The following is a 144,179-nucleotide window of genomic DNA, read 5'->3' as shown; positions in this document are numbered from 1 at the left end:
GAGTCGAGCTGGTCAGACTAGAGGTGGTGGCAGAGAGGGGGATGAGAAGGAAGCTGGCTGCAGGGCATCAGGGAGTGAGGAAAACGTATGCCCGTGCACTGAGACACTGTTTTTGACCCCGTTTAAAACGTGATGTTTCCGCTTACATCATGTCACACTTGTCAGTTAACAGGGAAGCCGAGTCAGACAATCAAACCGGCCCCACTCTCTCCTAGAGTATGTCATGTGAACCTCCTATAAAACCCTACTCTTGCCAATCTAAAGGGGAACATATAGCAAAGTTTAATTGTCCCCTCACAGGTTTTTCCTTTCTCCGTAGGAATAGTTCAAACAGCACATCATGGAGAGGTTGCAAGAACGCCTTTCACACGTGCTCCAGCACCCACCACTGGATATCGATATCTTGAGTTTGTGTGCAGTCAGAAAAGGTTTTTATTGATCAAATTGATTTATTTGATTGATTATTTTTATTTACACCAAAACAAACAAAAAAAACATGAAAAAACACTTTACAATTATTATATACAATTATTATATACTGCATATGTATTTCTTACATAATACAGCTGCAGTGTTCATCAACTCTGGGATAAATGGGGTCACACAATGCTCCATAAGCAATAAGTTAAAGCTAATTACCTTAGCATATTTGACATGTACAGTGTCATGTACAGTAACTGACTTATGTTTAATCAATACAAATATAACAAATAAACGATGGGATTAGAAAACTACAAGGCTAAATTAATTCAGAATGCAGTGGTTTGTTGAAATGTGGTGGCCGGACAAGATTTTTGTAATAATTTCTGTATCAAATATGAAAGATATGAATAATATATTTCTTTGAGCTTACCCACAAACAGATATTCATCATAAACCCATTCAAGTAAATTTTCAGACGGAATTGTTTTATTACTATCACTATAATTATCATAACTTTTGAACAATAAATTATATTTCTAATCTGTCAGCTGTTCTATATTGCCCACATAATTGTCTATATCCCATACCCTCTAAGTTTCCTGCTAGCTTGTCAGTAAAGTGGTTGAAAATGCAGTTGTTTGTTGAAATGTGGTGGCCGGACAAGATTTTTGTAATAATTTCTGTATCAAATATGAAAGATATTAATAATAATAATAATAATAATCATGATAATCATACAGATATTTTATATCATTTGAAAGCCCTAGTTGTTATCTTCAAAATGGTACTATATATATTTACTTTGAGCATTCATTTTCATAATGGAATGTTGATGCCTAGGGCTAAAGATAATGTGCGATTTTGGCCACTGGTAGCGCTCATGACTCATGAGCCGAATACACCTCGGGCCATGTTCGGTAGCGCAGAAGAAGAAGCTTCACACACGAATCCAGACGGGGAAAACCGCGTCTCTACATTTCATAGCCGCATTTCTGCAGACCCCTCTCTGATTGGTTGAACTCCATTTCTGCAGACCCCTCTCTGATTGGTTTAGCTCGTCACGCAGTAAAAGGCGGATGTAATGTTATCATATCAATCGCGTATAACGTTCTTTCGTGTCAGAAACTGTACATTGTAACGTTATGTTATTTCGCGGCCTGCCCATTTGATGTTCCCAAATCATATTCAGAAAGTATCACAGAGACTTCTATTGACCAAGGAATTAGTTATTATTAGTAAGACACAACATTTCCGTAGCAATTGACCACCAGACTCTTTCTCTTAAGGCATTAACTGGGTTAATTAATATAAATGTTATATTGTAACTGTCTAGTTACACATTGGTTCCGAAACATGTATGTTCCAGGCTGCAATTAAAACTTTGAATCTGAGAGAGCTCTGGTCAGCGAAACACGTCACCCTATAGTTCACCGGCAGCAGTTCTAAGCAGAGTAGTAGAATTTTCGCAGACGCGTCTAGCGAGTCGCGCTACGGCAGCAGTTTTCGAGGAAGTAGTAGAATTTCGCAGAACACCGGCGAGCGATTATTATTGGTTTTTAATGACAAACCAATTACATAAGCCTATCCAACATATGTGTAAAGGCACACACAACATATTCCAGTTAACAGTATATTTTTTTAATGATTCGTTATGGCGTAATCAATACTTCCATGCGTATAAATTGCGTTCGCGACCTCTATGTTTTGGGGCTATTCATCAGAAAACTCGGATCCGGGATTCGGCTCCCATCCGTCGGGCAAGAACTGTGGGTTTTCAGCCTCTCTCTCTGGAGCTTAACAGAGTTTTGACTCCTGGCTAGAGGAGCTTGTCGCGGCTCATGCGCGCGCTCGGCCAATCAGAGAGGGGTCTGCAGAAATGGGCTCAACCAATCAGAGAGGGGTCTGCAGAAATGCGGCTACGAAATGTAGAGACGCGGGAAAACCATAGATATATATGTTGAATGAATGAATGAATGAAAACTTTATTTAACAGATTGCAGAATGGGTACAATACAGTACGGCTCAATACATACAATTGTTAAGGGGATGCAGACCTGAGAAAGACGTTTGTCTTGTTTCCATCAGGGTCCCCCATTTTCAATTCATATAGACATTTATGACATACACAACATACATGACATTTATGGCATAGGGACATATAGGTATTTAGTACTGATACATTTGTGACAAACGGTATTCAAATATACAGTACTGTTACCCCTAGATCCTGACAGAGTATATACATATGATGGGGAGGAGACTGTACATTAGGAGGGGGTGGGTGGGTGGGAGAGAAATATACATACGGCGGGGAGGGAATATATACATGCGGTGGGGAGGAGACTGTCTATTAGGAGGTGGTGGGGGTTTTGGGAATTTACGGTGGCCAGTTTCGAATTGCAGCCTCCCTTAGGTGCTATTTAAGAGCAGTTTTGAATGTGGGTAGGGATTCACATTCCTTTACAGCTTTGGGTAGCGCATTCCACATTGTTGTGGCATAATTGCGAAACGTGTTTAGTCCCTTGTTTGAGCCGAATCTGGGTTTAACATGATTTGTTGAGCTTCCTCTGGTGTCGTGGTTGTGGTATTCACTGACCTTTGGGAAGTATTTTGACATGTACATGGGCACCCCGGTCGTATAGTGTATCTTCGTATGTTCTATATATATCTATGGGGAAAACAGCAAGTCGGACAACATTCTAACCGTCATGCAACGCGCTTGGCGAGGCTGTAGTAAAACCTGCACAGATCTGCGTCCGCCTAGCCAATCTCGAACACGCCTGTCTCAAAATTCCGTACATAACTCCAAGCAGATCAAGCGTGTCCTTAGGCTTGTTCGAGATGGGATAGGCGGACGCAGATCTGCGCAGGTTTCACTACTGCCTCGCCAAGCGCGTTGCATGACGGTTAGAATGTTGTCCGACTTGCTCTGAAAATCTGACGAGGCGAGGCGTGGAACTCCTGCGGGAGCGAGCCACAAGCAGCCTTCAGAGCGAGGCGCCACAGTACCTCTCACTCGGCTGCTCCCGGCTGGGAAGCGACTTGCTATGGTCGGGCAAAGCGCCTATTGGCTCAGAAAGGTTGTCAGTCACCAGCCACATGACAGCCAGGGAGTTATGAGACGTTTGATGGATTGATTGAAAACTTTATTATGTTATGCGTTATCATCATATCATCATGATAAACTTCAAGCTGTCAGACACACACACACACATGCGTCGTCTGTTTTGCCTCAATACTGTATATATAATTCTGTTTTGCCTCAATATACACAGTATACATATATATATTGATGCAAAACAGAATTATTCAGCAGTGTGTTGTGTGTGCGTGCGGCCAGGAGCGCGCAACAAGATGGTATACATTATGGTATATGAATAGTATATTCCACTATAGCAGTATATGGTGTGCTGTACATTTGAATCTGATCTAATTTTGCACACGGCTATCGCATTATAATAAGCTGGACAGGTGTGTAATGTGTGTGGTGGCGTGAAAGCGTATCTGCCATGCGAGACTAGGCGAGAGGCTCTTGTGAAATCGGCAGTGTCCGCCTTTTTAACTCCTCCCCCGGCTTCACTCGGCTACTCTCGTCTACTAGTCGAGGCAAACCGAAATCCATCTCGAACAAGCCTCTTAGAATTCCGTACGTAAATCTAAGCAGATTGATTGATTGATTGAAAACTTTATTAACAGATTGCAGAATGGGTACAATACAGTACAGCTCAATACACACAATTGTTAAGGGGATGCAGACCAGAGAAAGACTTTCGTCTTGTTTACATCAGGGTCCCCCATTTTCAATTCATCAGGACATATATGACATACATGACATACAGATAGTCAGTACTGCTACATCTATACATTTATGACATACCAGATTTGCAAATACAGTACTGTTTGTGATACAGAAGGAGTCAAGAAAAGGGAGTATATACATTTGACGTAGAAACTGTACATTGGAGGAGGTTGGGTGGGGGGGGGTTGGGTACACTGGGATATTGACAACCATACTGGGTAATCTACATTGGAGGTGGTTGGGGGGGGGGGCACACTGTATAAACAAGCAAAACTGTACATTGAGGGGGGGGGGGGGGGGGGGGAGACACTGTACAAACAAACAAAATTGTACATTGGACTATTGACAAAACCATACTAGGTAAATGACTGTACATTGGAGGGGGTTGGGTTAGGATATTTACAGGGGCCAGTGTTGAATTGCAGTCTCCCGTAGGTGTCCCTTGAGAGAGGTTTTGAAAGTGGGTAGTGATCCACATTCCTTTACAGCTTTGGGTAGGGCGTTCCACATTGATGTGGCATAATTGCGAAACGTGTTTAGTCCCTGATTTGAGCAGAATCTGGGTTTAACATGATTTGTGGAGCTCCCTCTGGTGTTGTGATCGTGGTATTCACTGACCTTTGGGAAGTATTTTGACATGTACATGGGTACCTTGGTCGTGTAGTGTATCTTGTAGACCAGGCCCATTGCAAGTTGCTGTACTCTGTCGTCTACTCTAAGCCATCCTAGGTTGTCAAAGTGGGCAGGGGTGAGGTGGGTTCTAGGAGTAAGGTCAAGCAGTAGTCTGACCAGTTTGTTTTGAGATGTTTGTAATTTTGTTTTTAGCGCCTTTGAGGTGCTTTGGTACCATGAGGTGCAAGCATAGTCGTAGTACCCCTGAATGAGTGCTCCTGCCAGAGTCTTCAGGGTATTCTTGTTTACCAGAGAGGAGATCCGGTACAAGAATCGAGTTCGTTGGTTGACTTTTTTTATTACATTGGATGCCATTTTGTCACAGGAGAGATTAGCCTCTAGGATGGAACCCAGGTAGGTAATTTCATCTTTCCTTGTGACAATATTGTCACCCACTGTAACTGAGAAGCCGTCGGTCTTGCTGAGTTTGTTATTTGAACCGAAGAGAATGGACTCTGTTTTGCCCATGTGTAATGATAGTTTGTTATCAGCGAGCCATATGCAGATTCTGCCTAGTTCCGAGCTGAGGGTTTTTTCAACCTGTAACTTGTTCTTGTCAGAGACCAGCAGGGCTGAGTCGTCCGCAAACAGGAACAAGTTGCAGTCACAAGCTGACGACATGTCATTTGCATAAATTAGGAACAGTAGCGGTCCTAGTATGCTTCCTTGTGGAACACCACAGCTCACTGTGAGGGGGGGGATAGGGTACCGTTTACCTCCACCATCTGTTCCCTCCCCTCAAGGTAGGATTGCATCCAGCTCACTGATAGACTATCAAAACCAATTGCTTTTAGCTTGTCAATCAGAATGGAGTGATTGACCGTGTCAAAGGCCTTTTGTAGGTCCAGCATGACCACCTCTTGTTTGATGTGGTCATTCAAATAGAGAAGGCATGTGTCAGTGGAGTGGGATGTTCTGAAGCCAGATTGGAATTCGTAGATTAGATTTTTTTCCGCTAGGTACTTTTCGACCTGTAAAGATCAAGCGTGTTTTTAGAATTCCGTACGTAAATCTAAGCAGATCAAGCGTGTTTTATGATTTATGAAACACAGATTGAGAGGTGTGTGTGTGGATCATTTTTACGATTGTGGATTCTACTTTTGCGTTTGTTTATTTTTTATAGAAATCTACCCCCATAGGCACAGCTGTGAGATCCGAGCGAGCGCCGCTCTGCGGCTCTGCAGCTGCATGCTTCTCGCTGTCAGCCACCCACAACACAGCTGACCCGAGCGACTAGCTACTAGCGACACCAAGCTAAGGCTAAACTCACACGCCACTACGTTTATTACCGATGTAAACTTGCGGTATATATAAGCGAGGATACATACTAATATGGTGATGACGATAATAATAATAACGACAACAAGCACGAATTTACCTCAATTATCCAAGTTGTGTTGGTTGGTAACGGAATCGGATCACCAGATGAAATACGAGGGCGGCTCCAACTACCGAGGGGAGGGACGGAATGTCGTTGACGTCACGGAGATAAGACTGTCACGTTACACACGTTTGGGCTCAGCCTATAGTGCAGGGATTGATTGATTGATTGATTGATTGATTGATTGATTGATTGATTGATTGATTGATTGAAAAGTTTATTAACAGATTGCAGAATGGGTACAGTACAGTACAGCTCAATACATACAATTGTTAAGGGGATGCAGACCAGAGAAAGACTTTCGTCTTGTTTACATCAGGGTCCCCCATTTTCAATTCATCATAACATATATGACATACATGACATACAGATAGACAGTACTGCTACATCTATACATTTATGACATATCAGATTTGCAAATACAGTACTGTTTGTGATACAAAAGTGTCCAGAAAAGGAGTGTATATACATTTGGCGTAGAAACTGTACATTGGAGGAGGTTGGTTGGGTGGGGTGGGGTTGGGTGGGTTGGGTGAGGGCTGTACATTGGAGGTGGGGGGGGGGGGGGGGGGTTGGGTAGGGGACACACACATTTTACACTGTACATTGGAATATTGACAAAGCCTTACTTGGTCATTTACTGTACAACTAGGTTAGGACATTTGTAGGGGCCAGTTTCGAATTGCAGTCTCACGTAGGTGTTTTTTGAGAGTGTTTTTGAAAGTGGGTAGTGATTCACATTCCTTTACAGCTTTAGGCAGGGCGTTCCACATTGATGTGGCATAATTGCGAAACGTGTTTAGTCCCTTGTTTGAGCCGAATCTGGGTTTTACATGATTTGTGGAGCTCCCTCTGGTGTTGTGATCGTGGTATTCACTGACCTTTGGGAAGTATTTTGACATGTACATGGGTACCTTGGTCGCGTAGTGTATCTTGTAGACCAGGCCCATTGCAAGTTGCTGTACTCTGTCGTCTACTCTAAGCCATCCTAGGTTGTCAAAGTGGGCAGGGGTGAGGTGGGTTCTAGGAGTCAGGTCAAGTAGTAGTCTGACTAGCTTGTTTTGAGATGTTTGTAATTTGTTTTTTAGTGCCTTTGAGGTGCTTTGGTACCATGAGGTGCAAGCATAGTCGTAGTACCCTTGAATGAGTGCTCCTGCTAGAGTCTTCAGGGTATTCTTGTTTACCAGAGAGGAGATCCGGTACAAGAATCGCGTTCGTTGGTTGACTTTTTTTATTACATTGGATGCCATTTTGTCACAGGAAAGATTAGCCTCTAGGATGGAACCCAGGTAGGTAATTTCATCTTTCCTTGTGATAATATTGTCACCCACTGTAACCGAGAAGCCGTCGGTCTTGCTGAGTTTGTTATTTGAACCGAAGAGAATGGACTCTGTTTTGCCCATGTGTAATGATAGTTTGTTGTCGGCGAGCCATATGCAGATTTTGCCTAGTTCCGAGCTGAGGGCTTTTTCAACCTGTAACTTGTTCTTGTCAGAGACCAGCAGGGCTGAGTCGTCCGCAAACAGGAACAAGTTGCAGTCACAAGCTGACGACATGTCATTTGCATAAATTAGGAATAGTAGCGGTCCTAGGGGTTCTCAACCTTTCTGCTGCCAAGGCACCCCTGTGTCCGGCAATAACATATTCAGGGGCACCCCTACATACGATAAAGACTTTTCCAGTCCTGTCTTTTTTCTACAATGATGACAAAAGTGCTTGCTTTCAAAATAACGTTTATTTAACCCATTGAAACCGGGAAAACACATTTGTGTGTATATGCAGGCTATAATTATAATGCATTATTAGCAGGCGTTTCAGGTCTAAATGGCGTATTACTGTTGACATTACACTGCTTGTAGTAGTAAATCAAATAGCATTTTTTTTTTAATTTTTATAAAAATACAGAAAAGGACCACTAAAGTGCTATCTGTTGCAGCTGCACTGTTTCCATAAAAATTGCATATTTGGATAAGTGTGACCATTTATCAAAAACAGAAAATCATGTATTTTAAAATACAGAAAAGGATCACCAAGTTACCATTTTTCAAAAAATATAAATAAATACAGAAAATAAGCACTTGTTCACTCAGTGGACATTGCGAGGTCTGCTGCTGCTGCTGGCTAATAATACGGTCAATACGTGGGGAGATCTTTGACAAGGCAACACGCATGTCATCCTCAAGGCTCAACTTGGCCCTATATTTTGTTTTCAGAGCTGTCATGGATGAAAAGCCAGCTTCACACAGATATGTGGTGCTGAATGGTATCAACACCTTAACTGCTGCATCATGAGATACTTGGTACTCAGCACCACACTCAGACCAACATGTTCCCAGGGGCACTTCACTGAAACAAGCTCTCCAGGTGGTATCAGATGAGATTTCAATGAGTTCTTCCAAGAGTTTGGATGGAGATGTGTCAGGAAGCTTTGTCTCAATGTTGTCTGTAAAGGGGTTCTTTATCCAGAGTAACTTGGTGATCCTTTTCTGTGTTTTATTAAATAATGGTTTTCAGTTTTTGAGAAATGGTCAAACTTATCCAAATATGGTATTTTCATGGAAAACAGTGCAGCTGCAACAGATAGCACTTTAGTGATAATTTTCTGTAATCCTATTAAGAAAAGAATATATATATTTTTTATTTCTTTTGAGAAATCTCAAGGCACCCCTGGCAGCTCTCTGAGGCACCCAAGTGTGCATAGGCACCCCTGTTGAGAGCCGCTGCCCTATTGGACAATAATAATAATAATAATAAATTAAATTTGTACCGCACTTTATATGATGATGGCAGAGAAACCGTACTATTCTTGACAACATAAACATTCAAAATGGACCCACGTTTATTTCCAGTTGAAGTGTTGCCAATATAAATAGCTGACAGGAAATACACTTAGGTCCAAGGCTGTTACCTACAGTAGCAACACAGTTCCTGAAATTGTCTATAGGGGGCATCGCATTGCAAACAGGGATGAAGAAGTGTATTCGACATTTGCAGTGCACCACCCCAATAACTTCTTCCCTGGTAATGGCTCCCCCATTCAAGTCAAGTCAAGTGTTGCTTCATGAATCCCCTTGGAGAATGTGCCATAGCAGCATGGGGAGGGGGTACAAACAGGCTAGTCCTGCCTCAAATTCCACTTCCAGCTACGTTCATCATTATACTGACAATGGACTCTCAGCTCACCTTTGACTCAAGAAGCCTTTAAAGTAGCGATACTTTACATTGCCTCTAGGCAGTGATGGTATTGGTCCACAAAGAGCTGTAGGAAGAGAACAGAAACATTTGGCTACCAAAAGTATGCAGCCTGTTTATACCAAACATATTTTCCAACAAAGAGCAACCAGTTACTGAGTTGGTCATCAGGCATGTTTAACCTACCCATCCTCGCCTGTGGGGTGTAGGTAGGGGCATAGCTTCCTGGTGACACCAGCTTCCCAGGGCCTCACAGCTACTAACCACTGCAATCACCTCCACTGAAAAAGTATAAGCAACTTATACTGTTATGCACCAATCAAGGTCAGCACAAAAACTAAATATGCAACAATAATACGCGTCATTGCATAATTGCACAGGCCTGGCGAGCCGCCAGGAAAAGATAACCCTGCCAGGCCCAAAAAACATTGGCTCCAAAATACCTCATTAAAATGCATGCTTTAGCTCGATTTGAGTGTGATTCATGGGGGAAATAAAAGCAAGTATACTTAAACGTAAATGTTGAATTGTGTTTTTTGGGGGAGGGTATATGTTTAGAAGCAGCTTTGATTGATTGATTGATTGACAATAATAATAATAATAAATTCAATTTGTACCGCACTTTATATTTGTGAAAATCTCAAAGTGCTACAGGAGATAAAGATAAAGTTAAATGAATAAAAACAATTAAAATGAATAAAACAACCAATGAAATGGAAGAATTAAAAAATATATAATAATAATAATAATAATAAAAATGAATATAAGTAAAATTAAAAGTAAAAGAATAATTCAGGCATGTTAAATGTAAGTAATAATATGATTGAATATAACTGCACTTTAACTGTTCCACAAGAGGGTGCTATAGGCGTAAGGAGACGCAGCTATAGCAGCTGACATCAGGTAGCAGGTATAAGAGGGAATGTTCCCTCCCCCTCTGTCTCTCTCACTCTAGCTCTCAAGGAGAGCAGGTATCGTGGTGGAAATGTACATATGAAATAAACCACGCCAGTTAAGGCTAAAGAGGACCTCGTTGTCATGACCAGTTAGTTATATTTCGTATCTGGCTTATCGCGTCCCGCTCTTAAGCCTATTGAGATACCCCTTATCTCCTGTACCTACTGTACTCCACCACGAAAACAACTTGTACACCCACACCTGACCGGGTCCCGCCTCTATGGAGGCGTAGCCTATAAGACCATGGCCATGGTCACCAACACACTCTTCCTCTATTTTCGTTCCATCATATTGGATGCAGTGCACCTTATGTAACTAGTAGTATGAAAAAGATTGGAGGAATTGCGTAATGTTGAAAGCTTACCGGAGGTTTGCGTGCCCCTGGCATCTTCGAAGCATGTTTCAGCGACACGACGGGCCTATGTTGATGTTTCCTCGTCTGACGACAGCAGATCGAGGGGCAGCGTACATGGTTTGGCTATCGGGCCGGCTTGTACAACGGTGAGCCCTGTGTCATCAGGCACGGGTATTAGTGTTAGTAATGCTGGGTTGTTTGTTACACAACCATGTTGTGTGTCGGCGCCAGGGGGGGATGGGTTGGTGAACGTTCACTGCGGTGAACGGGTTCCAAACGGTCCTGCAAGCGTGCTGTTAAACAACTAATGCTAGCTACATGCTAATACTAATGCTACATGCTGAACTCTACTGCTACGCTGTTCTAATGTCTCCGCCGTGAGATGTTGTCACTTCTCCCTCCTCTTGCCCGGTTCATCAATGAAGGTCAGTCGGTAGCTGTTGTGGGGGTTTTGCTGAGTCCTATTTACCTTTTTACAGGTAAATGGGTTGACAACAGGGTAGGCTGTGGCTAGGTAGCCTAGCCAGGTACGTTACCTTTGTGTTCCGGCGGGGTCTGTTGAACGGTGTCCCCATCTGGGAGCCGATGCGTGAGCTCGGCGGTGTAGCAGTAGAGCTATACTACTGCAGGATGGGACTTAGCGGCGGGTTAGGGCTCAGCTGGCTAGTTCCTATCCACATTGGCGTCGGGTAGTGGGGCTATGGGTCCAGCCTACATTGTAAACATGTTGCGTGTTTGTGCGCAGGCAGTTGTTGATCTGGGTTCCACATCGCCTCACGCTAGGCTGTAGTAGTGTAGTGGGCTACTGTTTTGTTCCGTCACTCTGCTATGAGAAGGTCTGTCTATGCTACAGCTTTCTCTCCTCTCAACCATTCATGCTGACGGTCAATCGGTGTCTATTGGGGGAGTATGCGGGGGGGGCTTTGTTTACCTTTTTTGGTAAATGGGCTAAGCTAGGGCTGGTGTGCTGTTGTGAATATTTTGAATGAAGGCGGGACTAGTTCGCTCTGGTCCGCCTCCCCTTAACGTTGTGTATATGGGTTTGCTCATTCTACAGTATTTTGTGGTTTAGTTCTTTTATTCATTTAACCCTTTCATGGTGCACACCACAGTGGAGGTTGCTGTTTGCAACCACCAATGGTGCTCCGTGTTAACATCAGTCCTTTGCTTTTGACATATTGAAACAGTGCCCCGCCCGGCCGACACCATGGGTGCGTCGGCCTGGCGAGTGGATGGTGGGCTGCTAAAGCCTGTACCGCCACGGTATGGAATTGGCAGCGATTAGAACTGTGTTCGAAGTGCTGTTTTTTCTATAAAAAAAATGGTGTCTGGTGGCGGGGCCTTGAGGGCCAGCCGACGTCGACACATTGCGCGAGGTTGTTGACGTTATTAGCTTTGACCTAGCCGCAAGCTATAACCGCTCAGGGTTCCCCTCTCCGCAGGGGATTTTGGTCTTCTGCTGGAGCGCAGGCGGTATTGTTCTAGGCCCCACACCGCCTCACACCGCGCAGCCAGAAGAAGAGAGAGCACGGCCTCGTCAGCGGCGATGACGAGGCCCTCGACAGGCGGCCATGTTTTCCCCCGCCAGAGGTATCCTGGGCGTTGAATCGACAGGTGTCCACAAGGCCGACAGCCTTGGCGGCCGAGGGATCGGCCATGTTGGATGGGTTCGGCTTGAACAACAAGCCGTCACCGTCCTGCCGCGAGCAGCCCGCTCTCCGAGCACTCCCTTCCCCAACACCAGCGGAAAAAGTGGGCTCTGATTGTTTCCTTTGGCTGCGGGCCGTGTGCCTTCGTTGAAGCGCGGGCGGCCCCACTTTTCGCTTCTCATGGGGACAGGGGCTGACACCCAGTTGATGGCTGAGCCTGGGTCTGTCCGTGAGAATGTTGTGCTGTCAAGCGGCTCCCACACCATAAGCTGTGTTGGTTGAGCCTGGTGTTACGTCTGTCAACTATAAGTGTTGTCAGCAGGGGGGCTCGAAACCTTTTGAGGCACACAGTGCGGGCTTCCCCGGCCTCGCCTTCGCCAGGAGAGGTATCATGTTGGTGCCTCCCACTCCTGAAAGATTGGCAGTGGTCTCGCAGGCACGCGTGATTTGGGTGGTAGTAATATCACTGCAGGGCTACGGTGTGTAGGAACCCATGGGGTCCTTACACCTTGCATGTCCGGCTGCAGGACAACTCCTCAGCATGTTCTGGAGGGGTGTTCAGTGGGGGGGCTTTTTTCACCTAGAAAGCCCCCCGTATCAAACCGGCCCTTTCTGTCGGGGTCCCCCCTTGGGTGCGATTGCCTCATGGGTGGTGTCAGGGTCAGATGTCCCGACACGGAACGCTCTGCTCGCACGGTTCCAGGGTTGGCTACGCACAGCGGGTGGGACCGGGCCAACTATCTACAGTTCCTGGCGGACCTGCGCCACATGGCGGCGGGTGCGTTGGGAGTGTCATCACATATGACTACGGCAGTACCATATGTCGAGGTGGATGGAGAGAACGCTGAGGCGGGGACTTGTGTTTACACAACCCCACCCGTTTTCGGGTTTGGTACAGACCCTATTGTCAGGGTCTCCAGCAGTGACAGGGCAAAGTAGAGTACTCCTCTTCCCAGTCAACGGTTGGAGGGCTATGGGCATCCCTCTCAGAGCGTGTTGTCAACACGCTCGGGAGGTTCCGTCCTAGGACGGTTACGGCGCTGTCTCACGTCACGTTTTTCACCGACGCCTCCCTCGCTGGTGACGTGTCGGGCCAACGCAGTAGGGGGCAGCTGGCAAACCATGCTGCCCGGTCTGCGCTACGTTCAATGTGTTGGTATTGAAAGCGGTCCTTCTGGTCCTCAAACGGTGTTGATCAGGACGGACAATGCGACGTCAGTGTCGTATATCGACAGACAGGGAGGAGTACGCTCCCCCTGTCTGCACCAGGCGGCGGGCGGCTGGCTATGGGCGTCCTCCATCTGCGCGGCCTGAGGGCTCCCCACATCCCCGGCAGGGAGAATGTGGGTACAGGTGTACTGTCGCGGGGCGGTCCTCATCCTGACGGGTGGGGATTACGTCCGGACATAGCCAGGCAGGTCTGGGACGATGCCGTGCCGCCTGGGATTCTTCCCCATACATCTGTTAGGTCAGTTGTTGGGACGGGTACGTTGAGGGGCGCAGGTTCTTGATCCTGATGGTGTTACCATCCGGAATGCGCATGCTCCCTCCACTGTCGCGCTTTACGCGGGCAGATGACGTATGTTCCAAGTGTGGTGTAAGGCGGGGGGCCGGGACCCAGTCTCCTGCCCCCTGGATGCTGTCCTTAGTTACCTCCAGTCTCTCCTTGATAGACTGTCGGCTTCGACGGTGAGGGTATATGCAGCAGCTATATCCTCCTATCATGAGGGATTTGAGGGGATGTCTTGTTCAGCCACCCTCTTGTGAAGCGTTTCCTGCTTGGCGCTCGACGCGCTAAGCCGGTGCAACGCTCCTTGGCTCCGACTTGGGATCTTCAATTGGTCCTCGGTCGGTTGTCCTTGGCCCCGTTTGAGCCGCTCGAGCAGGCGCCGTTGGAACAGCTGTCGTTCAAGACCGCGTTCTTGCTGGCCGTCACCTCCGCTGAACGCGTGGGTGTGCTTTGTGCTCTCTCGGTACGTCCAGAGTGCCTGTCTTTCGTCCGATTGCGGTGCCACTCTGCGGCCTAATCCTGCCTTCGTGCCTGTAAATATCCGGAGTTCTTCCGCTTCAGGGATATTGTGGTTCAGGCCGTTTCATCCGCCTCCTCACGGTAGTGAGTTAGATGCGGGCCTTCACCTGTCATGTCCGGTCCGTGCTTTGGGAATTACCTCAGCCGTACTCAGGACCTCGGGGTCACCGTTCAGCTTTTTGTCTGTCACGGTGGTTCTCATGCCGGTAAGGCACTATTGAACAACGCCTGTCCCATTGGTTGTGCGAGGGCATTGCCCTCTGCTACACGTTGGCTGGGCAGGATCCCCCTGGGGGCGTCAGGGCGCACTCCACTCGTGGGGTGGCTGCCTCTGCCGCTCTCCTGGGTGGGGCTTCGGTGGAGGATCATGGTCCTCCCCGGGCCCCTTTGTAAGGTTTTACCTCATGGACATGACCGGGGGTTGTCTCCCAGGCGGTTCTGGGGTCTGTGGCCTTTCCTGCTTCCCGTCCTTTGGTAGGGTAGCAGGAGTGTGTGGGTATGGGCCACAGTGTGTTAGGTCACACGTGGTTCCGCCTGTGCTGTGTGTTCAAGGGGTTCTAGTTCCCTCTTGCTCACACTCAGGTGGAGTTGACTGCGCCCCCCCTTCATTAGGAAGGATGGGGTGACAGGGCTCCCCGAACCCCTTGATGTGGGCTTACGGGTCCTCAGGGGGTACATCTGTCGGGTCTCGCGTCCGCTCTAACCCATATCTCAATAGGCTTAAGAGCGGGACGCGATAAGCCAGATACGAAATATAACGATAGGTTATGTATATTGTATTGGCTGAGCGTCCCGCTCTTAAGCGGCCCTGAGTTCCCTTTTGAGGGATCTTTTACTGGAACGGGATTTTGGCGAGGAAGGGTGTGTTGGTGACCATGGCCATGGTCTTATAGGCTACGCCTCCATAGAGGCGGGACCCGGTCAGGTGTGGGTGTACAAGTTGTTTTCGTGGTGGAGTACAGTAGGTACAGGAGATAAGGGGTATCTCAATCGGCTTAAGAGCGGGACGCTCAGCCAATACTCATATAACTAGGTTATATACATAACCTATCGTTTGCTCCCCAGGTGACTGTCAACAAGGCAAATGCCTTGTTAAAAAGAAATGTTTTTAGGCCCCTTTTAAAAACCTCAACGGACTGTGGTGCTCTCAGATGGTCGGGGAGGGCATTCCACAGCAGAGGAGCAGCTGAGCATAAGGCCCGGTCACCCATGGTGCAAAGGTGTGTCCTGTGTATGGGTTGGAGTGTGTTTGAGTGTCCAGAGCGGAGGGAGCGGGTGGAGGTCGGGGGAGCAATGAGCTCCTTTAGATAGGAGGGGGCATTGCTGTGGATGCACTGATGGGTGAGGAGGGAGACCTTGTATTCAAACCTGGAGGAGACAGGGAGCCAGTGTAGGGAATGGAGTATGGGTGTGATGTGATCATATTTCCGGACACTCACCTTTCCACGGCTAAACGGTAAACAATAAACAATATCTTCTGAGAGAATTGTTGAATAGATCACACAAATGTTCTAGATTATGTTCTATTATGACATCATACTATGACATCACATGACATCATACTGTGACATCACAACATGACATCATACTGTGACATCACAAATGTTCTAGAATGGTCTATTATGACATCATACTGTGACATCACAACGTTTACTTGAGTCAGATTTTGAGACGGTACCCATACTTTCACTTAAGTATAATTTCTGGGTACTTTTTACACCCCTGCGGAATGGCACCCGTTTGATCACATGTTTCAAGTGTGTCTTTATTTGTCACGTGTTTAAGGCACATGTACATTAATTTACAGTGAAATGCTTGGTTCTGTATGAGCCCCTGAGAATGTGCTTCATACAGTAAAAAAGTAAGTAAAAGAGGAATAACACTATACAAATACAATACAATATACAAACTAAAGTACAATCTAAGTACAATGAAGTAAAAATGCAGACAATGAGGTACAAATGCAGACAGTGAGGTACAAACACTTTTTAAGGCAAGGTGCAAATGCAAATGAGTTATGAATGTAGTGCAAATCTCTTTAATAAATAGATACATATAATGTAGTGTTAAAGTGTCTAAAGTGAGTGTTAAGGTGAGTGTTTGTTTAAAGTAAGTGTGTGCATGTGATGTGTGTGCAAAGCAATGAGTGTAGATGGATGAGTTGATGATGTTACATAGTCATCATCATAGAGTCATCTGTTATATTTTAGCATTGGCCGAAGGGCTGAACCATGATTAAAACCAGTGTTGGAAAGTAGCTTTACTCAAGTGCTGTACTTAGTACAATTCTGAGGTACTTTACTTGAGTATTTTCATTCTAGGGAACTTTGTACTTTTAGTCTACATTCAAAGGAAATATTGTACTTTTTACTCTACATGTGAACCCATCAGTTACTAGTTACTTTGAAGAAAAATATTAGAAAACATGGCAAAAATTGTCATACAAAATGGTTGTACTTTCACATTTGAAGCCTGCCAACTTCGAGATGACATAATTAAAGCCACCATAACAGGATCAAAGAGGCTGGATATAGAAAGAGGGAAGACAGGCAGCAGGAAAGTGAATATGAAGTTTACCGATGTAAACTTGCGGTATATACTATGGTGATGATAATAATAATAACGACAAGCACGAATTTACCTCAATTATCCAAGTTGTTGGTTGGTAACAGAATCGGATCACCAGATGAAATACGAGGGCGGCTCCAACTACCTAGGGGAGGGACGGAATGTCGTTGACGTCACGGAGATAAAACTGGGAATGAGGTTAACGTCGACGTCACGTAACGTTTGGGCTCAGCCCTAACGTTAGTGGACAGTCACCTTTCCACAGCTAAACGGTAAATGATATCTTCTGAGAGAATTGTTGAATAAATACACAAATGTTCTAGAATATTCTATTATGACATCATACTGTGACATCACAACATGACATAAACAAAATTTGCCCCCCACACCCCCTCAAACTGATATTGGTTTGTGTCTTCAAAGATACACTGTGCAGTAAGGGTAGTAAAACACCAAGGTTTTCTATAACAAGTTTTATTAATAAAATACATAGAACATCATGTGAATATAAAAAAAAATCAATTTCCAATAACAAAATTTACCATATAATACCATGTAGTACCCTGTACTACCATATAGTACCCTGTACTACCATATAATACCCTGTAGTAACCTGTACTACCATATAATACCATGTAGTACCCTGTACTACCATATAATACCATGTAGTAACCTGTACTACCATATAATACCCTGTAGTACCCTGTACTACTATATAATACCATGTAGTACCCTGTACTACCATATAATACCCTGTAGTGCCATGTACTACCATATAATACCCTGTAGTGCCATGTACTACCATATAATACCCTGTAGTACCCTGTACTACCATATAATACCATGTAGTAACCTGTACTACCATATAATACCATGTAGTAACATGTGTACTACCATATAATACCATGTAGTAACCTGTACTACCATATAATACCATGTAGTACCATGTACTACTGTGCTGGAGCTTAAAGGACTGTATATAAATTTCACCTTAGGGGGGTTGGTCGGATGCCTCAACTGCCGAACTAATGATACCAAATTACACAACTGAGTAAACTAAATTAAATGGAGTCACCTAGACTAGAAAGAGCGAGGAAACTGATGAATTATAATGCCATTTTATATAAACAAGGGGAACAAAGTGCTAGCGGCTGCTGAGCTAGCAAATTACTGGTTGTGTGCCTCTGTACAGAGTCCCTTCGGCACAGAACCTAGCGAAATGTCCTCCGGTCTGTGCTATATCATCCGATATGTCCAGTGCAGAGCAGCTAGCAACGCATGTGCAACGGGCTACGTTAGCTATTAGCTCCGAGCTAGCTAGCTTCTGCTAACTGCTATCAATAACTGGAAATACGATAGTTAGCTGTAGTCCGCTAATCACTGATGTTTCCTAAACGCTTGAAGCCTTTTTACAACGCATCCGCGTTTCCGGGTTCCCGTTTTGCGCTCTGATTGGCCAGGTCATGTGACATGAGCGCCAATCGTGGGACGGCAAGTTTCTACACTGGTTAAGCTTAGGCACTCTTCGAAGTTGGTTAAGGTTAGAGTTTGTCTTAGAGCGTGACGGCAAGTTCTTTCGCCGGTTAAGCTTAGGCACTCTTTCGAAGTTGGTTAAGGTTAGAGTTTGTCTGGGGGTATGGCCGTTGGCGCCTAGGGGTCGCTGTCCAATAGGAGAACGAGTATTATGGTCTGGTTTGTACCTAGGTAAAGGGATATTCCGTGTATATATACAAAGAATATACAAGGGATATCAAACGATATACAAATAGTATACATGGGATCTCAAGCAATAAATATATATATTCGGTTTAATCTGACCCTTTGTAACAGTAATCTTGATACACTGAACTGGAAATAACTCATGTGAATGTAAGCTTTGTGGGTTTACTCTGGCACAAACAAGTAATGTTTTATGTTGACATGTGGTTCCTTGAGAGAAGTACATTAATATGTATGTATCATGTTTAGCTAAATTAATAGTGACTGTAAGGGCAGCCTAACAAGAAAAGATGCCAGTGAGGGAATACTGGTTGAAGCTCTTTCCAACGCGTGATGCTTGTTGATAATAAAAAGATGTCTTCTCCTTGAGTACTGTTGAGAGTTTTTATTCTTAATTGCAGTGTGGACAAATATAAGCGTACTGTAAACTCTGTGTTTAAACTGGACTTTTAAACACAGGATAGTTGCTACAAAGTAAACCCAAAAAGTGACTCAATATAACTGAAAACAAAACAAACGAGCACGGTAAAAAGATAGTGTGGCTTCCCTGTGATAATTACCCAAATTCCCTGCCGCTGCACACCTGTGAACACATACATATAGACTGCACCTAAGCGCACATGAGCCCCGCCTCCTGTGCCCACTGCCTGCTAATTGGTCAACACTTTCATGATGACACGGTGCCTTCATACAATAATATAACGGCAGAAAATCATTAAATTGGCTACAACAGTGACAATGACTTTAGCCTTAACATGATTTGGAAAGAAATGCTGTTTTCAGCCGAGCCGTTAGTGGTAAGCCACGCCTACATTTTCAAACTCAAAATAGCTGTTTGGGGATTGGAGGAAAACCGGTTGTGATGTCACTTTCTGTGAGGTCATCACCGGGACCAAGGCCTGCTATAAATACAGGGCCACGAGACACTGGGAGATCAGATGAATGAGAAAGCAGAGAGAAGACTTGGACACACCTCATCGATCAAGGATGATTCATACACGCTGTTAACAGAGATCACGGAAGACAGTGTTGATAATACCAGTGGACATTTTTGTTAGAATATTCTGGATGCCGTTCCAGAGTATGACCTTCTGTATACATCAAGTGTTTTTGAGATACATCAAGTGTTTTTGAGAGCAACTATTGATTGATTTTGTGGTCAATAAATATCCAATCAGAAGACCTTGAGCGAATGTTTGGACTCAGTTTTTAACAGAATACTACATCTGGTTTGAAACAACAACAACGAGAGTACTATATGCTGTAGACAGAGTATCATCAGACAAGATACGATACTACCATATAATACCATGTAGTGTCATGTAGTACCCTGTACTACCATATAATACCATGTAGTACCCTGTACTACCATATAATACCATGAAGTAACCTGTAGTACCATATAATACCATGTAGTACCCTGTACTACCATATAATACCATGTAGTAACCTGTACTACCATATTATACCATGTAGTGTCATGTAGTACCCTGTACTACCATCTAATACCCTGTAGTACCCTGTACTACCATATAATACCATGTAGTACCCTGTACTACTATATAATACCCTGTAGTGTCATGTAGTACCCTGTACTACCATATAATACCATGTACTACCATAATAATACCATGTAGTAACCTGTACTACCATATAATACCATGAAGTAACCTGTAGTACCATATAATACCCTGTAGTACCCTGTACTACCATATAATACCATGTAGTGTCATGTAGTACCCTGTACTACCATAATAAATACCCTGTAGTACCCTGTACTACCACATAATATCATGTAGTACCCTGTACTACCATAATAAATACCCTGTAGTACCCTGTACTACCACATAATATCATGTAGTACCTGCACCCTAACAGTCTGCTTTCTTCCATAAAACGTTCTTGTGTCCTGTTCTGCAAGTATCGATGGATTGTAAAGGAAAAACATTGACTATTGCATCACTTATTATCAGGTAAGTAACAAATACTATAGGCTAATAATACCTCAGTTATAACAGTACTATCATAGTAATAATGATTACTTAGCATGTGTGTGTTTGTATGCAGAAATGACATATTGCTAACAACACACTCATCATTCATGCAACCAAACACACACATGCTTATTGCTACAGCACATACTGTAGTGTCCACACACACACACAGCCTAATTGGGAACCAAATTGGGCTAACTGCATGGTGTGTCTTTGAAGACACAAACCAAAATTAACAGTTTTACTCTATATATAAAAGCAAAATACGTATCTAAACTATAATATATGCTTATTTACATGTTCATAGTCATGCACATCTTTTTTTTCTGCAGTTACTCCATTTTAAACAAGTGATATTCATCTTACCTACTAGAGGTGAGCTGCTCCAGGTGGTGCTGCTTCATGAAAAGAGGGACCCCTCCCCCAAAATAAATGACACACTCACTTTGACTCATCATTTCATTGGTCAGATTGTCTGGTACCATTATTTGAAAAAATACATATGATTTCTCTTAAAGGGTCAGTGTAGGGTCTCCAAATGTGGTTTGTGTCTTCAAAGACACACTATGCAGTAAAGGGTTAATGTCCGCCTTGTTTCAAACTGGTTATGCTTAGGCCCTCGTTCGAAGTCGGTTATGCTTAGAGTTTATCTTTAGAGCAGGGTGATAGACCACCAGCCCTGACATAATTAAAACCACCATAACAGGATCAAAGAGGCTGGATATAGAAAGAGGGAAGACAGGCAGCAGGAATGAATGAAGTGAATATGAAGCGATGAAAACTCAACACACTTGATGTCAAAACTAGCCAAGTTGTTAGCTTAACTTACCCTTGCTGTTTGTGAATCGTCAAAAAAGGTGAAATATGTCCTCAGAATGGACCCAAAAACAAAAGTCACTTTAAAAAAAAGATCCACTGAATGACATTCAGAGTTTAAAATGTCAATATGTATTTAAAACCCTAAACGTGGCAAATATGTCCCTCAATCAAATAAGCTTCCTCTACTTTTATAAGCAATTTTATGTCTCACTCCATTCATTTAGAGTCCCTTCTCTGCTTATTTCCCCAGAGCAGGAGACAGAAGTAGCTAGGGAGCTCCATGCTCCTTCTCATCTCTGACAGGACCACGTACCACTTTAACCGAACCTTTAGAGGTCATTGGTTTGAGGATTGAATGCTCCCAAGCACTGGAATACACACACATCATGTAGAATGCATACTTTTACTTTTGATACTTAATCAGTGGTAGAAGAAGTATGCAGTTTGTTGTGAAGGATCAGATTAAAGCGAATATGTATATTTATTTATATATATATATTTAATTGTATTTGTATATCGTTTGATATCCCCTGTATATTCCTTGTACAATATGCATTGAATATCCCCGTTTCTACTAAACAGCCCATAATAGTTTCATTCTACCATTGGACTAGAACCTGGCGCCAGGTTGCCATACCCCTAGGTTCAAGTTCAATCGTGCCGCCTAACATGTCGAGGCAGCCCCCGGTTCCGCGCAGTAATATGCCGGGCGAAATACGTGTGGTACTATTTGTTCATAGCGCATATATATATGACGCTCGTAAAGTAGAACTTCCTTTTAGTCCAGTTCTTTACCCTCCAACAGAGTGACAGACGCAAAAGCCTCCCCACGAAGCACGTGCGGTGTAGTAGGGCCTACTTGGCCCAGAATAGGCATTGAGATATCGTGTAGATTAATAGTTGAATGGTCATAGTTTGGCACCATACCGTCGAGTTGGACGTATTCTATTAAGCTAATAATAGTTTATTTATGTATGGTGCATCGTTCGGTTCGAGTTCTACAGTTATCAGTACCCCCATCGTTCCTGACGTTATCTGGACGCTTATCCAGGCTGGTCAGACCCCTAGTGGTGATTGCATCCGAGGAGCTCCGGGTCAAGAGCGACTGGACCTGTATATTGGATTACTCTACCCGACGACGGCGAGCCTTCCACGGCTCTTGGATTATGCTTTATGTGCTTTGATTATTCCATGGATAAAGGCCAACACTGTCGAGTGTTGGAATTACCCCCCGGAGAGGACTACAGGTGAGGCGGCGCTCTACACGTGAGGTCGCACCACGTCTCTCCGTTGTGGACCGGCAGATACCGTTCCACAGAGGGTCCAGCTGTGTTCGTCTACGGCCCGAGGTTCTGTGGGCACTGGGTCTAAGACTTTGGATTCTCCCAAGACACCGTCGGCCAGATGGGATACCGCCAGCGACTTCTCTAACCCCCCCTCCTCCTACTGTCTTACAACCAGCGGGACCCCCCCCCCCCCCCCTTAGTGTATCCAGCTATAATTATCTAAGTACTATCGCTATCGTTTCCTAAATATTCCAGGTTGTATACTTACTCCCTGCGCAACCAGAGATTGGACATTCAATGTTGATTTACCTACGAATACTCATTTGCCATAAAAGTGCATACTTAACATTTCAAATCATAAATGTAATTAAGTGAATATTGTGTACACCCTTTGCTTTATTAAATATTCGATTTGGTCCATTTGTGTTGGTTCGTTTCATCAGGTGGGAAAGTGTTCATCATACTTATATCTTGTACTGGGTGGCCAGAAGTTAAAGTACATGAGGTAGTGGTATTAAATATCATATCTAATAATACAGTCAGGGAATTGTACCCCTCAGCTACAATTGGTCCTTCGAGCCGGAGGGTAACTAGTGTAATATTAATATAGTGTTATTAATATCGAAATGGCCTATGATGAACACTCCACGAAACGATCCTCCTAACCTAGAACGCCCGCGGCGCAGACGACAGACACCTCAGTACTTAGAGGCTTACACTGTCAGTCAACTACCTAGCCTTCGACAAACGGTAAACGTGGTAAAAGTAGAAAGTAAAATTATGTCTGACCTTAACGACCAGGTTTCCCCGACCACAGAGGCCCTAGTAGGTCCTAATGTAACTGACCAAGCCCACGGTGGAGACCAGGAGGGAATTGACATGCCTTTACCCCCCGCCACTACTAAAGAAGTAGTCCCCGACACGCCCCGGGAGGAAGACAACCCTACAGAGAGAGAACTCTGCACGGAAGAAGAAGAGGAGAGCGCCGAGGAACTAGAGCTCCAGGACTCCCCAACGAGTACCCCCAGGAGCGGTTCACGCAGGAGCGGCTCACCTCCACTACCGCCTTCCCCCAGCGAAGCGGAGAGGATACTACAACAGGCGTTCCTCGTCAGCCTGACAGCCTCTACCGAACGCGATCGGCTCCAAGCACAGACGCTTAGCGAGCGCGAACGTCTCCAAGCCCAGGCGACCAGCGAGCGCGAACACCTCCAAGCACAGCAACGGAGCGAAGAACAGCGCACAAGTCTGGAGATGAGACGCTTCCAGATGGAAGAGAATATGGCAAGAGACCGCGCCGACGCCCAGCGCACCGCTGCCGGTGCCCAAAGAGACGCAGAGCGCGACAGACTACAAGCGCAACTGATAGAGCAGCTGATCAAAAGGACAACTCCCTCTCCCTCCGCCAGGGGCTCAAGGAACTCGTCGAGACAGCAGTCAAGAGCAGCGTCACCGCAACGAGCCAGCGACCCTGAACTTGACCAACAGACCGAGTCTAGACCCCCCGCAGACCCCCTTCCCATACCGGTCCAAGCGAGACCCAGCTACAAGGAAGGAGCGGCCTACACTGCGGAGAAGCTAAATAAACGATTACAAGATCTGGAAGATTTGATAGAAGAAGAAGAGGGAGAAGAGGAGAACCAAGCCCGACGACAGCACAGTACTCCACCGGACCAGGAGGTCCCATACAGTCCAGGCTATACCCCCGCGGCGCTGCGCTACAGACCCCCGACTCTATTTACGGGTGAGCACGACGCACGACCAGCCCCGAGGAACAGTACCTGGACCAGCGGGCCATGGTACCCTGCCAGTACCGGCCCACAGCGAGGCGCAAGAGGGGACTCGCCCAGGAGGTCTCTCCCCCAACGCTCGCCGATGTATTCGCCATCCACGGCGTCATACAACGCCACGCCGTCAATCCCAGACTTCGCCTATGAGAGTCGAGCACAGTACACGGAGCTCCGGATGTGCTTAGAGACAATGCTGGTGGATGTCATTGATGAACGCCACAAGTATGCAATATTATTGAAGCACCTGAAAGTACCGCGAGCACACAATATAGCGCTAGCCTATGCTACCTCCTCGACCCCATACACAGCGGCCCTTGCAGCGCTGGATCAAAGATATGGACGTATATGGGATTACGTAATCCAGGAGATAAGGCATATTGACCGCCTACCCCCAGCCACAGACAATCGCTCACTAGATGACCTGTCAATCAAAGTGCAGTCCCTGGTGGGGATGCTGGGAGCTCAACGGGAGAAGGGCAGGCATGAGCTGTACGCCAACTCTAACGTTGAGAGGATTTTGGAGAAGCTGCCACCCGCAAGACAGGAGCGCTTTCGGCGGCAGAGGGACTACCGAGATCCCGACGGCCCCGAGCCATCCCTCCTTGATCTGGCCGACTTCCTGGCGAGAGAGGTCAGCAGCTTACGACTGGACACCTTCGGGCGGAGCACGCCAAGCTCCAGAGAGGGACCCAGGAGAATAAATTATGGAAGAAGATCGGTGACTGTCATGCACCAATCAGAGTCAGTACCGAGCAGTAAGAGTCACAGCACCCCCTCGAGGAAGGAGAAGTGGAAGATAGCGTGTCCCTACTGTGAGAAAGAACACTGGCTGTCACAATGTGACACATTCACAAAGATGAATGCAGAAGAAGTGAGCCAATGGATAAAATCCAACCGGCGCTGTTATCGATGTGCGCGGCCCCACATGACAGCCGAATGCCGCCTAAAGAAAAGGTGCAGCCGGTGCGATGGAGCCCATCTAGATATACTACACGATAGTAACGGAAGACGGCCTACACCTGCACCACGGAGCGGCACCAAGGCAAGTGTCATGTACATTGACCCCGCCAGCAGCAACGGAGCTCAAGTGCTCTTAAAAGTAGTGCGTGTGACATTGAGCTACCAGGATAAAGTCATGGACACTTACGCCGTCCTTGATGACGGGTCAGAGAAGACCCTTCTGCTCGCCTCCGCTGCGACTCAACTGGGACTGCGGGGGAGCAAGAACGAAATGACGATTCGGACAATAAGAAGAGATTTAAAGACGATAAAGGGCGAGAATGTCTCCTTCACTATCGCAGCCAACGGGCAGCCAGAGCGACGGTACAAGATCACAAATGCTTTCACCAGCCAAGAAATAGGACTCTCGCAGTACACCTACCCTGTCACCAAGTTGATGGATAAATATGTGCACCTGCGCCAATTACCTATCCCGCTCATAAACGGCGCTACCCCGACCCTGTTGATAGGCTCCGACCATGCAGAACTCATAGTCCCGATTGACCGGGTCCATACCGGTCCCCGAGGCTGTCCTGCAGCCGTCGAGACCCGCCTAGGATGGACATTACAAGGCCCCCTCGCTAAATCTCTCAACCGAACCGCAGCCACTAGCTGCTTCCACTCCCGAACGACAGAAGAAGACACCACTCTCCTGCAGCATGTCGAGAGGCTATGGACCCTAGAGACAATGCCCTTTAAGAACGAAAAGAAAGACATTCGCTCTAAAGAAGACATTTACGCCATCCACCTACTCGAGCAGGGGACAAAGAGAGTCACAGTCGGCGGAGTGATGAGATACGCAACCCCACTCCTGAGGAGAGAGGGAATGCCCCCCTTTCACGCAAAGAAAGACGCCACGGAGCGCTATCTACTGAACACAGAGCGGCGCCTAGCCAAAGACCCCGCTCAACAGAGTGTGTACCGAGCTGAGATTGAGAAGCTAATCACAGCGGGACACGTAACAAAGATTGACATTAAAGAGGCCGATCAGACGACCGAATCATGGTACGTGCCGCATCACAAGGTCCATCACAATGGCAAGGATCGCATTGTGTTTAACTGCAGCTACCAGATCGGATCCCAAAATCTGAATAAAGAGCTCTTGCCCGGCCCCACACTCGGCCCCTCCCTACTAGGCGTGCTACTGCGCTTCCGCCAGGACAAGGTGGCTATAAGCGGGGATATCAAAGGGATGTTCTTGCAAGTGAGACTAGTAGAGGAGGACAAGCCTCTGCTACGGTTCCTATGGAGAGAGAAGATCGGAGATGAGAACCCATCCATCTACCAGTGGGAAGTACTCCCCTTCGGAACCACATGCAGCCCGTGCTGTGCTACATTTGCACTACAGAAACACGTCACAGAGGACCCAGCAGCAGATGAAGAGGTCCAACACAGTGTGAAGAACAGTTTCTACGTAGACAACTGTCTACAAAGCGTCTCAACTCAAGAAGAAGCCGAGGCTCTCCTAATCAAGCTACGCGCCTCCCTGATCAAAGGCGGCTTTGATCTCAGGCAGTGGGCCAGCAGTGACCCGCACGTATTGCGCAGCCTCTCCTCCGCAGACAAGGCTGCCAGCAGCGAGACCTGGATGGCGACAATCCCAGGAGAAGCCCAAGAAATGACACTAGGATTAGTCTGGCGCTTCAAAACAGACTCGCTCCACTATAGACACAAACCCTTGGCTCCAGAGCAAGGAAGGTCGGCGGCGATACCGACCACCAGACGGAGTGTGTACAGAACACTCGCCAGACAATATGACCCGTTGGGATGTATTCTACCTTACACCACCAGGGCAAAGATGATTGTACGAGCACTATGGGACAAGGACCAGGGCTGGGACGACCCAATACCCGCACACCTTGCCTCAACATGGAGAGAGTGGGAGACGGAACTCCGCTCACTCCCAGGTGTCAACATACGCCGCAGCTACTTCCCATCCACAGTGAGGCCAGAGACATGCGAGATTGAGCTACACGTCTTCAGCGATGCCTCCGAAGTAGCCTACGGATCGGTTGCTTATTTGCGTGCCCAAGAGATGGGAGGAGAGATACACACTGCTTTCATACTGGCCCGCTCAAGGATAGCCCCACGTAAGCAACAATCTATCCCACGTCTAGAGCTCTGCGCAGCCCTCGCAGGAGCGCATCTAGCCACGTTAATCCAACGTGAACTCACCATTCCGGTGCATAGAACAATCTTGTGGTCAGATTCCACGACAGTACTCACATGGATTAAGTCTGATTCATGCAGATACAAAGTCTTCGTGGGAGTCAGAGTCACCGAGATTCAGGAACTAACAGAAGAAGCAAGTTGGAGATATGTGGATACCAAACACAACCCAGCTGACGTCATCACCCGGGGAATGTCCCTGGATGACCTAACCCGTCGCAACATCTACAGTGACGGACCAGCATTCCTCCAGCTCCCGGAAGGAGATTGGCCTACGCCCACCCCGAGGGAAGCAAGTAGCGAGGAGGCTGAGAACAAGAAGCCTATGTTCTGTGGACTGAGCACTGTCGCCTCCACAGACCCGAACATAGATGACTGCATTACCCTAGAGAGTGCGCAACAAAGGACATTCCTGCGGCACCACCCAGAGATTCAGTCCACCACTGACATGTCAGCAGCTGACTACGAAGAAGCAGAACTTCTTCTACTACAACGAGCCCAGAGAGACTCGTTCCCCGATGAGCTAGACTGTCTACAGGGAGGAAACCCCGTCCCATCAGACAGCAGACTGATTCACCTGGCACCAGAGAGTGACGCACATAATCTCATCAGAGTGGGTGGTCGCCTGCGGAGAGCCCCCGATCTACCAGATGACATTAAGCACCCGATCGTCTTGAACAGCCGACACAAGGTCACAGAGCTGATCATAAAGAAATACGACGAGGATGTGCACCACGCCGGAGCAGAGAGAGTCTTCGCGGAGATCAGACGTCGTTATTGGATATTACAAGGGAGAGAAGCAGTACGGCGCTTCCAGCGAACCTGTCTAGACTGCCGTAAGTGGCGCGCGCAGCCCAGCATACCACGGATGGCTGACCTACCCCCCTGTCGCCTCCGAATCGGAGACAAGCCATTCCACTCCACAGGCATGGACTGTTTTGGCCCGTTGTATATAAAAAGAGGAAGAGGCACCGAGAAGCGGTGGGGTATTGTATTCAAATGCATGACCACCAGAGCGATACATATCGAGCTCCTTCCGACCATGAGCACAGACTCATTCCTTATGGCCTTCCGGAGATTCATATCACGGAAAGGACAACCGTCTACATTGTTGTCTGATCACGGGACCAACTTCAAAGGCGGAGAAAGAGAGCTGAGAGAGAGCTTCCAAGCTATGGGCCCAGAACTTAAGACCCACCTCGCTCCAGCCCAGGTTGACTTCCAGTTTAATCCCCCGAACGCACCCCACTTCAGTGGAACCTGGGAACGAGAAGTACGTTCTATAAAGACAGCCCTGTATGCCGTACTCGGAGCCCAGACTGTGGCAGAGGAAGTCCTAATGACAGTCCTCACGGAGATCGAGGGAGTATTGAACTCCAAACCCCTCGGTTACGTCTCCAGTGATGTAGCAGATGTCGACCCAGTCACCCCCAACACACTCCTAATGGGGCGGCTGGACCCCGCGCTACCCCAGACAATGTACAGGCCCGAAGAAGCGAACGGCCGAAGAATGTGGAGGTACAGCCAAGTACTAGCTGACAAGTTTTGGAGCAGCTTCCTACTTCACTACCTACCGTCTCTACAGACCCGCCAGAAGTGGGTAAAAGAGAGAGACAATTTGACAGAAGGAACAGTCGTCATGATAGTTGACCAGTCACTCCCCAGAGCTATGTGGCCGGCTGGCCGCGTAAGCAAAGTGATCACCGGTGCCGATGGCAAGGTCCGAGCAGCTGAAGTACTCGTCCAAGGGCGCACCTACACACGGCCCGTGGCGAGGCTCATAGAACTGCCCCGACTCCCAGATACTATCGATGATGACCATGACCCTATGACTTTGTGAGTTGACTGACCTTACGGCGGACCTTGAGTGGAGGACAGTGCGGTTAATCTGTCTCTGCTTAGCTAATTAGGTGGGACTAATTAGGGGGCGGCTGTTGTGAAGGATCAGATTAAACCGAATATGTATATTTATTTATATATATATATTTAATTGTATTTGTATATCGTTTGATATCCCCTGTATATTCCTTGTACAATATGCATTGAATATCCCCGTTTCTACTAAACAGCCCATAATAGTTTCATTCTACCATTGGACTAGAACCTGGCGCCAGGTTGCCATACCCCTAGGTTCAAGTTCAATCGTGCCGCCTAACATGTCGAGGCAGCCCCCGGTTCCGCGCAGTAATATGCCGGGCGAAATACGTGTGGTACTATTTGTTCATAGCGCATATATATATGACGCTCGTAAAGTAGAACTTCCTTTTAGTCCAGTTCTTTACCCTCCAACAGAGTGACAGACGCAAAAGCCTCCCCACGAAGCACGTGCGGTGTAGTAGGGCCTACTTGGCCCAGAATAGGCATTGAGATATCGTGTAGATTAATAGTTGAATGGTCATAGTTTGGCACCATACCGTCGAGTTGGACGTATTCTATTAAGCTAATAATAGTTTATTTATGTATGGTGCATCGTTCGGTTCGAGTTCTACAGTTATCAGTACCCCCATCGTTCCTGACGTTATCTGGACGCTTATCCAGGCTGGTCAGACCCCTAGTGGTGATTGCATCCGAGGAGCTCCGGGTCAAGAGCGACTGGACCTGTATATTGGATTACTCTACCCGACGACGGCGAGCCTTCCACGGCTCTTGGATTATGCTTTATGTGCTTTGATTATTCCATGGATAAAGGCCAACACTGTCGAGTGTTGGAATTACCCCCCGGAGAGGACTACAGGTGAGGCGGCGCTCTACACGTGAGGTCGCACCACGTCTCTCCGTTGTGGACCGGCAGATACCGTTCCACAGAGGGTCCAGCTGTGTTCGTCTACGGCCCGAGGTTCTGTGGGCACTGGGTCTAAGACTTTGGATTCTCCCAAGACACCGTCGGCCAGATGGGATACCGCCAGCGACTTCTCTAACCCCCCCTCCTCCTACTGTCTTACAACCAGCGGGACCCCCCCCCCCCCCTTAGTGTATCCAGCTATAATTATCTAAGTACTATCGCTATCGTTTCCTAAATATTCCAGGTTGTATACTTACTCCCTGCGCAACCAGAGATTGGACATTCAATGTTGATTTACCTACGAATACTCATTTGCCATAAAAGTGCATACTTAACATTTCAAATCATAAATGTAATTAAGTGAATATTGTGTACACCCTTTGCTGTATTAAATATTCGATTTGGTCCATTTGTGTTGGTTCGTTTCATCAGGTGGGAAAGTGTTCATCATACTTATATCTTGTACTGGGTGGCCAGAAGTTAAAGTACATGAGGTAGTGGTATTAAATATCATATCTAATAATACAGTCAGGGAATTGTACCCCTCAGCTACACAGTTCCTTTACTTAAGTAAAAGTAGAAATACCCAGATAAAATAGTACTCTGGTAAAATTAAACATCCTCCATTCAAAATGATACTTAAGTAAAAGTAGAGAAGTATTTGATATTGAATGTACTTAAAACCACATTTGGGTGTAAGAGCTCACACAAACAGTTCATGGCCTCATGAAGTCAAAGCCCCATTCATTGTCTATGGAGAAGCCCCAGACTTTACATCCCAATTGCATCGGAGATTGAGATTGAGAGTGGCGTTCACAAATATTGATTGAACTGTCCTGGGACACAGGAAGAACATTATGCGAATTCTTAGAATAGATGGCATTCCCCTTTAAACCCGATGATGTCTATGATGTGCCAAAATTCACCATCAAATTATATATATGGGATTAATATATGCGACATGTACCATTATGCATTATCTAGATCACTCAGTTTCATTTACACAATATTATGTTAAGGCGTTTCAAGTCTTGTGGATAAATTAAATAGGTTTTCCCATCTATGTTGCTATAGAACAAAGGATAGCTTGAACCAAGACAGTGAGGGGATATTTAAGACCACACTATGGATTAACATCCATGTTGCTAGATAACAGAGGATGGCTTGAACCAAGACAGTGAGGGGATATTTAAGACCACACTATGGATTAACATCCATGTTGCTAGATAACAGAGGGTGGCTTGAACCAAGACAGTGAGGGGTATTCTGTCATCACATGTACCACTACATTCTGTAGTATTCTGTATTTTTGTATGACAACTAATAAAGAAACTTGAACTTGAACTTGAACACTATAAGTCTGTTATAGCCTTATATTAGCTATATATAGCTAATATTCCCACACACCACGATTCCCCAACCCCACCCCACACTGGTGAAAGTGTGTTTGGTTTCAAAAGAAGGAGGGATCAGGTGCCATGGGCCAAGATCAGGTAACCTGCTATCATGTCCTCCCTCGTGTTCACTTCAAAACACTATCCTGTTGCCATTCAGCAGACTGGAGGTGAGTAAGTTGTCACCGACAATCATTAGTAGCCTAAAAGACTCATACAATGAAAAGTGTGTTTTTTTGGGTCCGTCTGATCACGGTCAAATTCACATCTCCATATCAGAGCTTTTGGGAGTCATGTAAAAGTAACATTCTTCAGTTTTAGGGCACAAATAGTAGGCTACTCATTAATGTCCTTTTATGAGAGGGCATTGAGGCATAGCAAGTGAATATGCAATGAGTTTATGAGGGAGTGTTTGTGCTGGCAGATTGGCAGTGGTTCCCAGAAATGTATTGACATTGTTGAATTACATAACTTCTCTAACCATGGCTCTGTGAGTCTGTCTGGACAGTGTGAACCAATGTTGGAGACCAGGGGAGAGGTTGCGTGGCAAACTCTCTGGGGGTGAACAGGGTTGCAATGAAATCTTACACCATTGCATGAGAGATATAGAGAGGAGAGAGAGAGAGAGGGAGAGAGAGAGAGAGAGAGAGAGAGAGAGAGAGAGAGAGAGAGAGAGAGAGAGAGAGAGAGAGAGAGAGAGAGAGAGAGAGAGAGGGGCTTGAACCGTTTTTCATTATTGGCAAAAGGAAAAAGGAGTAACTGTACTACCACTACTTATATCAACAACGGTAACCGTCTCAAATACAACTGTACCACTGATAAAAGCCAAAGCAAATCTTTACTTGGTACAGCTAAATGTCAGCCTGTAGCCCCCTCCAGTGTTGAAATGAAACATTGCACCATGGATGGAGGAGAGGAAAGGAGATAGACAGTCTTCCAGACAGTCAGGATATCAGGTTCATGAGACATATTCATTGGGAACACAATCCCTCTTCTGAATCTGCTGTAGGCCCAATGTCACGAAACAATCTACGGGCTACAGCAAATACTTTTCTGCCAAACATGGGCAATTCGTTTAGAGAACCTCCTCTGTGAGGTATTTGTATTTTGCACAAGGCAGACACCTCAGAGAGAGAGAAAGATAGGAGGGGAGGAGGGAGGTAGAGCAACATAGCAAGACCATGATAAGAGCTGGCTGCAGCATAATACATAGTTAAGGCTATCTCTCTCAGAGTTGAGAGACATCTTTCCTCCCTGTAGCTCTGTGATGTCTCTTCCAAAGGCAAACTCACTGCTTAAAAATTTGTTGTCGTATAGATATTCTCTATCAAATATATTAGTGTGTATTCTGCACAACCTGCATAATAATAATACCTTAGATTTATATAGCGCCTTTCAGGAGACCCAATGCGCTTAACAGGAGGGGGCAGCTAAGGAAGGGGATCAGGGAACAACGTAACAACAAAAACAAAAGGAAAGAAAAGAAAAGAGGGAAATCAGGCAGAGTCATTTACAAATTTGGTGAAGAGGTGGATGCAGATGTTGCCAAGCAATTTAATCTACACCGGAGCTTGATGCATCTTCTCTGCTATCCTGTTAACTCATTGCCAGTTATACTTATCTGCGCACAAAGTCAACATCAAGCAAAGTAATTATGGTTTCTGTATGTAGACACCTGAATATGTCTCACAATAATTCAATGTGTCTAACGTTAATTCCTTGCATTCTCTGTGTTCGCGAGGACGTTGTGTAACTGGCTGACCGCTCTTGCTCCTCCCTATCCTAACATTGACACTTAATAGTGGGACAGGATACAGGTACCGCCAGGGGGAGCTGGTGGCGACGTTGGGCAGGGAGACACAGGTAAAGAAGGATGGGCTCAGGGCGCGGCGCAGACGGAGGAACTTTCTCGTCATCGTTTTTCAGAGAGGGAAGAGGTCGCACGGAGCTGGAGCTCCGGACATCAAGCATGCGAGATATAAACCCAGTTACGAAGCGGGTTAGTAATGAGTATGCAATAGCTTAGCTTTTAGTTAATGAGGAAGAGGCATTGTGAACGAAGAAGCAGATGAGCTACTGCCGAAGAGTGTGGTAGATATTGCCCACATTGCGTTTTAGCTGAAGTATAGGCGTCATGACCCACAGCTTAGCTTCAGTTAGGCTAGCACCACAGTTTAGCCCGCGTGTCGCCCCACCCCTTTAGCCCAGCAGCGGACGTCACTACACTGCACACTCCTCCAGCCCCTCCGAGCCGTTACCCCAGCAGTCACCTGCCCAACGTCTACCCAGCCCCGCTGCCTGCTATCACGGGACCTCTCGACGGCCATCTCACACGGACGGTTGGTGGTGGGAGCAGGCCCGCCACTTGGTTAAGTACACTCAAGCCGGTTACAGTGAGCGCTCCAAGTGATGAAACTCTATCGGTAGACATTCTCTCTGTGCGGCGCGGGCTCTTTAAGGGCGAAGAGAAGCAGTGCTTTGAACTGACGCTGGTAACAGTGTTTAGGGGCACCTTATTTTGGGGAAAGCCGGCTATAGATAGGACTTTTATTTGCAACGTGGGCCCACTGTCATTTTGGTTGAATGTGATAATAATGTGTGTTCTTTTACAAAAATCCCATTGAATGACTCCTTTATCCCTCTCCCTCTTCCTCTCCTCTCTCCCCACCTACGGAGAAGCAAAGCAGTAGATAAACCCTTAAAGGGAAGAGGTTATTACTGTGTCTAGCCCAGCGTGGGAAGAACTTTAGTCTGTATTGTAGAGCGAGAGCACTAGGTGCCCAGTGCGGGAATAACTTTCATCCATGTGTAAATCATTGTAAAGTAAACCAGACTTTCAGTAAAAGAGAGTTCAATGGGACCACTGTGTGCGTGTCTGTTAATGTGCATTTTATCTAACCCTTTCCTTTCCGGGTAATGCTCATTACAATTTAACCCTTTCCCCACCCCCTGCCTATAGTTCATTGGGAAAGGTCTCTACTCGTCAATCAGGAAGGGTAGTGCTTTGGGGAGCGAATATATTATCCATCCTTACTGCCATAGGAGGGCCCAGGAAGTATTGGGGGAAGTGTGGGTGTGTGGGGAGCTACTGCTGATCGCCCTGGAGGGCAAGAAGGACCAGCGTACCATCCCTAGGTTAGTGAATCCTAGGCCCCATCCACTCCCGCTGCTCAAGTTTCAAGTTTCAAGTTTCTTTAATAGTTGTCATACAGAAGTACAGAATACTTTTATACAAAATGCTTCTTACTGTTATGCTTCAGAGACCTCCACTTCAACTCTCCTGGCCTACAGTCGGGGACTCAGCCGGACCCAGCTCTGCTGCATTCTCACTACCAGGTGGCCGTGTACAGCCACTCCCATAAAGCAGGGATAATCCACCCTGCTACATGTAGATTTGCCAAACATCTGAGGAGATCCCAAGCAGTGAGTTCACTATTGACTCCCAGGCAGCGGGAGGATCAGAGGCCTTCAGCTCTAGAGGTCTTCAACCAAGACGGACCATCCCATGTCAGCAGCCATGTCAGTCAGGAATTAACCTCTCCTCCATCTCTCTTAACTTCTCCTTCCTTCCTTCCTTCCTTCTTCCTTCCTTCCTTCCTTCCTTCCTTCCTTCCTTCCTTCCTTCCTTCCTTCCTTCCTTCCTTCCTTCCTTCCTTCCTTCCTTCCTTCCTTCCCTTGTCTCTTTAAGGTACATCCTGGAAGAAGATGAGCTATAGTGAGGAAAGGAGTCTTGGGGATATCAATTTAACTGATTACTGAAAATTTCACATTATGACAGCACTTTTGTTTCCAATTATTCTTGTTTTTCCAAATTACAGAGACACTAGGGCTTTTCGAATATGTCCCACTACATGTCCATTTGTCTCTTGACCCCCCCCCCCCCCAACTCCACATGAGGATGGTAAAAATGAGATGCCATGAGAAGTCCTGAGAATTTCTAAGCCAATCAGTGGTTGCTTGTTGGTCTTGTTTTGTTTTTCCTTCTGGCCCTTCAATAATAAAATGTTCCTTCTTTCCACAGCCCTTCACAGTGCATTTCTTTCTGTAATACATTCCAAGCTGTTCTGCTCACGCGACATGCCAGGAAGTCCACTTATGAATGGAAATGGAATGTGGAAACCTTCCTCCTACAGTGCATGTCTTCTGTGAAAGTTAAACCAAGAGTTGAGAAAGGTAAGGGGAATGGGAACCGGTTTACTCTCTTGAGACAAATGAGTAAACCTGCACTATCAGGTCTATCACTACTTGTACCACAAGTCCTGTTCCAGTACTGATAAAAAGCATGTAGGTTCAGCCAATGTCATTCTGTAACGCCCTCTAGTCACGTGTTCAAATGAAAAAAGTGCACAATGCAGCAGACCATACTGTAAGAAACACAATTCCTCCTCTGGATGCTCAAAAAGGAACATGTGATGAACTGGGGTTTAGAGAACCCCTCCGATGTATGGTTTGCATGAAGCAGACACGTCAGAGCCTTATTGAGGGCTCCAGTGGACTCTTTGTATACTCGCCTGCACTCTATAACAAACTCCAGTGAGACACTATGTGACTGAGGCACTGTGCGATCCTGGGAAAGAGGTTCAGAAAATGTATGTGCCCCAGCCAGCAGTGTGCTCAACTGCAACATATAAAGAAAATCCCTTCCGGTTAAGCTACAACATGTAGCACACGCATTTTGCAATTGCTCCGCTCCCACTAATGCTAATTTCGTTTAAAAACATTATTTGGACAGTAAAGAAAGAGAATAGACCACATCGTATGTATTGTTAAGACCCTCTACTAACCATATCAAAAGACAATATGGTTAAAGGTGGAAAGAAGGCAGAGAAAATAACTACGGCAACTTCAACGGCGCAGGACGTAAAAAAACGAGAAAGACGCGTCCTAACCGTCGCTGGTTCTGAGCCGACGGCGACAAGCTCCGAGGAGGAGAAGGAAGAGGACAACTTACCGGGATCATCGATTACGGTCCCCGAAAGAGAGTCAATAGAGACCAACATAAAAGAAGGTACAGATTCAAGCTCCGTGAAAGGGAGAGCAGCCAGATTTATGGATTCCAACGTCACTGCATCTATCTACCATATGCCGCCAACTGAAGAAAGCAGAAATCCACCCGATTTCAACACACTGTCTAACCTGATGGTAGAACAGTCTAACCTGATGAAAGAACAGATGGTAGAACAGTCTAACCTGCAGATTACACACATCAAGGCGCTCGAGGCAAACGTCGATGCTAAATTCGATCGCATCGAGGCTAAATTCGATCGCATCGATGAGAAATTAGAAGAAGTCAAGAAAGCGATCGATGCACAGTCAAAGCGAATCACGACAGTGGAGATTTCGGTGACAGAAAACACAAAAGCAGTCAAGGCGAACGAAGGTAGCATGACAGAGATGGGAGAAGAGATGGAAAAAGTGAAAGATGAATACCGGAGGGAAATAAAATTGCTTAAAAACGAAGTGATGGAGAGGCAACTAGAAACCCATCGTTACCACAGGCGGAATAACATCCGCATTGTGGGGCTTGATGAATCAGTGAACTGCGATGACATCAACTTTCCAAAAGAGTTATCAACGATTTTGGAAAACTCCGATCCAAACAAAGTGCCAGAAGTGGAACAAGTTTACAGAATTGGTTCCCAGGGGCAAAATATCAACGGGCCGAGAGTCATCATTGTCACTCTGCGGAAAACTACAACAAGGGATGAAATCATCAAATATGCTCGCAACCAACGTGGGAAGCTGAAGTATGGTGATAAACCAATATTTATCTACGAAGATTTGAGCAGAGAGGCCATCATCCGACGTCAACCATACAAAGATGTGATGCAAAAGCTGTACATAGCCGGCTACAAGCCAAGGCTAGCATATCCGGCGCTGTTATCATTCTTGGGCAATAACGGCCGCAGGTCAGGTCCATTTACACCCTTTGAAGCTGAGGATTTCCTGAATCAAAATGCAGCAAATAACCCAAAGCATGACGAAAATGCCGGAATCAGTTAAGCCTCTCTCTAAATATATACCAGTGTTGGAATGACTTTATTGTGTTCATCAATGAGGTCATTCCACCAGTGTTGGAATGACATTGTTGTGTTCATCAAAGTAGCAAACGATATGCAAGTCGTCTATAACAAAGTGTACTGTGTATAATACGATTCATAATACATTATAATTTCAGTCTCTGGTCTCTGAGGGGACAAATAAATATCAATGCAAAAAGATCTATCTGGAATATTCTGGGTTTATCGCTCAAATGCCCTGGGTCTCTTAGATCATTCGGGAATGTAAAATAGTCTAGGCACTAGTATATTCTACAACCTTCTAGAATATAAGGCACCATGACAACGAAGCATACAACTCTAACAATAACATTCGGTGTGCATACACATAGCAGATAATAAATTAAATGAAGTGCAATCAGCCCTTAATAATACTTTAAAATTATCCACACATAAACGTATGAGCACAGCAAGGTTATTCTAACAATTTAAGTAATCACTCCATTAAAGGCACATTGAAGCGCTAAAAGGCGCTGCTTTTCCATCTTATCTAATCAGTTAAATCGGTTCTAGTGGCTTCTCCACGTTGATAATTATTTATCTCTTATTCCTTATCTATATCTTTCCATTGATTTTTATTTTATTTAATTTTTTCTTCTCATTACTCTATATTTTTTAAATATAATTTAACTTACATTGTTCTTTTCCAATGTTCTTCACATTAAGGTGTCAATATTACTATATATTTTTTAAATATATTTTAACTTACATTATTCTTTTCCAATGTTCTTCACATTAAGGTGTCAATATTGATCTACAATCTTTTCCTTTTTTTTTCCCCCCACACGTTGGTGGAGGGTTCAAAGGAATATGTCGATAAAGGTTTATTCTCTTTTTATTTTATTTTTATTTTTATCTTTAGGTTATTTATCACAATACTTCATTACAGTAAGGGAAGGTGCAAGACCAAAAGCGACATTCTATTGCAATAGAATGGAAATGTTAGATCCTATGGCAATGAGCATAGGAAAATTAGGATTACAATGCTCAGGTTGGGCAATCCGGTGGACCATGGGAGAAAGTCAATCGCGGAGGATGTGTTCTTGGAACACAGGCATGTTCGACTTTCTGGGAGAGGGGAAAATAGGGGATTTTTATTTGTATATATATATGTTTTTAAGCTCAGCTCTCAACGGGACCTCATTAATTGGATGTGCATCTATTGTAGCTTCATACTCCAGAAACATTACCAAAAACTACACGAAAACATGCATAGACTATGGCTAGTTTGAATATAATGGTATGGAACACCGGTGGGATAAACAAACAACACAAGCGCAAAAGCGTGCTTACACTGATGAAAAAAGAACATGTGGACGTGGCTCTATTAAGCGAAACGCACATTTTAGAGGGAGACATAAATACGTTAGCGGATAACATATACCATAATATTGGTCACTCTTCTTTTGCTACGAGAACTAGAGGGGTAGCCATAGTCGTCAGACGCAAATTAAATATCGAATTGAAAGGGGTATGGTCGGATGCTGAGGGGCGCATAACTATAGCTAGGATTATACACAATAACAGGAAAATTGCATTGGCAGCGGTATATGCCCCGAATTTGTACGAAGTGGGTTTCTTCACTTCACTAACAGGAGAAATGTTAAACCATCCCGAGTACTCATATATAATAGGTGCGGATTTTAATGCCATTTGGAACCCAAGGATGGACAAAACTTACCTTTCCTTCTCCAGCGAACAAAAGAATTCATCTAAAGCATTAAAAGATTGGTCGAAATCAACAGGAGTAACTGATTTATGGCGTTCACTTAACCCCATGACCCGCAAGTACTCCTGTCGTTCGGCGAGACACAACACACTATCCAGAATTGATTACGTCTTTGCATCCCCGAGAATATTTGATAAATACGAAGTGGAAATGACACCCAATGCGCTATCAGATCACTGCTACTTAATCCTGAAAGCAACATTTGGTACACTATCTACCCGGGCCCCAAGATGGCGTTTTAATTCGATGCTGCTTAACAACAAGGAATTCATTACACAAATTAAAGAAGCTCTCACAGTATTCCTACAAGATAATGCTAACTCGGTGCAAGATCCCAGAATATTATGGATGTCGGTAAAGAATATGATCAAGGATTTCTCGGATAGATTTACCTCCATATTGCGCAAAAATCAAAACACAAAACTGTCTGAAATGGAAACGCTTTACTCAACGCTTTTTAATTCTTTAAAATACAACAACTCTACTAGACTAGATAACCAAGTTAACATTCTAAAGACAGAGATCAAAGCAATGTACAGACAAAAATCGGAATTGCAAATACGCAGCACTAGACAACAGCAGTACTTCCAAGGTTCTAAACCTAGTCACCTATTAGCCATGCGACTAAGAATTAATGCAAAATTTGCAGATATAACTGCCATTAGGAAACAACAAGCTCTAGTAACAGAACCCAAAATAATAAACGATACATTCAAAGAATTCTACTCCGATTTATATAACTCAGAAACGACCTTTGATCAAGACAAATTAGACACATATCTTAATCAAATTACTCTCCCTAAACTTACGGATGAAGACGCTAAACAGTTAGAAGTACCGATCACATTAGAAGAACTCAAGAAGGCCATATCCGGAATGAAAAACGGCAAAGCTCCGGGAATTGACGGTATCCCATCAGAAATGTACATTTCTTGCTGGGACATATTTGGACCCTTATTACTAAATATGATCTTATACTCAGTCAAAGAGGGAAGCTTCATTGAACACCAAAATACCGCACTCATTTCAGTTCTTCACAAAAAAGACAAAGACCCCACTGAATGCGGTAGTTACCGTCCTTTAAGCCTCCTCGGAACCGATGTCAAACTGTACTCTAAGATATTAGCCATCAGATTGCAAAAGCATATGACGTCTTTAGTTCATACGGACCAAACAGGCTTCATAAAAGGTCGCCTGATCAATGATAACATAAGGCGAATACTGCACGTACTAGATACAGACAAAGAGGACATCACACCTAAGGCGATACTATCCCTGGATGCTATGAAAGCATTTGACAGGTTGGAATGGTCGTTTCTATGGGCAGTATTGGAAAGGATGGGGTTAGGAAAAGGTTTCATTGATATGATTAAAGTACTATACAAGGACCCATCGGCCAGGATTACAACAGGCACATTCATCTCCGATATCTTTCCGGTATCGCGCTCAGCCAGACAAGGTTGCCCTCTTAGTCCCGGACTATTCGATCTATCATTAGAACCTTTAGCACAATTTATAAGACAATCCCAACACATAGAACCAATAGTAATCAAGGGCACACATCATAAAATTAGTTTATATGCGGACGACGTAATATTGTTCATGCAAAACCCCAACAACACATTGCCGCTTATACTCAAGTTGATAGAGAACTTTGGTGATTTATCGGGATTTAAAATAAATTGGCCTAAGTCGGCTTTTCTTCCTCTTAACACCAGTGCAAAAAAAGAGACAACCCTCCCAGGTGCGATACCCATGGTCAAACATTTCAGATGCTTGGGTGTGGAAATATTTCCCACCATAAGACAAACGGTGAAGCACAATTACACAAAAATACAGAACAAAATCAAGGACGACCTGGACAGGTGGGCAAAACTTAAAAACTCAGTACAGGCAAGGGTATCAATAGTTAAGATGGATGTATTACCAAGAATCAATTTCTTCAGCTCAATGCTTCCGTTACCTCCTCCAGAGGGCTACTGGAAAAGATTACAAACCTCCACATACAAATTTATTTGGAATAACAAACCACCTCGCATAAAAAGATCCACCGCACAGAGAAGTAAAGCAGACGGTGGCATGGCAGTCCCAGATTTTTTACAATATTTTAATGCCTTCACATTAAGACCATTGAAGAAGATATGGTTTGACCCCGAGGCTTTGGTATCTTGGAGAAAATTAGAAGAAAACATAGTAGCCCCACAGAGATTGAAAGACATAGCATACACTAAACTTTCAATCAAGCATTGTGAGCGAGAATTTGGCCCAATAATAACCCATGCAATCAGGACATGGCGGGAAACACAAAGGAAATTTCCTAACCATCAAGTATGGCATAATCACACTCCCATATTCAATAACAATGCTCTCTTAATGGGAAAACGACCTATAAGATTCCCTGTATGGGAAGAAAGAGGCATACACTCATTAGGGGATATTTTTAATAACAAGGGCCTCTGTAGTTATGTCGAAATATGCATAAAGTTTAACCTCACCGAGTCCACATGGCTTTTTTACATACAGTTACGACTTTGTATGAGATCTCACGGTGTTCCATTACACATACCAATTGAACACCACAGATACCACAAATTTGTCTATGAAAGAGATACATTGGGAGGTTTTGTATCAGGTTTTTATTATCAATTACTAACGTCCTCATACGAAACCCTTCAACTAGACAATGTCTGGAGGAGGGATATACCAGACCTGGAAAATGACTTTGATTGGCAAGGAGCCTGGGCAAATGTCCGACTTACATCAAGGAACCCGGATCATCAACAAATCAATCTGAACTATATTCACAGGACATACTTGACTCCTATAAGGCTGTGCAAAATGGGGCTTATACAAGACTCCAAATGCTCCCAATGTACAAATGGGGACGAAGGAACATTTATGCACATGTATTGGGACTGCCCACCAGTTAAGGCATTCTGGAAAGATGTGTCCCAACAATTATCAATACTCGTATTTTGGAATATACCTGTACACCCCGCGGTATTGCTATTGAATGATGTTTTTGAGTTTGCAGTGAACCCACAACTAAAAAGATTGGTTTTATCGGGTATCACAGTAGCTAAAAAACTGATTGCATCACGTTGGTTTCAACCGGAAAAAATGTGCCGGAAAGTGTGGTTTCTTACATATCTCGATGTGATATATCAAGAAATATCAACAGCAAGAATTCTGGGGCTCAATGAATCCAAAATGTTAATGTGGTTAGAAGTGGTGGAGAGAATAAAAGCTAGCCTATAATGGTGATGTCTGGTTAGGAGTGAGGGATAATGGAGGTACTATCCAAGAGGGGGTCCGGGAGGGGGGGGTTTGAGCTGGAGCATATGTGTGTAGGGTTTTAGAAAATAGGTATTAGGGGTATATTATATACTAACATTTATATAATTGTAACTTCGCTGGATATACACGGTATACGGTTAAAATGTTATTATTGACTATTTTTGTTTTATCCTGTTTCTGTACTTGCATATATTTTAACCACCTTTACTGAAAGTTTCATTATACATTGTGTGTTGAGTACTGACTTTTAATAAGTTTTGTTTTGCAATAATAAAAAAAAAAAAAAAAAAAAAAAAAAAAAAAATCCCCATTGTGGGTTGTGGAGTTGAATGCAGATTTTGGGGGAGCTGAGTGTGGAGCTGCAAAAGCAGACATACTGTATGGGTCTATAACACTGGATCCATGTCTGGCTGTGCCAGCAGGGAACCGAGACAGGGAGAGAGAAGAGGGAGGGAGGGAGGGAGGGAGAGAGAGAGAGAGAGAGAGAGAGAGAGAGAGAGAGAGAGCTGAAACCAAGATGAGTGCAGGCTGCAGCATAATGAATATTTAAGGCAGTCTGTCTCTCTGAGCAGAGAAACACCCCCCCCCCCCCTCCCAAGGCTTTCTTATGTTTCTTCCCCCATCGCAAATAGACTCAGGCTTGATCATAATAGTCTAAGTATATTTTAAGTGTAAATATATTCAGTATCTGTCATTTTAGTCTGGGGTGCAGTCTCTTTGCAGTTATTACCCAACTGGAATTTGATGGCCCTTGCTTTTGCTGTCCCGTTAAGTCATTGCCCATTACACGGTTACTATCTGATCAAAAGACCAAGCAAAGTAGTTTCCTCGTCCATTGATTCCAAATCATTTAAATTTTCAACATTTGCCAGAATATTCTCAAATAATGTTCTATGCAGTACTTTTACTGCATCTATGCGTCAATGGAGATACAGCAGCAGAAAGCTCTCTGCGTCAGGCTCTTCTGGTCTTATGTAACTTCTGAAAGTGACGAAGGAAGTTGTTTATGTCTGAAAAATATAAGCCGAATAAGCCTATGTCACGACTCACAAGCCAGGTTTATTAATGACAAAGAGACCATTTGAAGTATTCATTATACATGTGACTCACCAGGGTGTCTGGCTGTTTTTATCTTTGTCTTCCAAACTGTGACACGGTATGTAATAGCCTCCATTTTGGTCAGAGAGGTTGTCACCAGAGATCCAGCAGCCATCTCTTGGCTAAGGACACAGAACACAGCGCTTTGTCTGTGGGGGTCTGGATAGTAGTGTCCAACTCTGTTGTCTGGGGTCGAGGCTGAGGATGGAGCCCCCAGCTCTTTCCTTTTAACAGGAGCTGAGACCATGGATGCAGCACCCATGTCTTTGATTGGAGTCAAGGATGAGGATGGAAAACCCAGTTCTTTGTCTCAGGGGGGCAGGTCAGGGTAGCAACATCCAGCTCTGTGACTGGGACGAGGCTCGTGGAGACAACATCCAGCTCTCCAGTGGTTGTAGCAAAGGTCATTCCTTTTAGGATTCCAAATGTGACCCTGCCAAGAGCTGAAAACAAAATGGACTCATTACCTTGTGTTTACAATACAATATATCTATTTGGGTACTAAGGGTGTTGTTGTGTTCTGTAATGCATGTTGAAGATGTACTTCCCAAGAGTCTCCACTATGGGGCGTAGTTGATACAATGCCCTGTTATGCCTACAGCTGAAGTGTGCAGAAGAAGTGTACACGCAGAAGGAGAATAGGACAGAATGTACCCTGCTGTAACCTACCATGCTAACCTGCTTGACTAAAAGGCTAAAAGAGTAACCTGCTTCCTGAGTCTTATTACTACACCTACCTACATACAAAATACTACGTACGTACTACATAACAATTGGCGACGAGTGAAGTTGAACGGGGGAATTTTTTTACGGACGTTTTTACTGCAGGAGAAATGGCTAATCTACATGTAGCTTCTCCAACGTTGTTTTTACCCTTCCCTGGGGAACCTACTATGCCGTTTAAGACTTGGCACCAGATGTTCACGAATTACATGCTGGTAATAAATGCGACTGGAAATGGTTGGTCCGAGGCTCGGAAGAGAGCTACCCTTCTACATTGTCTTGGTACCGAGGGTCAGCGGATTTTCTACACATTGCCAAATACAGGTGATTCCGTGGCTGACGCGGTGGCAGTGTTGGATGCACATTTTACTCCAAGAATCAACGTAGTAGTCGAGCGACACACGTTCAGAAAGTGTGCACAAGCACCGCATGAAAGCATTGCACAATACGTTGTTGCTTTGCGTGACCTAGCCACCAGATGTGACTTTGATAATAAAACTGAGGAAAATCTCCGGGATGTAGCTAGCCCACAGATAAGGGAACGTCTGCTGCTTGAACCAGGTTTGATGCTGGACAATGCTATAAATCTAGCTACGCAGTTTGAAGCGGCTGTACTCCATGCTAAAGCTATCAGTACCGAGCGTGCTGCTCCAGTACAGGCCGTGACGCAGCGGTCTCAGACTACTTTCAAGAAACGGGACTGGCAGCGCTCCCGTCCAGCTAAGCCTGCTGCTGCTACTAATTCTGCTTCCACTCGCTCTTGCTACCGATGTGGCTCGGGGAACCACCTGGCGAACTCTTCACAATGTCCAGCGGTAAAAGAGACTTGCAAATTATGCCAGAAAACAGGACATTTTGCTCGTGTCTGCCGTGCTAAAACACAGTCGGTGAGTACAGTGGAAATTCCTGAAACTACAGTGCTATGCTTGGGAGCTTCTGACATTACAAAAAGGATTGTATGCAATGTGCATGTACACACACCTACTACCCAGGCTCAGGAATTGAGACTGGTTGTGGACACAGGCTCAGCAGTATCCATAATGCCACTGTCTACTTATGAGAAATACTTCAGTGAAACTACCCTATCTGCACTGTTCGGCTGGTGTCATACACCAAGGCTAGCATACCTGTCATGGGGTGCCTACAGGCTCAGGTGAGGAGAGACAATGTCACGGTCCCTGCTACATTTTACGTTGTGGATAAAGGAACTCCTCTGCTGGGAATGGACCTGTTGACTGCACTCCACTTCTGCATTAGTGGAACTACTGTCCTCCCCTACTCCGCTCCTGCGCCGTCTACACCTGCCCCTGTGATGGCTACTACTGTCACAGCTCCTACGGCATTTGGCTGTGCAAAAGGTTTTGTGCATTGTGTAAAAATGTACCCTACTGTTAAGCCAGTCCACCAGAAGTTACGCCGCTTGCCTTTCGCGGTCAGAGACGCCGTCTCTACTGATACTACTACTGCTACTACGGATACTACTACTACTACTGCTACTACTGCTGCTGCGGATACTACTACTACTACTGCTACTACTACTGCTGCTACTACTACTGCTGCTACTATTACTGCTTCTACTGACTCTGCTATGGATGTGGAGCCCAAGATGTCGGTGACTGAGTTTGGGGCTGCTTGCTCTACCTGCCCTGAAGTGACTGCACTGTGTGGTCAGATTAACAGGGGTTGGCCTCACTCAGCGAAATCAGTGAGCCAAGATCTGATCGCATACTTCAAGATCAGAGAGGAACTGTCAGTCAAGGACAATTACGTCCTCAGAGGCAACCGCCTCATTGCACCAGTGTCCTTACGCCATACATTGCTCACACTGGCACACGAGAGCCACCAGGGGGTCGTACGCACTAAGCAGCGTCTGCAGGATCTCTATTGGTGGCCGAAGATGGACTCTCAGGTTCAGGCCGACATATCCAAATGTATCTCTTGTCAGTCTAATGACAAGACGGCCAAGATTTATTTTGAACCTTTACAGCCAGTTCCACTGCCAGACGGCCCGTGGAAGAAGCTAGGCCTCGACATAGTCGGGCCCTTCGAGTCAGCTGTGCCAGCCTGCCGTTACGCGATCACACTGACGGACTACTATTCTAAGTGACCAGAGGTAGCCTTTTCTCACAACGCTACAACTACGGATGTAACCAAATTCCTAAGCTCTGTGTTCGGTCGCCATGGTAACCCAGATAGCGTCGTCACAGACAATGGACCTCAATTCACATCAGCAGCCTTCGCCGAGTACCTCAAGGAAAGAGACATTGCTCACAATCGGATTTCAGTTTACTATCCGGCGGCTAATGGTGCTGTCGAACGCTTCCATCGTGTTCTGAGGAGTTGCATTCAGACAGCGATCCAGCAGTCTCAACCGTGGAAAGAGTCTGTGTTGGGTTGTCTGCAAATATACAGAGCCACTCCCCACGCCACCACTGGCGTTTCACCACATGAACTGCTTTACGGTCGTAAAATGCGCACCAAACTGGACGTACTGCCCTTGCAGCCTACTGTGAGGTCACAGGACAAGACTGTGAGAGAAAAGGTCCAAAACAAGCAAGCCAAAATGAAGCGCTACACAGATGCTAAGCATGGCGCTCGTGCACCTGTTTTTCGGGAGGGGGAGAGAGTCAGGATTAGAACACCACATCACGTCCCCAAAGCACACTCGAGATACAGTGCACCAATGACAGTGAAAAAGAAGATTGGCAAAAGCACCTTTATGCTCAGCGATGGAAAGAAATGGAATGCATCCCGTCTGGCTCACACTTCGAACACTCCAGATGAGCAGGACTTAGGGATCCGCCCTGCCCTGACAGCGCTCAGCGGTCACACTCCAGCACAGTCACGGGCAAGAAACAAACCTAGTTGGCATCAGGACTTTGTTGCACACTGAGTGAGAACTAAGAGTAAAATTGGTTGAGCATATATAATTATATCTTGATAATGATTGAATAACCTGTGCTCCCTTTGTTTAATGATTACATTGAGTTACCCGTTTTATGATACTGACTGTTGGTTCAGTTTACTTAAGAAAGTGGAAAAAGCAAAAGTTCTAAATTTGCATAATGCTGAGTAGCAAGTAACATTCTATTACAGGGAGATGTTGTGTTCTGTAATGCATGTTGAAGATGTACTTCCCAAGAGTCTCCACTATGGGGCGTAGTTGATACAATGCCCTCTTATGCCTACAGCTGAAGTGTGCAGAAGAAGTGTACACGCAGAAGGAGAATAGGACAGAATGTACCCTGCTGTAACCTACCATGCTAACTTGCTTGACTAAAAGGCTAAAAGAGTAACCTGCTTCCTGAGTCTTATTACTACACCTACCTACATACAAAATACTACGTACGTACTACATAACAGGTGTAATGGATCAATATGAATGTAGAAATCCAGCTGCAATGGGCTGGTCTGTAAAACTGATAATCTAACGAATAACCTGGTATGAGGGTTTAATTGCATATATTCAGTTATTACTGATAATAACATGCCTTTGCCTATGGCCATGTCACTAAGGTATAGACAGTACTCTGTGTCTTGCAGTGGGGGGGGGGGGGGGGGGGGGGGGGGTAGGTTCTATATATTGTTTTATATATCACATGTTGATCTTGTAATATGTAAAACTCAATAAAGAGATGTTTAAAAACAAACTCAACAATGTCATGTAGAAATGATCACAGGTAAAATGGAACCTCTCTGTTGTATCCAAGACCCCCCAGGTCCTTTAGAGCCTCCTGCACAAGGTCTCTCATTTCTGGGACGTTGATTCAGGTCCCAGGTCTGATACTGAAAATATATGGTAGATAGATTAGTTTCCTTGGAAATGATCAACCATCACAGCCAATCATGGACATGTAACTGAAATTCAGTAATGATAATTCTCTTACCAGTTCAGAGAGAATGTCCTCCACCAGCCCAAGCTTCCAAATCCTTGAGCTTAAACAAAATGCATTTGTCATACAGTATATTACAGGGCGTATCTGAATTATTGTGTGGAGGTATGGTGAAACACCTACAGAAGCACCCTACAAACAATATGCACACTTAAAAAAAAGCAGTAAGGATAGTATTTAAGGTTATCGTGAGCACACTAATGCACTGTTTCTAAAGTCATATGCTCTGAAATTCATGGATTGGTTGGTTGTAACAGTAAAACAGCGCAAATAATGTACAAAGCAAGAAACTATTTACTTCCTCGCAACATTCAGAAAATGTTCTTGGATAGACTACGATTTAAAAGGGAAATCTTATTTAAAACAACCATGTGTTCGCACTACTCTTAAAAGCAGGTGTTTTTCTGTTTGTGTGGTAACTCTCTGGAATGGAAAGTTCCATACAGGATAAGCATCTTGCTTCATCCTATTCCTTTTTGGACAAAATGCCGTTTTGTTTATCATTTTATCTTACTTTATTAATATTTCTCTTTTAACAGCAAATTAATGAATATTACATTTATTTTTTGTACATTGTTATTTCTTGGTTGATTATATTTATGGTTTGACCATTGTACTCACAGTCTAGCCTTGAATTAAGGTCCTGAATAGTCTAGAGCCCTGCTCAAAATGCAGTAAAATATAATATTTACTAAATAGGAGGGAGAGAATCTGAAATATCACTCATATTAAGTTGATTCAACTTACTAAAACAACTGGATGGAAATCAATGTGAATAGAATTGTCTGATATTACATAAATGGTGACCTAATAACAATACAGCCAGAATATGTGTCTGTTGAAACTGTACAACCAATCACATCCCTCCTTGCATATACATTATTGTACATAATTGGCAATATCCATTGATTTAAATGAACTTCAATTAAATTCAGTGCAAACTGTCATTGTACAAAGCACAAGATTAGGTACAAAGAAAAATGGACTTGGGGGCTAAACTCCCAAGAGTACTGTGTAAACATGTATCAAGTAATACCCTCTCTAGAGGCCATCTCATGAAGCCTTGATGACTGAGAGACTGGGTGCCTGACCCGACGATGCCATCTGTTGTCCTCAGCTGCACTGTGTCCTTGTTGTGTGGAGCCTCTCCGAGTCTCTTATCAATACTACCAACAATATTGTCCTCGTTTGTTTTCTTCCTCATTATCTCTGGCCGCAACTATACCAGGAAACAAGGGACACGGATTCTCAAAACATTAAGTTATAAAACTCACCGTTCACTTGATGTGAATGTGAATTTCTAGGACATTTAAAGTTCTCACTGTGTGAGGGGGAGGAATAATTCCGTTCAGCAAGTAAAAAATTATCTTCAAACTATGCTGTCAGGTTCTTCACTGGGTTCATCATTGCCGAATTTCCCTCGGGATTATTAAAGGATTTCTATTCTACTCTATTCTATCTCTGAGTTATGCTCACCAGAGCTAAATCCTGTGTGATCCTCAAATGAATGTACTGAGAGTGTGCATACCATCCAATAAAGGTAGTCCAGCTTGCAAGGAACCTACATTATTATAAGTTACCACATTTTATAGGGAAATAGTCAAGATCAAGACAGCGGCAGCATATTCATAATATAAACAAATCATAATAATAACTTTGTATAGCGGCTGGGTGGCGCAGCGGTCTGAGCGCTTGTCACCAACGCGAGAGACACCGGTATCGAAACCAGCTGTCAGCGCTGCCTCCGGCTTGGGCCGGCCGTCATACTGACTCAATTGGCAGAGTCAGCGGGAGGGAAGTTGATGGGTGGTAATCTGGTCGTTGTAAACAGCGACTCCTACAGGCGCCTGCACAGCAAGGACAGGAGATGGCGAGGGTAGTATGAGCCTCCCACACGTTACACCTCGCCAATGAGAGTCCGTGCTGGCAGGTGAAAAGATGTGGCTGGCTGACTACGCATGTATCGGAGGGGACATGCGATAGATTCTTCAACCCTCCCTATGACCGACCAGTGGGAGGCACATGCGAGCAACGATCAAGACAGGGGAGGGGGGAATTGGCATGACTAAATTGGGATGGGAGAAAAACAGAAAAAGAAGGAGAAAAAGTGGATACAAAATAATAATAACTTTGTATTTGTATAGCACCTTTCTTTTAATTTTCTTTTATTCAATATTTTGCATTTTATTGCTTTATTGGACAGACCCGGTAGAGAGGAAGGATAGGAGAAGATATGGGGGGAGGACATTCGGCAAAGGTCACCGGGTCCAGGAGTCGAACCCGGGACGGCCGCGTTGCATTGCAGTGCGTTACGTGGTGCGCCACTCTGGCACCCCTTGTATAGCACCTTTCATACAGGGGATTGCAGTTCAAAGTGCTTTACATCAGTAAGAAATAAGACATAAGCAGCAAGAGCAAAGCATTTTGCTTTGATATATGATATACATGAATCAGAATTATATAAGAACCTCACGTTCCAATAGGCTTCTTGAATTTCTGTAATCTGTTACAAAACATGATAACGGTCATAGTAGCCTATGCACCCAGCGGATAGTGGGACATAGAATTCTTAATTTTTTTATAAGTAAAATAATAGCAAGGGTAAAATGAGCACAAAGTGCAGACATATAAAATCAAATTTTTTCACATTAGGATCTAACATCCCAACAGGCCACATTGTTTATGGTTTGATTCAGTTTTAGTAGAATAGAATAGACATGAAATGAGCACACGTGCAGACATATAAAATCAATTTATTTTACAGTGCAATAAAATAGTTCTGGATTACTGTTTAAAAAGGGAATAAAAACATGGGAAATAAAACATAGAGAAATTGTGTAATATAAAATAGTGCAATCACAGAGAAATAGTGCAGTATAATAGTGTAAAGGTCAGTCAAATGCTTTGGTAAACACCTTTAAGCTGCCTTTTAAAAATGTCTAATGTATTGGCTTCCCTAATATTGTTGGGTAACTGCATCTGATGATCGCAGTGTTCTGGCGGGTGTGTAGTTTATTAGAGAGTCAGCAATGTAGCTGGGTCCTTGTCCATTTAGAGCTTTGTATGTGAGGAGACAATTTAAATCAATTCTAAAAGTAAAAGTTACAGGAAGCCAGTGTAGAGCAGGCGACACATTGTCAGAAAAGGAACAGTCATTCTCAGCTAAAGAAATTAGATATTCTCAGAAACTCTCTCCATGTTTTTGGTTGTGTTTGAGTCACCAGAGTTCACAGAGTTCTCTTGTGGTTTAATGTCTACAGCCACATCCCCATCTAGTGGTCATAGCTCTCTTTTGTTCATTATCTCTTTGAGACTCTTTCTCTCTCTCTTTCTCTCTCTCTCTCTCTCTCTCTCTCTCTCTCTCTCTCTCTCTCTCTCTCTCTCTCTCTCTCTCTCTCTCTCTCTCTCTCTCTCTCTCTCTCTCTCTCTCTCTCTCTCTCTCTCTCTCTCTCTCATGCACGCTTTCTCGCTCTCTTAACCCTTCTGTCTCAAGAGCTACCCTTGAGAGCCATCCTAATTCATGTCATAAAGCAAAGCCTGACATTTCTAACATTTCAAGGACTTTCTGGGAGCTTAAAGGTACCTGGAACTGTTAAGGGGACAAAGTACTACATCATTTAGTATTTGGAAAGCGGAAAATAAAAGCAATGCCATCAAGGCTGACGTTTTCAACTGTCCCTGATGAGCTGCAAAGGCTGATTTATCAGTCAGGCTGTTACATAAGAACCTTTGGAGAACCAGTGAGCAAGAATCTCTTTCCAAAACACACACATTAACACAATAAGACAAGACATCAAAAGAAAATGCTTTTTTTTAAAGAGGAAATTACCCATAGTAGCCCTATATAGCCTGACATCTGTGGTCGAAAGGGGCCTCTATGGGGGCCTATACATAACTCCACAGATCAAAGCATTACTTAATATCCCACCTGCCTATCAAAGGTGCAGATAGATAGCCAGAGAGAATGGATACAGAGAGATAGTGATGGAGGGTGGATGTGATGTTCCTAACAGCCTCTGCAAAACAAGCCCTCACCGGGAAGGCTGGAGTGATTCAGAAATGTTTGATGCAGTTATTACACACACACACACACACACACACACACACACACACACACACACACACACACACACACACACACACACACACACACACACACACACACACACACACACACACACACACACACACACATACACACACGCACACACACACACACACACACGCGCGCGTGCACACACACGCATGAAAGATGCACGTACGACAACTTTATGACAGACACACAAATGGCATGCATGCACGGTGAACACACATATACACACACACACACATACACACATACATGCACAAACACAAACCTAATAGTTCATGCTGCTACACTGAGTTTTTTTTAGCAGATGTCTGGGTTGTTGTGGAGATACTGTTGTGTGATGATAAATTCATCCACTAGGTTCTGGTGAATGTCCTTTGAAAGAGGAGTGTGGAGAGATCACCATCATCGCCTGCAGCCTGCTGCGACTCACAGTAATGTTTCTGATAAACGTCAGAACAGCCCTTGAGACCTTTTCATCATACTCTCTGTTTTAAAAAGCATTGATGTGAAACAATAAATCTCTGTTTTTCTTTCCTTTTAAAAATGTTCGTACAATCAGAACTCTCTCAGTGCAGACTTGCCTGGTGAAATGCTATGAACCCGTATCAATGTGTAAACCGAAGGCTACGGATTTTTAGATATAGAAGAAGACATTATAGATATCAGTGTTCTTAAATAAACCCAACATACTAGATCTACAAGAGCGCAGAAACACAACAAACACACAATCATTTTACAAAGTATAAGTAACTTGAACAAGAAGGAGGGCTGCAGCGTTCTTGTAGTGTGCATCCAGTGTTTAGAAGGTGCTCTTTGGATATTTGGGGAGCCAGTAGAAAAAACAAAGAAGTTCCAGGCACTCTTCATATATAGAAAAAGCTATAATAAATTGCTTAGTTCATATTAGAACAATAAAAAAAACGACAGACAGTTTTGCATATGCAATTATGACAGCTAGACCTCAGGCTGACTAAATGCTCACACCTGAGCTTGATTGAGTAATTAGCATCAGCCTCCTTTAGAATATGGCTCAGAGTTCATTCATTTGTTTGTATGCCCTGAAGAAGGCTGACAGCTAGGCCGAAACATGTTTTATTTTATTTTTATTGTTCTAATATGAACTAAGCAATTTATTAAAGCCTTTTTATATATGAAGAGTGCCTGGAACTTCTTTGTTTTTTTTCTATACGTATAAGTAATTCCCTGGTAAAAAAAAAAAAAGGTCCATGTAGAAAAATAGGAATCAAACTTGGGGCAGGCAGTACAAAATGACATGTGCAGAAGACCCTCACTGAGGTCAGTGGGTTAAACAGGAGCCGGTGCTCAGAGCTCCCAGTGCTCTACGTCCTGCACGACCTGCTGCACATGAGTATCCTCTTCAGACGCGCCTCGGGACCTGGGTCCGTTCCAACGGCAGAAAGGCATGTAGCGAACACAGGAGTAGGTGGAGAGGCGCGAGCTGATGCCGAACGGGAGGTCGTAGACCTCTTCGCTGTCCAGGGAGCCGCCTAGATGAGGCTTGTTCCAAGTCAGGAGCCCACGTTCGTGCTTCGTGCCTGGACAGCCCGAACAGAGAACACTGAACAGTTACTTCCACCGGGCAAACAGACTACTGACGGAAAGGCTCTAGTCTAAATCATCACATGAGCATACACACAAAAGCACCTTAAGTGACTTGCACACCACACAAACACACTTATTACACACACACACACACACACACACACACACACACACACACACACACACACACACACACACACACACACACACACACACACACACACACACACACACACACACACACAATGCTGTTACACTGTATAATAATTTATATATATTTTATTCCGTTTTTATTTACCTTGTATTGTATAGATCGTTCTATAAACTATTATGGTTGAGGAGCAGGGAAAAACAAGCATCTCACGTTTTTCTGAATGTATGTACATTTAAAAAAGCTGACAATATAATAATCTGAATCTGAATCTGAATCAGAACAGCGGTGTTAACTGGGAGAGGACACTGTTAAGTGTTTGTGTTAAAATAACTGATATAGCTGAAATAGCTGTCCTTAACTAAACACATAGATGTGTTGAAAATGTGTTAAAAAAATTACACACGTTGTGTTGCTATTAACAAATGTGTATATTGCTTTTCAACACACCAGTAACAGTATTGGTCTAGACCAGGGGTTCCCAACCTTTTTTCCCCCAGGGACCCCCAAACATCTCTGATGAAATTCCTGGACCCCCCTCCTAATAAAATACCATAAAATACTATTTTTTTGTCATTTTAATACTTTTTTTTGTCATTTTAATAACAAACTGCTTATACACAGGCATATGCATCATAATTAGACCCACTATGCTTCTTTGACTTGTGCCTTCAATCAACAAATCTCATCTTGCACCATATGTATTTCAAAATGTTGGCCAATATTCAAATCCTGTATTCATCCTCTCAAATCAGGCCCTAATGGTGAACGGTTTGCATTTATGTTGAATGAAGTAAGAATCCACTGCAGTAAAAATATCCTCACCTCGAGTGGTGGTAGTAAGGTTGACTGACATGAGAATGTCCTGCTTCAGATCCTCATTTTCGATATACTGCACATAAACGATGAGCACAGCCTCATCTGCGACAGTTGTAGTTTCATCAAGTTGTATGGCAAATGGACCCTTTCTAAGCTTTTCTGACAGCTGCTGCTTGCAATCACTTGACATCTTATCAATTCGGTCTTTCACTACATTGTTCGAGAATGGTACTGATTTTAGTTTATCCGCCACCTGTGGGCCGCACAGTTTCTAAACCATTTTGATGCAGGCTGGTTTGATGAGCTGCTCGCCAATATTGTGCAGTTTCTTTGCTTTTGCAATTAAAAGCGAACACTCAAAGGAGGCTTCGGTAGCCTTCTGTAAATCACTGCCACCCCTGCTCCACGCTACTCTAACATCAACGGGCTTGTTCGCCTTGAGAGACTGTTCTTTCCTCCGAAAAAAGTCCGGATCCTTCCCAACGGTTTCTGGGTGCTTAGACGCCTGATATCTCTTCAGCTTGCTGGGCTTCAGGCTTGAGTTTGCCAACTTTTCTCCACAAATCACACACTCAGGTTGTTTGTCTGGTCCCTCAGTGAAGCCCATGGTGATGTAATTTTCGCGATTGCTGTAGGTCCTAACTTTTTTTGCAGATGAGCTGCCGTCATCTCCTTTTCGTTTGTCACACATTTTCGCCTCTGGCGGCTGACTGCAGACGAGCCGAGAAAGTTAACTAGCGTGCTAGGCTAGCTACGGAAAGTGATACAGTCAACTGATTCGCGTTTTAGCGGCTACCCGGTAGCCTACTGTTAACGTTCAAAAATCATGTCTAGATGTTTATTTATTTATCTTTATTTTTTATTGTAGTGGAGAGACTATTCATGCTTCTGATGATAAAAATATGCTAATTAAATATGTCACTGAAAAAAAAAAAAAAAAAATACCTCAAATCATCTGTGGTCTGGCGGACCCCCTGCGCCCCCTGGCGGACACCCAGGGGGTCCGCGAACCCCAGGTTGGGAATCACTGGTCTAGACTGTAGTTAAAGGGGCACTTCACCAGAAACACTTCACCGATTTATTTTGCACATGTAATCTCACGCATATCCCAAGGCTCTAGTCTAAACTGTTTTGCACACATTAATTTAGTTTGACTAAAACAAGTTTTAATATCTTCATCAGAGGACATAGAATCCTTGTGTTATGTTAATTACGGCTCAATGAAATGATGTAGATAATTTCATAGAAATAAGGATTGCAATAGGGATTGCTATTTTTTCATCTACGTCATTTCATTGAGCTGCAATTAACATGGCACAATGATTCAGTGTCCTCTGAAGGGCCCCTTCAAGGACAATATTTCCTGTACGGTGGGGCAAGATCCCAGAAAGAAACTGTATACAAGCTCATCATTCTGCAACATCTTTCCATTTCAAGATGTTGTTGAAGCTTACCAGGAACTGTGTTGTCCAGGAAGAAGCCAAGGAATCCACCTACAAACATGCTGGTGGTCAACAAGACACGCAACACCTGGTCCAGCTCCACCACACCTGGGGGACGCACCACAAGGGATCATACAGTAAGTCTCACTGCTATAGGACCGAGCACAGGCATTTAGTTTGTATTATTATTATTATTATTATTATTATTATTATTATTATTATTATTATTATTATTATTATTATTATTATTATTATTATTATTATTATTATTATTATTATTATTATTATTATTATTATTATTTCTTTTTAAAGAGATTAAAGCTAGAGTACACACTTCTCATCTACACAGTATAGCCAGCGCATCCCCACAGCAATCAGAGGCCAATTCAGAAAACTCAAGGAAGACAAATCACTACAGTGGTAGTTGGAACGTTCAATTTTTTTTGATGAGAGTGATGGGGATCACTAACCGCATTACAGACACTTTACACACAAGAACAGTCAATGTCCCCTACACATGTTGTAGAAGATCATGATCTTGACTCAAATGGTGTCGGGCCACGAGGAAAAGGAACAAAATCTGCTCTATACATCTCTGACAATCTTAAATAAGATGATGCTAAGCAACATCTATAATGCAAAATATATATATACACCAGTAAACACTTTCTAAGTGGGCAACTTCTATATGCTACGGCCAAGGGGCATGGGATGGACCCTCTACTCCAGCTAGCCTACATGCCCCCCCCCCCCTCTCTCTCTGATTGCAGAAGTGGAGTCAGGTGTGCGGGAGTCAGGCTAACAGCTGTTTGTCATCTTCTCAACATAAAGGCCCGGTCCAGACTTCACCACGCTGCCAGATCATAGACTCTGAAACCCAGTCAGTCGTGTCTCTAGCCTATTCACTTTTGATTGCTGTTCCATCATGATTCACTCTTGTGCCAGTTTTCTGGCCTGACTCCTGACTCCAGCTCCTGACTCCAGCTCCTGACTCCAGCTCCTGACTCCTGACTCCAGCTCCTGACTCCTGACTCCTGACTCCTGACTCCTGACTCCAGCTCCTGACTCCTGACTCCTGACTCTAGCTCCTGACTCCTGACTCCAGCTCCTGACTCCTGACTCCAGCTCCTGACTCCTGACTCCTAACTCCAGCTCCTGACTCCAGCTCCTGACTCCTGACTCCAGCTCCTGACTCCTGACTCCTGACTCCAGCTCCTGACTCCTGACTCCAGCTCCTGACTCCTGACTCCTGACTCCAGCTCCTGACTCCTGACTCCTGACTCCAGCTCCTGACTCCTGACTCTTGACTCCTGACTCCAGCTCCTGACTCCTGACTCCAGCTCTTGACTCCAGCTCCTGACTCCTGACTCCAGCTCCTGACTCCTGACTCCAGCTCCTGACTCCTGACTCCTGACTCCAGCTCCTGACTCCAGCTCCTGACTCCAGCTCCTGACTCCAGCTCCTGACTCCTGACTCCTGACTCCAGCTCCTGACTCCTGACTCCAGCTCCTGACTCCTGACTCCAGCTCCTGACTCCTGACTCCAGCTCCTGACTCCTGACTCCAGCTCCTGACTCCAGCTCCTGACTCCTGATTCCAGCTCCTGACTCCTGACTCCAGATCCTGACTCCTGACTCTAGCTCCTGACTCCTGACTCCAGACTCCTGCTCCTGACTCCTGACTCCAAGGAGCAATCAGTAATAAGTAACGAATTACAATTCCTGAGTAACTTGCTCAACACTGTATATACCTGTAGCTAAGAAATCTGGGTTCTTATTGATCCAGTTAGGAATGACCATTGCAGAGAACATGGAGAAGCCGAAGACAAAGAGGTTCCTGGAGGAATTCATGTCTACAAACTGTAAAAGAAATAAGGGAGATTTGTGTCAACTTTCCAGTCAACAGTTTAGGGGCACAAATAATGGTTAAGTACCTAGGAACTAACAAAGTGTAGGAAATTAATAAACATAATTTAACTGATGGTTAACTTTTAGAATTACAGGTAAGCAGGTAGAACATGGGGAACGGATAGGTCTTTACTATGTGTCTGTGGGAAGTGAAGAAGAAGCCAGTCTGTTGGCTTCCCCAAAGTCAAGTGTTGTGAAGAAATGTCCAGACAAATACCACACAGTATATCTATCCTGAAACTTGTGAGACGACCTTCCCTAGAAGAACGGTTTACCTGCAGATTTGAAATGCCAGCCGCAGTTATCATCCCAAACATGACCAAGAACATCCCGCCCATCACAGGGGTGGGGATGGTGGTGAAGACGGCTCCTATCTTTCCCAGCACACCCATCAGGATCATCAAGATTCCACTGACGATGATCACCATGCGGCTGCCGACCTGCAAGCACACAGAAATCACACGTCCCGAGTATTCAAGACCAGGCTATAGCTTCTCGAGCTTCCGGCGGTCGCATTTAAAAAATTTAACAACTTCAGAGAATTGGTTATTCTTCAGATTGTTAGACGACAACATACGCATGTGTTCTAATGTGGCACCAGTGCTCATGGCCTAAACCGGACCCTGTGGCCTCTTGCGACCACCCTCTTTGTTGGCTATTAATAGATCCTTTTCAATGAAAAAATGCTGTTATGTAAAACGGTCATCTAAAATACATTAGTAAACGCATAAATGTGTCAAATGTAAACCACCAATCTTAGCCACTTTTGTTGTTGTTGCTGTATCCATTGTACGCGTCCCGTTTTTTAATATATTTAATGCATTAGTGCTGCACTAGTGGTCCACTAGACTGTCATACACTACTACTGCAGGATAGAATGGGGCACTTCTACACTGTGTTTATCTCACCTTGGTGATACCCAGCGCTCCCACATTTTCACTGAATGAGGTGGTGCCGTTGCCTGTGCCCCAAGCCCCGGCCAGCAGACTTCCTATCCCCTCGATGGCGATCCCTCTGTTGATGGCGTGCATGGGCGGGGGAGGGGCCCCTGACAGTCTGGCACAGGCGTAGTAGTCTCCCACAGATTCTATCATGGAGGATAAGATGCCAGCCATGATGCCAAACACTGCTGCAACGCTCACAGTCGGTACACCCCACTGACCTGAATTTGAAGACAAAATATACAGGACTTCCTCCTAATGCTGTCGACAACGTTGATTCTGACCCTTAAAACCAGGTTTAGATTATATTGATAATGATTTCAAAGGAACACCTGAAACACATTTTGAGTTTTAGTTTTCTTTACTTAAAGACAAACTAGATCTGACTCCTTTTGGACATCCATCTTGTCACTTTTGACCTCAAATAAGCTGGGGCTGGAGATCGTGAGATCCTCAGGCAGGGACTTCTTGACTGTACCAAAGTCAAAGCTGAGTGGCCTGCCTGAGGGGCTCAGACTAGCCAATCAGTATTATAATTTCTTTTAGCTGTGACCAGCAGCTCTCTAGCTCAGGTCGGTTGTTTGGTTTGTTGGTTGGTCCACAAGTGTCCCAACCCTCTAGCAGCCACCATTTTATAATAGCTCGCAGCAACATATTGAAAAAAAGAACTATAAAACTATAAACTAGTTATTTTTTGAAATCATGAACTTTAGTTAAAAAAAAGTTTATTATTAACTATGAACTGAACTAGTTCATTTAAGGCGAGACACTGCAGGTGAATAGTCAAATATACTTTTTTTGTTGATTTTGAGATTTTGTTATATTTTGCTTCCTAAACATGTCTTCTATGAAACTAGTGACAATAAAACGTCAATAACACACATTTAGTTGTTTATTTTACATCATTTTGCCTTATTGCATCCATAAATGTGCACATATTTAATGGGGAAGTGCCTCATTTGCATATATAAACATAAATTTAAGAAAACTTGCAATATATTTTTTCTTAGTTTATATGTACATAACAAATTGGGAAAGTTTCATAGTGATATCTATTCAAATATTTTTTGCCTATTAGGGGGTACTACACTGTACTACACTGTTTGTAGCCTGTGTGTAGTTCTGTTCAGTTCAATAACATCATTATTATTATTATTCAGTTATCAGGCATGTGTTTAGGTTGTCTATTACTAATGGTTTGATTAGGTATTGTGTTTGTAAATATCTGTTTAAAAAAAAAGTATGGCATTTTACAATACAGAACTTTGAAGGCGTTTTCCCGAAAATGAGTTTTAAGAGTTTTTCCTCATACTCTGAGCCAGAAATCTCCACTTCAGTAGCACTCACATACACCAAACCTTCCAGTTCTATTCATATCTATGTTCTGAAGGTATTTACAGAAGGGTTTGTTGATATCGCATTCATACCCTGATTTATATCACATTTTATTCCTAAAAACATGGCGAAATATGGAATTTTACCATAAAAATTGACTGAATGGAGTATTTTCTGATTTATGGAGTGATAAAAAGAGATATCCAAAATCCCCTCTGTAATAACCTTTGGCTCTAATATGTCAACAAAATGAAACTATAATTTTGAAAATGGCTTTATCCAATGTTCAGATTTCTGTCCTGGAATTATATGCAAATTAGTGCATATTTAAGTAGATCATGCCTCATTTGCATATTTAAACATACAATTTCAGAAAACTTGTAATACAAAAAAGTCTTGTCTTAATATAAGTAATCAACTGGGGAAGTTTCATTGTGATATCTATTAGTTAATTTGTTTACCCTATTCACCTGCAGTGTCTCCCCTTAAAAATGTGTGAACTGGGCGCCCTCGTGGCGCACTGCATAGTGCCTCGCACACCCACGCGGCCGTCCCGGGTTCGCCTCCCGCTCCCGGTGACATTTGTCGCATGTCTTCCCCGCCTCTTCTCCCGTTCATCCTCTCCTCCTCTGTCGGCCATGTCTGACCATGAAAAGCAATAAATGCTAAAAATGTATCTAAAAAAATATAAATGATGTGTGAACTGAACTATTTCATGTAGAAAGTGAACTTCCCCAACGCTGCCCGTTCAGAGGACGACACACACTGATGACAGCTTGCTTTACTTCCACCTAAATCCTCCGCTTTCCGATGCAATGCGCAGAGATTTTTATAAGCTCATATTTCACTAATAACACTTAAAATAATTGGTAAAAAAAACGTAGTGCTGAAAATATACACTTTGACTGCTGTTTTGATAGGGTTAGGGTCTTTACTCTTGGCCACAAAAAGAAACATAACATTAATTAATACGTTCTGTATTCATCTATTTATGGCGTGATATCAATCTCGTACCGGTCCACTCGGGCTTAAGGGGTTAAGTGTTATTAGCAAAATATGAGTTTATAAAAATCTCAGCGCATTGCATCGGAAACCGGATGATTTAGACACGAGGAAATTATGCCGTCATGGAATCGTTGTAGTCCTAAGACAGAGGACACCCAGGGCTTTCGATCGACATTGAGATTTCATAAAACTACACTACCCAGCTCACACCAGCCACTGTCAAAACTAGGGCTGGCTGTTGTGAAAAATAAATATTGCCGTGATTTTCCTGATTATATCTCACAGGTCGAACAAACCTATTGCCATAAAATACAATGTATATTGTTTCTTTACCTTTCTGTGAACGTCTACAATTTTTTTCCCCGCAATCTGGTGAAAAATGCCGGAGCTATGGACATTATACAAAAGTAACTGTACTTACAGTAGATTTCATTCACAGTCTTTGCTGCCTGTAACGGGTGCCTGGTGGTACTAAATCCAGATTTAACTCTACCATTGGAAAGAGGCGATTTGGCCCGATTCATAGATGTATGACTTGGCTTCTTCCATTAATAGCGGCTTTCCAAATATATCCTGATGTAACAAGTAGAAACAAACTAAAATGACTATAATAATATTTGGTTATTATTTTGAAATGGAAAAATAGGTGTCATAGACCAACTCATGAGAGCAGCTTCCCCTCTAAGGAGTAAAACATTTATGTACAGTACTTGTTATAATATGTCATCGGTATGATCTGAACACACATAATTAATTCATGTTAAACTTCGGAGTCCCGGGTAATTCCCGATTGCCTGCCAAAAAATGAAGACGTTTTAAATCCTTGCTTTGATATGATCTTACCCGGGTAAGGAAAGGTGAACCAGGAGGCCCGTCCCACCACATCTCCCTTTAGGTCTGTCCGGGCCAGGTGGCCGTACTGGTCTGGGTCAGAGGGCAGGACATCGTAGATGGTCAGGAGGTAGCAGACCAGCCACGACACAGCAATACCCAGCAGAACCTAGTCAACGTCTAATATTGTCAGTGTCAGGGAAACTCGGGGAAAATCCAAAAGACAAGTTACATTTTAACTTAACACTCCAAAAATGTAGTCTGTAACTACTTGTCAATAGTTTAACTAAATGGTTAAACTACAATCATCAATAATTAAAGTCTGGAATGTCAAATAGATGCAAGGTCCAACAGCTGAACGGACACAGAATAAAGTGTGTGTGGATTTGATTTACAGTAGTTGCCAACAGCAACACCTCACTCGCACATGCCTGAGGGCCTGTGTGTTGTGGTGGAATCAGGGGCGAGATGATGGAAATAAACCATGATGCTAAAGTTTTCCAACATTATGGGAAATGTGCTTACTGTCTTCTCCAGAGTCAGACAAGAATGTAGATGCCAATTTCTTGTGCGTTCAGTAGAAAGCTATCCGGCTGCAAGCTAGCCTAGCCTTGCAGAAATTAATGGCAGCGGATATGGACCAGCTAGCCTAGCTGTTGCACAAAAACACCTCTGGACTTTTAAGCTAGGCTAGTGGTCCATATCCACTTCCATTAATTTCTGCTAAGCTAGGCTAGCTTGCAGCCAGATAGTTTTCTACTGAATGCTCAGTGAGGAAATTGGTATCTATCTTCTTACTTAAGGTAAGCACAATTCCCATAATGTTGGCGTGTTCCTTTAAGGGAAGAAGGGTATTGCCGTAAAATCCCCTCCCCAGTAGACGCACTGGTATTATCTGGAAGATGTAGATCTTTGAGAAGTGCAGTTTCTTGGCCTTGCTGTACGTGGGGACAGGGACTGGGATCTGGCGGATGTACTGGGAGAACACCACGATCAGCACCGTGGTCCTGTGGTGGAACAGTTACAGGAGAAATTAACACCACATTTAAACTGTGGCTGGTTTGTCTGCTTCACCTGCTAGAGCGCTATCACTTTCAGTCTGAAGGCTTTCTGTTCTAAACACCCATTTAGCTTGTATAATGATAGGGTCTAATCTAACGCATTTTAGAACCCATGGAATCAATGAATTTTTTTTGTGACTCTTCATAAGTAGGCTATCATGTTCATGTGGTAAATTCAGATGGCTAATCTCACCCTCAGTAAAATAAAATAAAGCATTTATCTTATTTTCTACTAGCGGCTAGCCCTATATACTAATACATACCTAATGTTGTAGCAATTTAGCTGTGTTCTATACCATATCTGGTAGACTTGCTACATTCCTGTTGTTTGCCTGACTGTTTATACGGCAGAGATCTCTCCCTTTTACACGTGTAAAGGCCCACCACTGTGACCCGGAGAGTCCACCCACATGGCAGAGATGCCCCAGTGTGCGCCAGCCTTGATGCCGGCGGTGTCATAGATGGACAGGGCGATGAGAGAGATGGTGGGGGCGATGGTGAGCGGGCCAATGAAGCGCATCAGGAAGCCTATAAGGCCAGTGAGACCAACCACGATCTGGAAGACAGAGGCCACCATGATGGAGCCCTGCAGCTGTTGGACAATAACATACACAGCATATTAAAGGCCCAATCTATGATCCAAATATAGACTAAAAAGTAGCCCCAACACTTCATCATAAAAATAAATAGGAATGTAGACTTTTTTCCATTCTCTTGTTGATAGACTGAGCTTTTGGTACAAGGACTGGCACTAGCCACTAACAGGCAAATAGCTTTTAGTTGTATTTTCTGTATTCTTATATACATACATACATACATACATACATACATACATACATACATACATACATACATACATACATACATATATTCTGATTCACAGTGAATTAAGGAAGTTTCAAAAAGCATACTTACTATCTACAAATAAAGCTCTTCAACAATGCAAATATGGTAAAAACAAATCTCAGATTGGAACGTTAACCAATGTCACAAGCATGTGTGTGTGTGTGTGTGTGTGTGTGTGTGTGTGTGTGTGTGTGTGTGTGTGTGTGTGTGTGCTGTTTGGTGGTGACTCACTGTTCTCATGCGTGTCTGCCACACCTCTATGAAGACAGGTGAGGAGGTGTTGACCAGGGTGGCATTCTGGGTCCAGGCCGGACACGTCCACTCTGGCATTGACAGGATGGACATGGCTGGAGCCAGCAAGGAAAATGTACCACCTTGGAGGATGGGCAGCCTATAGTGGAAGAGAGGAGAAAGAGAGAGAGAGAGAGCCTGTTAGTGGCTAGTGCCAGTCCTTGTACCAAAAGCTCAGTCTATCAACAAGAGAATGGAAAAAAGTCTACATTCCTATTTATTTTTATGATGAAGTGTTGGGGCTACTTTTTAGTCTATATTTGGATCATAGATTGGGCCTTTAATATGCTGTGTATGTTATTGTCCAACAGCTGCAGGGCTCCATCATGGTGGCCTCTGTCTTCCAGATATTGACACACACACACACACACACACACACACACACACACACACACACACACACACACACACACACACACACACACACACACACACACACACACACACACACACACACACACACACACACACACACACACACACACACACACACACACACACACACTATTACTATTTCCATGTGAGGATACATTTAATCGGGGAGGCAGGAGGTGAAGAGGCCGACCAGTAACCAAAAGGTTGCTGGTTCAATCCCCGGCATTGACGGGATGGTGTGTTCCAGCTGTGAGCTGGTAACTGAAGGGTTTGATTGATTGATTGAACATTTTATTAACAGATTGCAGAATGGGTACAATACAGTACGACTCAATACACACAATTGTTAAGGGGATGCAGACCAGAGAAAGACTTTCGTCTTGTTTACATCAGGGTCCCCCATTTTCAATTCATCATAATGGCTGGTGGCTGGTATTACATCTATGGTGCCCAACCATCTCTGCCTACGTGCCCTTAAGCAAGGCACTGAACCCCCAAACTACTCCAGGGACACTGCACTGTGGGTGACCCTGCGCTCTGACCTCTTTGATGAAATAATGTTTGGGGGACTGTGTGTATGTGTAACTAGGAGGGATATGAGGACTGTGTGTATGTGTAACTAGGAGGGATATGAGGACTGTGTGTATGTGTAACTAGGAGGGATATGAGGACTGTGTGTATGTGTAACTAGGAGGGATATGAGGACTGTGTGTATGTGTAACTAGGAGGGATATGAGGACTGTGTATGTGTAACTAGGAGGGATATGAGGACTGTGTGTATGTGTAACTAGGAGGGATATGAGGACTGTGTGTATGTGTAACTAGGAGGGATATGAGGACTGTGTGTATGTGTAACTAGGAGGGATATGAGGACTGTGTGTATGTGTAACTAGGAGGGATATGAGGACTGTGTATGTATAACTAGGAGGGATATGAGGACTGTGTGTATGTGTAACTAGGATGGATATGAGGATTGTGTATATGTGTAACTAGGAGGGATATGAGGACTGTGTGTCTGTGTAACTAGGAGGGATATGAGTGAGTGAATGAATGAATGAATGAATGAATGAATGAATGAATGAATGAATGAAAACATTATTTAACAGATTGTAGAATGGGTACAATACAGTACGGCTCAATACACACAATTGTTAAGGGGATGCAGACCAGAGAAAGACGTTTGTCTTGTTTATATCAGGGTCCCCCATTTTCAATTCATAGTGCGGACTGTGTGTATGTGTAACGTAAGGTTATCCTATAACCCTAGTTATATGAGTATAGCGAGCGCTCTGCTCTTTATGGAACTATCCCTTTATCCACTCTAATAATGAATAACTTTCTCCACATGCACACCCCCTTCCGCCTGGCCACACCCACATCCGCTCCTCTATATAAGCGGGGTCGTGGCCACACCATCAGCTCCTTCCCAAGTCTTTCACCACCGAAGGCGAAGACCACGGGGTCCTCAGTGAGTCAGAGCAGAGCGCTCGCTATACTCATATAACTAGGGTTATAGGATAACCTTACGTTATAGATCGTATAGCTTTAGGCTCTGCTCTTTATGGAACACAGGAACTGAGCAGAGCGAAAAGCTCGACAGATGTAGCCGCTGAGGCCCCCCACAACCATCAGAACCGGGGATGACCCGAGCCCCCTGGACCCCCCAAGTGGAGGACGGGAGGGAATCGGATCCGACTGTGCGAAGAGGGCTTAGCACCTCAAACGCACAGGGTGAGCAGACCGTGGGACTTACCTTCATTCAGAAGGACCCGCGACCACTCAGGCGTGCATCCCACATGCCACCAGGGAACGGACGGGAAGCAAGACACCTCCTTCACATCCCCCAACATCACAGGGTCGAAGGTCAAGAACCCAACCCCGTGGCAAGGCCGTAGCAGCGGAGCGAGGAGGAGGTCCCAGCCCTAGGACAACCTGAGGGCCAGGACCCCCCGAAAAAAGGGGGCCTGGTGAGGCCAACGAGGCCGTAGCATCGGGACCCCACCAGACGGTCACTGGTGACACCACCCCCCACATCGCCAGCGTATCGGACAGGGCCCAAATCAAAAGCAGGCCCTTCCCCCCTCGGCACGCCGCTCTGAAGCACTCTACAAGAGGCTACTCCCCCACAACACTGTGGGGCCAGTCGGCGTGCCGGGGAGACAACCCCCAAGGAGGTTGATCCCTCAATCCAGGCAACAGGCCCCAAGAGCATAACTCGACCTGTGCCCAGAGCACTGCGGACTAGACAGGCGCCTAAGGGGTCTACTGTGAGAACAGTATCCCAGCGGAAGGGGTGTTCGGTATGCTGTGCACCATGTCATAACCTCCACAAACCCGACCCCCCAATCCAGCGGGGTCGAGGTTCAAAGAAGAGGCTGACACAATGGGTAGACGTCATGAAAGATGCAGGGGCATACTCTCTGGCAGACGGGGTCAAGCCCGGCCTCAACCCGAGAGTCGACTCTGCTACCAACACACCGGAGAACCAACCACCCCCCTATGTTTAGTTTAACAGGAGGCGGTTGTTCCCTTAACCCACAAAGAAAACTCAGAAACATAACTGCATGTATACACAGGCTATACAAGCAGCACAAGTGTTTCAGTTTTCAAAGGGTTAACCCAGGCCAACAGGTCGACGAGAACACAGTATGGACCAAGCACGTCACTGTTAAGGGCAACCCGTGGTGGCATACATATGACACACATCCACGACATCAATCCCCGCGACGCCCGGTCCGACCCGGCATTTCCCCCCCGGAAAAGCACAAAGTCCTTCGGGGTACCAGAACAGCAGATCTGCGCCCCGGCGGACAACGGGTTATCTTACCTGGTCCAGCGCGACCAGAACCAGTCCCACGTCCTAGTCACGCCGCCATCCCCAGTCCTAAGAGGGGGGTAGGTACGCGTGTCGATCCAAAACATCACAGAGGACGCCACCAAGATGGTCAGTACGCGAATGCACTGCTCCTGGTGGCCCACCTCATGGGCGTGAGACCCCTCCACCAATGTTTTGATCTACTCCGTCATCTCCCCCCGGAGATGCACGTGAGCCATCGAGTCTAACCTAGTGCACTGGCGCTCGGTAGAGATTCAATCTCCTTCCCAGCCGCCCGCATAGAAAACGCCGTTTCTACGCCCTCCGCCAATTGGGCCACCAAGGCGCGCCAGCCATAAAGTGGTTCCACATGGAAAGCGCTATATGCACATCGAGAACCCGAAACATATCGATGGCGAATTCTAATAAGAAACACCAGACAACGTTTCCTCCAAGCTGTCTGGGACGAGCAGCAGGATGCCGGCCTATAAGACACAGACACGGGTCTCATATGACGCGTCTGAGGGTAAAACCCTGTCAATTCTGCTCTTTACATAAGAGGGGAAGACAGAAGTTCCCCCAGAGAGACCTCTACATGAGTAACAATTGAAAAAGATACATGTAATAATAATTGGGCCAAGTGACCAACGGCCCAATACACACTTTAATAGAGAGCAGAGCAGAAAACGAACAGTTCTCGAATGCATCGCATCATCCAACTTTGACAATGACAGCGGTCTGGAGCACAGACCTGAAAACTCACAGATGTCTCATGGCCAATAGGAAAAACGCGCCCAGTGATGTATTCCATGGCCGGGGGGAAATCCTGTGACCCACCCATCCTAACATGGAGTGGAACCAGGGAACGCCCCCCCCCCTCCCCCTCCCTGTGACGCGCTGACCCCTCAGCCGACAGGGAGACTGACAGGCAGAAGGTCCCACCTCCCGGCCAATCAGTAAAGGGGGGAGGGGTTATTAGTCCACCCCTTATGACCCCTCACCCCTGATACGATGCAACAACAAAGCACAGCCATGATACCAGTCGTAGCACGCTACATGAAAACGCATTATACCTGTTATGGTAACAGCTTCACATTCTGCACGCCAGCCACAGAGGATAACCTTGTTTGTGCAAAAAACTGGCTTTATACACGGCTTCAGGCTCATGTGTGAACTTGCCACCTGAATTTTTACACCTTTACCCTAAAGTAAGAAAAACACAGACCAAAGAGAGGGGCCAAAGGCTATTGTGGTAACATTGACTGTGTATTTCATAACTAATATGTGTGAATATTAGAAAGCCATAATGCAAAAGGAGGTGTACCTTTTTAACAGCAGAATGGATTTTCAGGGCTCCGCAAAAGGTGATATTATTGGTGTTACAGAGACAGACATTCCAAACCCCCCACTCAAGTAGATGTACTCAACTAGAACAAAAGGAACTGGAAAGTCACACCCACAGAAGGAACAGTCACTTACCCCACTCTAAACAAGATGTATTCTTGTTAGCAGATTTCAGCAGAGACCAGCCTAGACTGGCTAACAAGAAGAATGTGCTTACAGAATGATAAAACAAGATCATATTAATTAAACCATATTAGATAAAAGGTATTTGAATATCATTCAGAATGTCAAACTGGTTATGAAGGTAATAGAGTGTCAGTTCACTCTTGTTGTAAACCATAAATATAGAAAAGGTTCTAGTGTTAAAAACTTAACTCATCAAGGCGCCACAGCCCAAAAGGAGGGGGCCATCTGAAGACCCCCCCTCTGTTTACTGAAGGACAACACCCGATGAGATCATCGGTGGGGGGCAGCCAGCCCCCACACAGGAGATCGATTGGGGACCGCCTCCCAGAAGACCAACCTGATTGGACCAAACGTATTATTAGACTGTTATTATTGGTGGAAATTAGAGTATTTAAGAGAGAGCTCAGTGGTAGAGAGATAGGCCAGAAACCCACCAGGTTTTTTTTTGTGTCTCTCAACCGATCCCACCAGAGACTGCTGATTTTCATGTGAGTAAATCATGGGAGAAACCAATGTTGTTTAAAGTTTAGTGCTGAAACCAGGTTTACTCATGTGTAAATGCTCAGTAAAGATTCTCTATTTTATTGATGTTAACATGACTGTTTTAGGTACAGACTGGGTTTGATGTGCAAACCTTATTAATCCTGTACAATCATGTCTTATGAAAAATGATGAACAATCCTTGTATGTAAAAAGCAACCTTCTAATTCACTCTGAGCCCAGAGGCAAAATAAATAATGAGTTTTTGAACCATAGTTCCTTCTTTGCCTGGCCTGCACAGTTTATTTCTCTATCAGTAGAGAAAGACCATTTGTATCATTATGACCTTCTTCCTTTTCCAGATAGCAATCTCACCTTAGATATTGATTAGAATATACCACACTATACATGTAAACTTCTGTAGGCTAACATACCTAACCCAGTTGTGGACTCAATGCCACGTTTACTTAAACGTGAAAACATGATACACAAAACCCTCTTTCACAATAAAAAAGGCAAAAGTTCACTCTCACTATTGCAAGAGGAATGCCGTCTTTTATGACGAGAGAAGACATAAGTCCTCGACCAAATGTTAGCTACAGGCCTTGCTATGTCCATAATAGTGACCAAACAATTTTCAGAGAAAACCGCACTCTCCCTAAGCAAGAGCACAACCCCAGCAGTAGCTGAGGGATTACACCGTATCCCCAAAAATATAGTGAATCAACACACGTTTTGAAAACAAAATCATATTTGAGGAAGAGGGGGGCAAACCGGGTAAACATTTCACCCACCCCCTCACCACCTCACCCCTGATACGTCGCCAAAAGAAAAAACAGAGCCGTGACACCAGGTGCATGGCGTGGCAGATGAAGCACATACTCACCTGTAGAGTAAAAGCTTTAAATAATGCACACCAGCCACAGGTTTTATCCACGGCTCTGTTTATGTGTGAAAACTTGCCACTCGTTATTTTTACCATTACCCTTAAGTAAAGAAAATAACAAGCTAAGAGAGGGCTCAGGCCCTCGATCACATGCCACTATGTACAGCGCTGCAGGTTAACACCCAGCCAGTTGTGGACTCAGCCACGTTGTCTAAACCAGTGGTTCCCAAAGTCTCAGCCTCAGCCACGGGAGGGCCGCGAGATGATAAAAAAAAAAAAAAATCCAAATCTTTTATTTATTTATTTTTGTCAGGCCACTGAACTTAGAAGCAGGCCAGGACAGTGTTTCTAGTTGTATTCTAAAATTATATTCTATTGTATTAAAAAATGTGACTATATGGTATTATATTAAATAAACAAAAACGAAAAATCTACTTATTTCAACGAACATTTCAAACTAAATAACAGATTATGCAAATAAAACGCTGAAAACAACCGAAGCAACAATAGTATTTTAATGAGGCTATTATTATTATCATTATTATTTTGCAACAAGTTAGCCCTCTCATAAATAGCACATATAAATGAATAACTAACTTGAACTAACTTAATAGGATTGAAGTGATATTTGGCTTAAAAAATCGGTCACCTGGCCAAAAAAAAAAAAAAAGAAAAGCCTGACGATGTGCATTGGGCCGCGGCTCTCTGACGCCTTATTTTCTGGGTCCCGGCCTGAAAAGTTTGCGAACCCCTGGTCTAAACGTTACATGAACACACACACACAACTTCTCATCATACAACAAAAAAAAAACAGTTCATTTTTACTCACGTAAAAAATAACGCAGTTTTTAGATAGAGAGAAAAACACAAGCCTTGGCAAATGCTGAAACCTAAGCTATACCTAAACCTAAGAAAATTTTCACACAGCACATGTCGTATCTCCAAATGCAGTGAAACAACATATGTTTTGTTAAACAAAGACATCGTTATTAATCAAAACATTCGGGAGGGGGAGGAAGGAAGAGGGGGGTAATGTCCAACGGACATCTTACCTGGGGAGCATGTCTATGTTCCCTGGGTCCTATGTTCCCCGGGTTCTATGTTCCCCGCTTTGATTGATTGATTGATTGAACATTTTAGACCACCAGCCCTGATTCCAAACTCTAACCTTAACCAGTTCGAAAGAGGGCCTAAGCTTAACCGTTCAAAACAAGGCAGACATTAATAATTAATAAAATAATAAAAATTTAAAATTTAAAAAATTTCAATCTATTAATCAATCAAAGCGGGGAACATAGAACCCGGGGAACATAGGACCCGGGGAACATAGGGATGATCCCATTTCCTGCACCTCGTACGCAGGACGAAAAAGGCCGCAAACACAGGTTGGTCTACCACGTTGACAAGGCCTCTCGCTGGCAGGGCCAGAAGCGGCGACGGCAGGAGCCTCACTCCGGCGCGACACCCCCCTCCTGCAGCAGGTCATGGCGCAGGCCCGACGACATCTTCTGCCAGAGATGACGCCGTAGTCAGAGTGCCAGGGCCCGCTACCTCATCACGGCTAGCGCCAATGGTTGAGCATAAGCTAACAACTAACTCCAAGCTAACTGATAGCATCAAGCTAACGTTTCCAGCCGAGCATAGCCGCCAGCTAACGACTTAGCCTAGGAGCTAACTGGCTAACAGTTAGCTTCTACTGGCTATCGATAGCCACTAGCTAACGCAGTAGCAAGCTAATAGGCTACTCTGAAGCTGTATAACATGAGAAATAGCGATACAGGCCAACACTTCTGACAGCCGCTGTCTTTTCCTCTTCTTATCCGAAGAAAAAGAGAAAAAGGCAACACACGTCCCTCTCACAGAACGGTGTTTACCAGACACAGCCGACTCGAGCTCGGAGATATTCCCATAATGAAACACCAAACTCGCATCCCTCGTGCCGGGTGTTTTCGTCTTGAAAAACGGGGCCAGCACGGCGGCAGAGGGTATCCGTTTTCCAGAGACCAGGGGAATCGAACCGCAGACTCGGAATCACGGCCCCAGGAAAACAAAGCTACTACTTCACTGAGGAGGAGTCTATGTTATCGTGGGGCATCAAACTAGAACCCCCTCCACACCGCTATAAGGGGCAACGAAGGGATTCTAGCTTGGAGCCGACCTTCGCAAGCTGCACCCAGTCGTCCCCTCACAACTGACACACCCGAGGCTCGCGTCGCAAAAAACACCACCCGCCCAGGGAGACCGTCAGTTCTCACACAGCCGACCGCCCCCCGAGGCACAGTATCCAGCTGCAGAGCCGGAGACAACGCCGGCGGGGATTGCTCAGCGACGCGCGCCCCAATGCGAAGCACCGGTGGAGGTCAGAACGATCATCATCTTCTAGACTCTCCAGTGGTGAAGACATTATCGCTTTTTAGTTGTCGTGTCGTTTAGACTACCGATGTGTTCAGTGATAGAAAGTATTGTTTACGTGTTTATATGCAGCATCGTCGTTTTACGAGTTCCTATCTAACGTGTTTTGGAGACCTGGTTGTCTTCCCTTTATTTTCCCCATTTTCTCGTATTGTTTACTTTGTGAATTGTGAAGTTGATCTGATGTGTTTTGGACACGGACATTTCTCCCGTCAGAAAGAACAGCTCATTGTTTTGAATATCAACACCTGCCTATCGTCTTGTCTGTACTACACCGCACCTGGGTCCAGCACACCTACCAGACCGTAACACACACCCATCTTCTCTGACTATAAAGATCTACGTTTCCCTTGTCTCAGGGAGCCCGTTATGAGACCCCCTGGCCAGGGGTTTCACCGGGCCTCTCAAGCCAATTCTCCTGGGTTGTAAACTAAATAAATAGATACATAGATCTCTCTGATGCTTTTGGGATTGCCATGTGATAATAATTGTGATAATGAATGATATAATCAACAACTCCCCTCCTTCTCATCTTCCTCTTCCTCCTCCTCCTACTCACCGGACGCCGAAGATGACCTGCAGCAGGGTGCAGAGGCCAGAGACGAAGAAGATGGTGCTGATGAGGTGACTCTGGGTCAGGCCGTCGTGCACCAGGCACAGCCCTTCGGACAGTATCAGAGGGATGGAGATGATCCCTCCAAATGCCGTCAGGTAATGCTGGAGAGGAGAGGAGAGGGGAGGGGAGGGAGGAGAGGAGGAGAGGAGGGGGGAGGAGGGGAGAGGAGGGCAGGGGGGAGGAGGGGATAGGAGGGGAGGGGAGGGGGGAGGAGAGGAGAGAAGTGAAGGGGGGGTTGATGTGGGAGGAGAGGTGAAAAGATGTGAGGAGGGGAGGGGAGATGAGAGGAGGGATGGGTGGGTGAGGAGAGGAGAGGAGGGATGGGTGAGGTGAGGGGAGGGGGGAGGGGGAGGGAGGAGAGAAGAGGAGGGGAGGGGAGGGGGAGGAGATGAGATGTGAGGTGAGGAGAGGAGAGAGAGGAGAGATGAGGAGAGGAGAGGAAAGGAAAAGAGAGGAGAGGTGAGGTGAGGTGAGGTGAGGAAAGAGGAGAGGTGAGGTGAGGTGAGGAAAGAGGAGAGGTGAGGAGAGGAGAGGAAAGATGAGGTGAGAGGAAAAGAGAGGAGAGGAGAATAGTTTTTGAAGGGTATTGTTGTGATCTTAGTTACAGGCCAGTGGTCACTCCCGCCTCTTGAAACAAACAAGAGATCTGTGTCAAAGTTGTGAGTGCAAACCCTCCGGTTTCCCAGTATTACAGATATTAAACAAAAAAGTTACCAGGCTACATGCCATCCTCTGTTCCACTGTCATCCAGGTCAGTGCGGCATGCATCACTCCAACACTACTCCTCACAGAGCAGCGCAGAGCTAGGCGTGCCGCCCTGTTCTGAGATAACTGGAGTTTGTTCAGATCAAGCCTAGAGGCGTTAGAGTAGTAGGACAGTAGTCCAGGCGTGATAAGACCAAAGATTGCATTACAAGCTTTGCTGTACCATTAGTCAACAGATTTCTACACCTTCTGATCATTGAAGTACCACAGCTCATCTTAGCCACCATATTGCTAATGTGTTTCGACCAAGAAAGTGTTTCATCTATTACAACACCCAGCAGTTTTGCCTCACTGACCTGTTCGATGTCAGCACAGTTCAGAACTAGATTTAATTTAGGATTTGATCTAGATGTATATTTTGAGGCTATCATTATACTCTTGGTTTTTGCTACATTTAACTTTAACTTATTTTCACTTACCCAGTTGGAAATTAGCACTATCTCATCTTGCAATAACCTATTAACAGACTCAGATTGTTCCGCCGCTACATACACGGTAGTATCATCTGCATAGATCTCCATTGATGCATTATTAAGTACTAATGGTAAATCATTAACGAAGATTGCATACAATAAGGGACCCAGGCAACTCCCTTGGGGCACTCCGGCATGGAGTTCCCTCATCTCCGATAGTGTGCCATTAAACATCACGCATTGTAGTCTATTAAGTAAGTAATTCTTTAACAACTTAATAGCACTTTCATTAGGTAGGGGTTCCGTGTCAAAGGAATGGACCTTCCAGTTACTGAAGGATCTCTCAGTAACCAAAAGGACTCTGTGCTCCCTAGATCCTCACCAATGGACAGGCTGAGGCTTATTACCTGAATGGCCAGGAGGATGCACAAGTACCAGGGGGGTACTTCAGTCACACAGTAAGCCAGTTTATTCCTGTCATCCTCCACCGACTGCTCACCCTCTCCCTCCTTCCCCTTGGGTACGTCGCTGGCATGTTCATCCATCTGCAGCACAACACAAACACCACACAGATAGACAGAGAGATACCGTTAACATAGGTGGTTAACATAGGTGGTTAACATAGGTGGCTATGTTTCACCCATTTCAACTGAAACAGGCCCCACTCGCTAGCAGGGCCCCCAGATTGACAAAGCAAACACACCCTGGATTGATAAAGCAAATGTGCATGCTGTGCCAATGTGGATAACCGAGGCAGTGGAAATGCCTGAGAAGGCACATCACCAACACAGAAAGATGTTTACTGACAAAGTATTTCACCTTGTAGAAGAAACCTTGCTCCTGACATAAACCAAGTCATGTAAATCTCCAGGGTCTAGTTGTGATGCGTCGTGGTGAGTTTGGCACAGTGACCAGTAGCTTCCCACCTTATGTGCAAATTTGCTTAAGACATTATATTTTCATTGACTTCCTATTGTGATTCTGGGTGAGGTAGAAACCTCAGAATTTGCTGTTTCATTCAAGTTCAAGTTTGTTTTTATTTGTCAGGTATAAGGTACATGTACTGTACATTACAGTGAAATGCTTGGTTCTGTATGAGCCCCTGAGAATGTGCTTCATACAGTAAAAAAGTAAGTAAAAGAGGAATAACACTATACAATATACAATACAATAGACAAACTAAAGTACAACCTAAGTACAATCTAAATACAATAAAGTAAAAATGCAGACAATGAGGTACAAATGCAGACAATGAGGTACAAAAACCTTTTTAAGGCAAGGTGCAAATGCAAATGAGGTATGAATGTAGTGCAAATCTCTTTAAAACCCCTTAATTCTTTCTGCGCCAAAAACGAGAATTCTCGTGTTTCAAATCCAACCACTGAGCGCCAAAAACTAGTTTCTCGTTTTTAGATCCTTTTTTAATTGATTTTTTTTTCATTCTAAACACTCGCACGGACCTGCCTGTGTCTCCCTGGCACCGCTGCCTACGTTATAATTGCAATGACGATCGAATCCTGACAGGTGGCAGTATCGCCTTCCTTTTGAACTGGGTCTCTAAGGTGTCTCTCTCTCTCTCTCTGTGCCTGGCTGCAGGAATCCCCTCCCCCTCAAAGTGAATCAGAACACAGCCATCTGTCGGAGATTTGCCCGCCTGAAACCTATTGTTTCCCGTATTATAGACATGCCCAATGCACACGAGTAATTGCGATTGCGATGGAACTACTGGGATTATTCATTTTGGAGTACCTTCTGACTAAGGTAAGGTCTATTTTACCGAACCAAAAACATGCTTTTGTATTGATCACAGCGTTGTATTTTACCAAACCTAAAACAGGTTTAGGGTTGAAAAGTAAGCAGAAAATGTCTCTTGTGTGGCTCTCCTCATTTGCTTGCACAGATTGAGAATCACTGGTTTAGCCTGTGTGTGTTTGAGAGAGAGAGAGACACATTTCTTCAAAAGAAAAACATTCTTCGCAAGATTTTCAATAATAATAATAATAATGCATTCTATTTATAAGGCGCCTTTCAAGGCACTCAAGGTCGCCGTACAACAATTTAAAACAGTTAAATTCTCAATCACAATCCATTAAAATATAAAATAAAAATATAAAATCAGACAAAATAAAATCAGACATACGCCTGCCTAAACAGGTGGGTTTTGAGGTGGGTCTTAAATGGAATGATGGAGTCAATGTTCCTGATGTCGGGGGGGAGGGAGTTACAGAGGCGGGGGGCAGAGCAGCTGAAGGCTCTTGACCCCATGGTGGACAGACGGGCTGGGGGGACGGTCAGGTTGATGGAGGAGGCAGACCTGAGGGACCGGGTGGGAATGTTGATGTGAAGGACGTCGGACAGGTATGGAGGGGCGAGGTTGTGAATGGCCTTGAATGTATGGAGGAGGATCTTGTAGTCTATGCGATGTTTAATGGGAAGCCAGTGTAGTTGGCGTAGGACGGGGGTGATGTGACTGATGACAGGGGTTCTGATGATTATCCGGGCAGCAGCGTTCTGGACCAGTTGGAGCTTATGGAGGAGTTTGTGGGGGAGACCAAAGAGAAGGGAGTTGCAGTAATCTAAGCGGGAAGTGACAAGGGAGTGGACCAGGATTGCGGCGCTGTTGGGGGTGAGTGAAGGGCGGAGGCGGTTGATGTTGCGAAGGTGGAAGTAGGCAGACCGGATGATGTTATTGATGTGGGAATGGAATGATAGGGTGCTGTCGAGGACGACACCCAGACTCTTGACCTGGGGGGAAGGGGAAACCAAGGAGTTGTCTATGGTGAGGGTGAAACTGGGGTGCTTGGTGAGTGTGGACTTGGAGCCAATGAGGACTACCTCTGTTTTGTCACTGTTGAGTTTGAGGAAATTTGAGGTGAACCAGGATTTGATTTCCTGTAAACAGGCACAGAGGGAAGAGGGAAGGAGAGTGGAAGTGGGTTTGGAGGAAACATAGAGCTCAATGTGCACCTTAACTTAATCCCCGCCAACAACGTTTATATACGTGTTTGGCCGTCAACTGTTGAACGCCAACCATGTATATATACGTTATTTGATCGTTTTTCGATATTTTTATTCATTATTCATCCAGGAACCTTGGTGTTACCATAGGGAATGAGTCTGAGATCGCCAACGTGCAATACCGGCCGCATCCAGCTAGACGGCGGTATCGAGCACCCTTTGTAACCTTGTATCTTGGCCTGTGTAACGGCCAAATGTCTCCGGGCTTCGTGGTGGGTTATGTCGTGGACCAAATGGACATCGCATGTACCAGATGGGCGATCAAACAATTTATATTTTTGGAATACTCCCGACCACAGGTAAGTACTATCTGACGTCAATTTTAGCTTGATCCTACAATGCTTTTATACCGATCGGGCTGATAAGCATTTTTAGTGTTCAATACGAATGCCGTTACTGACGATCAAATAATCAGAAACGACCCCCCCCCCCCCTTTCATGCATTCATGATGAAACATAATACCTATGACATAGATTTGATTTGGGAATAGTAGCGTGTACAGGCAAGAAACGGCAACGCTTATAGTAGAATTGACGTATAAGGCTATAACTCAGCATTTCGGGAATTACCGACCGCTATAAAACCATACTTATATTCACCACGGTATAACACGGGAACGTATGGATATTTTTCACATATTGAACGATAGATAGGTGATGTCAAATGGGCCATAGTATTGTATCCATAGCTATAATATAGAATATAGTTATAGCTCTACAAACAAGGTGATGCACTCCTATCTTTTAAAGCGTGGCAGTGCTAGAACGGGCCAGACTAATCCCCGGTGGTCAATGAGTTAAACCTAAAATATGATCATGATCTACTGGCTGTGACCAAGCCCTTGTGAACATCATGCATTTAGTTTTCTTTACATTTAGGGCTAATTTAAAAATAGAAAATAAAACTGGTGCTAAAATGGGCCCTTGGGGAACTCCTTTGTTAATTTAAAAAAGGAGCTTAGAAAGTGGGCGATAGTTATTCACTTCTGAGGGATCCCCACTTTTTAGTAATGGAGTGACATAGCGGCATGGTGGTGTAGTGGTTAACACTGTCGCCTCACAGCAAGAAGGTCCAGGGTTTGATTCCCGCTTGGGGACCAGGTTTCCATGATGCCAGGTACTCAGGTGGGGTATCTCCCAGGCCTTTCTGTGTGGAGTTTGCATGCTCTCCCCGTGCTCGCAAGGGTTTCCCCCCGATAAGATAAACCCAATGGAAAAACATGCACAACAGATCGCTAACGCTGTGGCGTCCTTGACGAAGACGGACACGACCACTTGGATTGGTCCCCGGGGCGCGGCTCACGTTAACGCCCTATCTGCTCCCGGCTGCCCATTGGGGGAAGGACAACGGGATGGGAAAAGTGCAGAGAGACATTTCATCTGCGACTCAGTGCATGTGTGTGTGTGTTCCTGTGGGTCGCCCATCTCGCGTGTGTGTGTTAAAAAAAACTGCATGACAAATAAAGACTTCTAGTCTAACAATTATTATTATAGGCAGACTTCCACACTTCCACACGGTCACATAGCTAAGATTACAAATGTAAAGCAATGGGCTCTGCAATAAGATCAGTGGCTGTCTTCAGGAGGTGTGGGTCTAGACTGTCTTTAGGAGGTGTGGGTCTAGACTGTCTTTAGGAGGTGTGGGTCTAGACTGTCTTTAGGAGGTGTGGGTCTAGACTGTCTTTAGGAGGTGTGGGTCTAGGCTGTCTTTAGGAGGTGTGGGTCTAGGCTGTCTTGTGGGTCTAGACTGTCTTTAGGAAGTGTGGGTCTAGGCTGTCTTTAGGATGTGTGGGTTTAGGCTGTCTTTAGGAGGTGTGGGTCTAGGCTGTCTTCAGGATGTGTGGGTCTAGACTGTCTTTAGGAGGTGTGGGTCTAGACTGTCTTTAGGAGGTGTGGGTCTAGGCTGTCTTTAGGAGGTCTGGGTCTAGACTGTCTTTAGGAGGTGTGGGTCTAGACTGTCTTTAGGAGGTGTGGGTCTAGACTGTCTTTAGGAGGTCTGGGTCTAGACTGTCTTTAGGAGGTGTGGGTCTAGACTGTCTTTAGGAGGTCTGGGTCTAGACTGTCTTTAGGAGGTCTGGGTCTAGACTGTCTTTAGGAGGTGTGGGTCTAGACTGTCTTTAGGAGGTGTGGGTCTAGGCTGTCTTTAGGAGGTGTGGGTCTAGACTGTCTTTAGGAGGTGTGGGTCTAGACTGTCTTCAGTAGGTCTGGGTCTAGGCTGTCTTCAGGATGTGTAGGTCTAGACTGTCTTTAGGAGGTGTGGGTCTAGGCTGTCTTTAGGAGGTGTGGGTCTAGACTGTCTTTAGGAGGTGTAACTGAGGGGTACAATTCCCTGACTGTATTGTTAGATATGATATTTAATACCACTACCTCATGTACTTTAACTTCTGGCCACCCAGTACAAGATATAAGTATGATGAACACTTTCCCACCTGATGAAACGAATCCACACAAATGTACCAAATCGAAGGTTTAATACAGCAAAGGGTGTATACAACGATCACTTAATTACATTTATGATTTGAAATATGAAATATGCACTTTTATGGCAAATGAGTATTCGTAGGTAAATCAACATTGAATGTCCAATCTCTGGTTACGCAGGGAGTAAGTATACAACCTGGAATATTTAGGAAACGATAGCGATGGTACTTAAATGATTATAGATGGATACACTAAGGGGGGGGGGGGGTCCCGCTGGTTGTAAGACAGTAGGAGGGGGGGGTTAGAGAAGCCGCTGGCGGTATCCCATCTGGCCGACGGTGTCTTGGGAGAATCCAAAGTCTTGGACACGGTGCCCACAGAACCTCGGACCGCAGACGAATACAGCTGGACCCTCTGTGGACGGTATCTGCCGGTCCACAACGGAGAGACGTGAGGCGACCTCACGTGTAGAGCGCCGTCTCACCTGGAGTCCTCTCCGGGGGGTAATTCCAACACTCCGCAGTGTTGGCCTTTATCCATGGAATAATCAAAGCACCCAAAGCATAATCCAAGCCGTGGAAGGCTCGCCGTCGTCCGGGTAGAGTAATCCAATATACAGGTCCAGTCGCTCTTGGCCCGGAGCTCCTCGGATGCAATCACCACTATGGGTCTGACCAGCCTGGTTAAGCGTCCAGATAACGTCAGGAACGATGGGGGTACTGATAACTTTAGAACTCTAACCGAACGATGCACCATACATAAATAGACTATTATTAGCTTAATAGAATACGTCCAACTCGACGGTATAGTGCCAAACTATGACTATTCAACTATTAATCTACACGATATCTCAATGCCTATTCTGGGCCAAGTAGGCCTTACTACACCGCACGTGCGTCGTGGGGAGGCTTTGCGTCTGTCACTCTGTTGGAGGGTAAAGAACTGGACTAAAAGGAAGTTCTACTTTACTTGCGCCATATATATATGCGCTATGAACAAATAGTACCATTCGTACCTCGCCCGACATATTCCTGCACGGAACCGGGGCTTGCCTCGACATGTTAGGCGGCACGATTGAACTTGGACCTAGGGGTATGGCAACCTGGCGCCAGGTTCTCGTCCAATGGTAGAATGAAACTATTATGGGCTGTTTAGTAGACTAAAGGGATATTCAATGCATATTGTACAAGGAATATACAGGGGATATCAAACGATATACAAATACAATTAAATATATATATATAAATAAATATACATATTCGGTTTAATCTGATCCTTCACAACAGCCGCCCCCTAATTAGTCCCACCTAATTAGCTAAGCAGAGACAGATTAACCGCACTGTCTACCACTCAAGGTCCGCTGTAAGGGTCAGTCAACTCACAAAGTCATGGGGTCATGGTCATCATCGATAGTATCTGGGAGTCGGGGCAGTTCTATGAGCCTCGCCACGGGACGTGTGTAGGTGCGCCCTTGGACGAGTACTTCAGCTGCTCAGACCTTGCCATCGGCACCGGTGATCACTTTGCTTACGCGGCCAGCCGGCCACATAGCTCTGGGTAGTGACTGGTCAATAATCATGACGACTGTTCCTTCTGTCAAATTGTCTCTCACTTTTACCCACTTCTGGCGGGTCTGTAGAGACGGTAGGTAGTGAAGTAGGAAGCTGCTCCAAAACTTGTCAGCTAGTACTTGGCTGTACCTCCACATTCTTCGGCCGTTCGCTTCTTCAGGCCTGTACATTGTCTGGGGTAGCGCGGGGTCCAGCCGCCCCATTAGGAGTGTGTTGGGGGTGACTGGGTCGACATCTGCTACATCACTGGAGACGTAACCGAGGGGCTTTGAGTTCAATACTCCCTCGATCTCCGTGAGGACTGTCATTAGGACTTCCTCCGCCACAGTCTGGGCTCCGAGTACGGCGTACAGGGCTGTCTTTATAGAACGTACTTCTCGTTCCCAGGTTCCACCGAAGTGGGGTGCGTTCGGGGGATTAAACTGGAAGTCAATCTGGGCTGGAGCGAGGTGGGTCTTAAGTTCTGGGCCCATAGCTTGGAAGCTCTCTCTCAGCTCTCTTTCTCCGCCTTTGAAGTTGGTCCCGTGATCAGACAACAATGTAGACGGTTTTCCTTTCCGTGATGTGAATCTCCGGAAGGCCATAAGGAATGAGTCTGTGCTCATGGTCGGAAGGAGCTCGATATGTATCGCTCTGGTGGTCATGCATTTGAATACAATACCCCACCGCTTCTCGGTGCCTCTTCCTCTCTTTATATACAGCGGGCCAAAGCAGTCCATGCCTGTGGAGTGGAATGGCTTGTCGCCGATTCGGAGGCAACAGGGGGGTAGGTCAGCCATCCGTGGTATGCTGGGCTGCGCGCGCCACTTACGGCAGTCTAGACAGGTTCGCTGGAAGCGCCGTACTGCTTCTCTCCCTTGCAATATCCAATAACGACGTCTGATCTCCGCGAAGACTCTCTCTGCTCCTGGGTGGTGTACATCCTCGTCGTATTTCTTTATGATCAGCTCTGTGACCTTGTGTCGGCTGTTCAAGACGATCGGGTACTTAATGTCATCTGGTAGATCGGGGGCTCTCCGCAGGCGACCACCCACTCTGATGAGATTATGGGCGTCACTCTCTGGTGCCAGGTGAATCAGTCTGCTGTCTGATGGGACGGGGTTTCCTCCCTGTAGACAGTCTAGCTCATCGGGGAACAAGTCTCTCTGGGCTCGAAGTTCTGCTTCTTCGTAGTCAGCTGCTGACATGTCAGTGGTGGACTGAATCTCTGGGTGGTGCCGCAGGAATGTTCTTTGCTGCGCACTCTCTAGGGTAATGCAGTCATCTATGTTGGGGTCTGTGGAGGCGACAGTACTCAGTCCACAGAACATAGGTTTCTTGTTCTCAGCCTCCTCGTTACTTGCTTCCCTCGGGGTGGGCGTAGGCCAATCTCCTTCCGGGAGCTTGAGGAATGCTGGTCCGTCACTGTAGATGTTGCGACGGGTTAGGTCATCCAGAGACATTCCCCGGGTGATGACGTCAGCTGGGTTGTGTTTGGTGTCCACATACCGCCAGCTTGCTTCTTCTGTTAATTCTTGAATCTCGGTGACTCTGACTCCCACGAAGACCTTGTATCTGCATGAATCAGACTTGATCCATGTGAGTACTGTCGTGGAATCTGACCACAAGATTGTTCTATGCACCGGAATGGTGAGTTCACGTTGGATTAACGTGGCTAGATGCGCTCCTGCGAGGGCTGCGCAGAGCTCTAGACGTGGGATAGATTGTTGCTTACGTGGGGCTATTCTTGAGCGGGCCAGGATGAAAGCAGTGTGTATCTTTCCTCCCATCTCTTGGGCACGCAAGTAGGCCACCGATCCGTAGGCTACTTCGGAGGCGTCGCTGAAGACGTGTAGCTCAATCTTGCATGTCTCTGGCCTCACTGTGGATGGGAAGTAGCTGCGGCGTATATTGACACCTGGGAGTGAGCGGAGTTCCGTCTCCCACTCTCTCCATGTTGAGGCAAGGTGTGCGGGTATTGGGTCGTCCCAGCCCTGGTCCTTGTCCCATAGTGCTCGTACAATCATCTTTGCCCTGGTGGTGTAAGGTAGAATACATCCCAACGGGTCATATTGTCTGGCGAGTGTTCTGTACACACTCCGTCTGGTGGTCGGTATCGCCGCCGACCTTCCCTGCTCTGGAGCCAAGGGTTTGTGTCTATAGTGGAGCGAGTCTGTTTTGAAGCGCCAGACTAGTCCTAGTGTCATTTCTTGGGCTTCTCCTGGGATTGTCGCCATCCAGGTCTCGCTGCTGGCAGCCTTGTCCGCGGAGGAGAGGCTGCGCAATACGTGCGGGTCGCTGCTGGCCCACTGCCTGAGATCAAAGCCGCCTTTGATTAGGGAGGCGCGTAACTTGATTAGGAGAGCCTCGGCTTCTTCTTGAGTCGAGACGCTTTGTAAACAGTTGTCTACGTAGAAACTGTTCTTCACACTGTGTTGGACCTCTTCATGTGCTGCTGGGTCCTCTGTGACGTGTTTCTGTAGTGCAAATGTAGCACAGCACGGGCTGCATGTGGTTCCGAAGGGGAGTACTTCCCACTGGTAGATGGATGGGTTCTCATCTCCGATCTTCTCTCTCCATAAGAACCGTAGCAGAGGCTTGTCCTCCTCTACTAGTCTCACCTGCAAGAACATCCCTTTGATATCCCCGCTTATAGCCACCTTGTCCTGGCGGAAGCGCAGTAGCACGCCTAGTAGGGAGGGGCCGAGTGTGGGGCCGGGCAAGAGCTCTTTATTCAGATTTTGGGATCCGATCTGGTAGCTGCAGTTAAACACAATGCGATCCTTGCCGTTGTGATGGACCTTGTGATGCGGCACGTACCATGATTCGGTCGTCTGATCGGCCTCTTTAATGTCAATCTTTGTTACGTGTCCCGCTGTGATTAGCTTCTCAATCTCAGCTCGGTACACACTCTCTTGAGCGGGGTCTTTGGCTAGGCGCCGCTCTGTGTTCAGTAGATAGCGCTCCGTGGCGTCTTTCTTTGCGTGAAAGGTGGGCATTCCCTCTCGCCTCAGGAGTGGAGTTGCGTATCTCATCACTCCGCCGACTGTGACTCTCTTTGTCCCCTGCTCGAGTAGGTTGATGGCGTAAATGTCTTCTTTAGAGCGAATATCTTTCCTTTCGTTCTTAAAGGGCATTGTCTCTAGGGTCCATAGCCTCTCGACATGCTGCAGGAGAGTGGTGTCTTCTTCTGTCGTTCTGGAGTGGAAGCAGCTAGTGGCTGCTGTTCGGTTGAGAGATTTAGCGAGGGGGCCTTGGAGGGTCCACCCTAGGCGGGTCTCGACTGCTGCAGGACAGCCTCGGGGGCCTGTATGGACCCGGTCAATCGGGACTATGAGTTCTGCATGGTCGGAGCCTATCAACAGGGTCGGGGTAGCGCCGTCTATGAGCGGGATAGGTAATTGGCGCAGGTGCACATATTTATCCATCAACTTGGTGATAGGGTAGGTGTACTGCGATAGTCCTATTTCTTGGCTGGTGAAAGCATTTGTGATCTTGTACCGTCGCTCTGGCTGCCCGTTGGCTGCGATGGTGAAGGAGACATTCTCGCCCTTTATCGTCTTTAAATCTCTTCTTATTGTCCGAATCGTAATTTCGTTCTTGCTCCCCCGCAGTCCCAACTGGGTCGCAGCGGAGGCGAGCAGAAGGGTCTTCTCTGACCCGTCATCAAGGACGGCGTAAGTGTCCATGACTTTATCTTGGTAGCTCAATGTCACACGGACTACCTTTAAGAGCACTTGGGCTCCGCTGCTGCTGGCGGGGTCAATGTACATGACACTTGCCTTGGTGCCGCTCCGTGGTGCAGGTATAGGCCGTCTTCCGTTACTTTCGTGTAGTATATCTAGATGGGCTCCATCGCACCGGCTGCACCTTTTCTTTAGGCGGCATTCGGCTGCCATGTGGGGCCGCGCACATCGATAACAGCGCCGGTTGGACTTTATCCATTGACTCACTTCTTCTGCATTCATCTTTGTGAATAGGTCACATTGTGACAGCCAGTGTTCTTTCTCACAGTAGGGACACGCTATCTTCCACTTCTCTTTTCTCGAGGGGGTGCTGTGACTCTTACTGCTCGGTACTGATTCTGATTGGTGCATGACAGTCACCGATCTTCTTCCATCATTTATTCTCCTGGGTCCCTCTCTGGAGCTTGGCGTGCTCCGCCCGAAGTTGTCCAGTCGTAAGCTGCTGACCTCTCTCGCCAGGAAGTCGGCCAGATCAAGGAGGGATGGCTCGGGGCCGTCGGGATCCCGGTAATCCCTCTGCCGCCTAAAGCGCTCCTGTCTTGCGGGTGGCAGCTTCTCCAAAATCCTCTCGACGTTAGAGTTGGCGTATAGCTCATGCATGCCCTTCTTCCGTTGTGCTCCCAGCATCCCTACCAGGGACTGCACTTTGATTGACAGGTCGTCTAGTGAGCGATTGTCTGTGGCTGGGGGTAGGCGGTCAATATGCCTTATCTCCTGGATTACGTAATCCCATATACGTCCATATCTCTGATCCAGCGCTGCAAGGGCCGCTGTGTATGGAGTCTTAGAGGTAGCATAGGCTAGCGCTATATTGTGCGCTCGCGGTACTTTCAGGTGCTTCAGTAATATTGCATACTTGTGGCGTTCATCAGCGACATCCACCATCATTGTCTCTAAGCACATCCGGAGCTCCGTGTACTGTGCTCGACTCTCATAGGCGAAGTCTGGGAATGACGGTGTGGCATTGTATGACGCCGTGGATGGCTGATACATCGGCGAGCGTTGGGGGAGAGACCTCCTGGGCGAGTCCCCTCTTGCGCCTCGCTGTGGGCTGGTACTGGCAGGGTACCATGGCCCGCTGGTCCAGGTGCTGTTCCTCGGGGCTGGTCGTGCGTCGTGCTCACCCGTGAATAGAGTCGGGGGTCTGTAGCGCAGCGCCGCGGGGGTATAGCCTGGACTGTATGGGACCTCCTGGTCCGGTGGAGTACTGTGCTGTCGTCGGGCTTGGTTCTCCTCTTCTCCCTCTTCTTCCGCTATCAGATCTTCCAGATCCTGTAATCGTTTATTTAGCTTCTCCGCAGTGTATGCCGCTCCTTCCTTGTAGCTGGGTCTCGCTTGGACCGGTATGGGAAGGGGGTCTGCGGGGGGTCTAGACTCGGTCTGTTGGTCAAGTTCAGGGTCGCTTGCTCGTTGTGGTGACGCTGCCCTTGACTGTTGTCTCGACGAGTTCCTTGAGCCCCTGGCGGAGGGAGAGGGAGTTGTCCTTTTGATCAGCTGCTCTATTAGTTGCGCTTGTAGTCTGTCGCGCTCTGCGTCTCTTTGGGCACCAGCAGCGGCACGCTGGGCGTCGGCCCGGTCTCTTGCCATATTCTCTTCTGTCTGGAAGCGTCTCATCTCCAGACGTGTGCGCTGTTCTTCGCTCCGTTGCTGTGCTTGGAGGTGTTCGCGCTCGCTGGTCGCCTGTGCTTGGAGACGTTCGCGCTCGCTAAGCGCCTGTGCTTGGAGCCGATCGCGTTCGGTAGAGGCTGTCAGGCTGACGAGGAACGCCTGTTGTAGCATCCTCTCCGCTTCGCTGGGGGAAGGCGGTTGTGGAGGTGAGCCGCTCCTGCGTGAGCCGCTCCTGGGGGTACTCGTTGGGGAGTCCTGGAGCTCTAGTTCCTCGGCGCTCTCCTCCTCTTCTTCCGTGCAGAGTTCTCTCTCTGTAGGGTTGTCTTCCTCCCGGGGCTGGTCGGGGACTACTTCTTGAGTAGTGGCGGGGGGTAAAGGCATGTCAATTCCCTCCTGGTCCCCACCGTGAGCTTGGTCAGTTACATTAGGACCTACTAGGGCAGGGGTGGCCAACCAGTCAGAGACTAAGAGCCACAAAAAAATGACTGTGGTACCACAAAGAGCCACACCATATACCAGCGTTTCTCAACCTTTTTTTTCAGTCACGGCACCCTTCATGTGTTTATAGGTCTCACCCTCTGGCCTCTGAAGTTGCTAATGTCTTTTTTATTTGGGCCTCACGGGGTTAAAAGTACCCTGTGAGACCCACGGTTGCAAAATTACAAAATCACTTTTAGCCATTTAAAAAAATAATGTTTATTTAAAAAATGTTAAAGGGGAACTATTTTACTATTTCTTTCACTATTTGGGCACTTTTACACAATTCCTGTGAGTCTATGGAACACCTAGGTTTTTTTCAAAAAAAATGCATTGTTTTGTATTTCTAATCAAGTACTAAAAACCGCATTTTTCTACCTCAAGATCTTAAGCCGTTTTGAGGCTGGGCTCCAACCACTGTGTGGCCTGGTGCCAACTGCCACATCAACTGCCACATTATTATGCAGCTGAGAAATCTCTGACATCACAGATATGCACATTTTCAGATGACTCAGTTCAGTGAGGGTGAATATTGTGAGAGGAGAATTGGAAGAATTCGCCAATATGAGAATTAGAGACATATATCCTATTAATATAAGTCCACATAGCTAAGAAACAATGGTAAACACTGAAAAAAGCCATTTATAAGATAGTTCCCCTTTAAGCACATGTATAGTCAATTGGTCCTGTTGTTCAGCCTCACAATGCTATTTGATAGTAAATGTGTTTATATGTCCCACCCTCTGGCCTCTGAAGTTGCTAATTTCTTTTTAATTTGGGCCTCACAGGGTTAACCTCTTAAGCCCGAGATATACAGTAAAAGTGTATATTTTCAGCATTATGTTTGTTTACCAATTATTTTAACTGTTATTAGTGAAATATAAGATTATAGAAATCTCAGGGCATTGAGTCGGAAACCGGCGCATATTGACAGGAGGAAGTGGCACAGCCAAAAGTGAGTGTAGTCTTTTGAAGGAAGAGACTCAGGGCTTTCAAATTTCGAAAAACTACCCTACCCAGCTCACACCATGCAGCCCCTGTCAATCATCTGACTTCTGGATTTACTTTTTAATTTCTCTTATTTTTTGGGATTATCTCCCACAAACCTGAACGTTATTGCCATAAAACAGAACGCAGTTAGTTTCTCTACCTTTCTGTGAACGTCTTGCAAAAAACGGTGTTGCAATATGATGAAAAATGGTGGAGAAATTTACATTATAAAAAAGATGGCAGAATTCAGTACTGTATCTACAAAACCTTCTGTTTAATCATCTTCCCTTTATTCATTTGCTTAGATTTTTCAGGTCTGGTCAATTTTAGCATGGTGTTATTTACAGTCAAAGATTCTTTTTTTTTTTTAAATAGAATTGATATTCTCCTTTGGTTCATTACAATTTACTCAAGCCTAGTAACAGACACACTATTTCTGACACTGATCCATATATGTCCCTAGATTCAGATACCAAGAACATGCAAATGGACCATTTAAAAAAAATTGTAAATGTTTATTCTACGTCCTTATGGAATGAGTGACATAAAAAAAAAAAAAAGTAAAAAAAAAAAAAATAAAAAATAAATAAAAGGAAATATATTTGTTTAATTTTTTTTTAATTTTTTTTTATGGATGGAAGAGCCGCACATTGACGGGCAAAGAGCCGCATGCGGCTCGCGAGCCGCGGGTTGGCCACCCCTGTACTAGGGCTTCTGTGGTCGGAGAAACCTGGTCGTTAAGGTCAGACATAATTTTACTTTCTACTTTTACCGCGTTTACCGTTTGTCGAAGGCTAGGTAGTTGACTGACAGTGTAAGCCTCTAAGTACTGAGGTGTCTGTCGTCTGCGCCGCGGGCGTTCTAGGTTAGGAGGATCGTTTCGTGGAGTGTTCATCATAGGCCATTTCGATATTAATAACACTATATTAATATTACACTAGTTACCCTCCGGCTCGAAGGACCAATTGTAACTGAGGGGTACAATTCCCTGACTGTATTGTTAGATATGATATTTAATACCACTACCTCATGTACTTTAACTTCTGGCCACCCAGTACAAGATATAAGTATGATGAACACTTTCCCACCTGATGAAACGAATCCACACAAATGTACCAAATCGAAGGTTTAATACAGCAAAGGGTGTATACAACGATCACTTAATTACATTTATGATTTGAAATATGAAATATGCACTTTTATGGCAAATGAGTATTCGTAGGTAAATCAACATTGAATGTCCAATCTCTGGTTACGCAGGGAGTAAGTATACAACCTGGAATATTTAGGAAACGATAGCGATGGTACTTAAATGATTATAGCTGGATACACTAAGGGGGGGGGGGGGTCCCGCTGGTTGTAAGACAGTAGGAGGGGGGGGTTAGAGAAGCCGCTGGCGGTATCCCATCTGGCCGACGGTGTCTTGGGAGAATCCAAAGTCTTGGACACGGTGCCCACAGAACCTCGGACCGCAGACGAATACAGCTGGACCCTCTGTGGACGGTATCTGCCGGTCCACAACGGAGAGACGTGAGGCGACCTCACGTGTAGAGCGCCGTCTCACCTGGAGTCCTCTCCGGGGGGTAATTCCAACACTCCGCAGTGTTGGCCTTTATCCATGGAATAATCAAAGCACCCAAAGCATAATCCAAGCCGTGGAAGGCTCGCCGTCGTCCGGGTAGAGTAATCCAATATACAGGTCCAGTCGCTCTTGGCCCGGAGCTCCTCGGATGCAATCACCACTAGGGGTCTGACCAGCCTGGTTAAGCGTCCAGATAACGTCAGGAACGATGGGGGTACTGATAACTTTAGAACTCTAACCGAACGATGCACCATACATAAATAGACTATTATTAGCTTAATAGAATACGTCCAACTCGACGGTATAGTGCCAAACTATGACTATTCAACTATTAATCTACACGATATCTCAATGCCTATTCTGGGCCAAGTAGGCCTTACTACACCGCACGTGCGTCGTGGGGAGGCTTTGCGTCTGTCACTCTGTTGGAGGGTAAAGAACTGGACTAAAAGGAAGTTCTACTTTACTTGCGCCATATATATATGCGCTATGAACAAATAGTACCATTCGTACCTCGCCCGACATATTCCTGCGCGGAACCGGGGCTTGCCTCGACATGTTAGGCGGCACGATTGAACTTGGACCTAGGGGTATGGCAACCTGGCGCCAGGTTCTCGTCCAATGGTAGAATGAAACTATTATGGGCTGTTTAGTAGACTAAAGGGATATTCAATGCATATTGTACAAGGAATATACAGGGGATATCAAACGATATACAAATACAATTAAATATATATATATAAATAAATATACATATTCGGTTTAATCTGATCCTTCACAACAGGAGGTGTGGGTCTAGACTGTCTTTAGGAGGTGTGGGTCTAGACTGTCTTTAGGAGGTGTGGGTCTAGACTGTCTTGTGGGTCTAGACTGTCTTTAGGAAGTGTGGGTCTAGGCTGTCTTTAGGATGTGTGGGTCTAGGCTGTCTTTAGGAGGTGTGGGTCTAGGCTGTCTTCAGGATGTGTGGGTCTAGGCTGTCTTTAGGAGGTCTGGGTCTAGACTGTCTTTAGGAGGTGTGGGTCTAGGCTGTCTTTAGGAGGTGTGGGTCTAGACTGTCTTTAGGAGGTGTGGGTCTAGGCTGTCTTCAGGATGTGTGGGTCTAGGCTGTCTTTAGGAGGTGTGGGTCTAGACTGTCTTCAGGAGGACTGGGTCTAGGCTGTCTTCAGGATGTGTGGGTCTAGACTGTCTTTAGGAGGTGTGGGTCTAGGCTGTCTTCAGGATGTGTGGGTCTAGACTGTCTTTAGGAGGTGTGGGTCTAGGCTGTCTTCAGGATGTCTGGGTCTAGGCTGTCTTCAGGATGTGTGGGTCTAGACTGTCTTTAGGAGGTGTGGGTCTAGGCTGTCTTTAGGAGGTGTGGGTCTAGGCTGTCTTTAGGAGGTGTGGGTCTAGACTGTCTTCAGGAGGTCTGGGTCTAGGCTGTCTTCAGGATGTGTGGGTCTAGGCTGTCTTTAGGATGTGTGGGTCTAGGCTGTCTTTAGGAGGTCTGGGTCTAGGCTGTCTTCAGGATGTCTGGGTCTAGGCTGTCTTCAGGATGTGTGGGTCTAGACTGTCTTTAGGAGGTGTGGGTCTAGACTGTCTTCAGGAGGTCTGGGTCTAGGCTGTCTTCAGGATGTGTGGGTCTAGACTGTCTTCAGGATGTGTGGGTCTAGACTGTCTTTAGGAGGTGTGGGTCTAGGCTGTCTTCAGGATGTGTGGGTCTAGGCTGTCTTCAGGATGTGTGGGTCTAGGCTGTCTTTAGGAGGTGTGGGTCTAGACTGTCTTCAGGAGGTCTGGGTCTAGGCTGTCTTCAGGATGTGTGGGTCTAGACTGTCTTTAGGAGGTGTGGGTCTAGGCTGTCTTCAGGATGTGTGGGTCTAGGCTGTCTTTAGGAGGTCTGGGTCTAGACTGTCTTCAGGAGGTCTGGGTCTAGGCTGTCTTCAGGATGTGTGGGTCTAGACTGTCTTTAGGAGGTGTGGGTCTAGACTGTCTTTAGGAGGTGTGGGTCTAGACTGTCTTTAGGAGGTCTGGGTCTAGACTGTCTTTAGGAGGTCTGGGTCTAGACTGTCTTTAGGAGGTGTGGGTCTAGACTGTCTTTAGGAGGTGTGGGTCTAGGCTGTCTTTAGGAGGTGTGGGTCTAGACTGTCTTTAGGAGGTGTGGGTATAGACTGTCTTTAGGAGGTGTGGGTCTAGACTGTCTTTAGGAGGTCTGGGTCTAGGTTGTCTTTAGGAGGTCTGGGTCTAGACTGTCTTTAGGAGGTGTGGGTCTAGACTGTCTTTAGGAGGTCTGGGTCTAGACTGTCTTTAGGATGTGTGGGTCTAGGCTGTCTTTAGGAGGTGTGGGTCTAGACTGTCTTTAGGAGGTGTGGGTCTAGACTGTCTTTAGGAGGTGTGGGTCTAGACTGGCTTTAGGAGGTGTGGGTCTAGACTGTCTTTAGGAGGTGTGGGTCTAGACTGTCTTTAGGAGGTGTGTGTTTAGACTGTCTTTAGGATGTGTGGGTCTAGACCAGGGGTCGGGAACCTATGGCTCGCGAGCCATATATGGCTCTTCTGGTGACAGCATATGGCTCCCAGAAATTTTTTAGTAAAATTTTTTTTTTTTTTTTTTTTTTTAATACTTGTGATATTTCTTAATAATACTGTGTCATTTTAAAGTAAACAGAAATTAGTTTTGAAGATACAGCTAATAGTATCTGTAGCTGAAGATATAGCGAGCAGAGCTGGCGAGGGAACACAAGTGGACAGAAATTAAAAATCTTCAACCTGAAGACCAGCTGATTCTTAAAACTTGGAACAAGCTTCCTGTGACATACCACACAATGCAGCGTGAGTATTGCCGTATTGACCATGTTTGGCTCTACATATGCATGTGGGCAGTCATTCTCGCATATGAGGAACATTAAGACCAACCTACGCTCATGTTTAACTAATGGAGCCTCAACGCCTGCATGAAGCTCAATCTCACCACGTATGAACCAGATTACAAGGCCATCAGCAAAACCATGCAGCACCAGAAGTCGCATTAAAAGTAAGACATATTTAATTTATTATACGTTAAAAATACTATATGGCTCTCAATGAAATATATTTAGAAATATTTGGCTTTTATGGCTCTCCCAGTCAAAAAGGTTCCTGACCCCTGGTCTAGACTGTCTTTAGGAGGTGTGTGTTTAGGCTGTCTTTAGGAGGTGTGGGTCTAGACTGTCTTTAGGAGGTGTGGGTCTAGACTGTCTTTAGGAGGTGTGTGTTTAGACTGTCTTTAGGATGTGTGGGTCTAGACTGTCTTTAGGAGGTGTGTGTTTAGACTGTCTTTAGGATGTGTGGGTCTAGACTGTCTTTAGGAGGTGTGTGTTTAGGCTGTCTTTAGGAGGTGTGGGTCTAGACTGTCTTTAGGAGGTGTGGGTTGTCCGGGCCTGCTGACCTTTTACAGTCTATACCTTTCAATACTTTACAGACTTCAGAGACAGCGACAGGCTTAAGGTGGAGAGCTTACAGCAGGGTTCACCATTGAGCATTCTACAGAAGTGTGAGGCTCAATATCAGACCAACAAATCCAACAGAGACTAAATGTTCATAAAAAATTATTACAATGTTCATTTTATCTTTGATCTCACTGCCAGTGCCATCTGTCTTAAGGTAGTTAGGGAGGCCACTAACTACAATAGAGTAAAGAGTAGGAGTACAGAATAATCAAGGTATTTATAGTCTCTTTCCGATAATATAAACTCCAATATAAAATGTATATGGGGAACACAAGGTTATGATTAGGTTATGAAGTTAACTAAAACTAATATAAAAACTAAAAACTAGGTGTGATAAAAACATAGACTTTAGGGGAAAAAACTGAAACAATATTATGTACTTATGAAACTAACAAAAAAAAAATATATATATATATATATATACACAGTATATGCAAAATGTCTTTAGTTTTAGTCATTGCCAATTTGGTCAACAAGACAACAGGCATGAGGAGGCATTGTTGCATAATGTTTATTGAGACTGCAATGTCACTCACATGACTGAGTCAACTACCTTCATAAAGTGATGTGTTTGTATTACACAATACCTTCTCAACTTCTTACATCTTGCCCTGACAAATACCTAAAACAAATACTGAAACTAATATAAAACAGAAAATGTTTAAGCAATAAAACCAAAACTGAAATGAGCACACCCACTCTGGAAATTAACTAACTGAACTGAAAAAAATGTAAATTAAACAAAAATCAAGACTAATGACATACAAAACTATGATAAACCTGTTGTGGACAAAAGTGATGCAAATTGAGATTTTGTTTCCAGGGAAAGTAATGGGTGATTCTATGTCTGTAGCTTTAGGTTAGTTATTCAGACCGGATGGACACATTTTGAAGTAATTCTATTGCTGCTGCTTGAGCTCCGGGAACCTTTCATTAATGAATTACTGCTGTTGCAAACCTTTTTACGATGTCACCTGTAAATCAGTCCTGTTGACGTGGCCAAATTATTGAAAACATTGTGTCGTTTAAGTGTAAGATGATATCACACTATTTCTTGATACAGATTCTTTACAGGATAAACCAAATTTCATACTCACATCAAATGCATAATTGTCAAAACTACTGCTTTCCTTCCCCGGAGTCATTGTAGCTATAGTCTTTTATAGCTATAGTCTTCAGTGCCGTAGGTCTAACAAGAGATGAACACAGATTTAGCAACAAAGAGAGAAAGAGAGAGAGAGAGAAAGAGTTGAGGTGCGACTCCCAGTGTTGTTCACTGTCTGAGAGCTTACATACCTTGTAAGCCAAGCCCTTCAGTCTGGGTTCACCTGCCCTCTTTTTCTTCCCCTCCCCCACCTCACGACACCCCTCTCTTTTTTATCTCAGGGCGAAGGTTCTTCAATCTTCTTTTTTCAAGATGCATACCTATATCAGGAGGCCAACTAGGACAAGTGTGGCGTGTCGGAGTGGTGTTCATTGACCCGAGAAAGGCCTTTGACACCATCAGCCATGACCTACTTACCACCAAGCTTTCCAGGTTAAACGTTTCACCCACTGCAATGCACCACTATTCAACTATTCCACTATTCCACTATTAAACTATTCCTCTAATCCACTAATCACACCTTAGAAACATAGCTAAGGTACAGCCGTTTATAAATAAAAAAGACATCAAGAGCAACATCAGAAGGATCCGACCCTTCCTGACAAAAGAAGCCACCCAACTCCTTGTCCAATCAACAGTCATCTCCCGCCTCGACTACTGCAACGCACTGCTTGCTGGCCTCCCGGCCACTGCCACCAAGCCTCTTCAACTCATTCAAAACGCAGCGGCCCGCCTGATCTCAAACCTACCGAAGTCGGCCCATGTCACCCCACTTCTTAGGGACCTGCACTGGCTCCCCATTGCTGCACGAATCCGCTTCAAGGCCCTCGACCTGGCATACCGTGCGGCAAAGGGAACGGCTCCCGCCTACCTCCGGTCAATGGTCTCTAACTACACACCCTCAAGACCCCTATGCTCTTGCATCTTCTGGCCGTCTCAGACCCACTCCTATCTGAGCTCCGGGAGGGTCATCAAGGAGAAGCTGCCTTTTCTCAGTCCTTACCCCACAATGGTGGAATGAACTACCCACCCCAGTTAGGACAGCTGAAACCCGCCCAATCTTTCGCCGTCGACGCACTTCTTCAACCATTATCTGAAATATAATTTTTTCTCTTTTATCTAACCTTAACTAACCTTACTGTCATGCACTTCCTAATAAACTAACACTTTGATGAACATTGTTACTCAGCTGATACTCTATAGAGGCCTTTAACCAAGAACTGGAGAGCATGGACTCGTCAGAGCTCAGTGGTACACTAGTTGAAGAAACATGGCTTGGATTCAAAACCAAATTCACAACAATACTTAACAACATGGCACCCCTAAGAACCACCAGGGTTAAAAATCGCGCTGAGCCATGGATGCACACACTGAAATACTGACCGCTATGAAAACAAGACAAAAAATGCTCGGAACTTCATAAAAGTCAGACAAAGCTTACCAAAAGCTCAAACAGTGAACTCCAAGCCCACGTGGTTGAACAAAAAATTCAAATTGCCTTCTCTATTTGAACGACCACATCAAACAAGAGGTGGACGCGGGCAAATACTGCGTCATGGTCATGCTGGACCTACAAAAGGCCTTCGACACTGTCAATTACTCCATTCTGATTGACAAGCTAAAAGCAATTGGTTTTGATAGTCAAGTCAAGTCAAGTCAGTTTTATTTGTATAGCACATTTCCAGGCAGCGGCAGCTGACACCAAAGTGCTTCACAAGCAAGTTGATAAAAACAAAATAGTGTGAGGCAAGGTATAAGATTAAAAGAAAGAAAAAAAAACATAGCAAAGCAATGAAAGCAACAAAAACAAAACAATATGGTGCAATATATAGGATTAAAAACATAATAAAGCAATGAAAGTAATAAAAACTGGTAGGACACAGTAAAACAAAGAGGATAGAAGGGCCAGGGGTCTAGTGGTGGTTAAGTAGGGGGGAAGGCCAAGGAGAACAGGTAGGTTTTCAAGAGTGATTTAAAAGCCTGTACGGTCTGGGCAGTCCGTACGCTGAGGGGGAGGCTGTTCCACAGTCTAGGCGCTGCGGTGGAGAAAGCTCTGTCTCCCCTAGTCTTGAGCCTGGTTCTGGGTACCACCAATAGCATCTGGTCAGCTGATCTGAGGGATCGGTGGGGGGTGTGGCGGTGCAGGAGCTCAGACAGATAGGAGGGAGCCGTGCCATTTAATGATTTAAAAACATTTAGTGCTAATTTAAAATCGATCCTGAAGCTAACAGGCAGCCAGTGGAGCGAGGCCAAAACTGGGCTGATGTGTTCGTGTTTTCTTGTTTTGGTGAGGAGGCGCGCGGCTGCGTTCTGCACCAGTTGTAGGCGGCGGAGGAGGGACTTGTCGATGCCCGTGTACAGAGCATTGCAGTAGTCGAGGCGGGTGGTGACAAAGGCATGTATCACCGTCTCTAGGTTACTTTGGGAGAGGTATGCCTTTGTCTTCGCCAGGAGTCTAAGGTGGTAAAAGCTGTTTTTAACTACGGCGCTGACCTGTCTATCGAATAAAAAATTGCTGTCGAAGATGACCCCAAGGTTCCTGACAGAGGTGGAGAGGTTTGGGCCCAGGGGACCAAGTGCGTCAATGAGGGGGGGGCGGGGGGGGGGGGGGGGGGGCACTATTAAAAACAATGACCTCGGTTTTCCCTTCGTTCAATGTCAGGGAGTTTTCGGACATCCAGCACTTGATTTCTGCCAGGCAGTCAAGCAGTGGTTCTATTGACGTCTTCCCTTGGGTGGGCTTTAAGGGGAGGTAAACCTGCACGTCATCGGCGAAGCAGTGGAATGAGATATTGTGTTTTGCCAAGATCTGGCCTAGGGGGAGTATGTATAGGAGGAAGAGAGTGGGACCCAATATCGAGCCTTGGGGCACCCCGCAGGTGAGGGGGGCCACAGAGGAAGTGAGATCACCGAGTTGGACAGAGAAGGTCCTATTACTCAGGTAGGACCGGAACCAGTCTAAGACGGGGCCCCTAAGGCCTACGTAATGCTCGAGGCGAGCTATAAGGATGTGGTGGTCTACCGTGTCAAAGGCGGCTGAGAGGTCAAGGAGTAATAGTAGGGATGAGTTTCCTGCATCAGCAGCTGTAATCAGGTCGTTTAAGACACAGAGGAGAGCCGTTTCAGTGCTGTGTCGTGGTTTAAAGCCAGATTGGAATTTGTCATGGATGTTGTTGTGTTCAAGGAATGATTGTAGCTGTATGTAGACTATGCGCTCCAGGATTTTTGATAAAAATGGTAGTTGTGAGATGGGTCTAAAATTGGCGAAGACAGAGGGATCGAGGTTGGGCTTCTTTATCCGGGGCTGGACCACAGCGTGCTTGAAGGCAGCCGGGACACATCCAGTGCTGAGGCAAGCGTTTAGAAGTGGTAATAATGTGAGGAGGACAGGGTCAGGTACTTCCTTTAGAATGCGTGAGGGGAGTGCCTCTGAGGGGCAATTTGTTGGTCGCAGGTGTTTAATGGCATCGGAAAGGGAGGAGAGGGAGACCGGGGCAAACTGGTCAAAAACAGCAGGCAGTGGGTGGGGGGGGGGGGGGGGGGGGGGGGGGGTAGGGGGGACAAGGGGGGCAAGGGGGAGAGAGATCTAAGGGCAGATACTTTGCTGATGAAGAAGTGTTGGAAGCCTTCGCATAGAGCTAATGAAGGTACGATAGAGGGGGTGGCACAGGGGTTGGTGAGGGAGTTTAGGACTTTGAACAGGGCCTGGGGTTTGTTTGAATTTGCTATGACTAAATTGGAAATGTAAGCTGTTTTTGCAGTTTTGACAGCCGTTTGGTAGATGGACAGAGCGCTGTGTAGGATTTGGAGGGATACATGCAACCTGTCCTTCCTCCACTTCCTCTCGGCACGTCTACATGCACATCTGAGAGTACGCTAGTTGATAGTCTATCAATGAGCTGGATGCAATCCTACCTGGAGGGGAGAGAACAGATGGTGGAGGTAAACGGTACTCTATCCCCCCCCCCTCACAGTGAGCTGTGGTGTTCCACAAGGAAGCATACTAGGACCGCTACTGTTGTGAATCCCTACCCACATTCAAAACCGCTCTTAAAGAGCACCTATGGGAGGCTGCAATTCGAAACTGGCCACCATCCATTTTAAACCGGTTATTACCTAATGCTAACGTTAGCAGATAGACGCGAGAACGTTAGCAGATAGACACGAGAGCCTAGGTAACGTTAAAGCTTGTAGAATAGACACAATGAGAGGTAACGTTAGCGTTAACGTTAGCGTTAGCAGAATAGACACAACGAGAGTCTTGTTCTGTATCGTTAGTGGCTTAGCTTGGCATCGCCTTCTGCACTATCTCGCGTACGTGCACGCGTACTGAATAAACCACAAATGTACCTCTAATACCAGTATTAGTCTGACCACACCCCTCATCAGCTTACCTTCATAAGCAGGTGTGTGGTCACCTGCTCTCCTCCTTCTCGCTTTCACCACAAGGAAGAGGTGCCTCGGTAGATCCCCACACTTGACACCATGATGGAAGAAATTGGATTAGGAACAGCTTGGGAAACAAGGATACGTTGACATCATATCTTTATTTTCTCTCTCACTATTTTCGAGAAAATACGGCGATATTGTCTTCGTACTGGAGTGTCTAGAAGATGATGATCATTCTACAAACCCTCCACCGGTTTTCGTATTGGGAGCACGCCGCTGCATGCTTCTCAACTGCAGTTCCTTGCTGTGTTTGTTGGGGTGAAACCTGTCAGGCCACAGCTGAACTGTCGGACATGCCGCTGTTGTGAGGAGCGGTGCGTTCCAGGTTGGGTGAGTAGTGTTTGCTGGCGGGCTCCACTTGTCTGTTAGTGCTATGGGGGCTACTAGACAAAGTTTATGGAAACCGGCCCCAGGCTAGGGTCCTTTGTTTAGCCGTCTAGGCGACAGAAGGCCTTGGTCTGGCGACCATTATAGTTTTAACTAGTGGGCCGCGACCATTGACACTGGTGATCCCTGTGTGTTCTGGACGAGTGGATTCTCTCTGTCACCGTGTTAAGACCCCATCTTTCATATCCAAATGAGAGTATTCCTTCACGAGGGGATATGTGCATGTAATGTGCGATAGCGGCAGATTCATGTTCAAAGTCAGCTATACAGGCCAGTTGGTACTGTGCTGATTCCGCCGGACGTGTTAATGTCACCGTTGTGAAGCGGTGTTGACGTCTTGTTTTCTCTTTTCTCTTAAAAAGTGAGGAGGGTTCAGAACGGCGGCCTGTCTGGGTGAGTGTTATGTCATTGTTTACATGTTCATAGCTTACGGTTAGCCGGTCGGTGGCCTGGCGCGGGGTAGCTTGGCTTCTCGCGCGCCGCCGGGAGCTCGCTCCTGATCGCGTGCGTCGTAGATCGGCGTCTCGCGAGCGGAAGCGATAGCACCCGGACGGTTGGAGCAGCCGTTAGCTTGATGCTATTCTGTTGAACGTGCTTTGATTTTTAACATGTTTTACACTCTTGACCACGACGTCATCCTTGACAGGGGATGTTCGTCAACCCTGCCTGAGCCTAGACGGGGATTGCGTCAACAAAGAGGGCTGTGTTTTCTACGGTGGCTTGTGACTGCACTTCGCTGATCTGCGTTCCGGGCAGGTACGGGGTTGGCCAGACCCTCATAACACGTCTTCTGGTTTTACCTTGCTAAATGTATTGTGAATGACGGTGTTTTTTCCCAAAACGTGTGTTGTTGCAATGCATTTGAGATACGTTGCGGGTTGTGTGTGAGCTGTTTTTGTCACTGGCAGTAGCTTCTCCGTGCAGGTCGTGATGTATTGATCTGGTTGTTGTGTGAGAAACATCATGGTGTTTATGTGTACCGTGTACTCACTACTAAGGCAACTAACCTATGAAGCTATGCTTGGTGACGAGTGAGTAAAAGAATGTTCTTTCTCAGACTGTAATGACAATGGACAGTGAGTTCACACATTAACAGGTTTTCCTGTTTTAACTGGCCGTATTGAGGGTAAAATAGGAGGATTGTGTTTTTCCCCCCCCGGTTCCCTGGGGACTTTATCACCTCCTATCAGACATGTTGTGCATTAATTGTGTCTTTTGTGTGGTAGGGATACGATGTAACTCTCAGCTTGATTGCTGAGGTTGTGCTAAATCTGCTGGAGAAACTTATTTCCTAAAGGGAAATTGGTTTGGTTGCTGTCATGTGTGTTTAGCAAGGCCTGTGGTCGATACTAATCAAGAATGATGTATTCTCTCATTGTGATGATGATGGGTTGTGTGTGTCATGTGACCTACAACTGGGTTGTACTGGCCACAGAAGCACATGTGTATGTTGGACCGGGGTTCTTAGAGCCCTCTCTATTCTGTGTTTTTCCTTAGTAAAAATCAGATAGCAGGTTAGCTCGTGCGCTGTGTGGAGCTGTGAAACGCTTCATAGAGCTGACTATGACTGTGTCATATTCTCTTTTTGTCGTTACGTCGTATCATGGGTGTGGGGTCGTAAAGGGGTGAACTGGTAACCTTTCCTCTCCCCATTGTTCTGTCGGTCAGGGGTACACCCCCTGTCCTTCAAGGTTCCCGTCACGTGGCGGTTCGGCACGTTACGGGGGGGGGGGGGGGGGGGGGGGGAGGGAGTTCCTGGTCCCACGGCCTGGTATATTGGGCGTGTGCACCGCAGGAATTCCCCCGCCATAGAGTACGTCACCGTGCGCGTCTCTGTTGGTAGGACTTCCGTGTGCTGTTCAGGTCCATGTGATGGATCTGTTTTCAGGGGGGGTGGTCAGGGCTCCTCCTCACCAAGCGCCTACTCAGGCCTTCTGTGAGTTCGGACTCCTTCTTCCATGTGATCCATGTGAGGAAGCCTCCATCAGAGTACAGAGCCTTCCTCCTCAGATTGTCAAAGTGAGTGGACCCTCTAGAAGGGTCCTTTTCTATTGTATGTATATTCGATTCAATTCGTTTATTGAGTGTGTATGGGTTCGGTGCCTCTTCCCCGGAGGCCCTAAAACCAGTTTTTTACATGGCTCAAGGTGCAATATATTCTTTTCAATCTGTACAGCTCGCGTGGGAAGTCTCTCTGGGGATCCCCGTCTCTTTCCTATGGGAGGGTGGTGGGATGTAAAAAATGTGAACATTTTTTACCCCGGCTGTGTAGACTGGGATACATACTGTTGATGCTTCCTTCTTTCTATTCCAGAAGTGTTGGAGTTAGGGAGTGTCACACCCCTCTTGTCGTTCCCCTGGGCGCCTTGGGGATTCAATGACAGGTCTAAATAGCCTGTTCATTGATGGGGGTGTGTCCCGACGCACGTATAGTGCTAGCTCGCTGTAAACAGGCGATTGACTGGCACGCCTTAGTTGCTTGTGGTTGAAACAGCGTTTTTATAAAGCAACTGAGATGGGGGTTTTTCCTCTTCCGGCGACCACATCCCATGACCTGGGTGGGTTGTCGACGGATCCTCGTTCATGTCTGGGGGATGATGACGGGATGGATCTGAACATATGTAGTGGGGTCTCACGCCCTTGGGGTGGGCCACCAGGCACGGTTCGTCCCGACGTCTGGGTGGCGCCTTCTTTTCATGTTAAGATCAACACGCATATCTGCCCTTCTCCTGGAGTAGGCATGTCGGCGTGGTTAGGGCACGGGACTGGTTCTGGTCACGCTGGTCCAGATCAGTTGAACCCGTTGTCCGCCGGGGATGCAGATCTGCTGTTCTGGTACCCTGAGGGACTTGGGCTTTTTTCAGGGGGAAAAATGCCAGGTCGGTCTGGGTGTCACAGGGTTAAGCGCTATGGAGACCCTGGTTGGGTATGTTTTTACTCAGCACTGTCGTCATGGCTTACAGCCATGCCATTCTGTACGCGCTCGATCTCGTCGGATCTCGGCCGCTACACAGGTTGGTCCTGGTTAGTACTTGGTTGGGAGACCGCCGGGGAATACCAGGTACGGTGTGCTTAGGGGCTGGTTCTCCATTGTTTTTCGCTCCTCTCTCACGCATGGCGAAGAGGGGCCTGTGGGGGTGGTTTTTTGACCTCCTCTGGTGACCCTGTGCTTCCCGTACCGCCAGGCCCGGTCCGAAGTGATGTTTGCGACCCGTAGGCCTGGGTTAACCCTTTTTGGAAACTGAAACACTTGTACTGCGGTATAGCCGGTGTATACCCGCAGGTGTGTTTTGGAGTTTTTTCTTGAGGGGTTATAGGAACAACCACCGCATTGGGTAACACCGAGGTGGTTGATTCCCTGGTGTGTTGGAGCAGTGTCAACTCCCGGGTTCACCGGTTGAGGGTGCCCCTGCACGTTCATGACGTCTGCCAATCGTGTCAGCCTTCTCTGCCTCGACCCCTCTGGGTGGGGGTTGTTAAATGGAGGCTTGGTCATGCAACACCGCCAGCTTACGCTCCTTCCGCCGGGGCGGCTGTGTTCAGCTGTCCCCTCTGGCGCCTGTCTCGTCCGCAGTCTCCAGGCTAGGGTTAACAGCCTGTTGCCTGGTTTTTCCCCGGTGCGCTGCCTGCTTCCGTTGGTTAACCTTTTTTGTGTGCTTACGGCCATGCTGACTGCCTATTCTGCAGGGTCAGTGTGCCAGGCGGTGTACTATTGGGGGGACGGGGCCCGCTCGGCTTACTGGCCTGGTTGGTTCCGCCTGGGAATACCAGGTGCAGTAACTGAGGGGCCTTTGTCCGAATACGCTGGCGATGTGGGGGGCGGGGCACTACGTGCCCACCTGGTGGGGTCTTGATGCTGGCATCATGGACTTCTCCGGGCCCCCATTCCAGGGAGTCCAGTCCTTTTGGTGGGTCTGGGTCTTCCTTCGTGCTCCGCTGCTGCGGCCTTGCCACGGGGTTGGGTTTGCCCTTGACCCCGTGATTCTGGGGGCAGTAACGAGGTTGTTCCTCCGTTCGTTCCCGGGTGGCATGCGGGTTGTGCGTGTGTGTAGTCGTGGGTCAAGCCACGGTCTGCTCACCCTGTGCGTTGAGTTGCTTGAGTGCCTCTTCGCACGGTCGGGTCCGTCGCCCTCCCGTGACGTCCCTAATAGGGGGGCTACCCTCCATTAGGGGGGGTCGGGGGGGCTCGGCCCTCCCTGTTCTGATGGTTTTGGGGGGCTGTCAGCGGGGTGTATTTGTCAGCCAAGTGGCTCCGCTTGGCCTCCCTTGTGCAGAAGGCGATGCCAAGCTAAGCCACTAACGATACAGAACGTTAGGTTATGACTATAACCAAGTTCTGTTAGTTAGGGGCGATGCTTGGCATCGGACGCCGCTGCAGCCCTTGTCCTCACCTTGTGGTGAAAGCTTGGGAAGGAGGAGAGCAGGTGACCACACACCTGCTTATGAAGGTAAGCTGATGAGGGGTGTGGTCAGACTAATACTGGTATTAGAGGTACATTTGTGGTTTATTCAGTACGCGTGCACGTACGCGAGATAGTGCAGAAGGCGATGCCAAGCATCGCCCCTAACTAACAGAACTTGGTTATAGTCATAACCTAACGTTAATGTTGTTATCACAACGCTCGTTAATTGTTATGGTTTGACACCGACCCCAAACGCAACGACACAAGAGAGTTGATTCAGAGTTGCCAAAAACAAGGGCTTGTTTATTTACACTAAATAAACAGCAAAAACTTGGTAGAGAACAAACAAAGACTGGGATACAAGCATAGATGAATGTTGCTGCTCTGCAGCTTCCCCCGGGATGGTTCGTCTGGGGAAGCAGATGGTGACGTCAGAGCCGCTCTGCAGACTTCTCTCGGCAGAATCTCCGAGGTGGTAAACGGGACCGAGAGGGAGAGAGGGAGCGGGTTAGCTCAGAGTACAGTGGGGAACAGAGCAGGTGACAGGAGAAGTGACTTGTCCCAAAAACAGAGTTATCCAAGTGACAGAATCTTCGGTGTATATACACACTGTGAGTAACGTCCCAAACACAAATCCGCGTGATTGAATCTTCGGTGCAAATAAACACTGTGAGCGAAGTCCCAATAATTATCCAAGTGACAATATCTTCGGTGTGAAATACACACAGTGAGCGAAGTCCCAATACAATTCCAAGTGATAATGTCTTCGGTGTGAATACACACAGTGGGCGATGTTAAGGTCAAATATTATCCCAATGAACAATCCAAAAAAGCTGACACTGGGTGAGTGACAGTCTGATAAAAAGCAGGATATCTTCAGTGTCTTTAAACACACGAAAAACGAATAGGAGCAAAGACAGTCATAAAAACTCACCCAGGCGCTGTGCGTAAAGAGAGTAGGATCAAAGGGGCGAGCGCGTCTCCACGGGGAACTGGTTGTCCAAGCGGAATACTTCTTGAATATCCTGGAAGCGAAGCACAGGAAAAAACAGCAGGCAAGGAAGGAACGGCGAATGCTAATGAAATATCAAAACGATCCAACAAAACTTGAATGGGGAATGCTTAATTGACAAGCTGTGACAGCTGCGGGATGAGATTGATAAGCGTGAGGTTGGGAGAGCACCAATCAAACGGCGTCTACGGGAAGAAGCGTGTGAATAGGGGAATGCAATTGATTAACAGAAAACTAAAGGAACAGAGCGAGTAGGCTTAAAGGAACAGAGCGAGTAGGTGAGCAACGGACAAAAACCTCACAGTACCCCCCCCTCCACGGGAGCCACCCGGCGACCAGGCCGACCCGGCTCGTCAGGATGGGCACGATGGAAGTCAGTGATCAAGCCGGGATCCACGATGAGCTGTCGGGAGACCCAGCTCCGCTCCTCAGGGCCGTAACCCTCCCAGTCCACTAGGTACTGGAACCCCCGACCCCGCCGTCGAACGCCCATCAACCGGCGGACCTGCCACTGGGGGTGACCATCCACCATCTCGGGAGGCGGAGGATCAGGAGCTGGAGGCATCAGGGGACTGAGGGAGACGGGCTTAACCCGGGAGACATGGAAAACGGGGTGAATGTGCATGGACGCAGGAAGTTTCAGACGCAGGGCCGCCGGACTGATAACCTTCAGGACCTCGAAAGGTCCGACGAAACGGGGGTTAAGCTTCTTGGCCGAGGACCGAAGCGGGAGGTCCTTCGCGGAGAGCCACACCCTCTGCCCAAGGTGGTAAATCGGCGCAGGAATCCGGCGCCGGTCGGCCCCACGACAGCCGCGCTCAGATGTCCGGAGCAGCGCGGTCCTGGTGATCTCCCAGACCCGTCGGCAGCGGTCGAGGTGGACCTGCACGGAGGGAACTGCCACTTCCGTCTCCTGTGCGGGGAAAAGAGGGGGTTGGTAGCCCAGGGAAACTTCAAATGGTGAGAGGCCGGTGGCGGAACTGACCATGGAATTGATGGAGTACTCAACCCAGGGAAGGAAACGGCTCCAGGAAGCTGGTCTCTCGGCTGCCACACACCGAAGAGCAGACTCCACGCTCTGGTTCATCCTCTCCGTTTGTCCGTTAGTCTGGGGATGATAACCAGAGGAAAGACTGACCGTCGCCCCCAATCCCTTGCAAAAAGCCCGCCATACCTGGGAGGTGAACTGGGGCCCCCGGTCAGAGACGATGTCCTGGGGAAAACCATGAAGGCGGAACACGTGGTGAGTCAGGAGGTCCGCCGTCTCGGCCGCCGAGGGAAGCTTGGAAAGGGCCACGAGGTGAACCCCCTTGCTGAATCGATCCACCACGGTCAGAAGGCAAGTGTTCCCCTGGGAGGAGGGAAGACCTGTGACGAAGTCAAGCGCCACATGTGACCAAGGACGGCTAGGAACGGGAAGTGGCTGTAAAAGCCCGGAGGGTGCCTGGTGCGAGGCCTTGCTGCGGGCACAGACCGCGCAGGCCAATACGAACTCCTTGACATCGTTCCGCATGGTGGGCCACCAGAAACGACGAGCCAGGAAGGAGAACATGCGATGGACGCCCGGGTGGCAGGCGAACCGGCTGGTATGGCCCCATAGCAGCACCCGGGACCGGACAGAGTCGGGGACGAAGAGACGATGAATCGGAACGTTGCTTGGAGCACGCTGGAAGCGTAGGGCACGTCTAACCACCCCCTCGATGCCCAAGGTGATGGCTCCAACCACCCTGGCCTCCGGGAGGATGGGAGTCGGGTCCTCAGAGGGTGGAGCCCCCTTGGAGTGTAACCGGGACAGGGAGTCGGCCTTCGTGTTGCGGGAACCAGGACGGAAAGTCAGCGAGAAGTCGAACCGACTGAGGAAACTGGCCCATCTCGCCTGCCGACCGTTGAGGCGCTTGGAAGCGCGGATGAACGTCAGGTTCTTGTGGTCCGTCCAGATGGTAAAAGGCTCCTCGGCCCCCTCAAGCCAATGACGCCACTCCTCCAACGCAGCCACGACCACCAGCAGCTCCCGATTGCCGGTGTCGTAGTTCCTCTCGGCAGGGAGGAACCGACGCGAGTAGAAGGCGCAAGGATGTACCTTCTGGTCCGTAGGCGAACGCTGGGATAAGACAGCCCCCAGTCCAGTATCCGAGGCGTCCACCTCTACAATGAACTGTCTCTTGGGGTCAGGGTGGAGCAAGATAGGGGCGGAAGTGAACCTCTTCTTGAGGGAGCGGAACGCAGCACATGCCGCTGGGGACCAGTCGAACGGCAGAGCGGGAGAGGTCAGTCTGGTAAGTGGCTCCGCCACCTGACTGTAGTTCCGGATGAACCTTCGGTAGAAGTTGGCGAACCCGAGGAAACTCTGTAACTCCTTCCGAGTGGTGGGTTCAGGCCAATCCTCCACAGCTTGGATCTTGCGAGGATCCGCTCGGGCCAAGCCCTTCTCAACGATGAAGCCCAGGTAGTCGACGGAGTCGGAGTGGAAACGGCACTTCTCCGCCTTGACGAAGAGCCGATTGTGGAGGAGGCGCTCCAGCACACGGCGGACATGCTGGATGTGCTCCTCGAGGGTCCTGGAGAAGATGAGGATGTCGTCCAGGTACACCACCACGAACACCTCCAGCATGTCACGAAGGACGTCGTTCATGAGTGCCTGGAAAACCGCCGGGGCGTTGGTGAGGCCGAACGGCATCACCAGGTACTCGTAGTGGCCCCTGGGGGTCTTGAAGGCGGTCTTCCATTCATCGCCCTCACGGATACGGACAAGATGGTAGGCACTCCGGAGGTCCAGCTTGGTAAAGACGGTAGCCTGGGTGAGTGGCTCGAAGGTGGAGTTCATGAGAGGAAGAGGGTACTTGTTCTTGATGGTGATCTCGTTGAGCTGGCGATAGTCGATGCAGGGTCGAAGGTCCCCGTCCTTCTTCCCAACAAAGAAGAAACCGGCCGCCACCGGGGAGGAGGAAGGCCGAATGAGTCCTGCTTCCAAGGACTCAGAGATGTACTGATCCATCGCCTTCTTCTCCGGAACGGTCAGACTGTAAAGGCGGCTGCCGGGAAGGGGAGCCCCTTGGCGGAGGTCGATGGCGCAGTCGTAAGGGCGATGGGGTGGAAGGGCCTGAGCCCTGGACTTACTAAAAACCTCCAAGAGGTCGTGGTACTCGGGAGGTATGGATGAAGAGTCCGGAGGCGACTCACCAGCGGGCCTCCGGGGCGGGGGACAGGACGCCGCCTGCAGACACAGGGCGTGACAGGAGGAGCTCCAGCCCTTGATGGTACCGGAGGACCAGGCGATGTGGGGCTCGTGCAGCGCGAGCCAGGGCCTACCCAGGACCACCGGGACCAGAGGGGAACGGGTGATAAGGAACTGGATTCTCTCAACGTGGTTCCCAGCGATGGTCAGCACGACTGGGCAGGTGCGTTGAGAGATGTCGGCCAGGCGGTGTTGGTCCAATGCAAAGATCTCCAAAGGCCTCACAAGGTCCTCGAGTGGAATGTTGGCTCGGGTAGCAAACTCGAAGTCGAGGAAATTCTCGTCTGCCCCAGAGTCGATGAGTGCCTCCACCGTGGCTCGTTGGTCCGCCCAGGCCAGGGTGACGCTCATCAGATGGCCAGGTGGTGCGCGGCTCTGGGAATGGGAAAAACGGCTCACCAGGATTTCCCGGGGTCTCGGCGAGCCTGGTCTTTTGGCCGGGTGGGGCAGTTGGCGATTCGGTGTCCCTCCCTTCCGCAGTAGAGGCAGAGACCGGACCTGAACCTCGCCTCACGTTCAGCCTGGCTCAGATGAGAGCGTCCCAGCTGCATGGGTTCCTCCTCGCGAACCGAACGGGAGGGTACGCTACCACCAGTCGTGTTGAGGGCAGGGCGACCAGCAGTAACGTCATGAGTACGGGGGGTCCGGGATCCCTCAGGAGGTAACAGTCGGGTCCTCTCACGCCTTCTCTCCTGGAGGCGTCCGTCGATGCGGATGGCGAGGCTAAACAGGTCCTCGAGGGAGTCAGGCTCCTCCCGGGTACCGAGCTGGTCCCTTACTGCGTCACTGAGCCCCCTCAAGAAGGTTAGGCGAAGTGCAGGGTCGTTCCATCCACTCTCCACCGCCGCCAGTCGAAACTCCAGGATGTAGTCAGTTACCCCGCCGCTCCCCTGTCGGAAGGTACCCAACCGGGCTCCAGGGTCCAGACCACGGGCTGGATGGTGGAACACCCTGCGGAGCTCAGCCACGAAGTCTGGATAGGAGAAACAAAAATCTGCATCCATTGCCCAGGAGGAAGTGACCCACTGGGCAGCCCGGCCTGAAAGCAAGTTTGTCATATAGGCCACTTGGGCTCCTCTAGAAGTGAATCGACTGGGTTGATGACGGAAAACCAACTCACATTGCATGATGAATGTGGCACACTCCTCGGGATTGCCGTCGAACAGCCGTGGGACGGAGAGACGGGGGTTCCCGAGGTGCGGGATCGGGAAGCGTGGGAACTGCTGGGGCTGCGGGGAATGCTCCTGAAGGAAGTGAGGGAATTAAAGCGTTAACGGTGTCGCTCAGCGTGTGAAGCTGACCGAGTATACTTGACTGTTGTCCAGCCAGAGCGGCCAGGGACCCTTGAATAGGCAGGACCTGTTCCCTGAGATCATGCACCGCAGCCGCAGCCCTCTCTAGTTGGTGACTGTGATCCTTGGTCAACTCGATCTGATTAGCTAGTGCTGTTCTGACTCTCTCTGTGTCGGCTGGGGTCGTCATTTTGGTTGGATCGTAATGTTATGGTTTGACACCGACCCCAAACGCAACGACACAAGAGAGTTGATTCAGAGTTGCCAAAAACAAGGGCTTGTTTATTTACACTAAATAAACAGCAAAAACTTGGTAGAGAACAAACAAAGACTGGGATACAAGCATAGATGAATGTTGCTGCTCTGCAGCTTCCCCCGGGATGGTTCGTCTGGGGAAGCAGATGGTGACGTCAGAGCCGCTCTGCAGACTTCTCTCGGCAGAATCTCCGAGGTGGTAAACGGGACCGAGAGGGAGAGAGGGAGCGGGTTAGCTCAGGAACAGAGCAGGTGACAGGAGAAGTGACTTGTCCCAAAAACAGAGTTATCCAAGTGACAGAATCTTCGGTGTATATACACACTGTGAGTAACGTCCCAAACACAAATCCGCATGATTGAATCTTCGGTGCAAATAAACACTGTGAGCGAAGTCCCAATAATTATCCAAGTGACAATATCTTCGGTGTGAAATACACACAGTGAGCGAAGTCCCAATACAATTCCAAGTGATAATGTCTTCGGTGTGAATACACACAGTGGGCGATGTTAAGGCCAAATATTATCCCAATGAACAATCCAAAAAAGCTGACACTGGGTGAGTGACAGTCTGATAAAAAGCAGGATATCTTCAGTGTCTTTAAACACACGAAAAACGAATAGGAGCAAAGACAGTCATAAAAACTCACCCAGGCGCTGTGCGTAAAGAGAGTAGGATCAAAGGGGCGAGCGCGTCGCCACGGGGAACTGGTTGTCCAAGCGGAATACTTCTTGAATATCCTGGAAGCGAAGCACAGGAAAAAACAGCAGGCAAGGAAGGAACGGCGAATGCTAATGAAATATCAAAACGATCCAACAAAACTTGAATGGGGAAACGGGGTATAAATAATCAGAGGAATGCTTAATTGACAAGCTGTGACAGCTGCGGGATGAGATTGATAAGCGTGAGGTTGGGAGAGCACCAATCAAACGGCGTCTACGGGAAGAAGCGTGTGAATAGGGGAATGCAATTGATTAACAGAAAACTAAAGGAACAGAGCGAGTAGGCTTAAAGGAACAGAGCGAGTAGGTGAGCAACGGACAAAAACCTCACATTAATGTTGTTATCACAGCGCGGCGTTTCCAATATTATAAATACTGAAGCAGCTGTTCTGCGAGGAAGTTACAGTGAGCTGTAGAGCGTCAGATAAGGGGGGCGTAATAGCGTAGGGTCACGTGGGGTCAGCGGCCAATCAGAGCAACCCGGAAACGCAACTGCGTTGTAGAAAGCATACACGCAGCCCGGCATAGTTCTGACAGCTGTCACTTGTGCTACTGCAAAATAAATGACACACAGCTTTGTGTTGTCAACTGATTCCGACGATTTCTACAATATAATATATATATAAATAACTCTTTTACTAGTACCTTACTACTATGTACTATGTTACTATCCATATACTACTACCTACCATGCTAATATGTCTATTATACTATGCACTCAGGGTGTAACACTCAAGTTCAACACTATTTGACGAACAATGCCACTGACCATAAGCTTGATTGATTGAATTGATTGATTGATTGATTGAATTGATTGATTGATTGATTGATTGAAAACTTTATTAACAGATTGCAGAATGGGTACAGTACAGTACAGCTCAATACATACAATTGTTAAAGGGGAACTATTTTACTATTTCTTTCACTATTTGGGCACTTTTACACAATTCCTGTGAGTCTATGGAACACCTCTGTAATATATATATTTTTTTTATTCATTGTTTTGTATTTCTAATCAAGTCCTCAAAAACAGCATTTTTCTACTTCAAGATCTCGAGCTGTTTTGAGCCTGGGCTGCAGGGCGGCACCTAAACCACTGCGCCGCGTCGTGTTCGCCTGAACATTAACATGCAGCGGTGACTATATGACATCACATATAGGCACATTTTCAAACGACTCAGTTCAGTGAGGGTGAATATTGTGAGAGGAGAATTGGAAGAATGCGCCAATATGAGAATTTTGAGACATAGATCATATTAATATAAGTTCACATAGCTAGGAAACAATGCTAAACACTCAAAAAGGCCATTTATAAGATAGTTCCCCTTTAAGGGGATGCAGACCAGAGAAAGACTTCCGTCTTGTTTACATCAGGGTCCCCCATTTTCAATTCATATTGACATTTATGACATACATGACATACAGATAGACAGTACTGCTACATCTATACATTTATGACATACCAGATTTGCAAATACAGTACTGTTTGTGATACAGAAAGAGTCCAGAAGAAAAAGTATATACATTTGACGTAGAAACTGTACATCGGAGGAGGTTGGGTAGGTGGGGGGGACTTATCCCAATCAGAGAGCGTCTGCCAGAAATGCGGCTACCTTTGGTAATCACGCAGGAAGAAGGGGGAATACCCTTAACAATTGTGTGCATCTCCTGCTGACCAGAAAACCACACACTTTTCTGATAGTGGGGTGCCTGGACACTCAGTCATTTAAAATGTATGCGAAAGTTTCGTTTTCACTTCTAATTTGAAGATAAGGATCTATAGAACAATTTGGGCTTGAGTGTCAAGAAACCAGTTGAATTTAATAAAAATGTATCCAAAATGGCCACAATCGAAATCATGAATTCTTTAAAAACGTCTTAATGTTCACACAATTGCTGTGTAATATAATTTTGTATTGCTATTTTAAGTTAATACTCTATGAGGAATCAACTGGAGTTCAGATATTGATGTTTTGAATATTCTGGTATGGCAAAAATCAAAGATGGCTGCAATTTCTGTATTTATTTCGAATTACGCTTCATAACTTTTATTCTATTGAACCTAGAATGGTGATGTTGGTGCCTGTACCTAGGTTTTCATGAATGAGTAATTGAATAATAAAATAAACATGATTGGAGCATATCTTATATGATATTTCACACAATGAGACAATAAATATGTGGAGAACTAGAGTTAGATATGAGAACTGTAAACAACAGTTGATTGTGAAGAACAAACGATGATTGTGAAGAACGTCCTCATCACAAGAAAGGATCTGCATCTCAGCACCAATGTCAACGCCATGCCAAATACCTGATGGAGGTGTTGCTGAGCAATGGGAATCCCTTTGAGGAGGGCAGTAAAGACCTGGTTACACATAGGTGTCAAACTCATGGTCCGCGGGCCAAATGTGGCCAGCCACGTCATTTGATGTGGCCCCCCAAGAGCTCTGGTAAACATTTTTTTTTTAAATGTTTTTTTAAACATTAATCTTGGGTTAAAAAATAGCGGCGTTAAAAGAATTGTGGGTTAATGCGTTAATAAAGCTTTAACTTTGACAGCCTTAGTTATTACACATTCTTACACATACATGTATGTTGAACATCTGAGGTATTGATGAAGTAACAAAGGAAAAAAGCCAAAAGCACTTACTCCTCAGACATTCTTTGACAATTTTACACCCCAAAATACAAAAAAGATCCAGGCGGAATAGGTAACAAAGGGTTGAAGAAATATTGTCTGAACTGTCAGATGCAAACTGGCTGTGTGACATAACCAAGCATCTCGCTCAATTGAATAAGAAGCTGCAGGACGCAAACAAGTCCCACCCAAAACTTGACCAATATAGTTGTGAACTGAGACAACCCTTATTTTGTTATTTTTTATTTTTTTAGGTTTATCTTTTTTTTATTGGGAAGAATTAGTACATATTTATACATTTCAGTTATCCAAATTATACAACTTCCATTTCCTTCCCCATTCCTATCCCCTAATCCCACCCATCCCACCCAGTGAGGGCGACGACAAACAAAAAAAAATAAGAAATAAAAGAAAAATTAAAAATTTAAGAAATTTAAATAATTAAACAAAAGTACAGATGTGGCAGACAAAGCTACGCAAAAAAAATAAAGTAAAATTAAAAGAATATATAAGTGATACTCCATTTTATAGCGTGATTTCCAGATGGTAAAACAAAATAAAATGGAAAGTAAATTTAACACCCTTAGCAGACCACCACAATGCCATCTCCCCAGCCATGCGTGGGCTAGCAGTGTCGTGAAGGTAGATAGGGGGAGGAGGGGGGTCATGGGGTCCCAAGTTTGGATGGAGTCATATGGGTTTTGAAATGAGATAGGAAGGGCTGCCATGTTTTGTGGAAGATATCTGTGTGGCCTTGTGTAGTAAATCTGATTTTCTCTATATGTATAAGAGACATGACATCCCTCATCCAGTGTAAGTGTGAAGGGCGAGTGGCTGCCTTCCAGTTGAATAGGATGAGGCGTCTGGCAATGAGTGAGGCAAAGGCCATGGCATTGGATTGCCCAATAGATATTGCAGCGATTTCCGGTGTCAAACCAAATAGTGCAATAAGAGGGCATGGGTCAATATTCATAAAAAATATGTCTGAATAAGATTTAAAAATGGAAGTCCAGAAGGGGGCCAGTACTGGACAATGCCAAAACATATGAATAAGTGAGCCAGGGGCTTGGTGGCACCGGTCGCATGTGGGATCCATGCCAGGATTTATCTTCGCCAGTCTAGTCTTTGACCAATATAGACGGTGGAGGAGCTTGAACTGTATCAGTGAATGGCGGGCACATATTGAAGAAGAGTGTATTCGGGCAAGAGCGTTTTCCCATTCTTTGTCTGTAAATTGATGATTTAGATCGGACTCCCAGTTTTGTCTTATAGCCAATACTGAGGAGGGTAGGGATAGGGATATGATGTTATATAGTTTAGATATTGAGCCTTTGATTACAACCTTCACCTCCAAGATGTGATCGATCAACGTTTTTGGAGGTGTATGGGGGAACTGGTCAAATTTGCTCTTAACAAAATCACGTATCTGTAGATATCTGAAAAAATTTGTTTTTGGTAAGTTAAACTTTAGGGACAGTTGTGTGAAAGACATAAATGAACTGTTTTGGTACAAATCATAAATGTTCAGAATGCCATTCTTAAACCAGTTGCTGAAGGTTTCATCCACCATAGAGGGAGGGAAAAGGAAGTTTTTGTGGACAGGTGACGACGGTGACATGTCGTGGAGACCAAAGTGTTTTCTGAACTGGGACCAGATCCGGAGGGAGTGTTGTACTAGGATGTTGTTGGTGTACTGGGCGGTTGTGACTGGGAGCGAAGAGCAGACTAAAGATTGCAAAGATGTTCTAGAACAAGATGCCCTTTCCATGTCCACCCATGCCGGTACCCACTGACAGAGTCCGTAATGGGAATGACTCCAATAGAGAATGCTGTGAATATTTGCAGCCCAATAGTAGACCAAGAAATTGGGTAGTGCGAAGCCTCCCTGCGATTTAGGCTTCTGGAGGGCCATTTTATTTATTCAGACTGGGCGTTTATTCCAAATAAAATCTGATATTGCCTTGTCGAGGGCTTTGAAAAATGACTTTGGAATGAAGGTTGGAATATTTTGAAATAAGTACAGAAATTTCGGTAATGTGTTCATTTTCACAGTGTTCACTCTGCCAACAAGTGATAAAGGAAGTGATGACCATCTGATAAAATCCTGCTTGGTGTGCTCCAGTAGAGGGGTGAAGTTGGACGCTATGAGATTAGAATGTTTATGTGTTATCGTTATGCCAAGGTAACGGAAGCTGCTTGGGGAAAGCTTGAGGGGGAACCTAGAGGGGGGGATATTTCTAGCTAAGGAGTTTATGGGGAAAACACGTGGAAGTGTGGCCGCTGGATCCGCGATATACAGCAGGACATTGTCCGCATATAGCGAGATTATTTGTTCCTGTCCATTTCTAATGATGCCTTGGACATGGCGGTCCATGCGAAAGGCAATAGCTAGTGGCTCGATCGCTAGCGCAAATAGTAGCGGGGAGAGAGGGCAACCCTGTCTTGTACCGCGTTGTAGGGGGAAATATTCCGAAGTCACATAATTTGTTCGAACTGATGCCACTGGAGAGGAGTATAAAAGTTTGACCCAGGACACAAATTTCTCACCGAAACCGAATTTCTGCAGAGTATAGAATAAGTAGTCCCATTCAACCCGGTCAAAGGCCTTCTCTGCATCTAGCGCAACAACGACCTCTGCAACGGGAGACTCGGTGGAAGAGTAAATTATATTCATAAGGCGCCGCAGGTTGAAAAAAGCCGTTCTATCCATCACAAAACCAGACTGATCTGGATGGATAATACTTGGTATAACGGATTCCAGTCGTCGAGCGAGTACCTTTGCCAAGATCTTTGCTTCATTGTTAAGTAGAGAAATAGGACGATATGAGCCACAGTCTTTCGGGTCCTTATCTTTTTTTAAGAGCAGGGATATTAAGGCTTGGTAGAGAGTCGGAGGAAGCGAGCTGGATTGAAATGATTCCTCAAACATTGAAGCCATAATGGGACATAGCTGGGTGGAATATTTTTTTAAGAATTCCACTGGGAACCCGTCTGGGCCTGGGCTTTTCCCACTCTGCATCATAGTTAAAGCCTGTTGAATTTCATCAGCGCTAATGGGCTCTTCCAAAAGCGTCATTGAATCATTGTCTATGACTGGTATATCCAAATCTGCGAAGAAACTATTCATGAGAGAGGGGTCTTTAGGGGAATCAGAGGTATATAGTGAAGAATAAAATGTTTTGAATTGACCATTTATTTCCAATGGGTCCGTATAGATCTCTCCAGTGGCAGAGTTAATTTGCGTGATCAAGTTCTGAGCGGTGCAGTGTTTTAGCTGTAGTGCCAGCACTTTACTAGGTTTGTCACCAAATTCAAAAAAGGACTGGCGTGATTTGAGTAGGAGCTGCTCAGCATGACTGGTGGAAAGGAGGTTAAATTCCGTCTGTAGAGTCACTCTTTCATTATAAAGTGAAGGTGTCGGAGAGACTGAATATGAATAATCCAATTTAATAATTTGGTCTGAAAGTTCAGCGCGTCTGCTGTTGCGCAGTTTATGACGTCGAGCACAGTTAGAAATAATTTCTCAACGGAGAAAAGCTTTAAGAGCTTCCCAAATGATGGACATAGACATGCCAGGGGTAGAATTTCCCTCAATAAAAAATGTGATCTTAGTGGACAGGAACGACGAGAATGAGTCCTCAGATAGCAATAGTGGATTAAGTCTCCACGGCCTGAATGATGGACATTTGTCCGGGAAGGCTAGCTCTAAGATTATTGCTGCATGGTCTGAAATAACAATGCTATCGTAAGAGCAGGAACGCACTTGAGATAGAAATGTGTTGTCGATAAACAAATAATCAATTCGAGAATATATATGATGAACTGGTGAAAAGAAAGAGTACTGTTTGGCGGTGGGGTGAAGGAAGCGCCAGACATCTGAAATACCGTATTGCTTCAGGAAGGACGCTATGGCTCTAGCAGTCTGAGATTGTGGAGCTGGATTAGATGATGATCGATCTAAGGCTGGGTTAAGAGCACAATTAAAGTCACCTCCCATAATCAGTTGATTAGAGTTCAGGTCGGGGAGTGAAGAGATAAGTTTATTGATGAAATGCGTGTCACCAAAATTGGGAGCATATACGTTGACTAGGACTACCTTTGTGGAATAGAGAGTTCCTGAAACTATAATGAATCTGCCATTAGGGTCAGAGATCACATCAGATGGAGTAAATGGTGTGTTTTTGTTAATCAGAATGGCTGTTCCTCTGGCTTTGCTCTGAAAACCAGAGTGGAACACTTGACCTACCCAAGCTCTGTGTATTCAACGGTGATCTACTCGCCGGAGGTGAGTTTCTTGCAGAAAAGCGATGCCAACCCCAAGCTGCTGTAAGTGAGTGTTATGGTTTGAAACCGACCCCAACAGCACGGCACAGACAGGTAGTTCAGAGTTAGCCAAAAACTAGGGCGTATTTATTTATAAATAGGAATGAGCAAATAAACAACAAAACACAAAGGGAGAATGTTCTGGGCAGAGTTGTCCGCGACTCTGCAGCACGTCTTCTGGGCTGAGAGGCACCGTGGCGTTGTGCCACTGCCTCTGCTGCTCTGCAGCTACACGTCGATCCACTCGGGAAACAGAGAGAGAGAGAATGTCACTAGACGAGCAAACGGGATTACAAGCAGTCCAGTATTGTCTTAGCTGAGTCCGTGATAACAACAAGCGGTTCCTCTTCAGTGTTTAACTAGCTGAGTCCGTGATAACAACAAGCGGCTCCTCTTCAGTGTTTAACATAACACACAAAAACAGAAAGGTCCCGAGTCCCTGAATTTACGAGAAAAACAGTCTCCAAAAAAGAACGTTCCAAAAACTCACCAAGGCGCAATTGCGCAAAGCGGTCTATGAGGCAGGGGTCCAAAGAATGGCAAGCAAGCAACAGCGGCGACTTCCAACAGACGTCATGAAGAGAAAAAGGCGAGGTACAACACGGGGAAAACAAGCAGCAGCCAGTGGAAATCCAAAACGACCCGACAATGAACGTTAGGAAACCCAGAGTATATGAAGGCCTCCAGTGAGCTGATTACAACACACATCAGGTGCGCGACGGTAATTGGTACCTTGACCTTGAAGCGTGCGGCGGCAACGGACCAATCCTCACAGTACCCCCCCCTCCACAGGAGCCACCCGGCGACCTACCCCGCCTCGGCTTGCCCGGATGGGACCGAAGGAAGCCGGTGATCAGGGGCACTGGAGAGGGGGACAGAGACAGAGGCCCGGAAAGGCGGGCTAGAGACAGGGACAGAGGCCCGAAGAGGGGGACCGGAGACGGGGACAGAGGACCGGTGAGGGGGGCTGGAGACGGGGACAGGGACCCGGTGAGGGGGGCTGGAGACAGGGACAGGGAACCGGCGAGGGGGGCCGGAGACGGAGACAGGGGCCCGGTGAGGGGGCTGGAGACAGGGACACAAGGGGAACCCCGGGGCGAAGGACTGGACGCCGCCTGAAGACACTGGGCATGACAGGAGGAGCTCCACCCCCTGATGGTGCCGGAGGACCAGGCGATGTGGGGCTCATGCAGCGCGAGCCAGGGCCGACCCAGGACTACTGGGACAAGAGGGGATCTGGTAATAAAAAACTGGAGTCTCTCAACGTGGTTACCAGCAACGGTGAGGAGGACAGGACAGGTGCGTTGAGTGATGTCAGCCAGGTGGTGATGATCCAGCGCGAAAACCTCCAAGGGCCTCTCGAGGTCCTCAAGTGGAATGTTGGCCCGGGTGGCAAACTCAACGTCCAGGAAACTCCCATCAGCACCAGAGTCAATGAGTGCACCCACCGTCGCCCGCTGGTCCGCCCAGGCTAGGGTGACGCTCGTCAGACGGTTAGGTGGTGCACAGGTGTGGGAACAGGAAAAACGGCTCACCAGGATCTCCCGGGGTCCTGGCGAGCCTGGTCCTCTTGGCCGGGTAGGGCAATTGGAGATACGTGTCCATCCCGGCCGCAGTAGAGACAAAGGCCGGACCAGAGCCTGGACTCCCGTTCGGCCGGGCTAAGGCGGGTGCATCCCAGCTGCATGGGTTCCACCTCGGTCACAGCTCGGGATGGAAAAAAACCACCAGTCACGGAGGGGGCAGGACGGTCAGCAGAACAGTCACAAGGACGGGGGGTCTGGGGAACGTCTGGGGGTCCCAGTCGTGCTCTCTCACGCCTTCTCTCCCGGAGGCGTCCGTCGATGCGGATAGCGAGGCTGATTAGGCCCTCGAGAGAATCGGGCTCCTCTTGGGTCGCGAGCTGGTCCCTTACAGTGTCGTTGAGCCCCTTCAGGAAGGTGAGATGAAGCGCCCGATCATTCCAACCGCTCTCGGTTGCGGCCAGTCTGAACTCCAGCGCGTAGTCGGTGACACTGCCACTGCCCTGCCGGAAGGTGCCCAGCCGAGCTCCCGGGTCCTGGCCACAAGCTGGGTGGTGGAAAACCCTTCGGAGCTCTGCCACGAAGTCTGGGTAGGAGAAACAAAAATCGGCTCTCATAGGCCAGGAAGCAGTGACCCACTGTGCTGCTCGGCCTGTGAGCAGGTTAGTCATGTAAGCTACTCGGGCTCCCTCTGACGAAAATCGGCTGGGTTGATGAAGGAAAACCAACTCACATTACATGATGAATGTGGCACAATCCTCGAAGTTACCCTCGAACAAACGTGGTTCGGAGAGACGGGGCTCCCGAGGTGCGAGGTCGGGAGGCGCGGGGTCTGCCGCGGCTGCGGGTGGTGATCTGGCTGAGACTCCTGGGACAGGTGGGGTTAAAAGCAGGGTGTTAAATGCTGCACTGAGAGCCTGTAGCTGGTGCAGAATAACAGCCTGCTGATTACCCTGGGTAGTCTGCCGGGTGGCCAGAGTGTCAAGGGAATCCAGAATAAGCTGGACCTGGGCCCGGAGGTCCTGCACAGCAGCCGCAGCCGCACCCAACTGTTGGGTGTGGTCGTTGGTCAACTGGATCTGGACCGCCAACGCTGCCCTAACTCTGTCTGTGTCGGCTGGGGTCGACATGGTCGGGTCGTAATGTTATGGTTTGAAACCGACCCCAACAGCACGGCACAGACAGGTAGTTCAGAGTTAGCCAAAAACGAGGGCGTATTTATTTATAAATAGGAATGAGCAAATAAACAACAAAACACAAAGGGAGAATGTTCTGGGCAGAGTTGTCCGCGACTCTGCAGCACGTCTTATGGGCTGAGAGGCACCGTGGCGTTGCGCCACTGCCTCTGCTGCTCTGCAGCTACACGTCGATCCACTCGGGAAACAGAGAGAGAGAGAATGTCACTAGACGAGCAAACGAGATTACAAGCAGTCCAGTATTGTCTTAGCTGAGTCCGTGATAACAACAAGCGGTTCCTCTTCAGTGTTTAACTAGCTGAGTCTGTGATAACAACAAGTGGCTCCTCTTCAGTGTTTAACATAACACACAAAAACAGAAAGGTCCCGAGTCCCGGAATTTACGAGAAAAACAGTCTCCAAAAAAGAACGTTCCAAAAACTCACCAAGGCGCAATTGCGCAAAGCGGTCTACGAGGCAGGGGTCCAAAGAATGGCAAGCAAGCAACAGTGGCGACTTCCAACAGACGTCCTGAAGAGAAAAAGGCGAGGTACAACACGGGGAAAACAAGCAGCAGCCAGTGGAAATCCAAAACGACCCGACAATGAACGTTAGGAAACCCAGAGTATATGAAGGCCTCCAGTGAGCTGATTACAACACACATCAGGTGCGCGACGGTAATTGGTACCTTGACCTTGAAGCGTGCGGCGGCAACGGACCAATCCTCACAGTGAGTAAGGATCCTAGTACGTTTCAAGGGGTTATTTACCCCCTTCACATTCCAACTAATTATGTTAGTATTACCCCCTGACCCCTTATTAGGATTAAACACTGGCATAAGAAAGTGAACAAATATTCATGACATTTGAGATGGCAGAGTGGTGGTCCAGGGTGCTTACAATTAAAAATGAGAAAAAGTCATAAGAATAGAAACAAAAAACAATAAACAAAAATAGACAAAAATATTCACTGTGAATATTAGCAATGAAAAACAAACAAACATAGAACGCCCTCTCACGTCCCTGTGGGGCGTGACTACTCACAGCTATAGTAACACTGACTGTGCCTAGCATTACAGCTAACCTTGTGCACCCTGTTCTCTAAACGAGCACCCCGTGAGAACTATAATTCTTAATTACACATGGCAAGAACCAAAAAAGAAAAGAAAAAGAAGAGAAGAAAGAAAAAGAATGAATATATAATACATAAATAAATGATCGACACGTGGCCATATATATGTAACTAGCTTGGTTAGACAAGACAGGTTTCTAACAGTGTGTACACCTAAACCCCTGTTTGGAATCTCATTGTAGTCCACCCCCTCAAGAGACAGGTACTACTTATTTAGACCAGTAGAATGTAAGATATCTCTCTTTGGTTAGAGTTCTACGCCAAATATTTGGGCCATGGGGTATGTTATTTTATAAGGGTGCATAGTAGCACCAAACCTATCTTTTCCAATCTAACTAACACACACACACACATACATACACAGACACACACACTGACACACACACCCACACACACACACAGGGGCGGGGGCCCAATTGATCACCGCCCTGACACACACATACATACACGCACACACACACCCATACACACACATACACACACACCACGTATATAGCTATGGTTAACTTGAATAAGTATGACAAAGATAAATCGCAAGCCTGCAGCCAATTCGGCGCATATAATGTAGTGATAATAAATAATACGATATCCCCAGGAGTGGGATATGGGCGAGTAAACCCGTCAGCTAGCACCCAACGTAAACTGAGACTGAAAGTTTAGCAATAGCCAGGCGGCTGGCTGTGGTAAGTGACGTTATTTTGTTATTTTTGAGTACAGTTACAGTTGTGTGTTCATGCAGACACATAATAGCAATTTCATTACGAATTGAAAACAGGGGACCCTGATGTAAACAAGTCGAAAGTCTTTCTCTGGTCTGCATCCCCTTAACAATTGTGTGTATTGAGCTGTACTGTACTGTACCCATTCTGCAATCTGTTAATTAAAGTTAATTAAACTATCTTCCATTAGTTGGATGTATGGCCTCTGCAAGGTTGTGTGCAGCCATTTGTTTTTGTAACATCTGCTACATCTGTCCCACGTGTTCTTTGCAGCTCACAGTTGTTAGTTCTGCCCCTCTTGACTGTGACAAAAAGGTTTTGAACAAACTTAATGTCATAGCTTGTATTTTATGATATTCTTCTTTGTTATTTAGTTGAATGGTTTGATCATTGATTGATGGAGTAATATGGGGTTCTGATAAATTAAAATTATTTGTTAAAATAACATAAGCTAACATATATTTTTACATCTATGCAAAATGTATAACTTGAATAAGTAATAAATACAGAAACAACATGTTTAACAATATGTAAATGAGTAGCTACATTTATTTTACATTACATTAACATTTATATGGTCTTTGGCCCTTTGAGGGCAACCATAATGCTGATGTGGCCCTCTGTGAAAATGAGTTTGACACCCCTGCATTAGACAATAAGGTGTGTGAGTCTGCGGCTGCTGCCCTATCTGTCCATCAACTCGAGTCTACGGGACAAGAGCAGTACAACAATTTCACAAAGAGTGCTTGAATCAAATGACAGACTTCTGACAGCACCGATCAAGCGAAATAACTTACTGTTGTTCCATGAGAATAAAACACAGAAGAAGACAGCAAATAAGCTGAGAATGCAGCACTTCAAAAATCATGGGAAAGCTTTTATTGTGCTAGACACAATACACGTCAAGTAGAGATATTTCTGTTGACAAGGAGTTAGTTGCGCCAGGTGTAACAAGACATTTTCTCATTCCTGTCAAATAAGTTGTTAACAGATGGACAGTTCCCAGATGACAAGGATGTCTACATCACTGCAGGTGATCAAGTCCACCATGTTGGAAACAGTCCACGAATGGATCAATGCAATCATGAGGAAGCTGACACTCGTGTCCTATAATACATCTCCTCCACGCCCTCCAAACATCATCACTTGGGAGGGTGCACTGGAGATACAGATGTCTATCGGAATCCTTCTGACTAATTTCCATCACATCAAGCCACTAACAGATACACACCCACTCAGGGACGTGCACAGGACTTTAGAGGGGCAGGTGCTCAAAGGCTGAAAAGGGCACTATACCTGTGTGTGTTTTAACCGAGCGCTCGTAGCGCACAAGCCCGATTTTTAAGGGCCCTTTTCGGGCGGGGGCCCCCTTTTTATGCTTTTTGGGGGGTTTTGGTGATCAAATATTGAATATTGAACTATAATAATCAGTGCAGGAGCTCACTTATCCTTGAAAGACACTTTTATCACTGACTTAAAAGGCCCATACATCTCCATAGATGTTCAGGGGGGAGGGAATAAGTGCTTACCCTACAGACCCCAAGAAGTGCTGTATATTCTGTATTGTTTAATATAAATGCATTTTTTATTCCAATCCCGATTTGTATTTGAGATTCCCAAATCCCATCGGACTTGACTTCTTCGTGTCCCTCAGTGAGTGTAATACCAGCATTCAACTGTATGCGCCACAGCGGTTTCTATCATCATCATCATCATCATCACCACCCACGCTATGCATAAAATATATAGGTCCGCAGAGAGGCACGCTGAGCACGCTGAGGAGGCTATGCAAACTGCAATGGAATATGGGGCATCTCTCTCTCTTTACCTAATATTTTGATTCTATCCTGACATTTTCAGTTGGAAGGGCAGTCTATATGCGTAACGAATTATTATTATATTTTTTTTTTCAAAAAGGGCACTTTTTTTATGAGGCTCAAAAAGGCAGGTGCTCAAGCACCCCTTGGGCTCTATGTGTGCACGTGCCTGAGCATAACTGTATATTGTATAGTATATTGTATAGTAGGGTATATAGGACTCATTACCTTTAATTCCTAAGCTTAGCATTGTATTGTATTTTATCTTAGTACCTTTTATCATGTCTATTATTATCTATTCTATTTTTTTCTATTATTATTTGTATTTTTTGGCACAATCAAGGCGGGCATGGCCACCTTCATTTCATTACATGTCTTGTGTATGTATGTGACTAATAAATCTCTTGAATGTTGAATCTTGAATCTACATTTAAATACCATATAGACAAATTAGTCCAGTAAGCTGCAGCCAAAAATTGCTTTCTTGTACAGAAACAGAAATAACTTTCCTTTGAATTGTAGGAAAGATTTGTTGAAGCAGTTTTGGTGATGTCATCTACATGCTGCTGCTTCCATTCTTAACCCACTTGACTTGATCTACATGTATCATTCTGCCTCAGAGAGGCACAATAATCATTGGTTTATATCCAAAGCCCTTATTGGTAAGCTTAGCTACCACTTTACATCACAGCATTGCTGGATTGGTACTTTGAACCCTATTTGACTGAAATTATCCTCACGCATGTTTCTGTTGATGTTCCTGACCCAGGGAACATCCTTCAGCTAACCTTAAATATCAATACTTTTCCAACCTATGCACAGTTGAAAGCCATGACCACTAACCACTGTATATACAGTATATGCTGCACGCCTCTTGACCGGCACAAAGAGGCATGAACACATGATCAGACCAGTACTGGCTTCCCTGCACTGGCTCCCTGTTCAGTTCAGGATTGAAAATGGCTATGTTTGTATTCAAGGCCTAATGGTCTGGCCCCTCAGTATAAGCTGAACTCCTCCGTGTCTGTACCCCAGCTAGACCACTGAGGTCATCAAATAAGTTACTTTTAGATGTCTCAAGGTCTAGGCTAAAGACAAAAGGCGACGAGCTTTTGCGGTGGCTCGTGGCTGCCCCTAAACTATGGATCTTCCACTGCCAATTAAGATCTGCCCAGACCCTAGAGAGATTTAAAACACAGCTGAAGACTCATCGGTTTTTATTGGTTTTTTGAGGCTTGGTAAGCCATACATCCCTGGTTGTGTCGTGATTATTTTTGTATGTATTGTAGTTTTTGACTTTGTATATACTGTATTTTGTATTTTTTTGTATTTCTGTTTTTATATTGTAAAGCACTTTGGTGCAACTTCGGTTGGTTTTAAATGTGCTATAGAAATAAAGTTGACCTTGACCTTGACCGTATCATTCTGTAACAGTTTTAGCTGATTTTCTTCTTTTTATCTGTTTTTATCTTTGTTTTTAATCGTGTTGTGTTACTACTTAAACTGTTTACTCTTCATAATTTCAAATGAGGGCAACCTTAATGATTTTATTAGTATTAAATAAAGGTTTGATGATGATGATGATGATGATGATGATGATGATGATGATGATGATGATGATGCATGGAGGCAGCCTCAGGCAGGTGGAACAGCTCCTCTGGAAGAAAAGGCACCGATTAAGGACTTAAATGTTCTGGCGTCTCCCAGGAAAAAACGTGGGACTTTCTCTCCTGAGGGTAGATTTGCGGCGGTGGAGTCCTCCACTCCCCTCTATGATTTGTCATTATGTATGTAATGGGCGGCGGGTCGTGTCGTCTGACCTGGGGTCAGAATAACCCAGACTTTAGTGTAATTGTTCCTCTAATGCTCCGGTCAATAAAAAAAAGGTTGTTATATAAACAGCATCACACCACGAATTGCCCGGTCAACATGATCTATGTCTGTTCTTTGCTGGAGGACGGTGCTAAGGGACTGCAATGGACAGACCAACAATCTCCTATATAAAAGTTTGGTCTCATTTGCCAAATCGTTTGGGCTAATTTTGCTAAAAGCCCAGCTGGGGAGGGGGGGATTGTTGTGTCATCAGCAAAGGCTCTTTGTAGGAACATTAAATGGTAATAATGTTGACAGCTGAGAAGAAGTGTGCCACAATATTTAAGTCACAATATTAAAAAAAAAACGTTATATTTGCAACTTGTCACGATCGGAGCTCGAGTCTGCCAGATGAGGAGCAATCAGCGCGGCTGCAAGAGATCACCTCATAAAGCGTTCCCTACTTCAACTGGCAGATCCCGTCATCCGACGTCGCAGTGTTAAACTGCCTACCGAGGTACGACGACGCTACCTGAAGACCAGCTGTAACTACCCCTGTTTATGCTTTCCCTAACCTTCTGTTTCTTGTGCCCCAGGACTTCGCTCCAGCGCCCTTCCACCCTGACGTCTCGAGCCCCAGCGTCCTTCCACCCTGACGTCTCGAGCCAAGCAAAGAGGACTCCTGCTCGCTCTCAAGCGCAAGACCTGTGTCCTCTCTCTCTTGCTGCCGACAGCTGCACTGAAGTGCACCTGCTCTCATTCTTCTCCCCCCAAGAACATTATAACCTCCGTGTTGTTCACATTCCTGTTTCACATTCCTGTTATACTCTGCTTGGTTGGGAAGAATAATTAAAGAACCCTAAAACCGCTCCATTCTCTCCTCCTGTGTTTTGCTATTGGGCTCCGCAAGAACCCCATCCTCACACAACTTTATTGTCAGGGTTACTTATTCCCTGCACTCAAGAGATCACAGTCATATAACACAGATAGAGAGACACTGCAAAAAACACAACTCCCTCGCCCTCAAATGGTTTTGATTTCTTGTTCACAGGCCGAGTAAGTGCTGCGTGCTTAGCCTATTCCTCAGCAAATGACACTGAACAGCAATTACTGAGGTGCAGCAGCCACAAAAACACACGTATAGGAATTGACCAATTAAAGGCACCTGGTGCGGCGAGTTACTTAGCAGAGCATGAAGAATACATCACTCTCTGGGCCCGGCATCACGAGTACCATGGGGGCTGTAAACCACACCGCGTCTCATTGCACGTCATATAACAACGATCTGTCTTGAGAAATATCACGGATCAACAGCAGCACTGCACCAAACACAGCATGCGCACGTTATCCTGCCTTCATCACACATCATCATTTAATCACGAAAACAAGTGCATTGATGCGGCTTCTTTTTTATTCACACTAACTTTCATTCACACTGACCACACTAATGGTTTTAATCTGTTTGGCTGATTTGGTCTGCGTGGTCAAAATGCACGGTGCGCAGTCCCTTTGACGCATTCACAGTTGCTAGATGAAAAGAGATACAAAAACAACCAGAAAGGTGCTCAATCTCCACCAGGCAGCAGCCAGACATTTCTCTCTAAGAATATAGACCTCACACCACTTCAGAAGTTTCTTTTTAATGAAGCTTTTGAATGTAGACCCAGTAACGAATGACGAATCTCTCCATTTCTTTCTCCTCTCCTTCTCGTCCCATGAGATCTCCCTCCTTTGCAAAACTCCTGGGCCCTCATTCATCAACGTGAATTACGCACAGATATGTGCTTAAGCTGTGCGTACGACCATTTCTAAGCAGAGTGTGGGATTCATCAATTTCAACTTGAACTTGACTTCGTGCTTATATTTACGCACAGCTCGGACCATGCGTACCTGGCGCCCGTTGGTAGAATATATTATTACAACAAGGAAATGAGCTTCTGTGCATTAGTTTCAACACTGGCATGTTCTGTATGAACCGTAATTCATTATAGTTCATTGTAAAATAGCAACAGTGTAATTATGGTCAAAACCCTATAAATAGCATTTGGAATAATAGATCTTTCTCTCAGAATGAATGCAGCATGGTTTATATAGCGTTATCGGAATATACGGGGTGTACTGACTGACTGCGCTCCGCGTAGCTCAACTCGTTATTATTTTGCGCACAGACCGCAGAAACACGGGAACGTTTTGATTATATTTAAAAGGCTTTACGTTAAACGAAACAAGTGGAATTTCGAAGCTGTAAGCAGAATACAAGTCATATGAACACCCACGATATAGTGTTCTTCCCCCTTTTTACTGTATAAGAAAGAATAAAAAACGCATTGCAATGACACCAGATAGTGGACAGACTATGTAAATATGATGATGGGATTCAAGTTCGCATTTTTGTTGATCATAGGCATGCTGTCAGAGTATGATATCTTAATCAAACATTCTAGAACATTTGTCGTCACAGATCATGTCATAATAGAACATAGGCTATGGCACGGTCCATCGTGATATTGTGTAGACTGTTATTACTGTACCGGTACCACCCATTGTGACAACAGCCTTGTGAGTCCCGCACACAAACATGATGGAATTCAAGTTCATGTATTGAAAGGCAGGCTACATCATACATGCAGTGAGATTCATTGTTCTTGTATATGCTCTCGTATTATTGTTTATATAGGCTACCCAATACTGACATCAAAATAGATTGTAGTATGCCTCTAGAAATCATATGCAGCAGGTAGAAAATTGACGGAAAATCCATCGCGATTTGGAATAAAATTGTGGAGAACTTTAATCCCTGGGTATTAATCAAACAACACGGGAAAAGGCAGTCATATTCCAGCACGGTCTTTATTAGTGTTTGCGCTGCCCAGGCAGCAATGGTTAATAGATATCATATCCGACATCACCGTACGTGTACACGTCTGTCAGCCTGTCTCATAACACGCTTCCCTCGGCTTAGTCCATTTTTCCACATTTCATGGGGGTATTCCATTACCGTATATGGTTAATCGGGGCGGTTCTGGTATGCAAATACTTAAAACAGTGCACAAGCTCAAACGTAGGATCAAAGTCATATTTATCAAGACAGGTGTGCGTAGAACCTGTGTACGCACGTGTGATAAATCCCGTTTTTTTTGTGCGTGCACAGATTCTAAATTCCGTGCTTAAGTATGGAAATAGAACACTTTCTACGTCACGTTGATGAATGAGGGCCCTGGAGCATCTCTTCCTCAGAACTGTATCTTAATCAGTTAAGACCTGTACAAGAACAGACATCTCTCTATGTTTTGTGTATACTATGAAAGACAAATCGAACAAGACTAAAATCCTCCCCTACTCCGTCCGATAAGATGAAATACTCCGTAAACAAACCGCCCTTCTCAGCTTGAACATATCTCCGTCCAATGTTCAAACACTCATCATATAATCAAAGCTGTGTTGTTATTTTTTTATGTGTGGTTCCGAATGCATTCTCTTTTTTGTTGCCTCTCTCTCTCTCTCTCTCTCTCTCTCTCTCTCTCTCTCTCTCTCTCTCTCTCTCTCTCTCTCTCTCTCTCTCTCTCTCTCTCAGAGCTAACAAACACGCCAATATTTAACAAATGCAGACACAATCTATTACCATTAATTAGAATGACTCCAAACCGGCAGCCTCAAGGCCCGGACCAGCAGATCGGGACGGGTCTTCCCCCAGGCAGTCAGACTCATGAACAAATAACACTGATGATACCCAGCATGTGACTGTATTGTAATCCAGTGCTGTTTTCCTCACCGTTTCTTTTTTTATTTGCACACACTACAGCTGCGGTGATTGTTATATAGCCTAGAGCTATTTTATCATTGATTTTACAGCCACTTTACAGCCACTACACTGCACTACACTACACTACACTACACTACACTACACTACACTACACTACACTACACTACACTACACTACACTACACTACACTACACTACACTACACTACACAACACACCAACACGTGTTGTCCTACTTTATTGATGCTGCTGCTGCAAAGCAGAGGAGCCAAGAACAAAAGGAATTTCACTCCTCTATGTAATGTATATATGTATATCCTCCTGTAATAGTGTAAGATGACGTGACAATAAAGACACTTAACCCCTAATTGATCCTGATGTGCACCTTGCACGGTTACCTCTGCCGTCGGGTCGGTGTGTGAATGGGTGAATGTGAGAAACAAAAATGATAAAGCGCTTTGGATAAAAGCTGTTATATAAATGCACCATTTACCAATCGACCAACTCTCTCTCTCTCTCTCTCTCTCTCTCTCTCTCTCTCTCTCTCTCTCTCTCTCTCTCTCTCTCTCTCTCTCTCTCTCTCTCTCTCTCTCTCTCTCTCTCTCTCTCTCTCTCTCTCTCTCTCTCTCTCTCTCTCTCTCTCTCTCTCTCTCTCTCTCTCTCTAAAGAACATTATTGGCAGATTCAGCACACAACACAACACACTGATTCATCATTGTCCACAGCCTTCCATCCAGGGAAGATTCCAGATGATGTTTCTGGGAACTCTTGTCCTTTGCTTTTCGGTACACTTGAGTGCATGGCTCGCAGACATCCATGCACCATGTTGAGATGGACATGGCATAGTTATTTGTGTGTGAATGTACATGCATATGTGTACATGCATTTGTGTGTGTGTGTGTGTGTGTGTGTGTGTGTGTGTGTGTGAGTGTGTGTGTGTGTGTGTGTGTGTGTGTGTGTGTGTGTGTGTGTGTGTGTGTGTGTGTGTGTGTGTGTGTGTGTGTGTGTGTGTGTGCGTGCGTGCGCACGCGTGCCTCCCATCCCATGTGACTGGATGAGTAGTGGTGCAGTGAGACACTGAAATCTTCCTTCTGACAGACCAGTGAAGATTATCAAAGCCTGAGGAGGACCTGGGAGCTCAGTCATCCGTGTCTTGTGTAGAATCATCACATTAATGGATGAGCGGCCAGAACGCAGTGCTCCCACAACACGCCAAACAGACGTCAACTTCAATCCATCCCCCGATTGAAGTTGTGATGAGAAAGTCACGTGACTGGTTGTTGCGTATAGTGTGTCTATGAATATGTCTCCATGTGTGTTTTATGCAAGACTTAATGGCGGAAAAGGACAACTATTTGAGATACTCAATAATAACACAAGATCATATTACATTACAGCTGAATATGATTATTACACTGCCTGAAAGAGAGACAATATTACTTGTGTTGCTCAGTTCCTCTGATATCCAATCTGTCATTTGGCAACAACACATCAAATGGTAAATGGTGCATTTATATAGCACTTTTATCCAAAGCACTTTAGAATTTGTTCCTCACATTTACCCATTCACTCACACATTCACACACCGATGGTCGGAGGCAACCATGCAAGGCATTGATGCATAGCGCTCCTGTTCAATATACTAAGGGGTCTGTCCTCATTATGCTCCCTACTCTTCTGAGTGCATGTCAGAAAAACAGCAGGGCACGTCTCAGGATATCCAGGAAAGAGTGCTACAGGCTCAGGGACTGGACATCTGGGGGCTACTTTTACACAAAAAAGGCTTTAAGGATATACCGAACAAACCTGATCAGTACTATTACTACTACTACTACTACTACTACTACTACTACTACTACTACTACTACTACTACTACTACTACTACTACTACTACTACTACTACTACTACTACTATACTTTTATTTTGTATTGTGTTTTTGGTAGATATTTTATTGTTTTTTTCCACGCAGTCCGGGAGAGAGAGAGAAGAAGTATGGGAGGATAGATGGGGGAAGACATTCGGCAAGGGTCGCCGGGTCCGGGAGTCGAACCCGGGACAGCCGTTTTGCACCGCAGTGCTGTACGTGGTGCGCCACCCTGGCGCCCGTACTATTACTACTATACTACTATACTACTACTACTATTACTACTACTACTACTACTACTACTACTACTACTACTACTATTACTACTATTACTATTACTATTACTACTACTCCTCCTCCTACTACTACTACCACTACCACTACCACTACCACTACTACTACTACTACTACTACTACTACTACTACTACTACTACTACTACTACTACTACTACTACTACTACTACTACTACTACAACAAATTCTGATACCTATACTCAATTTATACCTATCTACTGCCTACAACTGCCTTACACTATATTCATAACTACCTTCCTCAACCTACCCATATAACACTGTATGATAGCTGTGTACATAATACTGTATATACCGTGTATATATATTTATCTACATCTGTATGAATATATCTGCATATATTCCTGTTTACATACCTGTATAAATACCGGTATACTATATCTATGTCTGTATTAGGGCGGTCAGTTTATCACGTTAATTAGATTAATTAATTACACAGCAAATTACATGTTATGAAAATTAACTCAAAATTAATTACAAAAAAAATTAAGTATAATTATTTTTTTTCGTTTAAAAAAAAATCTCATTCATTCCATTAAAACGTAGAATAAACATTTACAGATTTTTTTTTTAAATGGTCCATTTGCATGTTCTTGGTATCTGAATCTATGGATCTCAGGGAATGTATTCCCAGTGTCAGAAATACTGTGTCTGTTACTAGGTCGAGTAAATTGTAATGAACCAAATGAGAATATCAATTCAATTCTTTTTTTTCTTCTTTTTTTTTATACTGTGAATAACACCATGCTAAAATTGACCAGACCTGAAAAATCTAAGCAAATTAATAAAGGGAAGATGATTAAACAGAAGGTTTTGTTCAGTACTGAATTCTGCCATCCGGACACATGCAATTTGAAATATGATTATAGAATATAGAATATCAGGCCTAAAATGGTTATGCGATTAAAATGCGATTAATTAGATTAATTAATTACAAATCCTGTAATTAATTAGATAAATTTTTTTAATCGCCTGACAGCACTAGTCTGTATATATTCCATAACTACTCTTATTAGTTATACCACTGGCCAGTAGGCTTAGTACTATAGTGTATTCATACCCATATCATTGTATATCACTGTACATAATTAAATCCATTTCATTACTGTACACTGTTAATGCACTTTACTGTTATCTTGCACTCTGGTTAGATGCCAACTTCCTTTTGTTGTACTGTACTTGTTCTGTATGATGACAATATATTTTAATCTAATCTAAACTACTATGTACATGACTATAGGCTATAACTACTATAAACTATAAATCGTATCACCGCCGCACGAATCCGCTTCAAGGTCCTTGACCTGGTCACACACCCTCAAGACCACTATGCTCTGCATCCTCTGGCCACCTCAGACCCACTCCTATCCGAGCTCTGGGAGGGTCATCAAAATGAAGCAGGCTATTTTCAGTCCTCACTCCACAATAGAACGAATTCCCTACCACAGTCAGGGCAGCCAAAACCTGGCCAACTTTACGCTGTTGACTAAAAACACACCTCTTCAAACAATATCTGAAATAATATCAGAAAAAAGGGAAAATAATAAAATTAAAAAAGAACCCTCAGCCAGAAAGATTGCATAAGTAGTTTTTTCAGTATTTGGCGTGAAACTGTGGAATTCTCTACAGAATGATTTAAAGAGTTGTACACATATCTTTCAGTTCAAGAACATGTATAAAGAAAAAACATTTAGACGTTATGAAATTGATGGGTAATAGCTTTCCCTATGACTATTTCTTCTTTTATGTTATTGTATTGCTTGTTAAATATGCATAATTGACAGACCATCTATTTCTATTGTTTATTTATTGTTTTGAGTAAGGGGCAGGCAAAATCCTTACTTACACCTACTCCCTGCTCCTTTTCGCTCATGGAATGTACAAATTGGGAGCTGCTTTTTATTACAAAATGATGCTGTTGTGTTTTGTGGAGCTGTGCATTGCCATGAACAGAACAAATAAAAAAATTACTACTACCTATCTTGCTAATACTGAAATCTACATTGTGTGCACCATGAATATTTACGAACCCACATTTAACGCACTTAAAACCTTAAAGTCACAACTTTCATATAACCCTCACTAAATTGTGAGAGGTTTGCTACACTGTAATTTAAATATACAGTAGTACTGGTGAGTGTATAACTTGTATAAATCAGAAACGACCTTCGATCAAAACAAAATGGACACATATCTTAACCAAATTAACCTCCCCAAACTTTCAGAGGATGATGCTAAACAGTTAGAAACACCAATCACACTAGAGGAACTCAGGAAGGCCATATCCGAAATGCAAAGTGGTAGGGCTCCTGGAAGAGACGGTATCCCACCAGAAATGTACCTCTCATGTTGGGACATAATTGGACCCCTATTACTTAATATGATTTTATACTCAGTCAAGGAGGGGAACTTTCATAAGAACGACAATATTGCACTCATAACAGTCCTCCTTAAAAAAGACAAAGACCCCACCGAGTGCGGTAGTTATAGACCCGTATGCCTCCTCGGAACCGATATCAAACTGTTCTCTAAGGTATTAGCCATCAGACTTCAAAAGCATATGACGTCTTTAGTTCATCCGGATCAAACTGGCTTCATAAGAAACCGTTTGATCACTGACAACATAAGACGATTACTATACGTACTAGATGCCAGCAAGGACGACACCACACCCAAGGCGATGCTGTCCCTGGATGCAATGAAAGCTTTTGATAGGCTGGAATGGTCGTATCTATGGGCAGTATTAGAAAGGATGGGATTAGGAAAAGGATTCATTGATATGATTAAAGTATTATACAAAGACCCATCGGCCATGATTACAACAGGTATAATCACCTCCGGAATATTTCCGGTATCACGCTCTTCTAGATAGGGTTTCCCTGATGCCCTCTTAGTCCCGGACTATTCGATTTATCACTAGAACCTTTAGCACAATATATAAGACAATCCCAACTCATAGAACCAATCGTAATCAAGGGCACACAACACAAAATTAGTCTATATGCGGACAACGTAATACTGTTCATGCAAAACCCTAACACCGCAATGCCTCATCTTCTCAAGTTGATTAATGACTTTGGCGACCTATCGGGATTTAAAATAAACTGGCCAAAGTCGGCTTTCCTTCCACTGAACGCCCCTGCAAAGAATACAAGTCTTCCAGAAGAAATACCAATGGTTAAACACTTTAGATGCTTGGGAGTTGAAGTATTCCCTACCATAAGCCAAATGGTGAAACACAATTACATAGAAATCCAAAATAAAATAAAATACGACCTTGACAGGTGGTCAAAACTTAAAAACTCAGTACAGGCACAGGTTTCAATAGTTAAGATGGATGTCTTACCTAGAATCAACTTCATCAGCTCAATGCTTCCGTTACCCCCTCCAGATGGTTACTGGAAAAAGATTACACGCTTCCGCATATAAATGTATTTGGAATAACAAACCACCACGTATAAAAAGATCCACCGCACAGAGAAACAAAGCCGACGGAGGGATGGCAATCCCAAATTTTTTCCACTATTTTAAGGCGTACACTTTAAGACCACTGACAACCTGGTTTGAACCCCAAGCATCAGTATCCTGGAGAAATTTAGAAGTAAATATAGTAGCACCACAGAGACTGCAGGACATAGTATACACCAAAATATCAATTAAGCAATGCGAACTGAAATTTGGCCCCATAATTACACATGCGATCCGGATATGGCGTGAAACACAAAAAGAATATTCTAATCCACATAAATGGCATAATCATACTCCCTTATTCAATAACAATGCACTCCTGATTAGAAAACGACCTATAAGATTCCCTAGATGGGAAAAGCAAGGCATACATACATTAGGAGATGTTTTCAACAAACAGGGTATTTGTAGCTATGATGAAATAGAAAAAAAATGTAATCTCACCGGTTCCACATATCTTTTTTACGCACAATTATTGTTATGTTTGAAGACTCACGGTGTTCCATTAAGGATACCAATTGCACACCACAGATACCACAAATTTTTCTATGAAAGAGAGACATTGAGAGGTTTTGTATCAGATTTTTATCATCAATTACTAACGGCTTCGTATGAAACCCTCCACCTAGACTCTGTTTGGAGGAGGGATATACCAGACCTAGAAAAAGATTTTGATTGGCAAGAAGCCTGGGCAAATGTTCGACTTGCATCAAGGAACCCGGACCATCAACAAATCAATCTTAACTATATTCATAGGACATACTTGACTCCTATAAGACTGAACAGAATGGGTCTTAAACAAGACTCCAAATGCTCGGTCTTGGGATATTTCATATGTTTTGGCTAATTTTGATTTAAATTGTATAATTCCCATTTTAAAATGTTTTACCATGGTATGTTTGGTATCTTTTTTTTCAGCACAGCCTCACATATATGACCTGACAGTTAGTTTTCATATTGTATAATACTGTATATACTGTATACTGCATAATGTACAACACAAAACACAAAATCGGATTGAGAAAATGTGTTATTTTTAGTATGAACCAATGCAAACATATCAAATCAAGGATATAAAACAGTGGAAATGCACCCTCAGGTAGCATATTTACATAAACAAAAGAGAACAGATCAGAATTAAATTTACAAAGCATTATTTTCTTTATACACAGGTAATAAACACAGACGAAATTTTGATTCTCAACTGGAAATGATCACCAGCATGCCTTTTTTTTTTTTTTTTACAAAAAGTCAGTAAAGGTAATTTTTTTTTTACAAAAAAAAGTAAAAAAAAAAATTTACAGTAAAAAAGTTAAAAATAACTAAATAATTAAATTGTGGGATATTCAATATATATATATACAGTACACATATGACTAGAGTGCAGTCATATAGAGTGCAGGATGCCTGAGGCGTATCCAAAAAAAATATTGCACCTGTCAAACTGTAACGCCTTTTGACAGGTGTTACCTGTGTATACGTGGCATGGGGGTCTAGCTGCAGTCCTGGGGGTCTGCACGGCATGAACCGGAGGGGCTGAGGGGCTGGATCAGGATCACTGTCGGTCTTCCAGGGCGTCTGATCTCCTGCCTGATCTCCTGCCTGGGCTGGACGTCTTGGCCTGGCCTGGGTTGTCCTGCGTCGGACTGGAGCAGGCTGCTCATCATGTCTGCACATAAATGGCACACACATTGTACATATAAGACACTGCTCATACAACACACACACACACTGTATATACACTCAATATTCCATTCTGTATATATTGCGTACAAAGTCTGCAAACCTAGTAATAAGGGTTAGGGTTAGGGTTGGCTTGGGCACGCCCTGCCCCCCTAGATGTCCCAGGCAAATCATTGCTGTAGACAATGACATGTAAAAATACATTATTTTCAACTTTCAAGTAATAACTAAAACAAAAGCACTAATAATAATAATAATAATAATAATAATAATAATAATAATAATAATAATAATAATAATAATAATAATAATAATAATAATAATAATAATAATAATAATAATAATAATAATAATAATAATAATAATAATAATAATAATAATAATAATAAGTCTCTCACCTGTCTTGGTTAGCCCTCCTTCCATGTCTCACTGAACTGGTTGAAGGCAGGGCTTCTGCTCCTTGCTCCTCCTCACTGGATCGTCAACGTTAGCACATGGATAGCTCAAACTACTACTACTAAAACGTCTACTAATACTACTACTACTACTGCTACTACAACTACTACTACTGCTACTACTACTACTACTACTACCACTACTATTACTGCTAGTACTGCTACTACTACTGCTACTACTACTGTTATAAAAGTCGAACTACTAACTACTAACTGTCCGACAGAAATTATCTAGTGGACGAATTGTGCAGGCTTGTTCTACTCTTTTTTTCTGGCAGTAACTTCCGCCTCCTTCGTCACTTCCTCCCAATCTTTTCCGTTTCATTATAGCACAAAAAATGGCCAAGATATTGATAAAAATGTAACGCATGTAAAATTATTTCTGGCACATTTTACGCGTGCGTAAAAGTTTATTTAGCATTGAATTGAAATTATCCTGGTTGAGTCATTTATTGGTTTATCAAGACAAAATAAAAAGTAGCGTGTAGTTTCAAGGCCACGTCATAATGCCACGCCGAAAAAAACCCGGAAATGGACTAAGTTTTCGATACAGAGCGGCACAAACTGATGACGTCACTTCATCACGGCGCCGTGAGCCGCGACCGGGAACCGTTAAGTACAAATGGGGACAAGGGGACATTTATGCACATGTATTGGGACTGCCCACCAGTTAAGATATTCTGGGAAGAAGTGACCCAGCAATTATCAAATCTCTTAATTCTGAATATACCTGTACACCCCTCTATATTACTGCTGAATGATGTTTTTGAATATGCAGTACCTATATAGCAAAAGAGATTGGTTTTATCTGGTATTACAGTGGCTAAAAAACTGATAGCATCACGATGGTTTCAACCGGAAAAAATGTGCCGAAAGGTCTGGATTCTTACATATCTCGATGTGATTTATCTAGAAATATCTACAGCAAGAATTTTGGGTCTCAATGAATCCAAATTGACAATGTGGTTAGAAGTGGTGGAGAGAATAAAAGCTAGTGTCTGGTTAGGAGCGAAGAATAATGGATGGATTATCCATTGGGGGGTCCAGGGCGGGGGGTGCGAGCAAGAGCATATGTGTGTAGGGGAATAGATAGCAGGTATTAGGGGTATATCTTGTATAAGACATTTATCCAAACGGTGAGTTAACTGATGTACACTGTTTTACAATGCTTGTATATCTAATCGTGTGTTGTCATGTTTGTTTATGTGTTTGTTTAAAAAATAATAAAAAAATAAAATACAAAAAAAAGAAATGATGCTGTTGTGTTTTGTGGAGCTGTGCATTGCCATGAACAGAACAAATAAAAAATGTATTTAATTAAATGTACCCTAATACTATGCTACTACTCTTATACTACTACCTATCTTGCTAATACTGAAATCTACATTGTGTGCACCATGAATATTTACGAACCCACATTTAACGCACTTAAAACCTTAAAGTCACAACTTTCATATAACCCTCACTAAATTGTGAGAGGTTTGCTACACTGTAATTTAAATATACAGTAGTACTGGTGAGTGAGTTTTGAGAATACAACACGCATTCAATTATGTTGTCAGGTATATGGTGATATACCATATATATATATATGGTATATATATATATATACAGGGACGTGCACAGGACTTTAGAGGGGCAGGTGCTCAAAGGCTGAAAAGGGCACTGGGCCTGTGCTATTTTTGGGGGCCCTTTTTGGGCGGGAGGGGCCTTTTTATGTTTTTTGGGGGGTTTTGGTGATCAACTATTGAATATTGAACTATAATAATCAGTGCAGGAGCTCACTTATCCTTGAAAGACACTTTTATCACTGACTTAAAAGGCCCATACATCTCCATAAATGTTCAGGGCGGAGGGAATAAGTGCTTACCCTACAGACCCCAAGTCTGTTAGGACAGCAGACTCAGTTGGCACTGCTCAAAACTTACCTTTTTAAAATAGCTTTTAAATGAATTATTATCTTTATTTCATTCTTATTTTCCATTATTTCTATAAATTTGACTTAAATATTTTATTATAATTTGTATCATTGTTTTATGTAGTTTTTTTTATCATTTTATTTGTTCTTTTTTAATGTCAACATATTATTTAAATTATTAAAATGGAACTCAAACATGTTCCGTTGTGATGTCAAGTGTTGGGCAAATTACTTTAAAAAAGTAACTAGTTACAGTTACTAGTTACTTCTTCCAAAAAGTTACTAAATTACTTACTCAGTTACAAATTATAAAAGTAACTAGTTACTTCAGAAAGTAACTAGTTACTTCAGAAAGTAACTATTGCGTTACTTTCAAGTAAATTTGTTACATAAACAACATACACAAATCTAAACTATTTTAATGTTGCTGTGGGACAAAGTGAGACTAGCCTCCAATCAAATGCCATGTATGTAGATATTATAATTATTATGTTTATATAGTGGATCATACAAATACAAACACAATAGATGTTTTGGAACTTTTGATATGTATTGCCCCTCAACAGGCCACAACTGGGCAACATTAAATGATGCTTGTTAAGCACTATACCAAAAATAAATAACAAATATACTGATTGATTGAACATTTTAATTAACAGATTGCAGAATGGGTACAGTACAGTACAGCTCAATACACACAATTGTTAAGGGGATGCAGACCAGAGAGACTTTCGCCTTGTTTACATCAGGGTCCCCCATTTTCAATTCATGACATTTATGACAACATACAGATATAAGAATCTAATCTAATCATCTATTCTAAACTAATCTAATCATGACATTTAACACTAGCACAGCCGACAAGGGGTCAAATGACCCCTAGGCATTTTCAATAAATGTATCCTCGTCACTCGGTCGAGCTCCAGCTGTCACTCAATGACTTTTCCTAAAAGTACACGTTTTATCTGGCACAGTTTCTGAAATTTCAAAATGACTTCAGGAAAATGTAATTAGAACGTTATTCCACATATATATGGAATATATAATATGTGGAAAGTCACAGCACTTTGTGAGCGTCTAGCGCAGGGGTGGCCAACCCATGGCTCGCGAGCCGCATGTGGCTCTTTGCCTGTCAATGTGAGTCTCTTCCATCCAAAAAAATTATAAAAAATTATAATATATATATTTTTTTTAATTACATTTTTTTTTTAAATAACTTTTTGTCACTCAAACCTGTGGTAAACCTCATATTTTTTATATTAAGAGGTAATTATATAGTTTACACTGTTTATTTTTCTCATATTTCTCATATAAGCTGTGGGGTCATCTGACCCCTTCCGGCAGGAATTTTCTCCATGGCTGTTCTAGTGTTAAGACATGCATGACATACTGTACAGATATATATATCTCTGAGCACCTGAAGACTGTTTGATTGATTGATTGATTGATTGATTGATTGATTGATTGATTGATTGATTGATTGAAAAGTTTATTAACAGATTGCAGAATGGGTACAGTACAGTACAGCTCAATACATACAATTGTTAAGGGGATGCAGACCAGAGAAAGACTTTCGTCTTGTTTACATCAGGATCACCCATTTTCAATTCATCATAACATATATGACATACATGACATTGATAGACAGTACTGCTACATCTATACATTTATGACATATCAGATTTGCAAATACAGTACTGTTTGTGATACAAAAGTGTCAGTGCAGGAGCTCACTTATCCTTGAAAGACACTTTTATCACTGACTTAAAAGGCCCATACATCTCCATAAATGTTCAGGGCGGAGGGAATAAGTGCTTACCCTACAGACCCCAAGTCTGTTAGGACAGCAGACTCAGTTGGCACTGCTCAAAACTTACCTTTTTAAAATAGCTTTTAAATGAATTATTATCTTTATTTCATTCTTATTTTCCATTATTTCTATAAATTTGACTTAAATATTTTATTATAATTTGTATCATTGTTTTATGTAGTTTTTTTTATCATTTTATTTGTTCTTTTTTAATGTCAACATATTATTTAAATTATTAAAATGGAACTCAAACATGTTCCGTTGTGATGTCAAGTGTTGGGCAAGTTACTTTAAAAAAGTAACTAGTTACAGTTACTAGTTACTTCTTCCAAAAAGTTACTAAATTACTTACTCAGTTACAAATTATAAAAGTAACTAGTTACTTCAGAAAGTAACTAGTTACTTCAGAAAGTAACTATTGCGTTACTTTCAAGTAAATTTGTTACATAAACAACATACACAAATCTAAACTATTTTAATGTTGCTGTGGGACAAAGTGAGACTAGCCTCCAATCAAATGCCATGTATGTAGATATTATAATTATTATGTTTATATAGTGGATCATACAAATACAAACACAATAGATGTTTTGGAACTTTTGATATGTATTGCCCCTCAACAGGCCACAACTGGGCAACATTAAATGATGCTTGTTAAGCACTATACCAAAAATAAATAACAAATATACTGATTGATTGAACATTTTAATTAACAGATTGCAGAATGGGTACAGTACAGTACAGCTCAATACACACAATTGTTAAGGGGATGCAGACCAGAGAGACTTTCGCCTTGTTTACATCAGGGTCCCCCATTTTCAATTCATGACATTTATGACAACATACAGATATAAGAATCTAATCTAATCATCTATTCTAAACTAATCTAATCATGACATTTAACACTAGCACAGCCGACAAGGGGTCAAATGACCCCTAGGCATTTTCAATAAATGTATCCTCGTCACTCGGTCGAGCTCCAGCTGTCACTCAATGACTTTTCCTAAAAGTACACGTTTTATCTGGCACAGTTTCTGAAATTTCAAAATGACTTCAGGAAAATGTAATTAGAACGTTATTCCACATATATATGGAATATATAATATGTGGAAAGTCACAGCACTTTGTGAGCGTCTAGCGCAGGGGTGGCCAACCCATGGCTCGCGAGCCGCATGTGGCTCTTTGCCTGTCAATGTGAGTCTCTTCCATCCAAAAAAATTATAAAAAATTATAATATATATATTTTTTTTAATTACATTTTTTTTTTTAAATAACTTTTTGTCACTCAAACCTGTGGTAAACCTCATATTTTTTATATTAAGAGGTAATTATATAGTTTACACTGTTTATTTTTCTCATATTTCTCATATAAGCTGTGGGGTCATCTGACCCCTTCCGGCAGGAATTTTCTCCATGGCTGTTCTAGTGTTAAGACATGCATGACATACTGTACAGATATATATATCTCTGAGCACCTGAAGACTGTTTGATTGATTGATTGATTGATTGATTGATTGATTGATTGATTGATTGAAAAGTTTATTAACAGATTGCAGAATGGGTACAGTACAGTACAGCTCAATACATACAATTGTTAAGGGGATGCAGACCAGAGAAAGACTTTCATCTTGTTTACATCAGGATCACCCATTTTCAATTCATCATAACATATATGACATACATGACATTGATAGACAGTACTGCTACATCTATACATTTATGACATATCAGATTTGCAAATACAGTACTGTTTGTGATACAAAAGTGTCCAGAAAAAGAGTGTATATACATTTGGCGTAGAAACTGTACATTGGAGGAGGTTGGGTGGGTGGGGTGGGGTTGGGTGGGTTGGGTGAGGGCTGTACATTGGAGGTGGGGGGGGGGGTTGGGTAGGACACACACACACATTTTACACTGTACATTGGAATACTGTCAAAGCCTTACTTGGTCATTTACTGTACAACTAGTGTTGTGAAGGGCCAGATTAAACCGAATATATATATTTATTTGTATATATATATTTAATTGTATTTGTATATTCTCTAATATTCCCTGATATCCCTTGTATATTCCTTGTACAATATGCATTGAATATCCATTCTAGCCTACTGAACATCCCATAATAGTCTCCATTCTACTATTGGTCGAGACCTTGGTGCCAGGCTGCCATACCCCCCAGACCCAGTTCAAACGTACCGCTCAACATGTACGAACAAGTCCTAGTTCCGCGTAGGAATCTGGCTACTGCACCACTAATGGGACTATTTGTTCATAGTGCGTATATATACTGCGCTACTAAAGTAGGACTTCCTTTTCAGTCCAGTTTCTTACCCTCCAATAGAGTCACAGACGTAAAGCCTCCCCGCGACGCCACGTGTGGGAGTAAGGCCAAGTTCGGCCTACCATCGGTATTGAGACATCGTGTATATTAATATTTGAATAGTCATATTTGGCACTATATCGTCGAGTTGGACGTAGTCTATTAAGCTAATAATAGTCTGTTAATATATAGTGCTTTGTGCGGTGAGAATACTACCGTAGTCAGTACCCCATCGTTTCGGGCAGAGAACTGGCTGCTTATCCAGGATGGTCGACCCCATGTGAGACTGCATCCGAGGAGCCCCAGAGCCGACGAGCGAGTGGACCTGCATACCGGATTATTCTACCGACGACAGCCCGCCTTCCCAGGCACGGATTATGCTTT

At 45.1% G+C, this 144,179-nt stretch overlaps 1 protein-coding gene across 1 annotated transcript; it reads right to left on the bottom strand.

The window, feature by feature from the left end:
- Positions 1–54,192: 54,192 nt before the first annotated feature.
- Positions 54,193–93,640, bottom strand: LOC311228314 (solute carrier family 23 member 1-like; the record flags this gene model as incomplete). The annotated part of the gene is made up of 12 exons (XM_084314223.1): positions 54,193–54,425; positions 56,857–56,952; positions 58,594–58,702; positions 59,026–59,190; positions 59,659–59,912; positions 62,875–63,031; positions 63,749–63,869; positions 64,334–64,515; positions 65,001–65,160; positions 74,118–74,275; positions 75,760–75,897; positions 93,635–93,640. The coding sequence occupies 12 exons, from the start codon at positions 93,638–93,640 to the stop codon at positions 54,193–54,195; spliced, it is 1,779 nt and encodes a 592-aa protein (XP_084170349.1).
- Positions 93,641–144,179: the final 50,539 nt, after the last annotated feature.

This window comes from Notolepis coatsorum (assembly GCF_963971535.1).
Source record: "Notolepis coatsorum genome assembly, chromosome: 5".
Taxonomy (NCBI): Eukaryota; Metazoa; Chordata; class Actinopteri; order Aulopiformes; family Paralepididae; genus Notolepis; species Notolepis coatsorum.
This window is presented reverse-complemented; position numbering and strand designations above follow the sequence as displayed.